General features: G+C 51.5%; 7 protein-coding genes and 2 long non-coding RNA genes across 22 annotated transcripts; 4 read left to right on the forward strand and 5 right to left on the reverse strand.

Moving 5' to 3' along the window:
* Nucleotides 1-572: 572 nt before the first annotated feature.
* HSPA12B (heat shock protein family A (Hsp70) member 12B) lies at nt 573-20,310 on the forward strand. The gene is made up of 13 exons (XM_045445184.1): nt 573-734; nt 5,842-5,901; nt 7,746-7,843; nt 8,815-8,939; nt 12,486-12,672; nt 13,020-13,124; nt 13,417-13,533; nt 15,457-15,631; nt 16,541-16,627; nt 17,066-17,170; nt 17,279-17,537; nt 17,999-18,102; nt 18,720-20,310. The coding sequence occupies exons 2-13, from the start codon at nt 5,859-5,861 to the stop codon at nt 19,355-19,357; spliced, it is 2,043 nt and encodes a 680-aa protein (XP_045301140.1). The 5' UTR covers nt 573-734; nt 5,842-5,858; the 3' UTR covers nt 19,358-20,310.
* A 392-nt stretch (nt 20,311-20,702) lies between these two features.
* On the reverse strand, nt 20,703-34,119 carry CA3H20orf27 (chromosome A3 C20orf27 homolog). Of its 3 annotated transcripts, none has more exons than XM_045445188.1 (6): nt 33,479-34,119; nt 26,728-26,843; nt 25,115-25,257; nt 22,589-22,727; nt 21,582-21,704; nt 20,703-21,350 (listed from the first exon to the last, which is right to left on the reverse strand). In XM_045445188.1, the coding sequence occupies exons 2-6, from the start codon at nt 26,744-26,746 to the stop codon at nt 21,250-21,252; spliced, it is 525 nt and encodes a 174-aa protein (XP_045301144.1). In that variant the 5' UTR covers nt 26,747-26,843; nt 33,479-34,119; the 3' UTR covers nt 20,703-21,249. The 3 variants fall into 3 exon arrangements, with proteins under 3 accessions (XP_045301144.1, XP_045301145.1, XP_045301146.1); XM_045445189.1 differs by having other exon boundaries at nt 26,728-26,897; nt 33,479-33,616; XM_045445190.1 differs by lacking the exon at nt 33,479-34,119 and adding an exon at nt 33,044-33,095.
* A 7,833-nt stretch (nt 34,120-41,952) lies between these two features.
* Nucleotides 41,953-47,688, reverse strand: SPEF1 (sperm flagellar 1). 2 transcript variants are annotated; one of them, XM_045445186.1, is made up of 8 exons: nt 45,185-47,688; nt 44,162-44,273; nt 43,688-43,844; nt 43,455-43,494; nt 43,239-43,299; nt 42,911-43,034; nt 42,692-42,795; nt 41,953-42,434 (listed from the first exon to the last, which is right to left on the reverse strand). In XM_045445186.1, the coding sequence occupies exons 1-8, from the start codon at nt 45,291-45,293 to the stop codon at nt 42,110-42,112; spliced, it is 1,032 nt and encodes a 343-aa protein (XP_045301142.1). In that variant the 5' UTR covers nt 45,294-47,688; the 3' UTR covers nt 41,953-42,109. The 2 variants fall into 2 exon arrangements, with proteins under 2 accessions (XP_045301142.1, XP_045301143.1); XM_045445187.1 differs by having other exon boundaries at nt 42,317-42,795.
* Nucleotides 47,689-47,794: 106 nt separating this feature from the next.
* Nucleotides 47,795-50,660, reverse strand: CENPB (centromere protein B). The gene has a single exon (XM_045445185.1). It carries the CDS (start codon nt 50,442-50,444, stop codon nt 48,624-48,626), a length of 1,821 nt encoding a protein of 606 aa, XP_045301141.1. The 5' UTR covers nt 50,445-50,660; the 3' UTR covers nt 47,795-48,623.
* A 7,931-nt stretch (nt 50,661-58,591) lies between these two features.
* On the forward strand, nt 58,592-68,872 carry CDC25B (cell division cycle 25B). Of its 4 annotated transcripts, XM_045445192.1 has the most exons (16): nt 58,996-59,500; nt 60,308-60,417; nt 61,088-61,139; nt 63,099-63,140; nt 63,395-63,431; nt 63,688-63,810; nt 63,925-64,047; nt 64,235-64,369; nt 64,750-64,830; nt 64,947-65,123; nt 65,295-65,390; nt 65,970-66,032; nt 66,181-66,279; nt 66,496-66,629; nt 67,345-67,456; nt 67,575-68,872. In XM_045445192.1, the coding sequence occupies exons 1-16, from the start codon at nt 59,301-59,303 to the stop codon at nt 67,713-67,715; spliced, it is 1,725 nt and encodes a 574-aa protein (XP_045301148.1). In that variant the 5' UTR covers nt 58,996-59,300; the 3' UTR covers nt 67,716-68,872. The 4 variants fall into 4 exon arrangements, with proteins under 4 accessions (XP_045301150.1, XP_045301148.1, XP_045301147.1 ...); XM_045445194.1 differs by lacking the exon at nt 58,996-59,500 and adding an exon at nt 58,592-58,693 and having other exon boundaries at nt 63,688-64,047; XM_045445191.1 differs by having other exon boundaries at nt 59,000-59,500; nt 63,688-64,047.
* A 7,191-nt stretch (nt 68,873-76,063) lies between these two features.
* LOC123580460 lies at nt 76,064-100,804 on the reverse strand. The gene is made up of 3 exons (XR_006703311.1): nt 100,700-100,804; nt 86,529-86,534; nt 76,064-76,075 (listed from the first exon to the last, which is right to left on the reverse strand). It is a non-coding gene; the product is annotated as an uncharacterized LOC123580460 (long non-coding RNA).
* Nucleotides 76,631-80,730, forward strand: AP5S1 (adaptor related protein complex 5 subunit sigma 1). Of its 2 annotated transcripts, none has more exons than XM_045445202.1 (3): nt 76,631-77,021; nt 78,127-78,318; nt 79,587-80,730. In XM_045445202.1, the coding sequence occupies exons 1-3, from the start codon at nt 76,747-76,749 to the stop codon at nt 80,011-80,013; spliced, it is 894 nt and encodes a 297-aa protein (XP_045301158.1). In that variant the 5' UTR covers nt 76,631-76,746; the 3' UTR covers nt 80,014-80,730. The 2 variants fall into 2 exon arrangements, with proteins under 2 accessions (XP_045301158.1, XP_045301159.1); XM_045445203.1 differs by lacking the exon at nt 76,631-77,021 and adding an exon at nt 77,118-77,272.
* Nucleotides 98,481-110,182, forward strand: MAVS (mitochondrial antiviral signaling protein). Of its 7 annotated transcripts, none has more exons than XM_045445195.1 (8): nt 98,556-98,586; nt 100,894-100,964; nt 101,728-101,875; nt 103,019-103,193; nt 104,396-104,571; nt 105,270-105,426; nt 107,211-107,719; nt 108,634-110,182. In XM_045445195.1, the coding sequence occupies exons 2-8, from the start codon at nt 100,906-100,908 to the stop codon at nt 109,069-109,071; spliced, it is 1,662 nt and encodes a 553-aa protein (XP_045301151.1). In that variant the 5' UTR covers nt 98,556-98,586; nt 100,894-100,905; the 3' UTR covers nt 109,072-110,182. The 7 variants fall into 7 exon arrangements, with proteins under 7 accessions (XP_045301152.1, XP_045301153.1, XP_045301151.1 ...); XM_045445198.1 differs by lacking the exon at nt 98,556-98,586 and adding an exon at nt 98,741-99,679; XM_045445196.1 differs by lacking the exon at nt 100,894-100,964 and having other exon boundaries at nt 98,481-98,586; nt 101,690-101,875.
* A 4,525-nt stretch (nt 110,183-114,707) lies between these two features.
* Nucleotides 114,708-117,986, reverse strand: LOC123580459. Its single transcript, XR_006703310.1, has 2 exons — nt 116,812-117,986; nt 114,708-115,432 (listed from the first exon to the last, which is right to left on the reverse strand). It is a non-coding gene; the product is annotated as an uncharacterized LOC123580459 (long non-coding RNA).
* Between the last annotated feature and the right edge of the window lie 3,790 nt (nt 117,987-121,776).

Here is a 121,776-nt window from a genome sequence, read left to right on the forward strand (position 1 = left end):
TGGGTGCTCTTCGCAGAGACAGGGTGAGTTCCCAGTAATCCCTTTGCCAGCAATGAGAACCCTTCCTCAACACCCCAGGCCTCAAGGACAGAGCTGGGCCCCAGGCTGGGGCCCGAGGGGCTGACCTCACCTTCGATTCAGCCTTTTCTCTCTGACCCTTGGAGACCTGGCTAGGGATGGGAGGGGGGTAGAAAGTGGGATGGACTGGGGACTGTAAGGAGTCTGGGCCAGGGCCCTCCCTCACCAGCAGCGAGGCTCTGGAGTTGGGCTGGCCTAAACTGAGCCCCTGAGGTGGGCCTGTAGGGGCGAGGAGGGGGAGCCCCTCAGCCGCAGGAGGACAACGAGGCGTCTGGAATTCCTCTTCCCTCCCTCCACCTCCCCTTCTCACACTTCGCCCCCTCCCACCCCCCAGGCTGCCGGCGGGGCGGAGGGGGGAGGCGCAGCGACTGGGCGCAGGAGGGGCGCTAGGAGGGGCTGGGACGCGGGGCCGGGCTGGGCCCCTCCGAGAGGCCCGCGCAGCCAGGCCCCGCCCCGGCCTCGCACATCTGGGCCGGGAGCGCGCGACCATCCGGCCTGGGGGAGGGGGCCGCGGGCGGGGTGGGCGGCGCGGGGCGAGCCTGAGGCGCGGGCTGGACGCACGTCGAGGGCTGTGGCTGCCGCGGCGGGTACGACCAGGGGCTGCGGACCCGGGATCGAGGCGGCCGAACCCAGGTCGAGCTGTCGGGAGGGTGGAGGTGAGTTCTGGGCGGGGGTCTCCCAGAGAGGAGAAAGGCGGCGAGCTGTGCGGTCCTGTCTGTCCCGGGCTGTAGGCTGAGAACCGACCCCCCCCCCCAAAAAAAAACTTCCTAACCCTGGGGGTGGGGGCGGGCTGGGGACAGATCCTGCAAGGCGTTCTCTCCATTGGGGCTGCGGGTTCAGAAAAGCAGTTGGAGCGGCGACCTTGTATTCACATCCAGGCTCCGGGACCCCACACACGCACTGCGGAGTGTGGGGGGCTGGGGAGACCCCTGTGCCGCGGTGGGGGTGGGGCTGGGGGACTGGAGTGGGGCTGGGGTCTGCTCCGGTAAGCCAGTTTGTGGAGAACACAATGCCTAGGTCAGACGTGGAGACCTGGGGGTTGAGTGTGTGTGTGTGTGTGTGTGTGTGTGTGTGTGTGTGTGTGTGTTTGGGGGAGGGAGGTCACCTGGTGGGAAAGGAGGGTCTTAGGGCCTATGGTCTGGGAAGCTCGAGAGTGGCAGTGACCAGGATGCCACAGTTCCAGACTGTGATGGCCTCCTGACCAGGGACCTCTGGATTCTCTCCACAGGCCAGCCAGGGGTGGGGGGCCCAGGGGGGAAGGGGCGGGAGCAGGTGGGGTGGGGTCTGGGGTCCCTGTAGGGGCAATGGAGCCAGTCTGTAAAGCAGGCTTGTGTTGTGGGGAGAGAGACTGGGAGGGAGGAAGCTCTAAAATATGGCCTCGATGTGAGACCAAGCGCAGCTTTAGAGCCCCAGAAGGTAAGGGAGGTGATGGGGGCCTGGTGGGCAGAGGATGGGAGGGGCTTTAAGCCTTGGACTCTGTGGAACAGAGGTTGTTTGTGAACTGGAAGCCCCCATGGTGAGGACCCAAAGGGGGTGGGGCAGGATGTATGGAAAGAAAAGTTGAGGACAGGAAGGGGCCATGGGAGACCATTTATGGTACCCCCTGCCTCAGCACTGGAGGAGGCAACCTCCCTACCCCACAGCCTCCTACTGGTCCCTCTCCCAGAGGGCTTCTCTCTAGAGACAGACTGGAGCAGCTCTTTGGGTGCCATTTCTGATCTGTCCCTTGGCCCTGGCTGGCCCAACCTGTGGCTTGGGAGAAATGCCTGTGGCCTCTCTGCCTGCTGACAGAATCCCATCCCATTAAAGGGCTGGCAGGATGTTGAGCAGAAAGCAGTGGATGGGAGAGGCAGTCCCTGCCTGCAGGGGATGGAGGGGAACTGTAAAGATCAGGGTGGGCTCTTTGTCCTCATAGGCAGAGGACAGGTATGTGTGGAGCCTTGAAATCCAGCAACACCACACACCCTGAGTGCACTTTGGGGGCATAAGTACCCAGCCTTAATGTCCCCTCCCCAGGAAGAGATCTCTGGAAAATTCTCTCCATCAGGCCAGTTCTAGGCTTTTGTGAGTCCAGGAAGCACTCTGGAATGGGAGTCTCCCGTTTCGAGTCTCTACTCAGCCACACCCTGTCATGGTCCCCAGTGACTGATAGGTCATACCTATTGGGTAGAAGTCAGGGCCAGGGGTCAGTGTGAAGCTGAAGATTAGAGATCAATATGAATCCAAGGGCTAGGGGTCACTCCATGGGAAGGTTAAGCGTCTGTCTGTGGGTAGGGTAGGGGTCAAGCTGGGGCCAGAGTTTAGCCTGTGCTTGTAGCCAGGAAATATCATTACTTTCTGTGTAAATCAAACTGCCCCACCCGGTTATGTTCAAACCCATAAGCATCCCCAGTCTGAAATTAGTCGGCCCCTGCGGTGAGCATCTACTTTGCCCCCTTTCCAGCTGTGGATTCTGTCCCAGTCGTAGCTTTGAGAAACCAATACTGTCCTTAAGTGTTTCTGGGTGCATATGCATGATGGGGGATGTCCCAAAGACATATGGGGCCACCAGGCCCTTCTACCTCCAACTCTCAAGGAATTGGCAGGATCCCCCTTCTTTAACACAGATTGATTCAGGTCCTCCCCCCACCAAAGAACTCAGAATGATTAGAATAAAAGTCTCAATAAGACCAAAAACTTCTAACAAGAGAAAATTCAGAATCCACATCATGAAGGATAAGAATAACTGCTCACATATGAGGCTCCTGGGTGGCTGTCTGTTGAGCATCCGACTTTGGCTCAGGTCATGATCTCACTGTTTGTGAGTTCAAGCCCCACATCAGAATCTGTGCTGACAGCTCAGAGTCTGGAGCCTGCTTCAGATTCTGTGTCTCCCTCTCTCTCTGCCCGTCCCCCGCTCTCTCTCTCAAAAATAAACATTAAAAAAAGAAGAAGAACTGCTCACATCTGTCCAAGTTCCTGCCCTTATCAACCACCTTCCTTATCTGGACTTGTAGGTCTTAACAAGCCCCCTGCATACCCCATTTTACAGGAAAGACACTGAAGCACAGAGAGGCGACCTGATGCACTCTGGCCAGGTGCAATCGTCAACCCTTGCCGGCCCTGAGACCCCAGTGTAGGCACAATCCATGTCCACATGCCCAGAGACAGGAGATAACTGGACCAGCTTCAGATAGCTGGGAGGACTGTAGGCACACAGTTTGGACATGGAATCCAGCTTAGAGGGATGACTCCTGAGTCTTCTTTTCCTGGTAGTTCTAGATTGATTCTCCTCTAAATACAATAGAGCCTTCATCCGGAAAATCCATTCATTCATTCAACCACTTAGCACAGAGCCTGATGCAAACAAATGCTCAATAAGTTTTTTTTTTTTTTTTTTTTTGCTCAAGAATCGAAACAATGCACAGATAGGGCTGTCAGCTTCCCCCTTGTGGCCTCAATCCACAGGGTGTGCTGTGGTCAATACCGTCAACTCTCTCAGAGGGAGAAAAATCCAATCTATGGTGTTTGCCAATTTCCTTGGTGTAAATACTTGTACCATGGCTAATTTCAAGTTAACCCATGTGATGTCCGTGAATGCAGAGTTGGAGAGAGATGCAGAATCAGCTCTCATGGCTGGGGAGGCTCACCTCCAGCACACCACTCCCTCTCCCTGCACTCAGCCCCTGTCCTGGCTCTCAAGGCCCGCACCCATGTACACTATTTGCCTTCCTGTTTCTTAGCATCACTCTGCTGTTCTGAGTGCCCCAAAGCCGCCCCTGTCTTTCCCGCGATTCTCACTCCTGGGCATCCAACTGTGCGCCTCTGCTGACAGCAGGATTGCATGTATCTGGAAATGTCTATGGTGCTGGCCATGCAGGAGTATCCTGGACATGTCTGAGTGTCCGTCCACAATGGGGCTGGACTGTGTAAACTGTGTGTGAGCAAGGGTGCGTGCTGTGCATATGTGTGCATGCGTGTGATGGTGCCCAGCTCTGCGCTCGCCTGCATTCTGTTAGCAAAACTTCCTGATCAGGCCACTGGCTACAGAGAGGGAGGGGGCTCTGAGCAGCCTCACCTTTGTTTAGGGGGGCTGCCAGGCCCACAGCTGAGGACCTTAGCACAGGTTATCTGAAGATCGGCCCAGAAACACGTTAAGCAGCACTTCTCAAACTTTCATGTGCACAGATCTTGTTAAAATGCAAGTTCTGACTCAACAGGTCTTGAGCGGGGCCTGAGGTTGTGCATTTCTAACAGCTCCCAGGGGGCTCCGGTGCTACTGCCTCTAGCCTGGCCCCCAGACACAAACTCAGGTTGCTTCCATCTTAGAAAAGAAAATGAAAGCACATCTTCCCCTCCTCAGGCTTTCTGTTCCTCCAGCTACTGCCCTCACACCAGCCCCTGACCTCAGCCATGCTTCTTGGAAGTGCTCGCTGCATTCTCTTACCCTATGCTTGCTCCTTGCCCGGGCTCACTTGACTTCTACCCCATCTCTTTCATTCTGCCGAAATGATGGCCTTGGGCCATTAGAACAGGTGTTGCAAGGCTCCTCTAATAACCTCTAAAGGCATCTAGCTTCGAGTACTTCTCTTAGATCTGAGATCTTCATGGGACCATAGCAAGCATCCAGTCTTCTCCAGCAGCACACCTTCCTCCAGCCAGCCTTTCCGTGCTGGTTCTCCCTACTCTTCCCCCACTACTCCCTGCCAGGCCTCCCTTGACATGACTCCCAAATGTGCACCTCCCCCTCAGCTTTCTCTCTGACCTCTGCATCATACACCATCTGGCTCGTTGGTCTGCTCTCTGGGAAGTTTCAATACTGCACCCAGAACTCTGCCCCTTTCCCCTGCCAGCCTGCCCTTCTCCGGTATTCTCCATCTCACTGTCCATCCCCTAGCTCGAATCGGACAATGTCCCCCTTGACATCTTCATCCTAATCCCCAACATCCAATCCAGCCATCTTCTATCAGCCCTGTTGGTCTCTCTAACTTCAGAACTCGACTTCTGTCTCAAGACACATAGCTACCACCATCATCTGTCGCCTGGTGCCCCCATAGGGCTTCTGCTTCCAAACTGCCTGCTGCAATCTGCACTCTCCATACAGCCAAGGGACTTTTTAAAATGCAGATTTAGTTATGCCCCCAATTCTGCTCAGCTACTTCAAACCTTTCAAGATTTGCTGTTCCCTGTCATATAAAACCAAATCTAAAATAGGGTCCTGGAGGGTCTGCCTAGAGGATCAGCCCAACCCAGCCCAGCCTCTCTCTCTAGCCTTACCAAGCCTTTCTGCTTGGTTTGTATCCAGCTGTGACCTTGACAGCATCATTTGTAATCTCAAATTCACTTCGGTGATTATCCTACCGTAATCAGTTTCCCCACCAGGCTGTAGGCCTCCAGGGCGAGAACAGTGTCTCTCTGGGTCGCTAATGTCTGCTAACACCTGGCACAGAGTGGGCACTCGAAAACATTTAGGAGCATCCTGATTCCAACAAAGCAAATGTTAAGACATTTTGGAGACAAGCTGGCACTGTGGGACTGAACGTTAGCCGAGCCTAAGGAATTGCTGTTAATATTGTCACACATGATGAGGATGTTGCAACGACGTTTGTGGAGTCTTTATCTGTTGGAGCGACGTATTGAAGAATTTATAGGTGAAACAACGTGATGTCTGGGATTCGCTTCAAAGGACTCTAGCCAAAAGAAAATAACTAAAATAAATAAGCTTTCAATAAGGGAACAAAGGAACAAATAAATGCCATTCTGTTTGTCTGTTCCTGTTGACAGTCACAGGGCCTGCAGAGATGCTGGCTGTCCCAGAGATGGGCCTGCAAGGGCTGTACATTGGTAAGACTCTCCTCCCTCCCCCAGCCTGTGCCCTGACCCACCACCCCTCTCATCCTGACACTGAGACCCACCCCTAGCCTGCACATGGGCAACTCTCCCAGACGAGGTTCTTGAGACAGTGTGTTTGTGCAGGAAGGGTTGGTGCTTACAGGACTGTGTGTGTGAGTGTGTGTCTATGAGTGTGTGCACAGCGGGTCTGTGTGCACAGGACTGAATGCGTTTGCATGTCTTGGGCAGGGTCTGTGTACACGGGACCTGGTATGAGTGTGAGTGTGTGTGTGTGTGTGTGTGTGTGTGTGTGTCTGTGTCTGTGTGTCTCTGTGTGTCTGTGTCTGTCTGCCTGAGGGTAAGTCTGTGTGCAAGGCCTTGTATGAGAGTGTATATATTGGCAGGTGGTCTGCATGCACAGAATTCTGCGCGTGTACACCTTCATCTGCCTCTGGCCTGGTCTGGGAGCAGGCTCTGGGCTCTCTGCAGGGGTGGGAGGCCAGAAGTCAGGAGGGCCACTCCTCAGGAAGTCCATTAACAAAGACCTGGTGGGCTGGGCCTTCCTTCCTGCCTCCCTTCCCAGGCCCAAGCCACAGCAACTTGGCCCCTCAAGCTGGAGCTGGTGGCAGGGCCCAGGTCCATACTGGCCGCTTAGAAAAAGGAGCCCTGGGACACTGACCACCATAACCCTGCCCCTCCAGCACCTCAAGACAGACTCTGGCCCTGTCCAGGCACTTCCTAGAATCCCCCTCATGTACATGTTCCCAGGGTATCCCAAGGCCAGCAAGAGCTGGGACCTATCAGGGCACACAGCAGGGTAGCTACTGAAGGAATACAGGACCTGGCCTAAAGCAAGCCAGACCAGTTGACGTGTCCACGGGTCTTCATGCAAGACCCCATCAGCCTCCTGGACCAGCCTCCCTGTCCCCACACATGAATCTCAGGGCAGCCCAGCACTGCTGGTAGGGGCCTTAGCAACGCCCAGTGGGGTGGTGATGAGCCACCAGCCCACACCTAGGGGATTTCCAGCCAGGCAGGCCCCTAAACTGCCTGATCCTCCAAGCCAGGCTTTGGGCTGCCTTCTGGAGCTGCTGTTTCCTCCCAGCAAAGGTCCAGCTCAGTGCTGGGCCTGAGAGAGGGTTTCAGTGGGACCTCCTGCCCCCAGATGCTGGCTCCAGGTTTCCGTGTGTTGTAGGGAAGGGAGGCTCAAAATCCAACTTCCTAGTGTTGTGGACATGCCTCAGCTCAGAGCTGGGCTGGGGGAAGCACCATTCCCCTTCTTGATCCTCACCACACAGCCAGCTGGGCCTATCCTTGGCCCTTGGTGGAGGGAGGGGGAGAGGGAGGATGACTCCCTCAGGTCCTGATTAGAACCACGTGGCCAAACTCTAGTGGGGAGGGGAACAGCCCCTCCTGCTGCTCAGTTCTGTCTGCAGTTCCCCACCTCTTCTGGTTTCTCTGCCCTCCACCCTCACCCTGCCCCAGGAGCCCACTCACCCATCTCTCCTGCCCTTCTGTCTCTAGACTCAGTCTCCCCCAGTCCCCATAATTCTTCTCTATCTCTCCCCTCACCTGCTCTGCCCCTGCTGTGTCTTAGGGATGCTGGGGGAGACAAGGAGTCCTCAGGTGAGGCATGGGTCACCCTCCAGGGATGGGTCACCTTAAATCGATAACAGGCCTTCAGTCCTCCCCTGCCTGCCTCAGTCTTGTCCTTCCTTCCCTCCCCAGCTATTTCCCCTTCCGCGGCAGGGTGTCCCTTGCCTCAGCCCAGGAAGGACTGATGGAGAACCTCCCAGTGCCCAGCCACCGGCTCCTAACCTGATGGTGTGCCAGAGTAACTTACCCTCTCTTTGCAGGCTCTAGCCCCGAGCGGTCCCCCGTGCCCAGCCCGCCCGGCTCCCCAAGGACCCAGGAAAGCTGTGGCATTGCCCCCCTCACACCCTCGCAGTCTCCAGTAAGCCCGGGAATAGGGATCCTGGTGGTGGGTGGCCTGGGTGGTATGGAGGCAGGTCACACTCTAGAAAGCAAGGCCTGGTGTCTAGCGGAGCCCTAGCAGGGCCTGGGTTGGGCTGGGGGTGCTGCCTGGATCTTGCCCTTACATTCTCCAGTCATGTCCCCCCCCCCCCCAAGAAGAGTTAGCCTTAGGTGACCTTGGACTGTAGGGGTAACAGTCTACTAAGGTGAGCCCAATGTAACTAACACCCAGGCAGCACCACTCTGGGGTGACACCCATAGACCATAGCCTGCCTAGGGCAAGGAGACTTCTGACATGTAGTGGTATATCTGGGGAAGAGAAGACACATATTGCTAAGCGTTAGTTTGGAAACTACTAGCTTGAAGTATCCAGGATATAACCTTCTCCCAAACTCCCTGGGTCACCCCACCCAGAATGGCCTCACCTAGTGATGCAGCCTGGAGACCCCCTTGTTCTTAGGGAGCCCAGGCCTGGCCTGGGAGAAGGCAGAACCGCTCTGGGCACGTGCACAGGCCTTTCTTCTCTGCCACAAAACTGACAGAATCTGGTCGTGTCACTGTGGACACAAAGATCTAGGGGGTCAAATATACACAGGTCTGTGTGTTACCGAAGCTGCCCAGAAGAGCGAGATTGCTCTCAGCTGGGCCGGGGCTGTGCGGTGCTGTGAGATGGGGGTGGGGCTCAGGCCAGCCAGGCAGAAGGTGGACAGAGAACCGAAAGAGGAAAGCAAGAGCTTACGCCACAAACTGCAGAGGGTGACCTGAGAGGCCTTGGGCTTCTGAGCAGTTGCAGTTCCAGGGCTTAGCCTGGAGGCTAGGAGGGGAGGGGATTTGGGGCAGGTGGCTGGAGCCGGGGCCAGTCTGGACCACAGCCAGGGGAGAGGAGGGGCTTCGGCAGGCAGTCAGTGGGGCCCTTGGGCTGCTGCCTGACTCTGGGTCTTGTCCTCACAGAAGCCCGAGGCCCGAGCCCCACAGCATGCTCCCTTCTCTGTGGTGGTGGCCATTGACTTTGGCACCACCTCCAGTGGCTATGCCTTCAGCTTTGCCAGTGATCCTGAAGCCATCCACATGATGAGGTGAGGGTGGCTGAGCTGGGAGATTGGGGCGGGGGGTCCTCACTCCCTGGGATGGGCCTGGTCTCAGAAAGACTGTCACTGAAGAGACATGGGGTCTCTCCAGAGCTCCCTCCATCCCTAGCTTGGGGCTTCCTGTGGGGGCAGAAAGTTAGAGGATGGGTCCTAGGCCTGGGCCCCATCCTCAATCAGAGAAACACCCAATAGAAATTTGGGGTTTCATTTTTTTTTTTTAAGTTTACTTATTTATTTTGAGAGAGAGGAGTGCAAGCAAGGGAGGGAGAGAGAGAGAGGAAGACAGAATCCCATGCAGGCTCCATGCTGTCAGCACAGAGCCCAGCATGAGTCTCAACCTATGAACCGTGAGATCATGACCTGAGCCGAAATCAAGAATCTGATGTTTAACCGACTGAGCCACCCAGGAGCCCCTGGGCTTCATTTTTAATTTTAAAAAATGTTACAGTTAAATACACAAATGCCTTTCTGGGCTTGTACACAAATGCACACAGGCATATATGCACATATATGTGTCTGTAAAATAAAAGTGGGAGGGGTGTCTGGTGGCTCAGTCGGTTAAACATCCAAGTTTGGCTCAGGTCATGATCTCGTGGTCCACGAGTTCGAGCTCCAGGTTGGGCTCTGTGCTGACAGCTCAGAGCCTGGAGCCTGCTTTGGATTCTGTGTCTCTCTCTCTCTCTGCCCCTCCGCCACTCACACTCTGTCTCTCTTTCAAAAATAAATAAACACTAAAGAATTTAAAATAAAAATGGGATATCATACAACTTGCCTTACTTTAAGCTTTCAACATTATTTTGTAGATGTTTTGTGTCAACACATAAAGCCACAATTTCTTTCTTCTTCTTTTTTTTTTTTCAAATCCAACTGCTTTATTTTTTCTTAAAAAAGGAAAAAGAAAAATGAACCAGCCAAACAAAAACAAGGCAGCCGCCTGGCTCCCTTGGGCTCTGGGCATGCATCTTGGTTGACAGGCCTGTTCTTATATAGGCTCCTGCTGAAGCCACAATTTCTTTTAACAGCTGCGGAGTACTGACATAATTTGTCCACTTTTCTACTGATAGTTTTAGGAGTTTTCTTGTCCTCTAATTTTTCACTATTACACAAAGTGCTGCAATGAATGTCTTTCCTTGAAAACCTGTGCTGGGATTTCTGCGCAGTAGACTCCTACAGGCAGATTCCTAGGTTCAACACCTCAGGTGAAGGACAGGGACATGAAGGATCAGAGGGCTGAGTTGACAAGTTACACAGCTGTTATGAAAGAGATGTTCAAAAAAAATACATCCTGATATAGTTGAGTTTTGTTTGAACAACACATTTGATACTCCCCTCCAGGCCTCAAGACCCTGATCCTTTATGTCTTAGGGAAGCTGCAGCCAGTAGGTGGAAGGCCCTTCTAGAAGACCCCAAAGCTCCAACCCAGATTGGGATGAGGGAGCAAAGGGGCTTCCCCAGGGCCCAGAAGGGTAGATGGCAGGGTGGATGGAGAAACAAACATAAGGGTTACTTCCCCAAAGATACAAGGAACTTGACCTGCATGAGCATGAACTGCCCTTCCCCTTTCTCTGCTCCACCCACATCCACATTTAGGCCACAATGGCTCTGGGCACTTACAGCCCTCAAGGGGCTGCAGGACATCCCAGCTGGCATGTTTGTCAGTGCACACCGTTGAGACCATGCTGACCCTATGTTGGGGCAGAGGACACAAGAAAGGACAGTGTCTCAGTCCTGTGGACGAGACAGTCACAGGAAGTAATTGGGGGACATCTTGGCTTCTTCCCAAACCCTCCCCACCCTACCAGTCACCAAGCCCTATCATTTCTACCTCTCTAGTATCTCTGGAACACCTAGCCACTTCTCTCCACAGCCACAACCCCTAAGTTCAGCCCCACCCACTCTCACCTGGATGGTTGCAAAATCCTCGTCTCTGGTTTTCCTTCTCCATTTTTCCTCCCCTCCATCTGTTGCCATGTGGGGACCAGTGACCTTTCTTTTTTCTTTTTCTTTTCTTTTCTTTTCTTTTCTTTTCTTTTCTTTTCTTTTCTCTTCTCTTCTCTTCTTTTCTGTTCTTTTCTTTCTTTCTTTTTTGACTCGCTAAGTAGCTTTATTAGAGAAAGCCAGGATTACAAAGGACTTAAGAGTTGGCATTGGGCCCCTTCTTTTGACAATGGTGGGCACAACGTTAACAAAGCACCAGTTTTACTGCATCCACTGCTTGGCCTGGCCTGTCTTCTTTTTCTCCTGTTTGGCCTGGCCTGTCTTCTTTTTCTCCTGTTTGGCCACTTTGGGAGTCTGCCCCCTTACTTTCCCAGCATGGCCCAGAGAACCATGGACTTTACCTCCAAGCACGTGGATGGTTCCCCCAGAGTGGTCACAGCCTCCACCCCACACAGGCCCTGATAGCTTCATCTTCTAGGGGTGTGCCTGTCAGGAGCACGATTTGATCTCCTTGGAGCATTGCCCTCCAACAAGTCTATGTGAGCCTTGATCTGGGCAACTGTCTCCTGGCTAGCCACCTCGAGGGTGTGTAGCTCCTGAGTGTGAAGCTCCTGGGTGCGAACAAAAAGCTACATACCAGCCACTGAATGGTGGTCACTGCTGTTGCTACCACAAAGATCAACCGGTGACTTTTCTAAAAGCAAATGTGGTCATGATTCTTCATTCTTCTACTTAAAGCCCACCAAAAGAATTCAGATGTGGCATTTGATGCTCTTCCCTAGCTGACCTTAACATTCCTGTATTTTCTCCTTCTGCATTTTGAGCCAGCCTGTAGCTGGTTATCCCTGCGCTTTCACACCTCTCCACATGCTGTGCCTTCTGCCTGGATTCCCAGTTCTCTCCCTTAAAGGCTGCAGGGGACAAGCTTGGCCTAGAGGGTTCAGGACATCAGAGAAGTTAGAGGAAGGGGAGAAACAAGTTGCCAGACCAGTGAACTAGACCAGGAGTTCTGGGTAGAGATCCACATGGTGCCTGCAGATAGGGAGGCTTGGGATCTCATTCAGGTTTGGGGATCCTGCTGGAGGTGCAGTCAACTGGGGTGTAGCTGTTGAAGTGGGTCAGATAGGAATGATCTCAAATGCTTTGAAGAAGCTTGGCGGTGGAAGACAGCCTAGAGGAGGGCACACCATCTGGCTGGGAGAAAGCCTCTGCTAGAGTCCTCAAGAGATCCGTCAGGAGGCCAGACCCAGGCAGGTGGATGATGGCCTGCTGCTGCTTAAGGAGGGAGGCGAAGGCCAATGGTGTACCTCATAGAAGGAAGCAGGAGCTGAGAATGTTGATAGGTCCTGTGGCCCCATGGATAGAAAGGATCCCATGAGCAGCATTTTATGGAGATTTGAGTGGATGCCAAGCACTGTCTTCATGAGAACTCTAAGAGGTAGGTACTATTATTATCTCCATATTACACGTAGGAAGACTGCTGCTCAGGAAGGCTAGGCGGCCTGCCCAAGGTCACACAGCTGATTCCAGAGCGGGTACCCAACCTCAGGAAGGGAGGGTTTCGCTGACAACACTGACAGTCCTGTGCCCCCACAGGAAATGGGAGGGCGGGGACCCAGGAGTGGCCCACCAGAAGACCCCCACCTGCCTGCTGTTGACCCCGGAGGGCGCCTTTCACAGCTTTGGCTACACTGCCCGCGATTACTACCACGATCTGGACCCTGAGGAGGCGCGGGACTGGCTCTATTTCGAGAAGTTCAAGATGAAGATCCACAGCGCCACTGTAAGGCACATTCTGGCTCGGGACACTCCAGCCAGGGAGGCGGGGGCAGGAGAGGAAAGGGCAGGGCTCAAGGAGGGTGAGCAAAGGTAAAAGGCGAGGAGAGGCTGAGGGGGCTTGGGAGTCAAAGTGGAGGAGGGGCTAAGGGGTGAGGCCGGGATTAGAGGAGGGCGGGGCTAAAGAGAGGGCTTGGGGACAGAACTGGTGTTCTCCTGGATTAGCAGGAGAGCCCAGCCGAGCCCACACTTCGGAGGGGAAGCACCAGGAAATGGCGTGATTTTCAGAGAGAGTTTGTCAGGAAATGGGGGTAGAGCTATGGCCTCCTGCAGAATCGCCTATGTTCCTGCCAGGATCTCACCCTGAAGACCCAGCTAGAGGCCGTAAACGGAAAGAAAATGCCTGCCCTGGAGGTGTTCGCCCATGCCCTGCGCTTCTTCAAGGAGCATGCCCTTCAGGTGTGCTGTGGCCCCATCCCTGCCCACCGGGGCAGGGACCCCCGCCAGGTCCATCTTTTCCTGTCAGCCCATCCGCTAGAGGTCAGAGGTCATTTTCGCCAGCCCCTGCCTTCCTATCTGATAGAGCCTGCATGGGGGTGTTGGGGGAGGAGGTGTTAGGAATTCTTCCAACTCAGCTGGGAAGTCCTTCCTGAGGCCTGATTAGTCCCTCCAGTTCCCATAGAAGGCTGAAGACACCTCCCACCCCCGCAACCCAAGCCAACCTACCTCTCATTGCCCCCTCCTGCTCCAGGAGCTGAGGGAGCAGTGCCCATCGCTGCCAGAGAAGGACACCGTGCGCTGGGTGTTGACGGTGCCTGCCATCTGGAAACAGCCTGCCAAGCAGTTCATGCGTGAGGCTGCCTACCTGGTGAGGATGTGCAAGGCAGACCAGTGGGCATAGCTCTGGAGGGCTCTAGGGACGGCCCCAGACTCTCATTCACCCACCACCCTTGGGACTGGTCACTGTGTACAAAGACCTCTGGCCTTCCCCTGCTGGGCATTTTGGAAGGTTGTCACCACCAGGAGAGGGTGTGAGCCTGCATGAACAGAGAGCAGAGGGACGAGAGGCTCGGCCCAGGCCAGCTTAGCCAGCGTCTTAAGTCGGGTTTCCTAGCAGAGCCCAAGATGGGTCCTATGCATGTGGTGTATTGGAGAAGGGCTCTTGGGAGAAAGAGGAGTGAGGGAAATGGGCCAAGAGAAAGAGCCGAGCAGGAATGTGGTCTCAACTGGAGTCTAGCCTCAGCCCAATCCCATGAAGAGCACTGGAGGGAGAACTGTACCCAGCAGTTGACCACAGGAAGGCAAGGGGGCCCGCTTTTTGTATATCCATATCAGTCTGTTGTTGGTTGCTGGAGGTGAGGGGGAAAACTTTCCAAGTGAGGTGGTTTCCATTCAGCTGAGGGCAGTTCTCTAGAGAAGGGGGGGCAGCTGGGAGCCAGTAGCAGCCCACACACAGTAGCTGGGCAGCCAGCTCCGGTATTTTCAGGGGCTCCACCACCATGACCCAGCCACTGTAAGCTCTGCAGTAGGGGAGACAGGACTACGAAACTATGAAGGGAGGTGATTTGGGTCAATGCTTCCTGGGCTTCCTACCATAAGAGATGCCCAAAGGTCTGGAGACTTGGGAGACCTGAGTGCACAACTCAGGTTCCCCCACCTCCAGTAAGATGGGGTGGGGAAAGAGGGGAGCACAGCCTCTCAGAGCAAAACTCATTGCTTGGTCCTCCCCCTGGGGCCTTGGGGGACACCCAAGGACCTCTAAAAGGTTTGCCTGTGCACCCCCTGGAAGATACCAGAACCCTCAACCCCCCACGCTCCTGTGGGCCAGGCATGCCCCAGGTGCCAGGTCTGCAGGTGCCTACACTTGTCACTGGAAGGAGCTAACCCTGAGGTGGTGGGCATTCCCCCACCCCACAGAGACCAGGATGAAAGCAAGGCTGTGCCCAGCCAGAATAAACACCCCCCACCCTAGTGCCCCCTGCTGGTTTATCCACTCTGCTTCCTCCCACACTGTTCCTGGCTGCCAGCTCAGGAAGGGCTGGCCCTGGGCAGGAAGTCTCGATACCCACCCGTCCCCAACCCCCACCTGGTCAGGATCCAGGGAACCCCACAAAACCATAAAGTACTTCCCACAGGGATCCCCTGTCCCAATATAGGAAGTAACAGATCCCAAGTGTTTTTCTCCTCACAACTGGCCCCTCCTGGCGCCTGGAATTTCACTGTTGAGAGTCTCTTGATGCCTATATCTGATTCTCTGGGGAACAGAGTTCTCCTGGGACTGGGGAGGACTGTGGCTATTATCTGACACCAGCCTGGTGAAGGAAAAGGGCTCAGTGAGCCAAAGGTGACCCCCCCCCCATACCACCTCCTCTGATTGGTGGTCTGGCCATTACACCCCATACACACTGTGCTAGAGTCTGGGCTTACAGACTTAGCCAGTGCTCAGCTGGCCAGCCCTGCACCTGTGAAGGGGACCTTGCTACAGCCTGGGCAGCTTAGAGGGGCACGTCCCAGATGCTCTCGGTTTTCACTGTCTAGGGTCTCTTCCTGCTGGGCAACCCCATGGTATTCTTGGCCATGGCCATGGCCCTCCCCAGCCTGGTCACAGGGTAGCCATGAGGCAGCTCCAAATTTGTGCAGCTTGGAGGGGCCTGGGAGGCCTAGCATGGGTGAGGTGTGATGGGGAGGAGGTGGGAGCCCCAAAGGCCCTGGTTGCCTGCCCTGAGGTGCCATCTTAGGTATGACACTTGGCCCATGGAGGTCCCTGGCCCCGCCCATCACCTATTCCCAGGCTGGCCTGGTGTCGAGGGAGGATGCAGACCAACTACTCATCGCCCTGGAGCCAGAGGCTGCCTCTGTCTATTGCCGCAAGCTGCGTCTACACCAGCTCGTGGACCTAAGCAGCCGGGCTCCAGGCAGTGGACGCCTGGGTGAGCGCCGCTCCATCGATTCCAGCTTCCGGCAGGGTGAGCTGCACTCAGGGGCACTGACTGGTGGTATTACATTTGCCCTGGGAGGGTCAGAGGGTCACTGAGGCCAGACACTCAGCCATGTCCCACACGGAGAGGACATCCTCCCCTCCCCCAGCCACGTCTCTGGTGGAATTCAGTCTGAGGAAGGAGGTGCAGCCCTGACCTGGGGGAGCCCAATCTGAGGATAGAGATTTCACCTTGTCCTGGGGGAGCACTGTCTGAGCAGGGTAGGACTCCATGCCAGTCCTGAATCTGAAGGTAGGGGGACACAACCTGCCCTGAGGGGAGGTGCTCAGGTGAGAAAGGAAAAAATCAGCCCCTACACTGAGCCAAAGGTGGTCTTCAGTTTTCTCTTAAACAGCCACTGAATCAGCAGCTTCTCCCATCCTGGCACATCAGCTGTCTTCTTCCTCCCCCACAACAGCCCTGAGCTGCTGCTACCAAGCTCAAACTCCAGTGCCAGGGCCGTGCACTGAGACAGCTATGGTCAGTCTTAGTCACTCTCCCAGATGCCACCTCCCATGACTAGGAGAAATCCCAAGTCCCAGGCTCCCCTGGATCCCCCAAGATCCCCCCCCCCCCACACACACACAGCTCCTCCAAGCTCTCCTAACCCCTATTTTGCAGTGGCTCCAGCCCACCTACGTTAAGGGAATGTCCTGAGGCCAGAAATACTTCCTTCCCCTCAGCTGTTGGGTCACAGCACCTGAGATTACCGCATCGGGTTTTCTGGATCCTTTGAGGTTCAGCATTGCCTTCTCCTACTTAGGAGTAGAGCAGGAGTTTCAGAAGAACTGGCTGCTCCAGATGCGCATGGAGGGTGCTGGTGGGAGGATGGGGTCGAGTGTGGTAGCTGAGGCACCACCTTCTAACCCCACTGTCCTGCTGTCCCTCAACCCCTAGCCCGCGAGCAGCTGCGCCGGTCCCGCCACAGCCGCACGTTCCTGGTGGAGTCCGGCGTCGGAGAGCTGTGGGCAGAGATGCAAGCAGGTGGGGGTGGGGGTGGACGGGTGTTTCTTGAGCCCTGCGGGTCACCATATACTGATTGGGGGCATGGGAACATTTGCGAAGTGGGGTTCAGACCTTAGAAACGCAGATCCTCCTCCTCCATTAGCTGCACCTAACCTGTCAGTCTCATGGTCACCTGCACCCCCACCCCACTCAGCCGCGCCCCTAACTCCCACTTCTGGAGATTCTCCGCGGATGGAGTTGCAAAGCCCTGGAAACATTTTCCTCCAAAACCTTGCGCCCGTACCCACTGGTGTAAGGTTCAAGCACCTGAAGTCCCTTACAGCCACCCCACCCCCATCCTCCCTGCAGGCAAGGCTAGCGACTGGGGCAGGGCTGGGGGCTGGGTGAACCTGGAAGGGGCGCAGAGCTGAGGGTGCAAAGCAAGCCAGGAGTGTGTGCTCACGCTCGCCGCCGCAGGAGACCGCTACGTGGTGGCAGACTGCGGGGGAGGCACGGTGGACCTGACCGTGCACCAGCTGGAGCAGCCGCATGGCACGCTAAAGGAACTCTACAAGGCATCTGGTGAGTAGCCAGCCAGCACCCTTGGTGCCCAGCGCGCCCAGGCCCCGCCAATGCCCCCTGGCGGCTGAGTCTGCGCTGACGCCCCCTTCACTCCCTGCCGGGTCTCAGGCGGCCCCTATGGCGCGGTGGGCGTGGACCTGGCTTTTGAGCAGCTGCTGGGCCGCATCTTTGGAGAAGACTTCATCGCCACCTTCAAAAGGCAACGCCCGGCAGCCTGGGTGGATCTGACCATCGCCTTTGAGGCCCGCAAACGCACGGCAGGCCCACACCGTGCAGGGGCACTGAACATCTCGCTGCCTTTCTCCTTCATTGACTTCTACCGCAAGCAGCGAGGCCACAACGTGGAGACAGCCCTGCGCCGGAGCAGGTGGGCCCGGGGACCAAGGACTCAAGCAGGGTTTGCGGATGCCGGACGCCCCTGCAAGGGAGGATGTGGGCCCCAGAGGACAGTGGGAGGTCTGCCCAATCTGCCCTGTGTACACGTCTTACCAGCTGGAGGCAGGGGAGGGGCCTAAGCACCCCAGCTAGAATCCTCAGGCCCGATCCGTGGCAAGAGAATCTTGAACCCCCAAAGGGCCGACATTTTGCGCCTCCCCGCACCCCCACAGCCCCACACACCATGCGGGCCAGGGCGCCTTGGCTCCTCTGCCTGGAGGCTCCTCTCCTGGGACTTCATGCCTGGAACTGGAGCAGGCAGACGGCTAAAATGCTCCTGAGGGAGTGGGGTGGAAGGACACAACATGCAGTCAGTGCCCAGTGCACACGGGCCTGGAACAGGGGTAGAGCTCCAGACCCCAGCCCATGAGCCTGTGCCCCCTTCACCAACAGTGTGAACTTCGTGAAGTGGTCCTCACAGGGGATGCTCAGGATGACTTGTGAGGCCATGAACGAGCTCTTTCAGCCCACGGTCAGTGGGATCATCCAGCACATAGGTGAGTACCGAAGCTTGGGTCCTCCACTAACCCCCACATTCACACTCGGACGCAGGAATGACCCCTCCTTATTAGTGCCCGGACCCTCCACACATCCAAACACCGGAATGAGACCCAGAATCATCTGGGACAACCGGAGGACACAGTATGGTGGGTATTAAGAGCTAGGAGGGATGATGCGTACAGCCTCTCCAAGTGAAAGACCCTCTGGTGCCTCAGTTTTCTCATTCATAAAACGGAGTAATAGCACAGGGTTCCCAAAACTTATCATAGGGACTTAAAGAGCTGAAGTACTAGAGATGCGCCCACAGTGGGCAGCAGGCACTGTAAATGCGTATCCTTATCTCTTTGCCCTCCAGGACATGGAGGAGGAGGAAAAGGGGGGTACAGTGTCAGGGAAGCAGAGCCCGTGAAGGCTTCCTGGAGCACTCAGTGAAAACTCGGTTTTTCTTCCTCAGAACCCGTCTACCGTTTTAGGGTGAGATGGCTAGCTTCTAGTTGCCAGCAGGATGCAGGATGGTGGAGGGGAGGTGCCCGAGGCCGCACCGCGGCGGCCTCAGAGGCTGGTGCTCTTTGTCACCTCCCTTTCCATCCTCTCCTCCCGCCCCCTCCCGCAGAGGCGCTGCTGGCACGGCCCGAGGTGCAGGGCGTGAAGCTGCTGTTCCTGGTGGGCGGCTTTGCCGAGTCGGCTGTGCTGCAGCATGCGGTGCAGGCGGCGCTGGGCGCCCGCGGCCTGCGCGTGGTGGTCCCGCACGACGTGGGCCTCACCATCCTCAAGGGCGCGGTGCTGTTCGGGCAGGCGCCGGGCGTGGTGCGGGTGCGCCGCTCGCCGCTCACCTACGGCGTAGGCGTGCTCAACCGATTCGTGGCTGGGCGCCACCCGCCCGAGAAGCTGCTGGTCCGCGACGGCCGCCGCTGGTGCACCGACGTCTTCGAGCGCTTCGTGGCCGCCGAGCAGTCGGTGGCCCTGGGCGAGGAGGTGCGGCGCAGCTACTGCCCGGCGCGCCCGGGCCAGCGGCGCGTGCTCATCAACCTGTACTGCTGCGCCGCCGAGGACGCGCGCTTCATTACAGACCCCGGCGTGCGCAAGTGCGGCGCGCTCAGCCTGGAGCTAGAGCCCTACGACGGTGCGTCCTCCGGCCGCCGCGAGATCCGCGCCGCCATGCAGTTTGGCGACACCGAGATTAAGGTCACCGCCGTCGACGTCAGCACCAATCGCTCGGTGCGCGCCGCCATCGACTTTCTTTCCAACTGAGGGCGTGCGCGAGGACCAGTTCCCCAGTGCCAGGCCCCGCCCTCTTATGGTCGTGGGGTCGGCTCTAGTGGATGGAGCTGCTGGTTCTGAAGTCGCGCCTCTTCCCCCACCCTCCCGCCTGGGGAGATGAGGTCGCAGGATGGGTGGGGACAGACTCTGGCTTTGGAATTGGGCCCAGGTCCGCTGACTGGAAGGCTGCAGAGCCCTGCCAAGGGCTGAGGTCAAGGAATCAGAAGAGGTTTGTAAGCCGGTGCGCCCACAGGGAACACGTCACCCTGAAGGCAGAATGCACCAGAAGACCGAGCCCTGGCCTGAACTGGGGGGGGGGGGGGGGGGGGGGGCGGGGGGCAGGGCGGGGGTGGGGAGGTGTGAAGGCAGCCGGGAGAGGCGGAGCAGGGCCGCTGCAGGAGGGGCAGCAGGAGGAAGGAGGATGTGCAGAGCTTTGGCCTGAAGGGCCGCGTGCGTGGATTGATGGGCTCAGCCTACACAGGGAGCTGGGCAGAGGAGCCCCATGCCACAGAAAAATGGCTGGGGACTGGCACGAGAGTCACAGGAGTATAGGACCTCCCCGGGCGTGGCACCGACCATCCAAGTGTGACTGTTAATTTTAAAACTTTCTCAGCAGGCTAATGAGGAAGATACAGGCTGAAGGCACTTATGAGAGGATGTGGGGGAACATGCGGGGGCCGGGGGCTTCCTTCAGGACAAATGACTCATCTGAGAAGGCCCCTAGGGCAGCCTATGAATGACCCACTTGCACCCTATCCCAGCTACCCAAGCGCAGTGGGACTTGGGGAGCTGCAGGGTGGACAGAAGAGGCACTAAGAGCTGATCTTGGCTCTGCCATCAACTCAATGTGCCATTGGGACATTTCCTGCCCACCCATGACATGCAGCTGACCCACCTGCCTGAGAACCCTAAGGCGACAATAAAGCATTTATGCTTCAGGTGAAGCCAGAGCCTGCTGGTACCTCACAGGAGAGGACCCCAATGGAGGAGTAGTGGAGGGGGCCTGGGTTCAAAAAAGGGAGAGTGCTTTCAGCTTTGTGCAGAGCTGGGAAATGACCAGAAGGGGGTGCTGCTGTCTCTCTGTCAAATATCCCAAACAACTTCCCCTAAGACCTCTCTCTGGCTTAGGCATAAGGCCTCACCCCAGCCAAACTTTTGTCAACTATTCCCAGGCCTAAAATACCACTCGTGCATACTTCGTTGGGGGCTAGGTGCTATAATACCATGAAGTGCCCTTGCCTCCTAAAAGAGTGAACACAACCAGAGCTGTTCCTTAACTTATCTGCAAAGGATTGGGCATTCTCAGAGCAATGGAAAACAAACATTAGCTGGCCTCTGATGTCCACTGAAACTTTTATTTCTTTAGGGTTTTATCCCAACCAGTCCTTTAAAAACCAAGTAACACAGATCTGGGGGTTAGGGCTTGGGGACTGCACCTCTCTTCTACTCAGTGTGGACAGCAGTAGGAAAGAGGGAGGGGGCAGGGGAGGGCAAAAGCCAGACAGCAGCAGCAGTAATGGGAGTGACGACGACGTCACAGAGCCAGTTCCCTCCTCTCCCAAGCCCTGGCTGAAGCCCCTGTGACTTGGGGTGGGGGGTGGGTAGAACCCACCCCAGGCCCCCCCTCCCCTCCTCAGATAGCCTCCTTGGGGGCTCAACCCATTTCTTCCGGCAGGAGACTGAGGCACACAGAGAGGAGGAAGTGGGAGAGGAGGACACACGAGAGGCAGGGAGGTGGCACAATGAAGGCAGAGGTGAGAGGCCCCTGGACACCCCACACCCACCCCGGGGAGGGGTGAGGAAGCCACACCATGATACAGCGTTCGGGGAGATGAGGTGGGGTTTAAGGCTGTGGGGCTCTGAGGCGCGCAGGGCCGTGGGCCTCAGTCAAAGCCGTGCCAGTCGCTGTGCTCTGAGTCGTATTCTAGCTCGGCACCCACGCACTTGACCCCATCAAGCAGCATGGGTGTGCCATGGTGTCGGTCTGCAAGGCAGGTGACAAATCAGGATACCAGGCTGGTTCCCTGGCCCCACCCACTCTTGGAGACTCCCCTCCACCTTCCCTCTGGGCTCTGCTGGGATGGGGGTGGGGGGAAGGTACCCGGGAACCCCAGGCCAGAGCAAGGACCCCTCTTTCAGATAGGGAGGGCAGAAATCCCTTGCAGTCAAGCTGGCACCTCCCCCCTCTAGCCAGACCCAAAGCTCGCACGCTCACCCATTACTCGCGCTTGCACTGTCACTCGCACACAGGTGCCGGTGCCACCTTCACAGGCTAGCAGCATCTCCTCCTTGAGGACTCCCTCCTTGTGTGCCGAGTATTCACACTTGACGCTGTAACCTGCCCAGATGATCAGCATCTCTGTGGCCTCCCGCCCCTGTCCCCCAGCACTCACTGGCACCAAGACTGGCCACCTCCTCCAAAGGAGTAAGGATGGCCCAGGACTTGTCCCCCCAGGGCTGGGCACACAGGCCCTGGAAACTTCCTCCTCTTCGATGAGGTCTATGTGTTTCTAGCCTGTGCACAACCCTGTTATGGCTCCAAGGGTCAAACTCGGGCTTCCAGGAGGAGGGTCCACTGGTTCCCCAAAAGGGCAGGCAGGGAGAGGGGGTTGATAGGGAAAGGGGGATGGGCAAGCCCTTAGCAGGTGGGGTGGCAAGAGGTAAAGGCCTGTGGGAGCTCACTGAGTCCACTTAAGGGCAAAGTCATGAGGAGGAAATAGGGGGACATGAAACTAAAACTGGGGTGTAAGTGACTATGAAACTGACACCCTAGCCTCCAGGTGGCAGGAGAGGGCCTGAAGCTACAGGGAAGGCAGAAGCAGTCCCAAGTCCAAAGCCTGTGACTGCCAGGTGCTAGGAGGTAGCTGCCCAGGGTCCCTGGGGCTCTGGCAGATTTTTCTTGAAGGGCAGACAGGAGGGAGAGCTGGAGGCCCAGAGCCAGTTGCTCATTGGCTCCACCACCTCACTGAGGGTACTATCAGGTGATACACAGGCACTGGCCAGCAGGGTGAGCCCATGGACCCCTGCCCAGGGAGCAAGGCCTGGGGCATGGGAGCTGCTGAGATGCCACACTGCGAGCTCTTAAAGAGGCGTCATGTCGCCCAACTGCTGAACTGCCCATCTACCCTAGAACAGGGGGAAGCACCCCATGCTCTCACTCTGGTTACATCCAGGCCCTGCTGGAGGAGGGTAGGCCTCCAGCACCCTGAGCAGGGCACACACCTTCTGGGATGGGCATGACGCTGAGGAGCTTGAGGTGTAGGCTAGGGACAGGTGCTTCTCGGACGTCCTTGCTCAGCCTGTGCACCGGGGGCAGAGTGAAGGTAATCTCATACCTGTGCAAGATCTTCAGGAAGCCAACCTGTAGCAAGAAGGTGGGGAGGGGGAGGCACCTAGTCACTCTCAGCCTACTCCAGGGCCCACCCAGCTCCTGCCACCTGGGATCCTGTGCACCCCTGCACCGGCTGCTATAGGAATCCCAGAGGGGGTCTAACTCCCTCCGCCACTCCAGCTTGTCCACACACCAAGTCCAGTGGCTCCAGGCGCTTCGCCTGAGGACCTCATCCCCTCAGCTGGTTACTCAGCACCTGTTGTGTGGGCCCCACAGCAAACGGTGGCCCACTTTATAGATAAGGAAATGGAAGCCAGGCAGTATGGCCAGGGTAAAGGTCTCCCTAGGCCTCTTGGCCACTCCTGCCACGTGTGGCACATATCAAGGCACCAGCCATTGCCCACAGGGGAAGCTAGCTCAAAGTCCCACGATGCAGGCCGTTCACCTGCCCCGCCACTGCCAGCACCTGCCCAGAGCCAATAGGCGGGGGTCAGGGACACGGGTCCTTTAGCCACTCCTGTGGAGACAGTGGGCAGCACACATACTGCACAGGATGAAGGACGGGATAGAATTAGAAAAACAGACACTAGACCAGCTGTGTCAGTGTAAAGCTGACCCATGGGCACCAGCTACTGAACTCTGCTGGCACCTGAACGTGGACGCCTGCCTGCCCACTCAAATGCTCAGTGTGCCCAAAGCCCCACAAGCCATTTCTGTTGTTCATACACGGTGACTGGCAACCAGTGCCCCCTGGGACAGATGCCAACCTTGGATAAGTCCAGTCATGTGAAGGGCCACAAGCTGGGGTGGCAGCTGAGCAGGTAGGCTGGCCAGAGGGCAGTCCAGGAGGCACAGGGGTGCGTAATGTACCCACAACTTATGTGCACGCAGACTGGCATGCTCAGTTTCAAGGGCTGCACAGCTCTGTTCCTGGGGCTTGTTAGGACTGGCTGCGTGAAGCATTTGGCCTTTCGATGGGACAGGCAGACATCACGGTATGACAAAGCTTAGCCCATGTGGCTCCCGCACTTTGCAGGTGGAGGACACAGTCCTCAAGAACGATTTCTGGCTATCCTGCAAATGGTGACCCTGTGGCCCAGCCGCACCAACTGCAGAATTTTCCAGGGGAAATCTCAGAGATGTGCAAAAAAACACTCCTTGCCGCCCTATTTATAACAATAAAAAATAGAAACATTCATAACACCAGGAATAGTGAACCAGCTAAATCAATGATGATACATTTAATGGAATACCAGACAGTTGTAAAATCTTGTGGAAAATTATTTACTGACATAGGAAATGGTTCACAACACAAGCAAGCAAAACACTGCTGTGATACTAGCTTTTTGTTTTTGTAAACGAGCAAAAAAAGCTGAATGACACACATCAAAAATTAACTGTCATTGTGTCTAGATACTATGATTGTGTGTGCTTTTAAATTTCTTTATAGTTTTCTCTAGCTTCCAAATTTTCTCTAATAGACGTCAATGGATTTTGCAATGGGGAGGTGGTGGGAAAGGGAGCTATTCCCTAAAGTTTTGTTTCATTCTGTTTATTCCCTTGAGGAAGTTATCAGCTAAAGGAAAAGAGCACGGATGTTACATTTGGGCAGAAAATGATGAATCTGGGCCCCTCCTAAGGGAGGTCTTGATGCACCAGATGCCCTCCCCTTGCCAGGGCATTCCTGTTCAGCTTCAGAGCCCCGCTTATTGCCAACCTGAAGGCCTCACTCCGTTTCCCCACAATCCATCCCGTCCAGACACTTCTTCCTGCACCTTCCAAGTGCATGTGGGATCTGATAGTGCCCCAGCAGTTGGGGAAGTCACACCAGAGGGTGTGTGAGGTGTGACACTGAGAGAGGTGGACGCTCCACCCAGAAAGCATGGCGGTGCTCAGTAAACACTCATACCGCAAAGAGCCTAAATCAGCCAGAGGTCTGGCAAGAAGGGAAATAACGTCACACCTTGTTGCCAGCAAAATTCCCCTCACACCTGCGTTCTTTCATCTCATTCTTGCACTAACTCTCTGAGGCGTGAACTGCCTTCATCTCAGAGAAGAGGAAACTGAGGTGACCTGCCCAGGGTCACAGAGACAGATGAGCGGGCCTGGTCCTGAACCCAAGCCCTGCGGCACCTCGAGCCCTGATACCACCTTCCATTGCTGTTGTTGGGGTGACACTAATAAGAGTTCGGTTCCTCTTGTTCGAATACCATGCTAAAGGTACTCATTTCATCACTGCAATCTCACCACCTCCCTCCCACTTTACAGATAGGGAAACCAAGGCCCAGGAAGGGACAAAGATGTACCTTTGCAGCCAGCTTAGAGGAAATGGAACAGACAGGTCCAGGAAGCCAGGCAGGGCCATGGAGGATGTAGAGGGAGTAAGGCGGAAGATGGCGGGGGAGATGTGCACATACCTTGACTAGAAAGCTGCTGTCGCTCTCCTGGGTGACCATGACCACGGAGTCATGCAGCTTCTCATCAAAGTGTACATGGCTCTGGGAACCTTCTGCATCATGGCCTCCCGCAAAGCGGATACTCCGGACTCTGGGCTTGTTGCCTAGGAAGAGAGTGGGAAGGCTCCAGGGGCTGCCGGCTTCCTTTACTGCCAGGAAACTATTCCCCCTTGTCACCCTCTGGCCGACCCCCTGGCAACTACCCTTGACATCATCTAGCACACACTGCCTGGACTCCTTTCAGGGCTAGGCCATGTCCTGCTGAACATTAGCGGTTATGAGGGTTAAGGCTGCCCACCTGCCCAGTCCTCCCACAAAATATAAGCACCCTGAGAACTGGTGTGACAGAGGGAGTCAGGGATTGGCTAGTACAATCTCTTACTTAGAGGAGATGAGGCTGATGACAGAGACCAGAAGAGTCCTCCAGACTCTTAGCCCCAGACCTTGGGTACCCTATGCAGTGCTCTCCTTCACAGTGCCAAGCTCCCATCTCTGGAATCTTTTCTTCCAGGTCTCTCAGTGCCAAGGCCCCTCCAGATGAACCCCAACCCGAGAGGAGGTGGGCAGGGACACAAACAGCCTCGTTGGGACCTTTCTGGGGGTGGGAGAAAGCAAAGAGGGCCAAAAAGCACACTGAGCCCACCTAGAAGAGGCTGCAGTTACCTCTTAACTCCATCACTGATCACCAGCAAGGAAGATGGAAGAACCCAGGGGAGCCTCTCAGACCCCTCCCAGAAACACCCTTCCCTCCTCTACTTCATGACCCCCCCCCACCCCACCCCGCAAAACACACAGGGCCCTCAGCTATCCCTAGCTGTGTCTGGTTCTCCAAGGCCAGGAGGCAGGGAGTTGAGATGGACAGAGCAATCGGAGCTGGGCTGAGGGCCTGGGCTGGGGGAGACCCATCTTGCCATGAGATGGACCTCAATCCTCTCTGGCCCACAGCCACAGACTCCCAGGAGCCCTGCCCAGAGTCCTTTTGGTGGGAGGGGCTGGGCCGGACCTGGCCTGGGTTCTTGAACACTCACTGGAGGCCCAGGGAGTGGGGAGGGGCAGCCTGGCACTTCCACATTCCCCGCTGAGGCCCCCAGAACTGACCCTCAAATTTTACCTGGCCTCCCTTGCCTAAAACCCTCTGTGAGCCCTTCTGGACCCTGAATGAAACCAAAATTCCCTTCTGTAGCCTCCTGTGGCCCTACCTACCTTATCAGCCTCAGTGCTCACCCCCAGGTCCTAATGCTCCCCACCAGCCCCCACAGTGGAATAGGGGGGCTGAAACGTAGGGACATGAGGGCACATACTTCCATAAACCAGCACACCAAGGAGCCAGCAAGCGTCCTCAGGTTCCCTGCTAGTGCTTGCATGAGCACCAGGACCCAACAAAAACACTGGTATAATTACACTGATATAATGTAATTCTCTCTCTCTCTCTCTCTGTCTCTCTGTCTCTCTCTCTCTCTCACACACACACACACACACACACAGCCAATGCAGGCCCCACAAGTAACAATACCCCTCCCACCAGGGTCCCCTGGGAGACCTGTGCAAATCTGCCAAGCTAGGGAGGCACTCACCCTTGTTGGCTGCAGCCATGGATGCCCTCCCTGCCACGGAGAAAGACGCGCAGCTCCAGCCAGACACCGCCGCTCAAGCGCAGCAGCCTCCCATGCTCAGGGACGCCAGCAGGAGCCTGAAGGATGGGGAGTGGGGAGGGCAGGGGTCAGGGCCACTCATGGCCCTACGGCTGGGGGAAAGCAGAGATCTCTTTAGGGAAGACACTAAAACTCAACAGCCCAAGGGGTGCCTGTACCCTCTAGCATGGGGGGGGGGGGTTTCTGCTCCCCCACTCCTCACATTCCCCAAGAGCCCTCACCCCTGCCTGATGCCCTACTGACCCAGAGCCCCACCAGCATGTGCTGAGCCGTGGCTTCTCAGTGCCAAAGCATCGGTACGGGACTCTGGTACCCAACCCACCTGAGGCTGGCAGGAGGGACAGCCTGAAAAGGAAAAGGATACCATTGGCACTTTTTAGAGGCTAGTTCTCATGCTGGTGACCCCAAGGGCTAGACCCTCCTGTAACCAGATGCCACATTATTCAGGTTACACACCCAGTGCAGCTGGGTCTAGGTCAGAGTCAACAAGATGCTTGAAAGAGAGCGAGAATGGGGGCCCACCTAAGATGGGTCCTTGGAGATTCCCTCCCGGTGACAGATCAGTGCCACATGCTGAACAGATGCCCCGTGAAGGAATTGCCCCATTGCAACCCACCATTCGGCCTCTGGCCTCATTCTCTGGGCCAGCCTCCTAGCTCAGCTCCCCAAGGGCAGCCTCAGGGCAGGGGCAGCGGGAGGCACCCCCAGGAAGCCTGTGTGAGCAGCCTGGCCTCTGATGGGCTGAGCTGGGACCATCTAAGCATCAAAAAGAATAATGAGGGCAACTGATGGAAACAGATGGAATACATAAAACTGGAGCATTCACAGAGATTACAAAAAAAGAAGAACGCAAAATAAACACACCCGAACCCTCGTTCACTGACAGTAGCAAGGCCCTCTTTACTCGGAAAACTGGCAATAAAGAGAAATAATTCAGCCTGTCCCTCGGCCTTTCATGTAACTAAATTGTCCCGGTGGTTAAAGGAAAGCTCTTCTTTACAGAAGAATCCTCACTATTAAGTAACAAAGGAATGGCCAAATGCCAAGCAAGTGCCAAAGAGACAAAGGCTGGAGGCAGGGAGGCAGGGGATCCTTAACAAGGAGGGCAAAGGTTGACAGAAGTAGGTGCTCACAGATGCCCCAGTGCCACCTACGGATGGCCTGGGGTTCTTAAGAAGAATGACACGAGTTTGCATGGAGGGATGTAGTGTCAGCCAGTCATACGCTGTCAAGCTCCCCTCACTCACAATGGGATAACCTGACACACAGAGGCTTCCTGATGTGAGACGCCATGAAGTCCCAGCATCACTGACAAGGGGGTCCTGCCTGAAATGTCTAACCTAGATCTAAAGAAGCCCCGAGCTCTAACTTCTTGCTTATTGAAAATGCAGAGGTTAGTGCACACATTAGATAACTCCATGAAAAAGCAAAGAAGCAAACCCAGAAGTCAGAATATTCTACAAGACAACTGATGGGTCATTTTGGTTTTTTCCCCCCAAAGTGCAAGAAAAATAAAGGAGAGGAGCACCTGGGTGGCTCAGTCATTTGAGTGTCCGACTCTTTATTTCAGCTCAGGTCATGATCTCACGGTTCATGAGTTCAAACCCCACATGGGGCTCTGCACTGACATGATTAACTCTCCCCCTCTCTCTGCCCCTCCCTGGCGCTTGCGCGTGCGCTCTCTCTCGCTCTCAACATAAATAAACTAAAAAAAAAAAAAAAAAAGAGGGGCACCTGAGTGGCTCAGCCGGTTAAGCACCCGACTTCGGTTGAGGTCATGGTCTTGCGGTTTGTGAGTTTGAGCCCCACATGGGGCTCTGTGCTGACAACTCAGAGCCTGAAGCCTGCTTTGGATTCTGTGTCTCCCTCTCTCCCTGCCCCTCCCTCCCCAACTCAGGCTCTGTCTCTGTCTCTGTCTCTCAAAAATAAACATAAAAAAAAATTAAAAAAAAAAGAATAAAAAAGAAAAATATAGGAGCGGCAGCTGTTCTAAATAGGGGATGGGCAAACTGTAGCCTGAGGCTGCTGCCTGTTTTTTGTGAAGTTTTATTTGAATACAACTGTACGCCTTTGTTTACATGTTGTCCAAAACTGCTTCTGCACTAAAGCAAAACTACTTTGAGTAGTTGCAACAGAGACCACATGGCCTGCAAAGTCTGAAATGTTTACTATCTGGCCCTTTACAGAAAAAGTTTGCCAACTGCTGTTCTAAATTAACACACAAAGAGACCAAGAAGGATACTCTATGGGACAAGTGACCTGGATTTTTCCACCACATCAGCTGCAAGAAGAAAAATAAATGGGGTAGGGGGTTCTAACTACCTATAAAGAAAGGACATTTGGGGGACAACTGGAAAATGTGAATGGGACTAGATCTGAGGTGGCATTAAGAAATATTAGCTGATCTCGTTGAGATAATGGACTTGTGTCATGTAGAGATGTATGTCCTTATTTTTCACAGATACACACTTAAGTATTTAGAGATGAGCAACCCATGAATGACCTTGGCTAATCCGGGGAATGAAGAGAAACCACAGGGTGGCCTCCTAGTTGGGGGCTGGGCTTGCAGAGGACATGACCTTGAGGTCCCTTAGGTACCAAGCTGCCCCGGTAGCAGGCCTCAACTCCTTTCCCACTTCCCAGTGCAAGAGAAGCCCACCCAGCCCCGAGGGCCTCATGAGCATCATAAACAGCTCAGGTACCAGCCTCCCACAGATGTGAGGCAGCCTACAGAGGTACAGCGAAGGGCAAGGCTTGGGTCCCAAGGTCCTAGGCCCTTCCCAGGCCCTCCCCCGGCCCCTACCTCAGCTAGCTCCCAGGCCCAGGGAACAGGGAAGGGAACTATGCCCCCACTTATCTCTGGCCAGTGCCACTCTGGGGTCAGTCCCAGAAAGGCAGCCCCTTAGCCCTGGAATGCTCAACTCATCCCCAGAGAGCCTGGTCCTTAAAGAGAGGCCTGCCCCCCAACCCACCTACTCCAGCCATCTGCTGAAGCTGTAGACTCAGAACTATGTAAAAAATGTGAAAAATGACCAAGCACGAAGGTACCAGGCCCGCTTCCTACCTTCTGCAGAGGCTGCTCCAGCCACACCTCTGCAGCCACAGGCGAACAACAACTCAATGCCCGCAAGGTCCCCCCATCTCCCAAGACCCTTCCTGCAGGCCGGGGTGAAACTCTTAACCAGTGGCTGGTGAGGAAAGGCTCCTGGAGACTCCTTCCACAAACACTCTGACCCACTTCATGCAGGGCCCTCTCCCTGTCTTTCCCAATAACCCACTGCTATGGCCTGTCTGCCTCCGTCCAGGCCCTCCCTCCTGCCTGGAACAATCCCCTGCCCCCATCTAAACCTTAGCCTCGGTCTCAGCCCCAGAGGACTTTTTTAGGGTAACACAATCCTCATTTTATGTTCATCATTTTATGTTCCCCACCTTACCAGGGCAAGGACTGTGTTTTTGCCAAACTCTTTGTCCCCAGTACCCAGCCCAGCACCTGGCAGGGAGCAGCTGTGTCCAGTTTATATTCGTTAAATGAATGAATGACCAAACTAAGGGGAACCCAAGCATGGTCCTTGGCTGGACCCTCTTGGTAGATGTGACATATCAAGGCCAGTGACTCTAAACCGGAAGCTCTCAGAAAGAGGAACTCACCCTGCTCTCTTAGCCAACCCTTGCCCCAGAGGGCACTCCCCTCCCCCCATCTCAAGGAGTGTGGCCTCCCACTGGGCATTATTCTAGCCTTGCCACAATCTGTTGCTCCCCTTGAGATGGAATGCCCTCTGCACTGCCCAGAGCTCAGTACAGAGCAGGCATTCAAGCATGCCTGTAGCGCTTGGGCAGTGAGAACACAGAGATGGAAGGCAAGTGACTTAAGGGGCCAGAGGAGGCTAGAAAAAGCAAGCCTCCTTTCTCAGCAGAGAGCCCTGTCAGTCTCTGTCCCGTGGGAGCCAGACTCTCATCCAAACACAATTCCTCAGCAGAAGCAGGAGGAGAAGGTATCTAGCTTCCCCCTGCTGCAGCTGTGTCCACAGGAACTGCTAGGCCCCCTCGTAACCCCAGGCCTCCTCCCGTGCTAGCCAAGCCCTGAGTGTGGCCCAAGCTGCACAGCCCCACAGAGACAGTGGGGATGTGGTCAGGAGCATGGGCTCCAGGGCCCAGCAGTACTGGTTCACATTCAGGCAGCATGGGAAGTTATTTTCAGTCTCTGGGCCTCAGTTTCCTCATCTGTAACACAGGAAGAAGCAGTGACCTCTTCCTCTGAGAGTTTGGTGCAGCTGGTACTTGAACCTCTTGACAGAGCTGCCCATTCCACCAGCATCTTTGCAAAAGCAAATCCCAAAGGCCCGGTTTCTAAAGCAACAGCAATTTCAGGGTAGCAGTGGTAGAGAGGCTCTTCACGCTAATCCTGGAATGGCCCTCAGGGTGGGCCCCAGGGACTTCAGCCTTCTCAGAAAACAGCTCAAGGGGTGAAGGGCCTCCCCCCCTTCCCTTCTCCTGCCTCTCTCCTCCCCCATTCCCAAGCCAGCCAGGTCCCCAGTGATTGCCAGAGAGCAGACTTGCAGACTGCTGCCCCCTTCAACCAGAGGAAGATGTGAAGAATGTATATTCTGAGAAATGTCCCCACCCCAACAACAAAAGCAAGACCCCCTCCCCAGATTAGATAAACTGTCAACAGGTCACCAGTGGTGATACCATGGACAGTCACAGGATGGGGAGGGATGGAAAGCTGGAACAAGGGCCTTACAGGTCTTGTCTGGTTCTTAGTTACTCTCAGGGAAACTGGAGGAACAGTCTCTTTGGGAGACAGAGAGCTGAGGTCCCTCTCAGCTTTAAAGAGAAAGGCTGCTTCAAGGTTACCCTATCTAGGGCAGGGCACAGCCAGGCCCGGTGGAACCTCTGGCATGAGAAGGTCCAGGGACACGGCAAGTGAGCAAACAGAAGGACAAATGGACAGTTACCCAGAAACCCGGAGTTCTCAGCCCCCTAGGCTCCTGTCCCACAGGGTGCTAGCTGTTACTCCAGGCTGTCCCAAGATAGGGCCCAAGGCTCCAGACTGAAAAGAGCACCAAGACAGTACCCATGGCAAATTGGAGCTCCAGAACATGCCATCCTTGCCCTCCATCCCACAGCTGCACTCCTAATACCACTTCTCGGCCTCAGAAGCAGCCCTCAGATCCCAGGCATCACAGGGCAAGCCCCAGCTAGTCCTCCGCTTTGTGGCTGGGGGCACGGCCCCAAACTCTTGGGGTCTCTTTCTCATTCATTCCTCCATCCCCACCCTCAACCTGTGCAAGGACTTTCTGAGCCAGGAACTCCACGACGTTCTACCTCCCCGCCTCCCCCACTCCCACCCCACCCTAGCCCACAGCTAAATCCTGGCTTAAGGACACAGTCCAGCAGGAGCACTGTCCAGCCTCTCATTAAAGCTCAAACTTGTAAACAGAGTGCCCATTGAGATGACACTGACCTGCTGATTCCAGAACCTGACATAGGACTGGGCACATAGTGAGGGAACTGCATGCCTACAACAAAGCCTGGAAAGGCAAGGCTGGGTGCCAGGTTTGGTGGTGGCAGTTTTACATCAACTCAGTCTGGATGTGACTCCATTTCCTCTCTCTCCACCAGGCAAAAGTGCAGAGTTAAATATAGTGTCTCTCTCTCACAAGCAGGGGTGAAGTGGGGAAGAGACCCCTACCATCCCACACACTTGTGTCTCCCCAAACTCATCCCCCATGCCCCAGCTAGAGGGTTCTTAGACCCCTCTAAACTCCAGATTGCCTGCCCCACCGAGGCCTTGCCCTGAGCCTGTCACCTGAAGACCCCAAGAAGTAGAGGCCAGGCCTGGTCCAGGGAGCGACACTTGCCCTGACCTTCTTTAGCTCCCAGGGGAGAGAAATGCCCTACTCCCACTTCCCAATACCAAGATTCAAGAAAAAAGGCAACCTAAAGATTCTCTTCTCAGTCCAGCAGAGCTCCTGGTCCAGAACTTAAATAAAACCGCTCCTGCTGTGATGATAGGAAGGATATGGCCAAGCCCCCAAAGGCATCAGGGGCCCGGGTGTAAGACCCTGTATCCTCTCAGGGCCTCCATCCCCGTGGGTGTGGCGCCCCATCACCGCCCCTTTCTCATCTTCTGGGGGAAGAGATGCAGTTAGACGTCCCCCCTCCATCACACCCCTCGCAGGCTTCTAGGTGGCAGCTCTGTCCCCCATAGATAATCCTCTGCCCTCCCCACCCTCACCTCTGCTGACGCAGGAGTCTCAGGAGTCCGCACTGCCCGACATCACCGCCCTCCTCCCTGAAGATGTCGAGAACAAGAGGTTCAGAGGCTACTGGTCCAAGGTCACACAGCGAGGCAGTGACAATAGCGGGGGAGGGATACGTGTGTGCTGACGGTGCTGACCCCATTACGCCCCCACCCTCGCTGTGTCACACGTGCCCCCGACAACGCGCCGCGGAAAACATCCCGTCTCCACCACCTAACGGTCACCAGCGGCCTCCGGACTGACATTTCCCCAGCTCAGATGCCAGAGAGCACCCCGGTGCGGACCGACAGCGGAACCGTCGCCCCAGCCCGGTGGGGTCCTAGTCACCAACTGCCTAGGACGGCGCTCTGCCGGGAGATCTCGCCGAGTGGGGCGGAACTGGGAGGTGGCAGGAGGAGGAGCATTCTCACCGTGCAGGGCGCACCCCGAGGCCAGTCGGGCACGGTCGACCGCGGTGGCGGCGGTGGCGGTCGCGGCGGCAGCGGGGACTCAACGCCGGGCACGAGGAGGGAACCCCGCGCCGCCGCCGCCGCCCGCTTCACCGGCACGCCCCCGCCTCCGCCCATTGGCCGACCGAGGGGGTGGGGCGAGGACTCTTCCGACCAATAAGAGGACGCCAGAGAACCGCCAACGGGCGTTGCGCCACTGCATCACGTGCAGGGGGCCCTCTGCTGCGCCAGGCTAGCCTACACCTACCGACGGCCCGGCGAGTTCTCGCGATGAAAGGATCCAGGCAGCCAGACGTGGCCAGGGGCCAGCATGGGGCGGAAAGGGGAGAGGGAAGGAGGAGCGTCTCGAATACGCCCCGCCCGCGTCCCAACTTCAGCGGTGGAGTTTGCACGACCCGCCTGGGCCCCAACTCGAAAGGGGGCTTTCCTGGGCTCTGTCCCCTCGAGCAGCCATAAGGCAGGACTCAGAGATAGGTGGGGCGCCTGTAGGTCTCTTTTCTCCCTAGGCTTACAAGCCCGCATCGGCAATCGATATGGGCATAGCTAGGTCCTCCGGTTCAGGAGCTGAGAAACCTCCATCCTTTCCACTTTGCGACCTCGGGGTTTCAGCCTCTTCCTCTTCCACCCTATCCCTCCGCCTCAGAGGAAGCGCTCTCGCGCAGACTCGAAAGGCGTCCTGGGAGCCGGACCGGCCCGATTAAGCATCAGAACAAAGAAGGCACGCGGGATGGGCCCCGGGGGACCGCAGCCTCTGCTCCTGGTCTCCATGGAGGCGGTCGCCATGGCAGCGGGATGCGCGTAGCTCAGCGTCTCGGGGTGGGATGTGAGCACCTGCACGGAGACTGGGAGCGAGAGGCGTGGTCCTCGGGTCTTTAGGAATTCCAGTAGCTGCTCCGCGGGTGGTCCTGGAACAACAGTTCTCCTCCCACATTTCGCTGGCCTTGACAGGGTCCCTAAAGTGCCTGCGGGGAGCCTTCCAGAGCCCGAGGTTCTCTCCTTCCAATGTAACTAGGGGGAGAGATGGTATGGCACGGCTTAGGGTCAGCTTCCTTTTAGAAGGACCTGGGTCGCTGCCTTTGGGGACCCGTCAAGGTTCATGTCTTCCGATGGATACCCGTGACTCCTAACCTATCCCATGGCCTCTGGCCTCCACACTGTTGGCAAATTAATCTTACTGAGCTATTGTTTCCATCGCAACTTCCCCTCCTCCAAAACCTCCGTGTTCTGGGACTGTCTCAAGCAGAATTTCACAAACTTTTTAGAAGCATTTTGGGTGATTCATGCGCACTCTGGCGTTTGAGATACTGCCCTCCAGCGTGGGCATTGGGAGATTCCTACGTTCTGATCCCAGCCCATCCACTTCTGCCAGATGATCTTTCACTACCCAGCCCCACCGTTCCATGTGCCCCACTATGCTCCCTCCGCTAAATTGTATTCTCATGTCTATTCGATTCTGCAGCGTTTAAAGTTGGCAGACAATGGGCCTAAAGGAGACTACAGATATATTTTGTTTAGCCCACACGAGGCGTTTAAAAATTCTAATTCTTCTTCCTTTTCTCCTCCTTTCTCTTCCTCCTCTCTTCCTTTTTCCTCTTCCTCCTCTTCCTCTTCTTATTCCCCTTTTAAAATATCAGAAGATCTAACAACGTGGACTCACATTCTAGCCTGGCACCAAAGACTGGCACATCAACTTGCTGTCTTGTCCCCACCAATCCCTGTTTTCTCACATTGATTTTACCTTCTGGGACTGTGCAGACATTTGCTTTCATGATACCCTCCTTATGCTACCTTTCCACCTAGAATGCCCTTTCCATTCTCCTTTCATGGACAAAACTCACACTCCCTTCAAGACCAAGTTAAGACCTGCTTTTATTATGTCTTTGAAGACAACTTCTTCTCAAAACTATCCCTGGTGTGGGCTGTTTCAAATAGAGACTAGCTGCTAACTGGGCACTGCCTGGGGCCATTTCCTGTCAACTTCTTTAAGCAAATATTGACTAAGTGTGTATGATGAGCAAGTTACTGTGCTAGGCTATGGAGTTACAGGTTCTCACAGTTCAGGGTGGGAGTACGCCACACAAAAACAGCTGTGGTTTCTTGTCCCTGCCAAACACTCTTCACACTCCTAGGTGCTGGGCAGTTTGGCTGACTGGCCAATTGAAAGGATCTGCAATACAGAGCTGCCCATGCCCTGGGATACTACAGGCTCCATTGCAGCCCAATGGGTCTGTTTACCAAGAAGAGGGATGCTAATATCAGAGTGGCGCCCAGGCCCTGGGACTTCCTGTGCAGAGGGCCTTAACAGAGCTTTGAGGGAAGCCACAGGCACCCTGGAGATTGGGGCAGTTTGGGAAGGCATTAAGAACAACTCCAGGGGCACCTGGGTGGCTCATACTTTCTCTTTCTCTCTAAAATAAAAAATAAAAGGGGCACCTGGGTGGCTCAGTCGGTTAAGCATCTGACTCTTGATTTCCATTCAGGTCATGATCTCACGGTTCTCTGACAGCGCAGAACTGGCTTGGGATTCTCGGTCTCCCTCTCTCTGTGTCCCTCCCTCGCTCATGCGCTCTCTCTCTCTTCCTCTCTCTCTTTCTCTCTCTCTCCCAAAAATAAATACATAAACATTAAAAAAAAAAAAAAAGAACAACTCCAGTTTAGGAGAACAGACTGAACTCATGTAAAATACCCATTCCAGCTCCAAACATATGGTATTCTGGACTCTATTCTTTTTAATAAAAATTAAACAATTGTAACCTTGTTGGAAAACTGCTGGGCAGTATTAAAGCTGAAAATGCCAACCCTTTGACCGAGCAGTTCCATTCTTAGTTACATACCAAAAGACGTGTATACAAATACGCATGGCAGCACCATTTGGAATAGCCTCAAACTGGAGACAACCTAAGTGTCCATCAACAATAGAATGAATAAATGAACTTCACTGTATTCATACAATGGCCTATCATACAGCAGTGACATAAAACAACCTCTACTGAATATGTGTAACAACATGGATGATTCTCACAGGCAATATTAAGCAAAAGAAGCCCTGCACAAAGATAGTATAAACTGTATTGTGTATTCTAGTACCCACCTCAGTAAACATATATATGCAATTTCTCTTGAGTATATATTGAGGAATGAAATTGCTGGGGAATAGCTGTGATGCCTTTATAAGGTGTCAACTTAGCTGTGGTGAACTACATTTCCCAGAATTCCCTTCCAATTAGGGTGGGCCACAACAGTCATTTGTAAAATATGTTTTTAATTTATTTTTTATTTTATTTAAAAAAATTTTAATGTTTATTTATTTTTGAGAGGCAAAGCATGAGCAGGGGAGGGTCAGAGATAGAAGGAGACACAGAACTCGAAGCAGGGGCTCCAGGCTCCGAGCTGTCAGCACAGAGCCCGATTCAGGGCTCAAACCCACAAACTGTGAGATCATGACCTGAGCTGAAGTTGGATGCCCAACTGACTGAGCTACTCAGGCGCCCTTTTTACTTTTTATTTTATTTTATTTTTAATTTTTTTTAATGTTTATTTATTTTTGAGACAGAGAGAGACAGAGCATGAACAGGGGAGGGTCAGAGAGAGAGGGAGACACAGAATCTGAAGCAGCCTCCAGGCTCTGAGCTGTCAGCACAGAGCCCAACGCAGGGCTCGAACCCATGGACCATGAGATCATGACCTGAGCTGAAGTCAGACGCTTAACCGACTGAGCCGCCCAGGTGCCCCTTTACTTTTTATTTTAGAGTGAGTGTGATTTCGGGAGAGGGGCAGAGAGAGAGGGAGAGAGAAGGGGGGAGGGAGAATCTTAAGCAGGCTCCACACTCAGCACGGAGCCCAATGCAGGGCTCAGTCCCACGACTCTGGAATCATGATCTGAGCCAAAATCAAGAGTCAGATGCTCAACCTACTGAGCTACCCAGGCACCCCCACAGCAAGCATTTTGGCATGATGTTCAGAGGGCAAAAGAAAAGCAGTGGCTGTATTGGCAGACTTGCAAAGTCTAGGCAGAAGTTGTCTAGCTCATACACTTTGTTACCTATCTGCTGGCTCACGTCATTGACATGGGATCACAGTCAGGCTTGCAACTACTCCACCCTTCCCTGGATCCTCCTTCAGTTTCTTTGACTCCTGGGTCAGATAACAGAGGGCACCAGCCTCTCCTGAAAGACACCCATATCATCAAGTTTGGAGGTAGTGGGAACTGACACGAGCTCGAGTTGGCAATCAAAGCTTTCAGCTTATTCTCATGGGTTCCGGCTTGTCGTTTCTCTCCCCCACTTTATATCCATCCTCCCTTCCCAACGGCACGACCTGTGGACTTTAAGCTCCAGCATCAGATACAAAACAACAGTCTTACAGAAATTGTTTAACAGTTGACCCAAAGCCAACTATGTTTTTTGTTTCTATGTTTCTATGATTAAACCCTAACTGACACAATAGCATAGGCAGGTGTTTAATTTTATAGGAAACTGCCAAACGATTTTCTGAAATGGTTGCACTCATACCCCATCAGCAGAGTACTAGGAGAGTTCTAGTTGCCTCACCTCCTCATCAGTACAAAAATTACCAGTTTTGTAAAAACATGACACTGTGCAAACCAACACAGGGCAACAGGCCACCAGTCTTCAGCCTCTGCTCTGAACCATGCCCTTGCGAAGGACAGTTTCACAATATCCATCAAGATTACAAATGTACATATTCTTTGGCCTAACATAGAATTAACCATGCAGCTATACTTGCATGAAATACTAAATATGGATGCAGGAGGTTATTCATTGTTGCATTATTGTTTTTAATAACAGAAACAACTTACATGTCCATGAACAGAGGACTGAGTAATTAAATGTTGTACACACTATAGAATTTTATATGGCTTTTAAATTTTTTTTTCAACATTTATTTTTGGGACAGAGAGAGACAGAGCATGAACGGGGGAGGGGCAGAGAGAGACGGAGACACAGAATTGGAAACAGGCTCCAGGCTCTGAGCCATCAGCCCAGAGACTGATGCGGGGCTCGAACTCACGGACCGCGAGATCGTGACCTGGCTGAAGTCGGACGCTTAACTGACTGAGCCACCCAGGTGCCCCTTATATGGCTTTTAAAACAGGAAGTTTTCAATGTAACGGTATGGAAAAATATTGTATTAGTTGAAGTTCACCAGAGAAACAGAACTAATGGGAGACGATATAGAGACAGGGCTTTAGGTTATATAGGTGATACAGATACAAACTTATTATAAGTAATAAGCTCTTGTGATAAGAGAGCTAACTGGCAAGTTGCAAGATCTACAGAATGAGTCAGCAAACTGGAACCTAGGAGAGTCAAATCCAAAGGCTGGCAGGCTCAAGACAAAGGAAGAATTGACATTTCAGTTAGAGTCCAAAGGCAGAAAGAAAAAAAAAAAAAAGTCCCAGTTTAAAGACCATCAGAAAGAAGAAAGTTTCTCTTACTCAGGGAAGAGACATCCTTTATATTCTATTCTGACCTTCAACTGATTGGATGAGGTCCGTGCACATTAGGGAGAGCAATCTGCTTTACTCAGTCTACCTTTATTTATTTTTATCTTTATTTTATTTTATTTTATTTTATTTATTTTTGAGGGAAAGCAGAGGGCAGAAGGAAAGGGAGAGAGCGTCTTAAGCAGGCTCCATGCCCAGTGTAGAGCCCGACACGGGGCTCAGTCTCACCATCTTGAGATCATGACCTGAACCAAAGTCAGACGTTTAACCAACTGAGTCACCCAGGTGCCCCTACCTTTAAATTTAAATGCAAATCTCATCTGAAAACACCCTCACAGAAACACCAGGAATGTTTGACCAAATATCTGGGCACCCTGTGGCCCAGTAAAGTTGGCATATAACATTGACCATTGCATACCTGTAAGAGATTGTATGGAGTGGAAAATCAAGATACAGGACAGAGTGGGTAGTATGCTTCCCTTTTATGGTAAGAAAGGGGGGGGCAGAATAGCCATAAAGGTGAATATTTGCTTGCATTCACCAAAAGACATTCTGGGAGAATGCACAGAAACCAAAATTAACCCTATTGCATGTGTGTGGGCACCGAGTGGACTTTTTACTTTTTATGTGTGTTTTATCTATTCAAAACATTGAGTAACAACAAAATTTAAGTATCTTTTTGCATGCCTTCTCCTCTTCTAGGATTGTAAACACTTGGGGAGACAAATTGTGTTTTATATTTGTGTTCCTGGCATTTAGTACATAGTAGGCACTAAATAAACATTTGAGGAATTAATAAATGAATGAACCAGAAGAAATCAGATTTCCTGTGGGTCAGAAAGGGAAGAGGGGTGTGAGGATCAGAGGGGGAAAATATGGCAATGGCTGTCAGAGGGGAAGTTTGGAGAATAAGAGAGATGTTGAGAAGAGTTATAGAATTATAATGTGTGATGTAATCCACTTTCATATTTATGCCCAAGAAACATTCAATAAAATTCCCCATTGTTTGGGGGATTTAATTTGTAGGGTTTCGAACATGATTTTAGATTCAGGCACATCCAGGTATTAGGAATAGCCAGGGTTGGGGCAGGAACTCAAGGAAGAGGAACCTCCAGGACTTGGCCTAGCCTCTGCCGTGGAGGAAGCCAGCAGACTCTTGAGAGCGCGATCCCTGCCACCACACCTGTACTCTGGGCCCACTGTCCTCCCGTCAGGCAGAACCATACCCTACCCAACCTCCTGGTCCCCAAGCCCCTCCACAAACCGTTCCTACCAGCTCCACACATAGGAGTCTCCAGGTGTGGTCCATGATGACAGATTCAGAGAACAGAACTTTGGAGAATCAGTGCAGACTATGGCAAGATAACAGTGCTAGAGCTGGGGTCAATATGTGTGAGGGCTGGTGGTTAATTTGGGGAAAGTAGAAGGTCAGGCTGAAGCCGGTGTTAACCTAAGACCAGGTTGAGTGCAGAGAAGAGGCAGGGAAGAGGCTCAGACCAAGGTCAGGAGTAGTCACCAATTGTATTTTTATTTATTATTTTAGGAGCTCAGGTGAACAGAATTGGGCTACCCATAGTCCTTAGTTCATAACGCTCTCTCCCTGCTTGTCCATAAACAGCCCACTATGAACACCTGTAAACCCACCACCTGCCCAAGGACTAAAACATTAAAAATAACTCACTCCTATGCTTCTTGCATCTCTGCCTTCTGCTTCCTCTCAGAGGTAATCACTATCCTAGATTTTATCCTTTCATTGCTTTTTTCCTCCTTGTGGTAGACAGACAGCTTCTACAATGGCTCCCAATGATCCCTGTCTCCTGGTATTCACACCCGTGCACACCTCTCCCCTTGAATGTGGTCTGGACCTCATGACTTCTAATAGATAGGATACAGCAAATGTGATGGGTGTCACTTCTGTGATTACATTAGACAGGATTGTAATTGCCATCTTGCTAGAAGACTCTGTTAACTCTCTCCCTTGCTGGCTTTGATGAAGTGAGCTAGCATACTGGAAGTGACCAAATGGCAAGGAAATGAGGGCACCAGCCAACAACTAGCAAGAAACTGAAACCCTCAGTCCTACAGCCCACAAAGAACCGAACTCTGTCAACAACCAAGTGAACTTGGAAGTGAATCCTTCCCCGGTTAAGACTTCAGGTGAAACCACAGCTCTAGCCACCACTTTGAGTGCAGCCTTATGAGAAACTCTGAAGCAGAGGGCCCAGCTAGGCCACACCTGGACTCTTGACACACAGAAAAGATGAGATAATAAATTTGTGCTGTTTTAAGTTTGTGGTGATTTCTTACACAGCGATAGAAACTAATACAAGTTATTTTCAATTCTTTTCTATTACAAAGAATGTTGCTATGACTATTGCTATACCGTGTTACAGAATACAGAACACAAGAGCTTAAGTTTCCCCTGGGTATATGCTGAAATATGTCTAGGAATAGAATTGTGGGGTCTCAAAATGTAATTCCAGTAGTCGGTAAATTTTCAGAGTTAGGGTCATATAATGGCCATAGTATCTTGGTCACGGTTGGGAATCAAGCTTGGCCTCAGTCCATAGAACTATGGATCAAGTCTGTGAGCAGGGTTGGGAGTCACACAGAGGACAGGTTTAGGGGTCAGTCCATGGGCAGCGTTGAGGGTGAGGGTGCGGCTACATTTGGGGAGAATCTGAAGCCTGGGTTTGGAGTTGGGTTTGGACAGGGCTAGAAGATTCTGTGAGGGTGAGTTTGGGGGTCAGTCTAAGGCCAGTGTTAGAAGTCAGGCTGTTCTAGTGCACAAGACCTGACCCTGTGATATCGTCAACCTACCAGGCAGCGGCCACCCAGCTGACCAAAGGTGAAACCCACTCTGGGCCTACAAGGCTCTTTCACTCAAAATAGGGGGGGGGGGGGGGCGGGGGGGGCGGGGCGGGCAGTGCGGCTTAAGAAGGGCAAGATATCTAGACAGAGAAGGCAGTCGCAGGAAAGATAGCACAACTTCTTTAATGGCGGTAGTGCGGTCCTGTATCTCCAAAACATTCTCAAAGGTGCCCCCCCCCCCCCCAGGAGGGGAGGGAAGGGTGTTTGGAACAGGCACAGCCCATGTCTTTCCCACTCCTGGCTGAAGCCACTCCTCACCCCTTCCTCTCCAGCTGCTGTGCTCTCCAGCCTCGAGTTGGGCCCCAGGTGAGCGCGCCGGAGAGGGAAGCTTCTCCCTCAGCTGCCTCGGGCAGCTTCCCCCGAGGTCCAGAGCGCAGAGAACTAGCCCGGATGGAGACGCCGCTGTCCTCAGGGCTGGGCGGGGACCTGTTTCTAGCGGTGTACACCGAGTCGGGGCACCGCCCCCTAAGGCCCAGAGCAGGGAGCACCAAGGTGGGGCCCCTGGTGTCGGGCATGGCTTTGGGGAGCATGCCAGGTCTCTGCACGTGGCTTCTGGGTTCTGCAAAGCGGTCCATTCTCCTGACCCGGATGGAGTGGAAGGAGGTGGGTCAGTCCGGGGGGCTGCGTTCTGAGGGCTCCTGCCTCACTGCCCCCCAACTCACCCCCAACCCAAGGGAGGGGAGCGCTGGCGCCCATGAGGCTCTTCGGAGCTGCTGGCTCCGCGCGCCCGTAGGTCCGTCAGTCCGTCGGTGGGTGCGTGGGTGGGTGCGTCGGTCTCGGCGTCCGGGCTCTGGCGGGTACTGGGGCGTCCCCGCGCGGCCCCGGCCGCCGCTCACCGCTGCTTACGCTCTGCCTGCTGGAGCCGCCGGGAGAGATCGTCGATGCGCACGTTCTTGAGCTGCAGCAAATGCTCTAAGCGCCTCACCTTCATCTGCAGGACCTGGGCCGCGCCGCACAAAGGTCAAGCCAGAGGCCCGCTGCCTTCTGTCCCCACCACTGCAGGCCCTAAGCACCCACCGCCCCACCACCACCCGCGCCTTCCCAGTCACCCTCACCTGCACAGTCTCCTGAGAGGCCAACAGCTCCTGCTCCTTTTCAGCGATCTGGAGGACGAAGCTTGGGTCGCCCTGCAGTGCCTGACTATATCCCGGAGGTCGGGGCGCCGGCAGCCGGCCCCCCCTGGGGTGGGAAGCAGCTTAGCGGAGGCCCGAACCTCAGGCCCCATTCTCATCCTTCCAATGCCCCTCGGCCAGGCCTTCGCTCCCCGTCCCCTACACCCCCACTTCCTGCTTTCCCAGGAACAACCTGCCACCACCCTTACCTGCCAGCCCTGTGTAGGCAGATCACCAGGCCTGGTGAGGTAGGAACTCCCAGCCTCCTTACCTGAGCTGCCCTCCTCCCTGGGGGTCCGGGGCACCTTCCCCTCGGGTCTTCTGGGACAAACCTGAGACCAGGCAAGTGGAGGAGTTAACCGTGCTGGAGTCCTATTTTCCTGACTTCTCCCTTGCTTCCCCCAACCCCGGCTCCCCTTCCCCCATGGGAAGGAAGGACAGGCGGAAAGCTTCTCCTGGGAGAGAAGAAAAGTAAAGGCCACTTTACCCACATCCATGTAGCCAGTGCCATCCTGGGGAGCCAGCTCCTGAAAGAACCCCCAGGGTTTACTGTGAGGTAGGATTCGCTCATCCCCAAGGAGCCCCATGTCTCTTCCGTGGTCCCCAAGACCAGGCTCCCTTTGCCAGACACCCTTCTCCCACACTTCTTGCCAAGGCGGGGCTTCCCGCTGCCTGGGAAGCTCCCACAAAGTAGTGGGAGAAACTTGAGTGGGGTGGCACCTGTAAGGAGCCCGCGCCCTGCTTCCTGCGCCTCTGGCGCTCCTCCAGGCGCTGCCTCAGCGGAATGAGCACTAACTCCACCACGCCTGGCGCGCATTGCGCGATCTTGCGCATCACGTCCTCTGGTACCGAGAAGTTCAGCTTGTTCAGCACCTTCCTGGGAATAGACACAGGAATGGAGGACTGGGTCCTCGGGGAATGAAGTGAGGGGCGTGGGGGAGAAGGAAGGGGGTGCAGCCCTGGGGGAATGAGCCAGAATCTTGGTTGTCACGTTTCCTTTGTCTCCTCAAAAACAACAACAACAACAACAACAACAACAACAACAACAAAAAACCCTTGATTTTGTTACCAGTTCTGCCTGCGTTGTCCCTCCCTACCCTGACACCAACAGAGTCCCAGCTTCCTGGGATCCTGGGGAGGGGGAGGGGGGAACGGGGTTAGAGATTTCGCTAGTGTACCCAAGTATTCTGCTACCTGTTTAGGTGACCCCAGTTGTTGAGCTTCTGTTGGAGAGAGTTGGCAGGGACATAATTGTGCATCTCCACCATCTTGGGGAAGTAAAACTTGATGACTTCTGCGACCAGGACTGAGGGAAAGGAAGCAGATGTGGAAGGTGGGGGAGGAGGCAGTAGGTAAGGGAGAAGGAGTAGGGAGAAGATGTGCGTGTAATGAGAGAATCGGGGGTTACAGAATGGTGTGACCAAGCGGATGGGTGGAGGTGTGGAAAGGGAATGGGTGATAGGGAGGGAGGGGTGGTGGAGGAGAGGGAAGGAGTTCAAGAAAGCAAGATTAGAAATGAGTGATCAGCCTCCAGCATACCCCAGAGAAGCAGCATCCCATCCCCATTAACTCAAGCATATGAAAACTGAGGTGTCTGGTCTTCAGAGAAGGAGTTTCCAAGAGAGCCTATCAGGAGCCTGGGGCCCCACCCTAGGCATTCACATGGACACACACACACACACACACACACACACACACTCCAACAGCAAAGTCCCAGGATCACAAATACATATGCACACAAGACCCCCTACATGCATACAGGACAGAATGTATCAACAAACATATGCACATACACAAGCTCAGAATCCCACAAGACAGATATATAGAATATAGTAATGAACAAGTACATACAGAGAGATGCACAAAAACATACACAGACACACGTCTTAGTCATTAAAGTCCCAGGAGGGCATCACAGACTCACACTCAGACACCACAACCACACATGCCTAAAGAATAGAACAAGGGGACATACATATAGACCCACACACAGCCATATTCCCACAGATACAGATAAACACACACGCGCACACATTTGTATAATTGAAGTTCCAGGAGATAGTCAGACACCCCCCCCCCAACATACACATACCCACATGCACAGAAACACAAAGAGACACATGCACACAGACCCCTTACACACGTACATACAGAATATGTAGACAAACACGGACACATGGGACACACACAGGGGTGCACACACACTAAGGTGCACACCTCCATCACTGAAGTCCCTGGAGAGATTTCTCTTGGGCCGGGATAGGGGGATGTTGTCTACCCACAGGTACAGCTGGTGCAACGCCTCCTCGTCCACGCTGCCAGCCATTGGCACCCCCAGCAAGGCAAGACCGTTCCAGTCGTGCAGCGTCAGCGCCAAACCGCACGATCTCTCAGATGCCTCTTCTTTCGCCACCGAAGGCGCCCAGACCGGCCTCTGCCTCTCAAACCGGGAAACGCGCTTCCCAGCTGGGAGCAGCCATATTGTTTTCTGAAACCATGGCAACTATCCTTGACTCGGAGGGGAACAGGGGCTTCTGGGAATTGTAGTTTTCTCCCTCTACCTACTCTCAGGCCCCAGCTTTGAATAGGCGATTAGGTGGCCTTGTCTTCCCAGCATCTGCGCCCACTCCACCTGATCAGCCACTGGCCCACCCTGGGACCTGCCAAACCCAACTGGGCCCTCAGAATCCCTGCCCCAGCATCCTCAGGGCCGAGATTCCCCTTCTGGATCCTTCAGCTATCAGTCCCAAGTGAAGGCAGCATCCCAATGTTCCTCAGCTTTATCTGGGTGTCCACTGTAATTAATCATCTGCTGCTTCCCACCTGGATTGTGTGATAGGCTGTGTGACAGTGCCTCCTTGCTGGGTCCCTCCTCAAAGCTCTGTGCTATTAAGGCCATCACCACTACTGCCCTTCCCAGCAGTGTCCTGGTAGGGCATTTAATGTCACCCAGCCTCCCAAGGAGAATACTAGGGCTCAAGGCCAGTGCCTCGGGCAGGTTATTTAACTCCTTAACCTTATCTTCCCCCTTTGTGAAGTGGGAAGGCTTCTATTTGTCCCAGTGGGGTAAGAGGGAGGAAAATGGGAAGGGTACTTACAGATCTGCATTTGTATGGGGACTGAGGATATGGGAATTGGCTACAGGTATAAATGCTGCAATAGCTCCTGTAAACACTCCCATAATCCCTCATCTCCCTCCAAAGAGCTGTTCTTCCATGGGTTAAAAATGCACTTCAGTAGCCAGTTCCATTTCAAAGGAGCACTATTTTTAGAAGGGTTAGGGATGTGGGTTCTGCCTTAGTGAAAGGACACAAAGTAGCAGTAAAGGGGCTCCTAGGGTCAGCCAGGGAAGAAAGTTTGCTTCCACCGAAGACTAGCAATGTGGCTTTGGGCACATTACTGGACCTCTCTGTGTCTGATTTCTCGTGGTTTCACCTACCTCATAGGGGTTTTGTGAGCATCTAAAGTGCTTAGCACAGCGCCTGGCACACAGCAAGGGCCCTATTAACATCACTTGGTGCCATCATTATTGAGATGATCTCAGTTCCAGCAGAAGAGAAGACAAATGGAAATGATTTGCCTTGTTGGTATTTGAGATGAGGGACTGGGTTGAACAGGGGCACCTGGGGAGAAACCTACCGCTCCCATCTTACTCCAGAGCAGGCCAGGGGGGTAGGCTGGGCTTCCTTAGGACTTTCCAGTTTCCTCCTCCATAGCTCAGATGGGGGTAAGGGGAATCCCAACTACTTCTTGCCGTCACTTAGTTTCATTGCCTTTAAGGCTTACAGGGAAACCCTGAGTTCCAGGAGTGTGGAAGGCCAAGTATGGAATCGTCACTCTACCTTCTTGTTTTAAAATCATACATATTGGTCTTGCCTTTCTGAAGGGACCACACCCAGGGCAGGCAAGGGACAAAAGATGGCCTAGATATCCCCCCACCCCCAACATTCCAGGGTGGAGAGAGGAAGAACTGAAAGGAAGTAGTGGGGAGGGAACCACAGTGGTGATGTGCCAGCCCTGGTGAAGGTGGGAAAACCGGTTTGGGGCCCAGAGCTGCCTGGCCTCCCCAAGCCCAGGTCCTCCCCTAGTTGGAACCAAGGGGGCCTGAGGGCCTCAATGAGGGAGGGGCTGGGCCCTGACAGGAGAAAAGGGGTTAGAGGTCAGCAGAGGCACCAATCTTCACCTTTGGACTGGGGTGCCCCCTGGAGGGCACCACAAAGCGAGTTGCCCATTCTTCCTCACCCTCTTGGGGGTGCAATGTATCCCAGGAATTTTATCTTCCTCCTGTACTGTCCCCAGGATAACCAGCCACCAGGCTCGGAAATGCTAATCACTGAAAGGCCTAAAGGGCTCCCTCTTTAAGAATCAAAAGTAAACCAAGGGAGGCCCTGTATGTACCTCCGAACTCCAACCTGGACCACAGGAGTTGCCCCAACACTCCTTTTGCTCTGCCTTCTGGCCCCACTCCTACAAGGACCAACTTTAACGGGCTTGATAGGCCTAGTTCCCAGTTTAATTTGGTCCAACAGGGATTGCTGGCTCCCTCCCTTCCCTCCTAGCCAACTGATCCTGAGCTGCTTCTTTCTAACCCCAAAGCAGGATAAGACCCGACTTCCTCAAACCCAAGGAGATACACTAAAGCCCCCTTCCTCCCCAAGCTTGGATAATACTTAGATATGGAGGTGGTCCCTCACCCCAGTCAGGGTGTAGGCTGTGGCCGCCCTCTCAACGCTTGGTTCCATGTCCCACCAGAGCAAGGACCAAAGGGAGCCAGGAAAGGACGTGTTCCCAAGACAGACGCAAGCCCAGACCATGAAGGATGCACCCTTGGCTGTTAAAACGTTCACCCCCACAAAAGGGGGGTGGACAGATTTATTGAATTCAGACTGGGAAAGGAGCGGCTGGATGGCTGGACTCTGGGCCCAGCCCCAGGCACCCTGCCCAGGATAGGGCCCTGCCAGAGAGGGAGGAGAGGCATGGGGCCTGCAGCTACCCACAAGGGAAGTGCCCATTATCACTCCCCTGGAGGGCCTCTTGGGAACCTCCAATTTGGAAAGAAAACCAAGGGCCACAGTAACCTGGACTGGGCCAGAGAAAGGGATTGGGAAGATGGGGAAGCAGGCAGAGGCAGGCTCAGGAGCCTGCGGTGAGTTAGACTGTGCTTCTCAAGGCGGCCCAGGGGCAGGGTGGGGGGCTGCCAGCCTTGTGGCGGCCTAGGCTGGACTTTCCTCTGGAGCCCTTCCCAGAATGGCTTTGGGGTCCCCCCCACCAAACACCTGGTGTGGACGGCAGAGGGGAGAGGCACTCTCCGGCCGGGAGCCTCCAGGGCCCAACCCTGGCTGCTACTGTGGCCTAGTCCACTGATGGCATGGTGTGGTAGCACCGGACAGCTCCCCACCCTCCCCACCTGGTCCCCCAAGCCCAGGGGCAAATGGGGAGGAAAGAGGACTCTGAGAAAGAGGCAATAAGCAGGCAGTGAGGCTGACCCCAGCCCTGGGCCCTACCGAGGTGGCTGGGCCTGTCACAGGGCCAGAGGAACATCACTAAAGGATCTGGAGCTCCCCATTCTGGCTCCATCCACAGCGGCTGCCCAGAGAGTCCTCTGCCCTGGGCTGGTGCTGCCACATCTGGGTTGGGCATGGCTAGGCCCAGTGGCTCAGCTCTGATGTCCAAGACCCCGAACTCCTGCCTGCCGGGCATGGTTCTTCCTGGTCACGTGGACCAGATCGTGTTCCAAATGAAGGATGTGGCTCTGCACACGGTCATCAATGGGGAAGGAAGTCAGGTACCTCTTGACCATAGCGAAGTAAGCCATGGCCTCCCCAAAGCTGGGCACAGGCACCTCATCACCATCTTCCTCCTCATCTTCATCATCTTCATCCTCCTCATCATCCTCATCTTCCTCCTCTTCCTCACTGTCAGACTCAGAGTCCTCTTCACCCTCCAGGAAATGGAGAGTAGGGCACTGGGCCTCCTCCTGGGCACCGTAGCCCCCGAAGCTGCCACCAGCTTCTACTACCCCCTGGGCCCAGTCCTCAGCCTCCAAGCCCTCAGAGGAGCTCTCTTCCTCCTCTTCCTCCTCCTCTTCATCACTGTCATCAACATCACCCTCCTCTTCCACCTCCTCTTCCTCCCCCAACTCCTCTCCTTCCCCCCCTTCCTCCTCCTCACCCTCTTCTTCCTCCTCCTCCTCCTCCCCTTCACCCTCCTCTTCCTCTTCCTCCTCTTCTTCTTCCTCCTCTTCCTCCTCCTCCTCTTCCTCCCCCTCACTCTTGAGGGCAGTGGTGATGGTGGCATTTGGGCCACCCCCGAAGCCAGCCTCACGAAAGCAGGCAGCTATGTCCGAAGGCTCCACTGCCTGCCAGGCGGCAGCCACGAAGTGCAAGGCCTCCATCAAACCTAGCTGCAGGCCTGAACGATCCTGGCCCTCTAGTGCGGCCATGGCCTTGAGTAGCATAGCCTGGCGGTAGTGGCCCTTCACCTGTTGGACCACTCCCCGCTCCAGCGGCTGCACGGTGCCCGGCGGGAAGAAGGCCAGCTGTACATGCCGCAGGCCGGAGGTATCCAGGGACTGGGCAGCCAGGCGGCCGGCCAGTAGCAGGACTCGGCGAGACTCTGCAGCCATGCGAGTGTCCAGGGCCTTCAGGTACTTGGCCAGGGCCTGCGTGGTGACACCACCCTTAGAGTTGGCGGTGTAGTCGCAAGGCAGGCCGGCTTGGCCTGCACGGGGCTTGGCCGACTTGCCGGCCACAAGCGGGGGCAGCTTCTCGCTACCGTCTGCGTTGGCGCACAGCAGGACGCTCAGGCGCTGGGTGGCCCTGCGCGCCCGTCCATCGCTGCCGCACAGCCCCGCAGCCTGGTCGGGCAGGAAGTCGTACCACAGACTGGTCTCAATGGCGCTGAACACGTCCTGGGAGGCGTAGCCCTCGGCCACCGACGGCGGCTGCTCCTCCCGAGCGCGCCAGCCCGTCGAACCCCCGCCGCTGCCCTCCGAGGGCACCGCAGGTGGGCTGGCGGGAGCCGCTGGGGGCCGGGGAGCAGCACTGCGCGACCGGGCGCGGGCCACACCGCTGCAGGACACCACACCGTGGCGCCGGCGGAAGCGGTCCAGCCAACCGTTGGAGGCGGTGAAGTCGTCCATGCCCAGCTCCTCGGCTATACGCAGCGCCTTCTCCTTGAGGATGATGCCCTTGACGGGTAGGCCAGCGGCGCGGATCTGCTGGAACCAGGCGATGAGCAGCCCCTCGAGCTTGTCGTAGGGGGACAGCTTGTTGGTCTTGCGGCAGGTGGAGGCCACACCGTACTTGCGCTCCGACGCCAGGATGGCGCGCTTGTTCTTCAGGATGGTGCTCAGCGTGGACGGCGGGATGTTGAAGCGCCGCGCGATCTCGCCCTTGCGCAAGTCCGGGTTCTCCTCCACCTCCTGGATGATCCGCGACTTCTCCCGGAACGTCAGCTGCCGCCGCTTGGGGCCCATCCCGGCGCGCCCCCCGCCCCGGGGCCCGGCGCCACCGCCGCCGCCCCGGGGCGGGGGGCCCGGGCCCGCGGCGGGGGGCACCTGGCGGCCTCTCCCGCGCGCCCCGCCCGAGACAAAGCGGCTCGCGGGGCGGCGGGCGGGGCGGTGACCCGGCCGGGCCGGGGGCACCTTCGGGGGCGCCGGCGGGCGCGGCGCCGGGCGGCGGGCGGCAGGCGGCGGGCGCGGGCGAGGGCGGGCGGCGCGGGCGCGGAAGGCAGGAAGTGCCGCGGCGCGGGGAGCAGGGAGCGCGGCGAGCGGGGCGGAGCGGGCGGAGCGGGATCTCGCGGGAAGCGCGGGGACGCCCGGCGCCGCCTCCCCGCCCTCCGCGCCCACCCCCCTCCCCGCCGCCCCGGACCGACCGCGGGGGGGCGCTGCGGCCTGCTGGACCCGCCAGCGCTCGGGCGTCCGGAGACCCGCGGGCGAACGCGCGGGCAGGGGCGCGGTGCCCGGCCTCTGCGCCCAGTGGGCACCGACCTGCTGTTTATAAAGAGTAACAACTGTGTTTTGTGGTTTTTGTTTTGTGACAGCAAAATCTGCGGAATCTGAAAAATACAGGAAACTAAAAATCATCTTTCACCCCAACACCTGGAGAAATGCGCAGGTAACATTTTGGTACGTTTCCTTCCAGTCTTTTCTCTAGGTTCATGCAGTTTTCTTTTTAAAAATTTATTGCATAAAACTGGCATCAGATGTATACACTGTATAACTGGCATCTCCTGCTGTTTTACCTGGCATCAAGTGATGAGAATTTTGCCACTTGATGAAGTATTGCCAACATGCTTTTTAATAGTTGTATATTGTTCCAATTATGGGTGAACACTAATCTGTGTAGCCTATTGTTACCCATTTAGATTATTTTTACAAGCAGCATTACAATTTTAAATCTATTTGCTAGTAATCCCCAAATCCATAGATGAACACTGATAACATCTCCGTGTGTCACCTTCTGGACTTTTCCATGCATACAGGCATAAATGTGTTTTCAGCTACAGAAATAATGTCGTTTATATATATAAAAGCATACATACACATGAATCCCTGAAACCTCCTCCTGCACCAAACAAATAAAAATGACATATTCTTAAAACAATGAATGCTTTGCAGTAGTTAAAAAAAAAAAAAATCTCTTAGAGTAGTTTGAGGTGTGTAGTCAGAGAGGAAGGCTGTGACCCAGGGGGATGGGCTAAGGACCTGGATGATCTGGATGAGGCTACAAACAAGTGGATGTGTACAAAGAAGAGGACCAAGGACAGTGCCCTGGGCTCTCCAAGGTTAAGGGTTCAAGAAAGGACTAACAAGAAATTCATGAAAAACAGCTGAAGAGGTTGGAGAAACACCAGGCCTGTATGGTGTTCTGGAGGCCAAGGGAAGAAAGTGTAACTCACTGCTGTGTTACCGTGTCTATTTCTTTGAATGCCATTTGAATGTGAATTTTCTAGTCATACTTTTTGTCCATGTTTCTCTTGTATTTGTCTTTTTGTGGACTTACAGGAGCTCTTCATATGCTCTGAACACAAAATCTTTGTTAAGTATATTGCAAATATTTTCTTCCAGTCTGCTACTTATCCTTTAACTTAGCCTAGGGAATCTTAAATATGAGAAGTTTATAACCTTTAAGTAAGCAGCTGTGTCAATTTTTTCCTTTATTGTTTCTGGGTTTTGTGTCTTACGTAGGCCTTTTCCACTCCTGAGACATAAAAAATATTCTTCTAATCACAAGGTCTAGAAGAACATGGGAGATTTTTCCCTACAGGGGCCAGATCAGTGCTTGGCCCATAATGGGTATATGGTTCCTGTGCAAAGGTGAGTGTAAGGCTACATGTCCGAGACCCCTTGCCACACATTTTCAGGAAACCGTGTCTACATTTTGGTGGTTTCATCAATGTACACATATGTCCCTCCTGCCTCTTCACCCATCTTGGCTTATAATCAATGTGTGTTTGGGTGAATGGACAGTGGGTGGGCTTTTTTTTTTTTTTCTACTTCGCTGAATTTTCCCATAAGCAAGTACAACAGGACCTTTAAAATTAAAAGGAGAATGGAAAGATTGCTGAGGGACATGAGGAATAATGATTAGGTAGGTAGAATGGGTATTAGGCCTAGTGGGTAGCTTTGGACAGCCTAGGCCAAGACGAGAGAAGGTGGACTGTGGACTTCTCTAAGGTGGGGAATTGGAAAGATGGGGCTTACAGAGGGAGGTGGGGGGATCCCAGGGCTCCAGATGGATCGACGTAGGAATTGCTCAGCTGAGAGGGAGTGGAAATGGGCCCTATGCCCTGCTACAGGCAGCAGGTAGACCAGATATCTGGAAATGGCTGTGCTGTCAACACAAGTGTGTGACTTCTTTTTTGTCCTGAAAGTGGCCATACTGGTATTTTTTTGTGGGAACCAAGGATGGGCCTGGAAGGTGAAGACAATGTGGGCCTATTGATACAGGTGGATACAGTTACTAGGACAGAGATTGTCTAGATATTTGAGGACATCTCTAGAGTTTCTAGAGCCAAGAGTCCCAAGATAAATACATTTCTCCCCTAATCTTCCATAATTCTACTCACACTTTCATTTTTTTTTTAATTTTGAGAGAGAGTGAGGAAGAGCATGTGAGAGCAGGGGAGGGGCAGAGAGAGAGGGAGAGAGAGAATCCCAAGCAGGCTACACACTGGCAGCACAGAGCCCAACGTGGGGCTTGAACTCATGAAATGAGAGATCATGACCTGAGCCAAAATCAAGAGTCAGACACTTAACTAACTGAACCACCCAGGTGGCCCCATCCTTTCATTTTTTCAAGTTTATTTATTTATTTTGAGAGAGAGAGAGAGAGAGAGAGAGAGAGCAGGGGAGGAGCAGAGAAACAGGGAGAGAGAGAATCCCAAGCAGGCTCTGCACTGACAGCACACTTTGCTGTCAGTGCAGACCCTGACTCAGGGCTCGAACTCACAAACCATGAGATCATGGCCTGAGCTGAAATCAAGAGTCAGACACTTAACTGACTGAGCCACCCAGGTGCTCCCCCCATCCTTTCATTTTAACAGCTTTATTGAGATATATTTCACGTATCATACAATTCACTCATTTAGCATATACAATTCATAGATACATGCAACTGTCACCACAGTCAGTTTTAGAGCATTTTCATCACCTTAGAAAGAAACCCCTGCCTGGATACCTCATATGAATGGAATCAATAACACATGTCTTTTATGACTGGCTTCTTTCACTTAGAGTCATATTTTCAAGATTCATCCATGATGAACTATCTGTTAGTGCTTTATTCTTTTCTTACAGCTGAATAATATTCTATTGTATGGATATAAGACATTTTTATCCATTTATCATTTGATGGACATTTGGATTATTTCTGTTTTGGCAGTTACGAATAATGCTGCTGTAAGCATTTGTTTGCAAGCTTTTGTGTGAACATGTTTTCATTTTTCTCGGGTATATAGCTGGGAGTGGAGTTGCTGGGTCATATGGTAACTCTTATGTTTTTTTTTTTTTAATTTTTTTTAACGTTTATTTATTTTTGAGACAGAGAGAGACAGAGCATGAACAAGGGAGGGTCAGAGAGAGAGGGAGACACAGAATCTGAAGCGGGCTCCAGGCTCTGAGCTGTCAGCACAGAGCCCGACGCGGGGCCCGAACTCACGGACTGTGAGATCATGACCTGAGCCGAAGTCGGACGTTTAACCGACTGAGCCACCCAGGCGCCCCAGGTAACTCTTATGTTTAATTGTCTGGGGAACTACCGGATTGAGTACCAGATTCAGGTCTTTGAATTAACTTGAAAATTGTACCTGTTCTTTGGAAAATATTTTAAAATACAGAAGATGTTGAGGGTACAAACATTTAATTCCACTATTCAGAGAATATTCTTGTGGGATACTTTTCTGTGCATATTGTTTTTAGTGGGACCATAGTTGGCATAATATTTTGTAGCCCATATTGTGAACATCTTTTCACATCAATAATTATTTTCATCAGTGAGTTTCAACTTTCTTTTACGCTAGGAACCCTCTCTTGAAAAGACCATCTTCTGAGAGCCCATTATGTAATCACTCAAATATCAACAATTACTTATTGGGCCCCTGCTGGATGCCAAGCATCCCTACCTGCCCCCATGCCCATTCTCTTTAAAAGCTGCAGGTATTACACGGTATAGAGGAGTCACCTCATTAGCTGCTCCCCTGTAAGAACACCCAGCTTGCTCTCTGCATTTCATTGTTACTAACGATGACTCAATGAACAAACATCTGTGTGTACTTTTATCATCTCTTTAAGAGAAATCCATAGAGGTGGGATATGGGGTCAGAGGCCAACCTTGGCCGTGGGCCCATACGAGGTGCCTGGAGATGAGAGAAGAGGCAAATGACTTGGTCCCTGTTCTTCAGCTCAGTCAGCTTGAGGAAGTGACATTCGGGAAAGGGAAAAGGAGATTTCAATAAATAAAGCTCATATCTTGCAATAGTTCCTTTTTAGGAATTCATTCTGTGTATGCCTGCTGCATCAATGTAAAAATGAATAACCTGAATGTTCAGCATTAGGGAATTGAGTAAATATATGCCTTTATGGTACTCATATGGATCCACCTCCAAGTAAAAGAAAGCAAGGGGTAAAACAATGTTTCACATACTGTTTGTTATATCTGTAAAAATATGGACATATGCTTGTACACATATAGACCTACACTGCCCACTATGGTAGCCACTAATAGCATGTGATTATTGAGCACTGGAAATGTGGTGAGCACAAGCTGAGATGGGCTGTGAGTGTAAGATGCACATTGAACTTTGAGACTTGGTACCAAAAAAAAGTATCTAAAATATCTAATTAGCAGCACCTAATCTCACAGCTCGTGCGTGGGTTCAAGCCCCGCATTGGGGTTACCTGCTGGAAGCCAGCTTGGGATTTTCTCTCTCTCTCTCTCTCAATCCTCCTCCACTCATGTGCTCTCTCTCTCTCAAAATAAATAAATAAACTTTCAAATAAGATATATAATTAACAATTATTATATTGATAATATGTTTAAATGATAACATTTTGAATATATTAGATTAAATAAAATATTAAAATTTCAACTGTTTCTTTTATATTTTTTAATGTGGCTACTAGAAGATTTTAAATTATGTATATGGCTCATATTTGTGCCTGCCATTATGTTTCTATTGCCTAGGACTGTCATAGACTATCTCCAGAATATGCAAGTTTATGATAGTGACTGCATCTGTTCTGAATGTTTGTGTGGGATGGAAGATTGACTTTTCACTGCTGTTTTGTACCATTTGAATTTTCTCCTTTGTTCAAATTTTTGGTACCATGAACCAATTTTTTTTTAAGTTTATTTGTCTTTGAGAGAGAGAGAGAGAGAGCGAGCTCACGAGGAGGGGAGGGGCAAAGGGAGAGAGAATCCAAAGCAGGCTTTGTGCTGTTAGCATGTAGCCCTACACGAGGCTTGAACCCACAAATGGTGAGATCATGCCTGAGCCAAAATCAAGAGCCCGACACTCAACTGACTGAGCCACCCAGGCACCCCAGTAACATGTTCCAATTTTTTTTTTTAATTTTTTTTTTCAACATTTATTTATTTTTGGGACAGAGAGAGACAGAGCATGAACGGGGGAGGGGCAGAGAGAGAGGGAGACACAGAATCGGAAACAGGCTCCAAGCCATCAGCCCAGAGCCCGACGCGGGGCTCGAACTCACGGACCGCGAGATCGTGACCTGGCTGAAGTCGGACGCTTAACCGACTGCGTCACCCAGGCGCCCCCATGTTCCAATTTTAAAAAACCATTTAACATGTCACAAGCCATGACGGAAAAGGCACTAGAAAAATGAATCCCATAAAGATGCCGTGTGGATGGAGTACTATGTGGCAATGAGAAAGAATGAAATATGGCCCTCTGTAGCAACGTGGATGGAACTGGAGAGTGTTATGCTAAGTGAAATAAGCCACACAGAGAAAGACAGATACCATATGTTTTCACTCTTATGTGGATCCTGAGAAACTTAACAGAAACCCATGGGGGAGGGGAAGGAAAAAAAAAAGAGGTTAGAGTGGGAGAGAGCCAAAGCATAAGAGACTCTTAAAAACTGAGAATGGGGCGCCTGGGTGGCTCAGTTGGTTGGACGTCCGACTTGGGCTCAGGTCATGATCTCGCGGTCTGTGAGTTCGAGCCCCGCGTCGGGCTCTGTGCTGACAGCTCAGAGCCTGGAGCCTGTTTTGGATTCTGTGTCTCCCTCTCTCTCTGGCCTTCCCCCGTTCATGCTCTGTCTCTCTCTGTCTCAAAAATGAATAAATGTTAAAAAAAAATTTAAAAAAACTGAGAACAAACTGAGGGTTGATGGGGGGTGGGAGGGGAGGGTGGGTGATGGGTATTGAGGAGGGCACCTTTTGGGATGAGCACTGGGTGTTGTATGGAAACCAATTTGACAATAAATTTCATATATTGAAAAAAAATAAAATATATAAATAAATTTAAAAAATAAATTTTAAAAAAATGCCGTGTGGGAACAGGCTTGGAGAAGCAGAAGGATTTTGCAAATGTGATAATTTTTCCTTCTTTTCTGCCAAGGTACTGGGGTCACACCAGACCCCCTTAAGTGAGCCCACAGCTTGATGTGTACAGTTTAGAGGCACGGTGTTCCTTTCATGGGAAGTGGAGCTTTCTGAAGCCCAGAACTGTCATTGTAACCAGGACCTGGCTGGATGTGGGGAGTTGTTTCTCATACAAAATGATTGCAAATATCTATTTTAGCTTATTTTTATTGACTATCTTTTTTTTTTTTTTTAATTGGGCACGTAATCTGTGATCTAACTGGCAAAAGGAGATGTGGGAAGATACACAGAGCTGATGGGAGGAATGCTCTGGAATGACCCCTCTGTGGTCTTGGGCTCTCTTCACTGGCCCAGAGGTGACCTCTGACTGTGAGATTTCAAAGGATTCAAGAGTGTCACACTCCCCCACCTTTTGTTGACCACACACAGACACACCTTCCCCACACCCTGTAGAAGCCTGTAAGCACATTTGTGTGTGTGTGTGTGTGTGTGTGTGTGTGTGTGTGTGTGTGTGTTGGGGGGGGGGGATAACACCAGCTGGGTTGATTTTGAAAACGCAACCCTTCAGTTTTATTTCTGGTCTTTGAAGTGGGAGGCCTCACAGACTGTCTCCTCCCCCAGTCCCCCATCCTGGGGACAGCCACAGCCTGGACTGTGAGTAGTGGCTAGAGATTGGGAGCTGGACCCTTGATCCAGGGCGGATGAACCTGAAACCTCAGCCCTGTCCAGCACTAAGTATAGCACCTGACATCACAGAAGCTGGGCAAAATGTTGGGAAAAGGAAAAGTCATGAACCCCACCCTCCTCCTCACCACTCTGAGGTAGGACTGGGGGTCTTTGCATCCCCTTCTTCCACAAGTCACCTAGCCACCCAACCTCCTACCGCCAGGCCCTCCCTTCTGCCACTCCCACCCACTGCACCTTGGCAGGAGGGATGGGACTACGCAAGAGGCGCAAAGCCTCAGCTCCTGCTTTCCCAGCTGTGCTCCACCCCGCCAGAGGCCAACTCCTTGCTGGGGAGATGGGATGGAAAAGCAGCTTGCCACCCATTCACTTTTGGGTGCAGCCTTCCGGTCTCATTCCAGGAAAGCAGGATTGATGCAAAGCGATTAGTTCGAAGGTGCTCAGTTTAAACTAGTGATAAATTCAGTTTCCCTCGTCATCAAAGACACAAATTAAACAATGTGATGCCATTGACATCACCTTAGCCAAACCGTCGGTGGGTGTGAGAAACTTCCATTAATTGGGTTCTGAGGTCGTAGACACCTTCTTTGGCCCCAACCGCTAAAACCTATGGCTAGGTCAGGCATTAGAGCCTCCTCTGGGGTTGCTGGAGAAAATTAGACCCCTCGGGGTCACATGTATCGGTAGCCCCCCACCTCCGGTGTACCTCGTGTGCGAGGGGCGGGGGAAGGGGGAGGCTCCGTTCGATGATTTTGCTTTAGGGACGCTCCGCGCTGTTAGTCGCGAGCGCAGGGAGGCTGCAGGAGCGCCTGGGATGAATTTCTGCTCCACCACTTGCCCGGTGTGACCTTGAACGAGTTAATGAACTTCTCCACGCTTCAACGTCCGGGTCGATAGAGTGGCAAACCCAGACCGCACCTCGTAGCCTTGTCTGGCAAACTCCTGGAGTGGAGCCTTCTCACGGTGCCTACTGGTGAGTGTAGGTGATGTTAAATCTCGGGGTGGGGGGGGGGGTCCCTCTGTGGCCACCCTAGCGGGTGTTGGTTCCTCTGAGACCCTCTCGGCCGGGGGTGTGTAACTCCAAACCACATCCCGAGAAGCAGAATTTGGGAAGCCAAGATCCTCGAGTCCTGGCTGGAGGGGCGAGGGGTGGCGCGTGGGGGCTCAGGAGAAACCCCAGTCCCTCAGCCCCAACCAAAGTCTGGAACTCGGCGGGGCCGGGCTGGCCAGCCTCCGCGCCTTTCACCCCGCGGGCCCCGCCCTCAGCCCCGCCCTCCTCTAACCAGAGCCCCCATTGGTGGCGTCCGGCGGCGCGGCTGCTGTTATTTTTCGAATATATAAGGAGGTGGAGGTGGCAGCTGCTGCTTAGAGGTTTCCCGGACTGGTGGCTGGTCCCTGCGTCCCTCCACCCCGCCCCACCCTCCCCGCTTCCCTCTCCTCCCTCGCTCCGGCCCCGTGGCTCTTCCTCCCTCCCTCCCCCCCCTCCACCCCGCGCCCGCTCCCCACCTCGCCCCGGCCAGCTGTGCCCGGCGTCGCCCTGCGCCCGGCCCTCCGGCCAGCCTTCCGCGGGCCACGCCGCGATGGAGCTGCCCCAGCCCGAGCCCGCGCCGGGCGTGGCTCTCAGTCCGGCCGGCGTGCGCGGTGGCGCCGAGCGTCCCACCCACCTCCGGGGCCTCCGGCTGGGAGCTCATGGCCTCGTGGGGTCCCCGGAGCGCGCGGCCGCTTCCTCGCCGGTCACCACCCTCACCCAGACCATGCACAACCTCGCCGGGCTGGGCAGGTAGGGCGCCCCACCGACGCGGGGTGTGGGGTGAGAGGCCCGCACTAGGGTGTTGGTCCCCGGCGTGGGAGTCGAATCGAGAGGCTGAGTGGGGAGGTGTCCTGGGTAAGAGCCTGCTTCAGGGACCCGGGACTAGGGCAATGAGGCCAGGTCTGTGCTGCTCACACCCTCCAGGTGACTTGCTCTTGGCAGCACAAGCCTCTGGAGACCACTGTCCCACTTCCCGGCCCCCCCCCCTCCCCCGCTGCCCCCCTAATCTCTGCCCTAATCACCACTATTTTGCCCCAGGCAGGGGATTCTGAGCTTGGAGTGGGAACTTGAGGGTGGCAGAACAGACTGGTTCTCCTATGTCCATGCCCCTGCTCCCTCCACCCCTAGTCCTTTCCCAGGGTTAAGGGGTTAAACACTGGTCCTGCTTCCTGAACAGGCCTGCAGTGTCCAGGCTGGGTTGCCCTCAGCAGCAATAGAGACTAAAGTATTGGTCCTAGTTCCAGAAAGGCTTGTGGATGGGTAGGGGTCTGAAGAGTTCCGATGAAGGCCCCCCAGGGCTCCTTTCCTGCCCTGCCATCCCCCAGAGTGGCCTCCAGCCCAGCTTCTTGCTCTTGCTTTGGGCTCACCTCTTTCTTAATCAACAAAGAAAAGACACTTAGGGCTTCTGCCCAGAGAAGAGGGTAAGCCCTCAGTGCCATCACCTCTCTGGGGCAGTGGTGGGCCCTTCAGAGGTGTGGCCAGTGGGAACATGGGCCAGCCAGCTCTTGAGCCCCATGTTTACATTTCTCCTTCCCTGGGTCCCTGTTGCCTTCCCAGTGAGACCCCAAAGAGTCAGGTAGGCGGCCTGCTCACACGCCTATCCCTGTCCCGGAGACGAGCATCTGAATCTTCCCTGTCGTCTGAGTCCTCTGAATCTTCTGATGCAGGTGAGTCTCAAGGGCCCCGGGGGACTTGGGTGGCTGCCTGAGTCTCCCCACTTCCCTGCCAATCACACTAACATTTTCCCCACAACCGGGAGCCTCCACCTGCCCACTTCTGGTGGGGCTTACCACACCAGCCCAGACTGGCTGAGCGGGCTGTAGGGCGGGGCCCACTTGGGGAGAGGAGATCTTACCTATTTAAAACCAGGCGCCAAAGTCCCTGAACCACAGCCCCACCTGGGAGGCATTAGGGCTGAAACTTGGTCATTTTATAACATTCGCTTGCCTTCAGCTATAACCTTTTCTTTAAAAAGCTGTTATCTCTTCTAGAACAAATTACTTTAAACCAGGTTAAGAAAAATGCTTAGCAAAATTTTGGTTTAAAAACCCATACAGAGGAGGGGCACCTAGTGGCTCAGCTGGTTAAGCTTCAGACTCTTGATTTCAGCTCACGTCATGATCTCAAAGTTCTCCATGCTGACAGCACACAGCCTGCTTGGGATTCTGTCTCTCTCCCTCTCTCTGCCCTGTTACATTTTTTTTTTTTTTTTTTTTGTAATGTGTCAAGATCTAAAATAGAAACAGGTTTTTTCTTTCTTGAATAGGGTTGGGACATGGTGGGGGAAAGTGCAGAAGATGGGCACTACTTTCAAACCAAGGTGCTCTGTCCCCTCAGGTCTTTGCATGGATTCTCCCAGCCCCATGGACCCCCAGATGGCAGAGCAGACGTAAGTACAGAAAAGGGATCTCCACTGGGGCACCTGAGTGGCTCAGTGGGTTGAGCATCCGACTCTTGATTTTGGCTCAGGTCATGATCCCAGGGTCGTGGGATTGAGCCCTTTGTCAGGCTCCATGCTGAGCTTGGAGCCTGCTTAAGACATTCTCTCTCTCTCTCTCTCAAAAAAAAAAAAAAAAAAAAAGTGAAAAGATCCCCACTACCAAAGAGTTGGAACCTGCCTTTGGGAATCCCAGTTTCATCATAAACCTACTGGGGAAGCCTGGGAGAATGCCCAGACCCCTCCTATCCCCATATACCTGGTACTAATTGACCTTCCCAAGTCCTGAGACTTTACTTCCTGTCTCAGAAAAGGGTCTGCTCCTATAGGAGCAGCCAACTGTGGTCTCAGGACCAGGTAGTGGGGATAGTGGCTTCTGGAGCAGTGGATACTTCAGCCAGCCCTTGGCTTGTGGGAATACAGGCCTGGTGTGTGTCCTGTTTTTCTTTTGCCTATACAGATGTTTATTTGTTTTTTTTTTCTGTGAAATATCACAATTTTAAAATATGGTCCAATTGATTCAAAACTTTGAATTTGCTATAGACCAAACAAAACAGTTGGGACAGGTTGGTCCAGCCCTTGGCCATCCTATCAGCAACCTCTGGACTAGGCACTTTATGAGAGAGAGCGTGGAGAGAGAGTTCTGCTGAGGACAGATCCCTTCCCCTTGGTTGTGGGGCATGAGTAGTATCTTCCAGACCACAGCTGTTCCCATCCAGCTGTTAGAGCCCCAGCAGGGAGAGCAGCTGCCAGGCGTTAGTGGGGACAGCTGGGCATCCCCAGACTGGGCTGAGGGACTATGGCTTTGGGGTCAGAGCAGTGCCTATCTTTCCTCCCACTGTCTTTGATCAGACTGGGCTGGGCTACAGGGTTTGTTCACAAACAGGAAGCAGGGAGAGAAATGGGTGGGGGCGGGGGGACTGCAGGTCGGTTTTTGGTGGCAACACAGAACTGTCCCTGCTTTACTCCCGAGGCCCAGGTGCAGATTGTAAATGAAGCCAATGCAATGTGGTCATTCCTGATGCCAGGTTGTCTGGGCACAACCACTCCCCACCCCTAGGAGTCATCCCCCTGACGCTAGCCCTCAGTGGGCCCCCCCACCTCTGCACCTGCTGTGTCGGTTACAGTTTCTCAGAAAGAAGCATGTGTGTGTGTGTGCCTGCGTTCGCATAGACGCACAAAAGCCTTGCGTGGCAGGTGGTCTCTGGTAACATAGCTAGGGGGTGGGGCCTATCTACAGAAGCTTGTGCCCCAGCCTCAAAAGGAACATCTGTTGGAATTCTTTGCCTGCTGGCCTCTTCTAAGGCAGGAGAAGGGGGTGGGACAGAGGCTGGGTCCTGGAAAATTCCATAGGAGGGAGGAGAGGATGTGACCCTGAACATTTGTCACCAGGGGGTCTGGCATGGCACACTGTGGCTGATCCAGGGGCACACTAAACTAGGCCCCTGTCCTGGGGGGAGCCAGGAGCGCCCCACACAAGGGGAGGGAAGGCATCCAGGCCCTGGAGATACCCACATTGTTGGCCACAGTCTGTCATCATGGGATGGATGGATGCCTTTCCTGGCCACCATATGGCCCCGCTGAGGTGATTTGCATACAGGTGGAAGGCCTGTGGGCAGGCTGGCGAGACCGTTGCCTTGGTAGCGCCTCAGCAACCCTGTGACCTGCCCCAGCTGTCTCTATTGCTGCCATTCTCTGGGCTCTCTTCCATTCAGGGCAGCCTTCAAAATCCCGGGCTGCTTCTCCTCTCCCCCCCTCCCCAGTACCTGGACCCCCTCCCTGCATTCTTCCCTCCACTGTCTACTGGCCTGAGTCCTGTCCTCTGGGCCTTGTGGACTGGGGGCCTGATGCTGGGGGTGGGCAATGTGCTACAGGAGGAGGTGGGCTGCACAGGATGTTTCTCTGTCTTAGGTTTGAACAGGCCATCCAAGCAGCCAGCCGGGTCATCCGAAAGTAAGTGCTACAGCCTTCCTCAGGCCGGCTCTGGTAGTCTTGGTAGTCTACCTACCATTGGCTCTGTCCATGCTCCCCTCTCCTCCACCTCCCCCACCCCACCCCCCACGTTGGGTGGAGTAGGCATGGGGAGGGTGCTGTCCCATTCCCTCCCACAGGGATGCATAGGGCTCTGCGGTGGAGGGGCATCCTGCCTGCTTTCCTGCACAGCCCTCTACTCTCCAGCCCTGACATATCCCCATTTCCTTCTGCAGCGAGCAGTTTGCCATTCGACGCTTCCAGTCCTTACCGGTGAGTGCCCTCTGAGGCCTGACGCTGGAGGCCCAGGCATTGCCCAGGCTTGAGGAGGGGCAGGAGGGATCCAGGGTCGCCTCCCGGAGGGTGGACTTGAAGTGGTCTGGCGTCCCTGGTCTGGCTGTGGGAGATGGGGTTTTGGAGGTGGATGGGCAAGCTGGGGGATTCGAAGGAGGGATGGGAGAAGGTAGGGCCAGGGCTGATGCCAGAGGAATGCAGCCTTCAGTACCTGCTGCCCTACCTGGCTCTCTAGGTGAGGCTTCTGGGCCACAGCCCTGTGCTACGGAACATCACCAACTCCCAAGCACCCGGCAGCTGGAGGAAGAGCGAGGCGTGTGGCCGAGCTGCCCGCAGCTCTGGGGAGGACAAAGAGAATGTGCGCGTCCAGAAGGCTGGAGTGGGAGCACTTCAGGGAGAGAAGGGGGTGTGCTGGGGTGGTTCTCTGGCGTTTGATGACACCCGCCCCCCCCCCCCCCCATCTTGCCCACAGAATGGATTTGTTTTCAAGATGCCGTGGAAACCCCCACATCCCAGCCATGCCCATGCTTTGGAAGAGTGGGCTGACCGAAGAGAAGCCTTTGCCCAGAGACCAAGCTCAGCCCCCGACCTGATGGTACGTCAGGAGAGCCAGACCATGCAGGGTGGGCTTGCGTGTAGGGTTGGCACCCCTGAAGGCAGCCTGGGGGAAGGTGGAGGGTGATCCTGAACCCTAGGGCAGTGGGAACCTTTTCTCAGAAGGATGGGGTTGGGGGCTGCCCGGGGTCCCCACCCTGAGCAGCTTGTGTCTGTCCCCTGCACAGTGTCTCACCCCTGAGCGGAAGATGGAAATAGAGGAGTGGAGTCCCCCAGCCCGATCCCGCTTCCCCCTGACTGCCACCCAGGGGTCCTCTGAGGAAGATGATGGATTTGTGGACATCCTGGAGAGTGACTTAAAGGTAACCAGTCTTTCCCCAGGATCTCCCCAAAGAGGAAAGCACTGACCTCCTGCAGGGAGACTACGCCATCATTCCAATGACAGAAGAGGAATTGGAGCTAATGGAGTCACAGCCTGACCTCTGGCCTACCAGAGACTAGCAGGCGACTGGCACTGGTGATGCAGTGAGGGAGGGCCCTGCAGGGCAGAGGGAAGCCTGGCACTCCACCATGGCCACGCTTCTCACGATTCTGTGCAAACAAGTGGGGCCCTGCAATTTCCTGGTTCTAAGGGACCACCCTGTGTGGACATGGCCGAGGAGGGCCATGCTGAAGGACTTAGGGCCTACGCGGTTTGGCCTTTGCCTGCATGTTAACCATATCCTTGCTGATTTGGCCTCAGGATGACAATGTGGTCCCCCCAGGCATGGAGAGCCTCATTAGCGCCCCACTGGTCAAGACCTCAGAAAAGGAGGAAGAGCAGGTGGGTTTCTGGGGGGGACCGCTCAGAACTTGGAGGGGTGGAGCCCTACCCTCCAGGTGGGGTTAGTAGGGGGCAGGGGCTGGGCACTCTGACCCCCTACCTGCCACCCCTCCCAGGACCTCATCATATACAGCAAGTGCCAGCGGCTCTTCCGTTCTCCGTCCATGCCCTGCAGCGTGATCCGACCCATCCTCAAGAGGCTGGAGCGGCCCCACGACAGGGACCTGCCCATACAGAACAAGCGGAGGAAGAGCGTCACCCCTCCAGAGGAGCAACGGGAGGCCGAGGAACCTGTGGGTACCCCCTAGGGTGGGGCTGGGCGGCCACTGTCCGAGTCCACCCCGCAAGCCCTTCTTGGCTGGGTTTGTGGCAGAGGGAGGGGGCAGGGAAAGAGGTACCAGCTGAATGGGGGCACTGAGGGGCAGCCTGCCCACCCCTGATCCTGGCCACCATCCACCCCACAGAAAGCCCGTGTCCTCCGCTCAAAGTCCTTGTGTCATGATGAGATTGAGACTATCCTGGACAGTGACCACCGAGAACTGATTGGGGATTACTCCAAGGTACCAGCACTGGGGACCCTCCGCAGACTTGACCCCTTACTGTATGGCCCCCCCAAGCTCAGCAGGTGTTTTGGCACCTTCCTCTCCCCTCCCAGCACACTTCCCCCCACTCCCTGCTTTGTCATTTGCAGCTTATCCTTTATTCTTACCTAGACTCCTCTCTCTGGCTCTCTTTGGTCTCCTGACTCTACCTCAAATCTGTCTGGGGTATCAGTTGTGTTCCAACCTTGGAAAACATTTCCAAACTAACATCTAGCTTGGAGCCTCCTCTGGCCTCATCCGGGCACTTTGCAGAGTGTGGGGGCAGCAGGCAGAGAGTTCATTCATCTCTTCTGCTCCCTTCTTCACTTTCCCCTTGGAAAGGGGTTGCTCCCTGGATGTCAGAACCCAAGAGGCACCTCTTGGTTGCTATCGGAACCAGAGCTAAATTTGAAGGTCAGAGCAGGTGTGGCCTTCTGTGCTTAGAAAAGAAACTCCATACTTACCTGACTCCTGGTCTTGCCAGTTTCACCTTTTTTTCTCCTCTCTCTCTCTTTCTCCCATCTCCCTTTCTCAAACTCTCTCTCCTCTTCCCTTCAGGCCTTCCTTCTGCAGACTGTGGATGGGAAGCACCAAGATCTCAAGTACATCTCACCAGAAACGGTATGTGGGGATGAGCCATTCTCCAGGCACACTTGGGACGTTTGCCTGTTAACCTTTTCTGGCTGGAAAAGGCCAGGGCAGCGGTAGGGTTGGGGTCAGCTCCCACCTGTCAGCCTGACCTGCTGGGACCCACCTCTGTGACCCACAGATGGCAGCCCTGTTGGCAGGCAAGTTCAGCAACATTGTGGAGAGGTTTGTGATTGTGGACTGCAGGTACCCCTACGAGTATGAAGGCGGGCACATTAAGGTGAGGCGGGCTGATGAGGACAGGCCCTGAAGACCCACCAGGTCTGTCCTTCCTCTGCGGGGAGAGTGACTCAGTGGGGGGTGGCTGCACCCTATCTTAGGGAAGGATTCTGCCCAGTAAGAGGTGGGGTCACCTGTCTGAAAGTTGGGAACCGCACAGGGAGGGACCTGCCACCCAGGCCCAGGGCTACTGCCTGACCTCCAGCTCCTCTGGCAGACTGCCGTGAACTTGCCCCTGGAACGGGATGCTGAGACCTTCCTGCTACAGAGCCCCATCACACCCTGTAATCTGGACAAGAGAATCATCCTCATTTTCCACTGTGAATTCTCATCTGAACGTGGTCCCCGCATGTGAGTCAGCCAGCTGGTGTCTGCTCCTGACCTCTGCCCAGGCTTTGGGATGCTGGAGCCATCTGATGCACAGGAGGCCCGAGCCCAGCCCCAGCCCCTCCTAGACCTGGGCCTCTGGTCTCCTGGCAGTGTGTAGCAGACCTCAGCCTCCCTTCCTGTGCATGGCACCCTCCTCCTACTTCCCTCTCCCCATCCTTCCCATCTGGCCTCATGTCCACCCACCATCCATTGCCACCCCCCCCTCCCCCCCTCCACCAAGATCTGGTTCTAAGTCTCCAAAAGTGTCCTTAACCTTCAAGGGCCCTGTCCCAAGCCTCGGTGATGTTGACCCTTCCAGGGTTTGACGGATCTTTCTTCTCCCCACCTCTCATCCTCACCAAGTCTTGTCCAGACCTCCTGAACAGATCTCTACAATTTTGTCTACTTCTCTCCTTCCTGTTTCCCCTTTCTTGGTCCAGGTCAGATATCTCTAACAAAGATTGTGAACTATCTTCCAGAAACAACTCCCTTGATTTACCTCCTTTCTTCCATCTCCCCAACCTTTTCTGGACCCAGTAGCCAGATGATCTAAGAGTGTTCTTGTGGCTGACATTCCTTTACTCAAGCCTTCTGTGGCTCCCCATGGCCCACAAAGGGGTGGGTGCAAAGAATAGGTCCCCTGAGGTATATCTCGCTGCACGCCCAGCTCTGACCCCTACACCCCTGCTGGTCTCAGGTGCCGTTTCATCAGGGAGCGTGACAGAGCCGCCAACGACTATCCCAGCCTCTACTATCCTGAGATGTATATCCTCAAGGGCGGCTATAAGGAGTTCTTCCCACAGCACCCGGTACCATGGGGTGTGGGAGGGTTGGACTGTAGGGAATGGGTTCTGCCCAAGGAGAAGGGAGGTCTCCTTCCAGAGTTAACCATTCCCCATATTGATTGACTCTCCCATCCTGCCCTAGACCTTCTGTGAGCCCCAGGACTACCGGCCCATGAACCATGAGGCCTTTAAGGACGAGCTGAAGACCTTCCGTCTCAAGACACGCAGCTGGGCTGGGGAGAGGAGCCGGCGGGAGCTCTGTAGCCGCCTGCAGGACCAGTGAAGGCCAGCACCAGTCCTGCCTACCTTCTCTTCCTCGTGGCCTGGGTGCCAGCCACCTAGGGCCCTGCAGGGCTGAGGGTCTGCTGGAGGCCCCAGGTGCCATCCAGGGGAAGGGCAGTGAGGGTGTCCTGTCTGTCTGCCCCCAGCCCTGGTCCCCATGTCTCCATTCAATCATACTTCAGACCCTTGTCCCACCCCCACTCCAGCCCAGCCCCTGGAGGAGCCCAGCCTGTTGATTTGGTGAAATTGGATTATGTCGAGCTCTAAGGAAGTATTTTGTGTCCAGCAGGGACCTTTTTTGCTTTTTTCCCTTCCTTGTGTGAGTTAACCCTTTGTCTTCCCATGTCCAGAAAAGACCCCCCTTTTCTCTAGGGGCTTTGTTTGTATGTGGCCAGAGGAAAGCCACAGCCCCCCAGGATGGGCCAAGGCAAAATTCCTCCCTGTGAGGGGAGCAGGCACTGTGGCCGGGCCCTCTCTAGCACTCCTGGGTGTGTCTGCCGTGTTTTCTTTCTCTTTCTCTTTCCTGTCCCTCCACATGAACACCTCCAGCACAAACATAACCTCTTACTCTTTCCTGTTTCAGTGTTACCCGCACGCTTGATTCATTTGTCTGATTTGTTGCCCATCTCAGGATATTCACAGGCTGAGGATTAGGCTCCCCTCTCCAGCTGGGGTTAGAGACTCTGAACATTAATTAGCCACTTGACCCTAGCTCCTCAGGGGCCCTTGGGCCAGGGCTAAGGCCTGCATCCTGAGCCCCTGGAAGCCCAGACCTCACTGCTGTGAACCCCGGGGACTGACTGGTCAGAATTTGCTGCTGTCTTGTTGTGGATGGACAGATGGACGAATGGACGGATGATGGATGGATGGATGGATAGCCATGGATGCCCAATGCCTTGCACACACAAACTGCTGAGTTGAAGCATTTCAGTGAGCATGACAGCCTGCGGCAAGAATATATATGTGTCTGTCTGTGTGGACAAAGTCTTTACACTTTAAGGTTTGGAAATATTCAAGATGAAATATCATAGAAGCAGCGAAGCCAAGGACAGAGCCACGTCCGGATTCCAAATCTCAGGATGTGTGGGGGGCTGTGCTTGAAGGCCCAGATGAGTCACCTGTTTGGGCCTTGGTTCAATAAAGCACTGAGCAAGCTGAGTAACCAGCATTGTGTCCTATGGGCCCTTGACAAGACCATGGCAGACGCTGATGGGGGGGATAGGATAGCCACAGGTCAGTGGATGGGGGCGGAAGACTCCTGCAGAGGTGGCCTCATGTTCTCTTCCCAAGGCAGCCTTGCCTCTCCTTCGTGTGTCTACTCAAACACCTCTAACCTCACCCTTTCTAAACTGCACCAAGTAACCAAAGTGACCCTGTCACTGCTCAAGAGTTGTCAGTGGCTCCCCACTGCCCTCAGGATAAACTTATCCCTGCATGGCCCTTTAGGACCTGGGCCCTCCCCAGGCCCATTCCTCACCTCATTTGACTCAAATCCCCATGCCTTGCTCTTCACATTTCCTTCCTTTGCACCTGCTGCATCATCAGGAATGTTCTCTCCCTGTTATTCCTCCTTTGAGACTCAATTTCAGATGTCACCTCCTCCCAGAAGCCTTCCTGCCCTGTCAGAAAACTGACTTTCCTCTCAGTGGCCCCAGCACCCCGCAGAGGTTCCACCATGTAGGGGGATGCCAAGTTCAAGATCAAGAGAGTGGAAAAGGGCCAATTTGGGAGAACAGGTCCCAGGCCCAAACCTGGTGTCTCAGGAAATTCCCTCAGAACACCACTGCAGGTGACCCTTGCCCCCAAATGCGAGTCTGTGATTGCCGGGCCTCCTTTGCACACATGTACAGATAAGGAACTACCTGATACAGAGTGTGTCAAACATGTGGGGCATCATTACCACTTTCTGTCAAAGTTCATCTACCTTCTGAAGTAGGTGGTGCTAATGATTATTCACTCCATTTTGTAGATGGGAAAATGGAGGCTATTTCCTACCAGAGCAATAAAGGACTCCAGATTCCCAGGCTGAGTCTAAACAATGCTTGCCTTGTCTCCGGCTTTTCCTCCAAGATTCTTACGCCCAAAGGCTTCGTCTTCCCTCTTGGTCCAGGCCCCGTGCAAGGGCACAATGCATGGGGGGTGTTGGGATGTGACTTTGATGGTCTGGGGGCCTGGGCCTTTGCTCAGGGAGGGAGGGGCTCTGAAAGCTCCAAAAGCCCTATCCGCTGATCAGGCAGCTGACACCAAGGGTAGCATTTATTCGGGTAAGGGGACTTGCCCCAGAAAAAAAGTATCTGTGTAGACCCCTGAGGAACAGGGAGAAATGGGGAGTGGGGGGAGGGGGGGAAGGCCCTGGGCACTGTCCTACTAAGATTTGCTTGCTCCACTCTCCTTAGGTGGTCCCAGGAAGCCCCGCTCCCTCCTTCCTGGTTTATAGAGGAGGAAGGCTGCTGGATGCTCAGAGAGGGCATGTGGTTGCCTCCAAGTCACACAGCAGATACAAGCAGAGCAGGCATTCCAGCTGCCTAGGACTCTCCCACTTCTCACCTCCTGCCTTGGTCCCAGAAAAGCCAAGTGGGTGGGGCTAGGTTGCCTGGTTTCTACTCTGAGTGTCCTTTTTCCACCCCATGGGTCAGGGTCAGGCCACGTGGGAGGAGAGAGCCATGGGTATTGAATGTAAACACATAGGCTGTGTACCAGGTGCTGACATCTGAGACTACATCTGTCCTCCTCATATCCCACCATCGGAGCCATAGTTGTGGTCATGGGGCATTCACACTGTTCCAGACACACGTTGTCTCCTAAGCTTACCAGGTAGGTATATAGCTCATTTTGCAGGGGAAGAGGAAGAGGAGTCAGGGAGAGGGCCTTGGTCAAGCCAGGAAACAAAACTTCCCCCAGAGAAGGTCCTGGTGCTCACATATACCTTGATGGGGGTGGGCCTGAGTCTAGGAGAGGGAATGCCAGAGGTTTGCCTCTCCAACTCGGGCCAGGACCCCATCTACCCCTGGAGTTCAGGGGATGGGGCAGAGGTGCCCCAATCTCTCCTCCCCCTAGCAAGAGAAGCAATAACTTCTTTCCTGGATGCTCATGAAGGGACGCAGATCAAGCAAGGAAGCAGTTTAAAATCCTGGGCTGCTGGCCAGTTTTGAAGGTTGTTTTGCCTGGGCCAGGGTAGTTAAAGAGCATCATAGAGCCAGGCACAGGTGGGAAGCTGGCCTGTGCCAAGCTGACCAAGTCAGTGGGCACTAATGGGGTGTGGACACCAGCTGAATCGCTCACTGGGTCACTTGCAAAAACAATTTTAAAAAATGTTTTCTTTTTAAATTGAAGAATAATCAACATCTCATCAAGGGCACACATCTTAAGCAGAGAACACAGACCCGAGGAACCATTACACAGCTCAAGATAAAGGACTTTTCTAGAATTCCATGAGGCTCTCTCTTGCTTCCTCCCAGTACCTGCATCCCAGGGGTCCCCACTATTCTGACCTCTGTCAGGTAGATTCGTTTCTCCTGTCTTGAGCTTCATATACATGAAATCATACAGTTCATACCCTTACGTCTGGCTTCCTTCACTCAGCATGACTTTGAGATTCATTTATGTTTCCTTTAGCAGTGGTTTGTTCCTGTTCATTGCTGAATAGTATTCCACTGTGTGACTATACTCCTAAATTGAATTATTCATTCTAAATTTTTTTCTTTTGGTTTTTACATTAAAAAATTAAGATACAGGGGTGGCTGGGTGGCTTAGTTAAGCATCTGACCCTTGATCTCAGCTTAGGTCTTGATCTCAGGGTCTTGAGTTCAAGCCCCACATTGGGCTCTGTGCTGGGCATGAAGCCTACTTAAAGAATATATAAAATAAAAGTGAAGATATAATTTACATATCTTATATCAAATTCACCCATTTGAGTGTACGATTCTGTGAGTTTTGACAAATGCAAACAGTGTGTAACCACCATCACAATCAGGTATAGAACATTTTCATTCTGCCCTTGATGGATTATTTGAGGTGATTTCAAATGGTACTGGCAATATACCCAGGAGTGGAAATGCCGGGTCATAGTGTGTTTGCTCAGCTTTAGCGTTTTCTACGAGCAGAGTGAGAATTCTGCTGCCCCGTATGCTCATCACAATTGGTAAATTTTAATTTCTCTCTCTTAACCAGAAAACGTGACCGTTGTACATAGCAAAGAGCTCTGTTAAGTGCTGGACCTACACGTTGTGGTGTGGCAGCAGCAAGGCTCAAGCATTATAAGCCCAGCCTGTTTTCTGACTCTCCTACATTGAAATATTGGTCTTAATTTCTTCCTCAAGTCAGATTCTCTAAAAAGTTAAAGTGACTCCTCAGAGTCAGTTGGCTGTACGTCATTGGCTTGAGCCCATCCATTGACGACAGCTTACAGCCATCTAGAAAAGTTGGGATTTCTAAAAAGTCTTCATATCTGGAATCGAACACGTAGGCGCCCACTTTCCAGAGGCAATGAAACTGTTAGTACAGAAAGGAGGGATGTTTAGACAAGGAGGTCCACGGTCTCATGGAATCTGGAAACAATCAGGAGAGGGAAGTTGAGTAATGACGGGGAAGTTGCTGTTCTGCAGCCAGGAAAGCCATGCCTTGAGAGAACGCTGGAGGACGTGGACTTGTTCACAGCCGATTGTTCAAAGAAGACAGTTGGTTACGGGACAGAAGGTAAGAAGCATTCCTGCCCAGCCCACACAGGAATTGGCGTGGGTGCCAGCCTTGTGCCGCTAGGCAGCCTCCGCCCCACCCAGCTGCACCAGCACACGCCCCTGGGAGGGCTGCCAGGCTCTGAGTCAGCGGGGCCTGAGGCAGCCGGAGGGGAGGAAGCCTCACGTGGCTGGGTCCCAGCCGCCTCGTGGGGCCTTCTGGCTGTCAGCCCTGCAGGAAGCGCGGCTGTTTGAAAGGACGAATCACACATGGCCTCCTCCTCCTGGAGCCCAGCCAAGACTATTTCCACGGGGCCTGGGGGTCCCTGAGGGTGGGATGGAGCTCCCAGGGTTGGGTTGTAGAAGGTACGCAGGGCTAGAGTTGGAGGAGGCTTATGGTCTTCTGAAATGTGGAGCAGGGGCTGAGTCAGCCCCTGGGGCCACTGTGAGGGGACAGGGAGGAAGGGGGACACACAAGGTGGGGGGAGGGGCAGGCTGAAATCTACGGACATGCACATCTCCCTTAGCACCTCAGGAAAGTTACTTGAGTTCACTGTGCCTTAATTTCCTCATCTGTAAATGGGGATTGTAAATGCCCTCCTTCAAAGGATTGCAGGTTGGATCAAATGAGTTAGTGTATGTAAAGCACTCAGAACAGAACCTGTCTACAGCGAGTGCCATACAAGAGTTGGCTATGGCTGTTACTACTTAGGGCCAGTGTGAGGATTAAAGAACAGACAGGTAAAAAGGATGAGCCTGAAAACAATTAGAAGAAAGGGGTCCAGGCTGAGGGTTTTGTCCCTTTTCTGCACATGGGCAAGCCCCAGGGTTGTAGGAGAAAAGCCCAAATGCTGTATGTAGGCTGGTGGTCTACTGTGCCAGTCCAGGTAGCAGTTAGGAAGCTGTGGAAGGGGATGTGGTGGAGACAGAGGAGGAAGCCATCTGTGTGGCTGGTGGAAAGCTGCCCGCACAGGGCAATGCCACCTGTGAGATGACCCAGGGAGGTGGAGGGGGATGGAAGAACAAGCCTGGCCTGAATTTGGTCCCCTTTATTCTACAGTAGCCTTATCCACTTAATCTCAGCCTGCCGGGATTCTCAAAAAAGCAGATCCCTTCTTCTGCTTAGTTTGCTATTCTACTCTTTGAGAAATGGCTAGACATCCTTATCAGGGAGTCATTCAGAAAATCCACTGCCTGGGGCTGGCAGATTCTACCCAATTGCCCTCCCCACATCCAGAAGTAGGTGGTGGCTCAACTAGTCTGGCCTGAGGACTCAGGGTCTGTAAAGACCTTCAATATGGGTTCCCAGCTGTCAAAAACTAAAGGGGCTGTCCCCAGGGAGTGAGTTCTCTGTCCCTGGAGATGTGTAAGCAGGACCTGGGGGTTGGTTCTAACATCTGGGAGAAGCAGCAGAGCTTCCCAAGCCAGGCTGCCCACTGGTGATCAGGACACTGCTACGGCTTGGGTAGGTGCGGAACGGAAACTGCTTTCCAAGTTGAATCAGTATCAGTCACCGTGCACACATCACAGTGTTAGGCACCAAGGGGCATTGGAAAAGGCAGGCACCAGGCTGCCTGCCACCATGGGGTAGGCCTCACCCTGACATGGGTAGGGAGCAGTGGAGGATGGGAGTGTGGGGAAGGGGCCCAACGTAAGAGGGTACAGCCAACCCCCCACCCCAATTCAGAGGACCACTGAGAAGACCACTGGGGAGTGGGGTGATAGGCACCTCTGCACACAGCCAGAGGGAGGGGAGGGGGAATGATAGGAAGGTGTGATCCTGAGCCACTTCTAGACAGGTGGGCCAGGCCCTAAATCCAGCCACCTTCCTCATTCAATCTCCTCTAGTTTTTGTGTAGTGCTTTATTTTACTTTCCTTCCTTCTCTCTTCAGTTTCTCTCTCTCTTACACACACACACACACACACACACACACACACACACACACACACACTCTCCATATCCCACAAACCCACATCTGCACCTATTGTATGCCTGGCCCAGCTGCAACCTGTAGGGTAACCACTATGAAAGGCTCACACACATGAACATGCAACGCATGTTGCTTCCACCGCACTCAGACTGTTCCATTCTGTCGTGAGGACTGGTTTTATAATTCCAGGAGGCACTAGAAGGTCAGCCTGTCCGTCCCTCTGCCTCCCATCAGACCAGAACACCCCACTTGCTTTCCAGTGCTGACCAACACCTCTCTGACACCTTCTCCTATCTTGCCTCTGTATTAAGGGTTGTCAACATGCATTGATTTACCGAGTGCCTACTATATGCCAGGCAACACCCTGACCACTTCACGTTGCCTCAATTAGGCATGAATTAGACTGTAGGTAACGGCAACCCCACACAGCTGTTTAACAAAATAAATGTGTGTGCTCCTCACTCAGCAAGAAGGCTCTGCAGCATCTTGGGGGACCCAGGCTCCTTCCTGCCTCACTGTCCTCAGCTCATGGCTTTAGACCTGGAAATCACAGGCTGGCTGAAGGCTGTAAAGAGTCAGGCATGGCACCTGAGTCTGCTCTGCTACTTGTCAAGACACTACCTCCATCTGGGTCCTCCAAAGCCCTGCATAGTAGCGGCTCAGGCTAGATTTTCACTGCTGTCTCCTTCACATACCTCGCGAGGCCAGCCCCTCAGTGGCCTGGGACTTGGGAGTGGACTCACTGCCTAAGGAATGGACAGAGAGATGCCTGGGTGGCTCAGTCGGTTGAGTGTCCGACTCTTGATTTCAGCTCAGGTCAGGATCCCAGGGTCGTGGGATTGAGCCCCACATTGGGCTCCATGCTGAGTGTGTGGAGCCTGCTTAGGATTCTCTTTCTCTCTCTGCCCCTCTCCCCCATTTGGGCTTTCTAAAAAGAAAAAAAAAATAAATTTAAAAATAATTTTTTAAAAAAGGAACGGACAGAGGCTGGAATACTGTATTCCAGATGCCAGGGGGCCCCAAGCAACCACAGCCCTTGGCCAGGTCTCTGCTGTAATCAGCTGGCAGACATGGGTCCTGGCTGAGCGTGATAGGGACCAGCAACCAGGAACTGAGCCAACATGACCCCAGTCTTGTGACTGAGTTCTCACACGGTCTCTGGGCCTGCCCCTCCATCTACAAATATATGTTGTACATGTGTTCAAAATGCCCCTATGCCCTAGTCAGACCCTGCCCATCTCCTGTAGCCTTCCTTCAATGCCGCCCTGCCCAGGTCCTGTAGCCATTGCATGCCTTGCCCTTGGAGGGTCCTGGCTCCAGGGTCCCCACCTTGGCTGCCCGGCTCTTCATTTCTTCAGTCACCAAGGAGTGTGTTCTTGTCGGCTCCAGGCCTACTTTGTGCATGGCCCTGGGGAGGGAACATGTGTGCCATGGCCTGTGTATACCCCATGGGAGACATCACCACCACAGGCAGACCCTCAGCAATGGGTGCAAAGAGAGCAGCTGAACGCTAACGGTCAGTCCAGACAAGAAAGTTTCCCCTAGGTTTTGGTGTGACCACATTTTGAAGGGGAAAAAAGGGGGGAGGAAAGGGCATTCTAGGCTGAGGGAACAGCCAGTGTGGAAGCTCTGAGGAACAGAACACTGGGAGGCTTGAGTGGTTCACTTGCTAATAAGGCAAACGTGTACATGCATGTGTGGGGATGCCCAGGGTAGGCAGTGAGGCTCAGGATAGACCTTGCCGGGCCCCAAACACCTCTGGGTTGAGTCTCTAATTGGGGCTGGAGGCAGATGGCCTGCCAGGCCCCTTTTAGGTTGAAAGAATAAATCTCTTCACTATACCTTTGACAGCCTCCCTCAAAGAGGGGTCAACTTGTTAGAGGTGGAAGTACGAAAGGAAAAACTGGTCAGCCTACTAAACCCTTCACTGGGGTCCAACGAAGTGACTCACCTGCCAGGAACACACAGCTTGTGACAGGGGTGGGCTAGGGGGATGGGGGGGGGGGCAGGGATAAATTTGAATCATTCTACTCGAAACCGAACCCTGGCCTTAACCCACCTCAGGAACCCACAACCCTAAACCCTCCCTGAAGAAATGCCTAAATATCCATCTTTGTCCTGAAGTCACAATTTCCAAAAGTAAAGCCCAGGAACCTGCATTTTAACAGGCACCCCACTGACTCCCACGCATAATGGCCAGTTTGAGAACAAGCCCCGCACCTTTAGGCCCCACGAGCCTCAGAAGGCTCGCAGGGACCTCGGGGTCCGAACCGTTCCTCCTGCTCCCAACTACGCGGCCGCCCGGCCTTTTCCGGAAGGTTCACATGCCGGGTCGCTGCGCCCTCTCGCGGTCGACGGGGGCTGTGGCCTGGGGCTCGGCTGGTCCAGGGGCTCCGAGTAGGAACACCCATACCCTGTCTGGAAATAATGGGCATGGGCCTTGCTGGGAGCTCGAAGCAAGGGGTCTTTGATCGGAGGGCGAAAGCTGCCCTCGCCGGGGGCCCGGGTGTCAGAACACCGCCCCTCCCCACTCCCGGAGCTACACTCTGGGCGCGCGGGCCCCGCCCACCTTGCGCGCGTAACCTCGTGCGCGCTCTCGCGACCGGCGTGCGCAAGCGCCCAGGGGCTTCGCAGCCGCCATTACTCTCCCACTGCCGGGTCCTGCGGCCTGTTAGCAGAAGTCCGCAGGCGGGGAAGGAAGGGTGAGTACAACGCCTGGAGGACAGCGGCCCCGGGGCTCAGGAACAGCACACTCAGGGCGGGGTGCCTGGGTTAGGGCTTGTCTGACTGGAGCAAGAAACTACAACCCCCCCAATGCCCTGCGCCACAGGGTTGCGCGAGGCAGTGACGTGAGAGTTTTTGTCGCTACCATTTGTGGGCAGGGGGGACGCGGTGGCGGAGGCTGATGACGCGCTCTTCTTGCCGCTGGAGGGTCACCGGAGGTCAGCGCCAGGTCAGCTGGCTCCCGCTCTCAGAGCGCCTTCGCGAACCTTCCTGCTTGACCAGTCTAAACTGACGGTCTATTTACCCTTAATCACTGTTAACAGATATTTGTTTACTGTGTACCCGCTGTCTTTCCAGCCCTGGCTGGCCACTGAACCAGCCAGACACCCTTATTATTAGTATCATTACTTAGTAGTCTTTATTTTTAAGTAATCTGAAACTTACAGAAAATTTCAAGAGTTTCTTATAAAGGGCTATCTCATACCCTTTGATAATTAAATTAGCTGCAGATACGATGCCATTTTAGCTCAATGTTTAGAGGTATGTCAGTGTGTATTTTCTAAAAACGAGAACATTCTCCCACATTCAAAATTAGGTAACATTGGTCAAGACTATTATCTAGAATGTTTCCAGTTGCCCTACTAGTGCTGTATGTTGAAACTACCCTTTTCTTGGCTGGGGATCCCACACACACATCCCACACACAGGCAGCGTTCAGCTGGCCTTGTCTCTTTAGTCTCTTTCAGTCTGGAGCAGCGCTCCCCAGCTTCTGTTGACTCTCATGACACTTTTTGAAGATTCCTGGCCATTTGTTTTGTAGTTTTGTAGGTTTGGGGTGGTCTGAGATTTCTTCACTTGACCTTAGCCAAAAGGCAGAGAAGCGATTGAGGTTTCTTCACCATTGACTTTGTTGTGAGCAGAAGTGCTGCTGACCAGACACCATTATGCCGAGGCGGGGAGTGTGTCTTGGGTGGCTGAGGAGCACCAGTGACCAGCCACAGCAGCCTCTGGACATGCTGCCTGCCTTGTGGCTGCCCTGTGACTTTAACACCCATCTCACTGAGGTCTCTGGCTTCCCTGTAGTGCCTACCCTGGAGCTATGGTCCACGCCTTCCTCATCCACAACTTGCGGGCTCCGCAGGCCCAGGACACGGGCCTTTGCCGAGTGCTCTACTCCTGCGTCTTTGGTGCCGAGAATTCACCTGATGACCCACGGCCACATGGTGCTGAGAGGGACAGGCTCCTTCGAAAGGAGCAGATTTTGGCTGTGGCCAGGTAACACATGGGCCTTCACTGAACACATGCCTGATAATGATAGGTTTTCTGTGGGGCACAGAGAATCAGACTAAGAAGCAGAGACAGAGTTTTAGAGTAGTGTTTCCATGAGCTGTCCACAGTTGTTCACAAGCGTTATGTGAAAAGGGGTTAAAGAAATAATAACAGTACGGTCATCATCGTTAACTATTATAGTTAGCATTTATTGAGTCTGTACATATGTGCTAAGAGTTTATGTTCTGAGCATTTCATGTATGTGGACTCATTAATCCTTGTAACCGTCTATTGAAATAGATACAGTTATTATCCCTACCTTGCAGGTGAATAAACTGAGGTACAGAGACTTTAAGGAACTTAACCTGCCCAAGGTTATGTAACTAGAACATGGCAGAGCTAGGATTTGGGTGTAGGCAGGCAGATCCTGGAACATGCTTTGCAGTGCAGGACTTCTCAGGGCCATTAGTATGCCTGTAGGTTTTATGAATCCCTAAGGAGGAGTGAGAATGTCATACATGGGAATGCTGAGCCCAGAGCCTCCTGAAAGCCACTGAAAGAGCAGTGTGTGGGAAATACTGTTCCAGATGTAGTGGCTGGCCTTGGACCTTCCCATCCCAGACCCAGATGGAGCCAGCCAGTGCCAGAATCTCTTGACCTCTCTGCCTTTTGTGTCCGGGGATTAGCATTCTCGAATGGGCAGCCCTGTGTTAGCCTCTTGCCATCCCCTTGTTCCTCTGGGCCTCCACCCCCCTCCTGTAGCACAGAAAATTAAATGCCTTTAAAACCAGCCTGTGCATGGCCCAAATTAGAAAGTGATTCAGGAGGGATCAGAGAGTGATTTCAAAAACCTGAATGGCCAAGTGGACGGTCTTTCTTTTTTATTTGGAAAGGGTTGCAGGATGGTGGTGGAGAGGTTGGACAGGCCAGTTGCATTTCTTCATTTCTCATGGCTTGCATTTCTTCATGTTAAGGAAGCCTCTGTGAAGCTAGTGGTGGCAGGATCTTTTTCCCCTGGTGCCCTTTCCTGGCTCAAAGAGCTGTGTTCAAAACCTGCCTTCTCTTGAACACATGGAGTGAAATGGTTCAGGGCCTGGAGATGGGAGCCTGGATTCCTGTCATGGCTCATGCTTCCTGCTCTGTGGTCCTGGGCAGGTCACTTAGTCTCTCTGGGGCTAAGTTTCTACATCTGAGATATGGAGTTAATAGCACCTCTCAGTTTTAGGGGTGGTCATGAGGATGACAGAAATCAGTGACCCACCCACTCTTCCCAGGCAGGTGGAATCCATGTGCCAGCTTCAGCAGCAGGCATCGGGCCGGACCTCCGTGGACCTGCAGCTTCAGTCCTCAGATGAGCCAGTGCCCCTGCATGAGGCCCCACATGGGGCCTTCCGCCTGGCAGCAGGGGACCCTTTCCAGGAGCCTCGGACAGTGGTGTGGCTGGGTGTGCTCTCATTAGGCTTCGCCCTGGTGCTGGATGCCCATGAGAACCTGCTGCTGGCTGAGAGCACACTCCGGCTGCTGGCACGCCTCCTTCTGGATCACCTCCGGCTGCTTACCCCCAGCACCAACCTCTTGCTTAGGGCTGATCGCATCGAGGGCATCCTTGCCCGCTTCCTGCCCCATGGTCAACTGCTCTTCCTCAATGACCAGTTTGTCCAGGGTCTGGAGAAGGAACTCAGTGCTTCCTGGCCCCGCTGACCCCTCACTGGGATGGGGCTTCCTGAGGGGCAGGGAGGGAGGACAGGGATGGATGGACACACAGCCAGGTGAATCTTGGCATTGGCCTCCTTCCCAGCCTGCTCCCAGCTCTGCTGTGCTACCACATCCAGGACAAGTGGACGGGACAAGCTGGCAGAAAAGAGGGCTGGGCAAAGGGTGGTGAGGAGGAATCCCGGAACATCCTGTGCCTGGAGCTGCCATGTGACTCATTTAGACTGCATAGTGGACCAGTCTCACCTGTCCTTGACCCCAGTTTCTCCCATCCCCGGCAGCCAGCCCCCAAAACAGTCCACCAGTTGCTAGTGTTGGAGCATGAGGAGTGGAACTCAGCCCACTTTCTCCTTCCAAACCCATAGTCCTCACAGTGCGAAAGGAACCTGAGACTCCCAGGGTGGGGGAGCTCGTTGCTGTATTTGCACTCACTTAGGCAACATTTTACCAACAAGGATTTTGTCAGTGAGGACCTGCTCAGTGTCCAGCCCCACCACAGTTCACAAATGTGTCTGTCGTTCATTCAGCAGTGGGATTCTGTAGCTCTCTTTGGGCCCATCCCTTGCCCACCAGGCAACCTCAAGATAATGCTAGGTTTCCTTTGTCTTCAGGGAGAGAAGATACCATCAGATGGGTGCAAGAAGTCTAGCCAGGATGAAGTTGTCTCTCTTGTTTTGAATTAAAAGCACTGATTGTGTGATTTCATTCTTTGTTTCTGTAAATTTGGATAATGTATATTTGCTCTTATGAGTACGTGTCTCTTTGGCACTGAGCTGGGTACCTGAGCTTTCATGATCAAAGATGCCCCCAAGAAGCATCTTGGGAGGTCTCCAGCTCTTGTGCCCCATATCACCCCTGTCGCCTTATGGGCCTCCTTTGGGTGGTAGTACTTGTTTTCTGTACCAAAATGTGGCAGGTTGGTGTGGATCTCTGAGAAGTAGAGCCTGAGACGAGGATTAGAGGATTAGTTACAAGTCGCTTACATGGGAGGTGATTCCAGGAAGTACTGGAAGGGAAGGCAGCCCATACAGGTACATTATCTAGGGTGGGTCGGGAGCTTAGTGCCTCTGGGGGCCTGTAACACAACAGTCACTTTTGAGTGACCTTGCTTCAAGGGTGAGGGACTAAGAATGTTTGTCTGCCATTCTCTTCAGTCAGTGGTTTTGAGTTGGTCTTAAGACAAATTACCTGGCTCTTTCTGCCCCCAGAAAAAGGCATTGTGGTGCTGGGCCTGGCTGCATGATGGTCAAACCCAAAAGGATATGGGTGGGGCACCAAACTCCTGTTCTGAGTCTTTAACCAGCAGCTCCTTGTGGTGGTTTAAAATGATTCAATTGGAGGCGCCGTCTGTTAAGCACCTGACACTTGGTTTCAACTTAGGTCATGATCTCATGGTTCGTGAGCCCCAAGTCGGCCTTCTTGGGATTCTCTCTCTCCCACTCTGTCCCTCCCCTATTTGTGTGTGTGCATGCATGCACTCTCTATCTCAAATAAGTAAACGTTAAAAAAAAAAAAAAACTGGAAAAAAAATTTCTTTATTCTTTATTGTCAGTACCACACTGTCTTGATTACTGTTGCTTTAGATAGTAGTAAGTCTTCAAGGCAGATAGTGTCAATCCTCCAGCTTTGTTCTTCAATAATGAGTTGGCTAGGGGTACCTGGATGGCTCAGTCAGTTAAGCATCCTGACTTCAGCTCAAGTCGTGATCTCATGGTTCATAAATTTGAGCCCCACATCTGACTCTGCTGTCAGCGCTGAGCCCACTTTGGATCCTCAGTCTCGCTCTCTCTGCCCATCCTATGCTCTCTCTCAAAAATAAATAATAAAAAAATAAGTATTTAAAAAATTAATGAGTTGGCTAATCTCCGTCTTTTGCCTTTCCATATAAACTTTAGAATCAGTTTTTCAAATCCACAAAATGACTTGTTGGGAATTTAATTGGGATTGCACTGAATATGTAGATCAAATAGATCACATTGGGAAGAACTGACATTTTGACAATATCGAGTCTTCCCATCCACAAACAGGGAATATGCACTTACTTTGTTCTCCTTTTATTTCTTTCATCAGAGTTTTATGGTTTTCCTCATAACAAATCTTGTACATATTTTGTTAGACTTGTACCTAAGTTTCATTTTGGGGATGTTAATGGTACCTGTGTAAATGGCAATATATTTTTAATTTCAAATTCCATTTGTTCATTGTTGGTATAGAGGAGAGGGAATGACTTTTGAACATTAACTTATATCCTGCAACCTTGCTGTGATCATTTGTTAGTTCCAACAGGTTTTTCTTCTTTTTTTTTTTTTTTTTAAGTTTATTTATTTATTTTGGCGGGGGGTGGGGGGGTGGGCGGTGCAGAGAGAGAGGGAGAGAGAGAATCCCAAGCAGGCTCCACACTGTCAGCAAGGAGCCTAGCCCAGCTCAGGGCTCAATTTTACTAACTGTGAGATTGTGACCTGAGCTGAAACCAACTGTTGGAGGCTTAATTGACTGAGCCACCCAGGTGCCATTCCCCAACCCCAACAGTTTTTTCTTTCTGATTCTTTCAGATTTTCTACAGAGGCAATCATGTCATCTGTGTACAGGTGTAGTTTTATTTCTTCCTTCCACATATATAGCTTTTATTTCCTTTTCTTATTTTCCTTACTGAATGAATTGCACTTCCAGTACAGTGTTGAAAAGCAGTGGTGAGATGGGACATCCTTGTTCTCGATCTCAGTGGGGAAGCTTCTAGTTTCTTGCTATTGACTATGATGTTGGCTATAGATTTTTGTAGATATTCTGTGTTAAGTTGAGGAAGCTCCTCTCTATTCCTAGTTTGCTGGGAGTTTTTTTTTTTTTTAATCATGAATGGATGTTAGATTTTGTCAAATGCTTTTTCTGTATCTTTTTATAACCATATGACTTTTCTTCTTTAGTCTGATGGATTGATTACATTAACTAATTTTCAAATGTTGAACCAGCCTTGCATACCTGGGATAAATCCCACTTGGTCATGTTGTATAATTCTTTTTATACATTGTTGGGTTCTATTTGCTAATATTTTACCTCTATGTTCATGAGCAATATTGGCCTGTAGTTCTCTTATAATATCTTTGTCTGATTTTGGTATTGGGGTAATATTGCCTCATAGAATGAGTTAGGAAGTGTTCCCCCTCCTTCCGTTTTCTGGAAGAGATTTGAGAGAATTGGTATATTTTCTTTCTTAAATGTTTGGTAGAATTACCAGTGAACCCATCTGGGCCAGCCTTGAATTTTTTAATTAAATTTTATTTTCCAAATAGGTAACATGGTTTAGAAGTCAGAATGATAAAAAAATTTTCACTGAAAAACTTGCTCCCACCTCTGTCCCATCCATTCTGTTCCCCCCACTATCCCAAAGGGTAATAGCTTTCTATATTTTCTACATATCTATCTCTCTTATACAAATACAAGCAAATACGAACTTGGGTTCTTATTCCACTTCCTGCCTGCATTGTTTTCTTACACTATAGGCCAGCTTGATATAGGGTTCTGCACTTGCTTGTTTCACTTAACAGTGTTGCCTGGAGATCTTTTCATAGCAGTACATAGGATTCTTACTCTTTTTTTAAGTTTGTTTATTTATTGAGAGAAATAGAAAGAGGGGGAGGGGCAAAGAGAGAGAGAGGGAGAGAGAATCCCAAGCAGGCTGTGCACTGATGCGAGGCTCGATCTCACAAACAGTGAGACCATGACCTAAGCCAAAATCAATAGTTGGACATTAACCAACTGAGCCATCCAGGTGCTCCTTATTCTTTTTTATTCTTTACTCATTATATGAGTATATTATAGTTCACTTAACAGATCTAAGAATTACTGTGAAATATCTCACATTTATAAAACGGTGGTTAGAATCATAATCTGAGTACCCATCATTAAACTTGCAAAAGCATTAACTCATTAATTTCTGCCATTTTTATTAAGTCCTTCCTTCTGTTTTCATTTCCTTCTGTTATCTGTAACTCTTTAAGGGTGCTTAATTCTTTTGTTTTCAGGTTTAAAAAAAAAAATTGGTATTTGTGTTTTAAGTTAAGAATTTTCCTCTGACAACTGCTTTAGCTATATCCCGTAGGTGCTGACATGGGGTGTTTTCTCTAATATATTTTCTGGAAAACCTGCAGTGTAATTTCTTTCCTCTTTGATTCCCTATTTTAAAAAAAAAAATTTTTTTTTTTAACGTTTATTTATTTTTGAGACAGAGAGAGACAGAGCATGAACAGGGGAGGGGCAGAGAGAGAGGGAGACACAGAATCTGAAACAGGCTCCAGGCTCTGAGCTGTCAGCACAGAGCCTGACGCGGAGCTCAAACTCACGGACTGTGAGATCATGACCTGAGCCGAAGTTGGACGCTTAACCCACCAAGCCACCCAGGCGCCCCTGATTCCCTATTTTTACATGACCATGTAAGAACAATATTCCTGAGTTCTTGTGTGTTCAAAAAAATAATAATTTGGAACCTGTATACTTACCTTTTTGGTCTGGGTGCCCCAAAGATTCTTTATTTTCCAGTAGTATTACTAGAATATATTTTGTAGTGTAAACATGGTGTGTTTTTTGTTCAAATGTAGATTTAAATTCTTATTTCAGAAACATTTCCCTGAATTATGTCTTTTTTTTTTTTAAGGTTTTTATTTTTAAGTAATCTCTGCATCCAACATGGGGCTGGAACTCACAGTCCTGAGATCAAGAGTTGCATGCTGCACCGACTGAGCCAGCCAGGAGTCCCTGAGTTATATCTTTAATAGTTATTGTATTTCATTGGTTTTGTTCTCTTCAGGGATTCCAGTGAAGCACTAGTTGGCTCTCCTTTTCCTGTTATCCATGGCTATGTTTTTTCTCCCTAATCCTTTTTCAAAATCATTATTGTTGAAGTATGATTGACATACAATGTTATATTAGCTGCAGGTGTACAACAGATTGAGTCAACAATTCTGTACATTATGCATTGGTCCCCATAAGTGTAGATACCATCTGTCACCATACGACGTTACTACAGTATTACTGGCTATATGCCCTATCTGTATTTTTCATCTCTGTGATTTACATATTTTATACTGGAAGTTTGTATCTCTTAATTCCCTTTATCTGTTTCACCCATCCTTTCACTACCTAATCTTTGTAACATGGCAGATCCCTGAAAGCATCAGAAAAGGAAAATGACTTTCTCAAGATGTATCTCATATTTTCCAGTAGGAACGGCAGTGCAGAGGCTCCACTGGACCCAGTTTAGCTTAACCTAGGAGAGAGCTTGCAGGCTATGAAGTCCCTGAGGCTCACCTGTGTGACTCAGACCTCTGCCTTCTGGATGGTTCCAGGTCCACCATTCTGTGGAGTTGGTGCATCCCCTTAGTATTGCAGTGGCAGTTGGTCGAGCCCTCATCCCACCTGCAGGGGGACACTGAGCACTGAGCACATCATATGTGTCTCTGAGGCATCACTTCTTGGCTTCTTGGCTTCTGTGGTGTTGTCAGGCTCCCTTGGGTCTCAAGACATGTGGCTCCTCTCTTCTCCCTGTCGTGCTGTGTCTGCCCAGACTCCGAATACATGCTCTTTCCCTTGATGCCCCAGAATCAGGCATTTGGGTGGTAGCAAACTTTAACTAAAGGTTAGAGGGATAGAGAGGAGTTATCCTAAAGAACAGAGCAAAAAACTTAAGATTGATTGTCAGACATTTCTGTTCTCTGAGTCTCTAGACCATTCCCCCTAAAGGGATGTTCTTACTCTCAGTTCCTTCTGGAGCCTCAGCCACCCATCAGCTTTCAGGCTGCTCCCTTCTTTCTTATCTTTTTATTAAAAATTGTTTTTCTTCTTTTTATTGTAAAGTATATATAACATAAAATTGACCATTTTAACTATTTTTAAGTGTACAATTTAGTGGCAGTAAGTACATTCACAGTATTGTATCTGTTCCAGCATGTTTTCTTCATGTGAAACAGAAACTGCATCCATTAAGCAGTGCCTCCCCATGCTTCCTCCTGTACTGTCTGTTCTTAGCAGCCTTGTTTTATTCCTGTTCATTCCCCCCTGTCCTGTTCATACTGAGCAGTGTAAGGCCTCATCGCCCACCCAGCTTGGTTCCAGCCTACCTGTTGATAGTATATCTGTGCCCACTTAAAAAAGAGAAAGAAAAAGACTGTTCTGGGGTTCCATCTGCAGCAACTCAAAGCATATTTTCTTCCTTCCTTCCTTCCTTCCTTCCTTCCTGTTATTTATTTATTTTGAGAGAGCACAAGCAGGGAAAGGGCAGAGGGAAGAAGAGACAAAATCTCAAGCAGACTCCTCACCATCAATGCAGAGCCCAATGTGGGACTCGAACTCACAAGCCCACTAGATCATGACCTGAGTGGAGATCGAGAGTCGGATGCTTAACTGACTACGCCATCCAGGTGCTCCTCAAACCACATTTTCAATGTTCTGCATTGAACTCACAAACTCTTATAGGAAATGATTAAATTCTCAAGCAAGGCCTCCTTCCCCACTAATCTCTATAAGCTGAAGGGGATCATAGAAAGATGTATTCTTCCAGACATGAATTATATATTCCCCTTAAGAAGCAGATACAGGGGCGCCTGGGTGGCGCAGTCGGTTAGGCGTCCGACTTCAGCCAGGTCACGATCTCGCGGTCCGTGAGTTCGAGCCCCGCGTCGGGCTCTGAGCTGATGGCTCAGAGCCTGGAGCCTGTTTCCGATTCTGTGTCTCCCTCTCTCTCTGCCCCTCCCCCGTTCATGCTCTGTCTCTCTCTGTCCCAAAAATAAATAAACGTTGAAAAAAAAAAATTAAAAAAAAAAAAAAAAAAAAGAAGCAGATACAGTGGTTTTAATTTATCAGTTTTCTCCGCCTCCCTCCACCCATCATATATGCTTATTTGTGTGTTATTTAGTTTAATGTTTTTTTTCCCCCATCAGGTTACACCTCCAGGAGGATTTACATTGTGTCTCTTGTTTTCTAGTTAAACATAGCACCTGGCACATAGCAGGCACCCAAAATATGTTAAATGAATGCACGAATGAATAGGTGGTTTATAAGAGACCCTTGGGGCCAGGGAGTCTGCAACATCACCATGTAACAACTTTTTATTTCTCCTGGGAAAGCAGATAGAAACAGCAGACTGCCTCTGCTATCTCTCAAGGATGGTAGGCCCAAGATCACATGTCCCTCTCCCAGATGATAAGCTACTTGTTACAGCAAAGAAACCAATGGTGTAAAATTCTCAAGTTTCCTGCTACAGTCCCCCTGTGTTCAGAACTTCTGCTGGCTTGCCTTCTACACTGCTGTTAATGAAAAGGAATGATCTTTCTCTTTGGTTAGTATTATGATTGGGTGTTAGCATAGGCCTGTGATTTCTGCCCCTAGGAATGGTGAGTAAAAAAGTGGTTAGAACTCCTCCTCTCTCTGAAATAATCGCCTGAGTTTATGAAGCCTAGCAGTAGTCAGAACAATACCTTCTATGTCCACCCTGATTATGCAGGCCATGGCAACTTGAGGGTCCAGAAGTCTTTGGCCCAGCAAAGGCTCTGCCTGAAGCTGGAGCTGGCAGCACAGTGTTTACTCTCTGGGCATTGCTTGGTGTGGACACTTGATCAAGAGTAAAAGACATTAAAACCCTGTGACAGGTTTCTGGCTCATGTGTTCCTGTAGTACTCATGTGATGAAAATGAAGTCAGTTCTGGCCAAGAGAGGAGCCTCTCCTGACTCGGAGAGGTTCTAAGGTGACAAAACTGATGAGCAAAATAGGTAAGTTTCCTATGTCTTTGGACGAGGAGTTAGTAAACACAGTGGAAGACATGACCCATTCAGGATAAAGACCAACATAAAATGCCTAGGGTTAGATGTAATTAGGGTTAGAGTGGATCCACGTAAAGGTGCCTACGAGAGACCACAACTAGTGAGTGAAAGGTTGGTGAGGGCAAGATTTTTATGTAGCCTCGAAGAGCCTTTCTATGGATTACTTACTAATTAAAAATGGGGAAATAGTAAATTACAGTGGAGAGACCTGGAGGTGCCCCCTTTATCAAGTGGTCAAAGTGAACATCCCCCATGATGGGATCATGCTGTGCCTCCCTGATTGCAGGAAGGACACAACACATCTGAGTGTCAAGAATGCTTAACCTGAATCTGATCAGGAGGAAACCTTAGCCAAACCCAAAGGGAAGGAAATTGTGGCCTGTGCTCTTGAAAACCATCAAGGCAGCGAAAGGCTGAGGAACTGCTTTAGATGAAAGGAGACCACAGAAACATGACACCCCAAGGCAGTGGTGGCCACAGGCTAGACCCTGAGTCAGGAGAAACATTGTTACTGTCAGGGCACCATTGGGACAATTATGGGACCTGGAAACCACAGACCTGCAAAGGATCCATAGATAGAATTCAGGGGATGATGCAGACGTGGGTGGGGGAAAAATTACATCTTTTTCACTAATCACTAACTGGAATTAATATCCCCCCCCCCCTTTTTTTTTTTTTTTTTTTTTTTTTTTTTTAATTTTTTTTCAACGTTTATTCATTTTTGGGACAGAGAGAGAGCATGAACAGGGGAGGGGCAGAGAGAGAGGGAGACACAGAATCGGAAACAGGCTCCAGACTCTGAGCCATCAGCCCAGAGCCTGATGCGGGGCTCGAACTCACGGACCGCGAGATCGTGACCTGGCTGAAGTCGGACGCCTAACCGACTGCGCCACCCAGGCGCCCCTCCCCCCCCCTTTTTTTGAAGATGTTTGCAGTTGTATCAGGTACAAATGGCATACAATGAGCTGCCGTAAGGATAAATAAATACAATTTTTTTGTTTAATGACAGGGAGGTAGCTGCTTCTCTCCTCACCTTAGGATGTCACCTTAAAAAATATCAGAGGCCTGACCATTTGGTCAGGAATTCGATAACCTGAGCTGGATTTTACAATGCAGGCCTTCTGGTCTTACAACTCTGTTCGTGGAGCTCTAAGAGCAATTCAGGAGTCTCTTATGAGGGGGACAGGAAACTTCCAGTTTATTCATTTGTCTCCTGAGGGGAGGAGAGAACATTTAAGTGTATAAAATTTAAGTATAAAATGTGTGAACTGCTCCCTAGGCTTTGTAGTGTCTCGTGATATACCTGCATGTGTGTGAGCTCACTGCCTTTTCAGTAATGGTATTTTCTCTCCTCTGTGTGGGTGTCCAGGGGTCTTGCTGTTGACAGGATTCTTTATTTCCCAACCACTACACGTATTTTAAAGTGTACAATTTGATGAGATTTGACATAGGTATGTACCTATGAAACCATTATCACAGTCAAGATAATGAACATATCCATCACCCCCCAATTACAAAGTTGCCTTTTGTAGTTTCCTTCCTTTTTAAACGTTGGCCACCAGCGACAATGACATTAGCAGAATCTAAGACTTGGTCACTAAAAGAAATTATGGGTGTTTTCATATCACAATAAAGATACCTCAGATTATCATTTATGCATAATGCTACTTAAACATTTGTTTAATAGTTTAATGATTGTATTTCAATCTAATTGGGATTTTTTGGGGGATAATCCTGTGTATCTTTAAGTCCTTTAAAAACACTATTCTGTCCTCTGAACTTTACCAGACAATCCAAGGGGTCATTGGCCTGAGCCAGGTTAAGCGCCCGTGCTCTAAGCAACAGAATAGCCCCATACATGAGCTCCTTGTGTTCTGGCCTATAGGGCCTCCTCTACAGGCCAGTCTGCATCTGGCTGCCCCAAAAGGAAGCCAACCAGCGGATGTGCAGTGAACTTCCCCAGTGCTTTTTATTGCCTCATTCTTAATGCAAACAAAGTTCACCAGAGAGGGGAGAGACTGCAACACAAAAGAGAAACTAAGCTAATAGCAAAAAAAAAAAAAAAAAAAAAAAAAAAAAAAAAAAGAAAGAAAGGAAGAAAGGCTTCAGAGGAAAACCATACAGGGAATATCAGGAAAAAAATTTTTTTTAAAATAAAGTTTATTCATTTATCATTGCTGAGAGAGAGCAGCCTGCACAACCAGGGGAGGGGCAGAGAGGGAGAAAGACACAGAATCTGAAGCAGGCTCCACGCTCTGAGCTGTCAGCACACAGCCTGACAGGGCTGGAACTCAGGAACCTCGAGATCATGACCTGAGCTGAAGTTGGATGCTTAACCAACTGAGCCACTCTGGCGCCCTGAAAAAAAAAAAAAAAAAGTATTTTTCAAGACTCTCTAATTGCTACCCTCAGTAATTAGATTCAGGAACATATTACATCCATAAGGGAAAGATGGAACATCAAACAATAAGAATGAATTCTCAGGAAATAAAGGCATTATTGGTTATATTAAAAATTTGAAGATCTGAAAAAAAAAAAAAATTTGAAGATCTGGAAAATAAAGGAACCCAGGAAAAAGCAAAACGAAGGAACAGAAAAGGTGAGATAGAGGGAATCTTACTGCTTTGCACAGAAAAGAAAAAGGGTACTTAGCGTTTGCTGACTAGTTCCAGGAGTTGGGGGTATGGTGTGTGCTGTGGGCTAGTATGGCAGATTGGCCTGACTTCTCATTCTACTCTTTATTCACACCCTTGCACTGTGGCTTTACATCACCTTCTGGAAGAGGCGGAATCTGTTTCCACTCACCTTTAACCTGTACCAGCCTTAGTGACTTGCTTTGTCCAGCAGAATGGCAGAAGTGATATGCCATATTGAAGCCCAGGCCTAAAGAGCATTTTGAACTCTCTCTTGGAGACTTGTCCGGCCATGATGAAAAAAAAAAGTCTAGGCGGGCCTGCTGGGGAATGACAGACCACATAGAACAGAGATGATCCATCCCAGCTGAGCCCATCTCAGGCCAGTCAGTTCCCATCAGAATTGGGAACTGGCATGAGGGAGCCCAAAGAAGATGAGAGCTGCCTAGTTAAGCCCGGTCCCAGATCACCAACCTGCAGAACTGTGAGCTAGATAAATGGTGGCTCAGTTACACTTGGGATAGCTTTTTTTTTTTTTTTTTAAGATTTTATTTTTAATCTTTATTTTAATCTCTACACCCAACATGGAGCTGGAACTCACAACCCTGAGATCAAGAGTCACACGATCCACAGACCGAGCCAACCAGGCACCCCTGAGATAGCTTTTTCACTCAGTAAAAGCCAGCTGAAACAACTGGCTCCCTCTGCCTCCTCATATAGGGTGCTTTCCTGTGTTTCACAGAGGCTGAAAGGTGGGGGAAAACACCTTCCAGATTCCTTTGCAGCTAGAGTTCATATAAAATGAGATCTGACAATGAGATGCCCCATCAGAGATTTGGGGGATAAAGGCTATCTCTCTAACCATAGCAAGGACACAGATATGTGAAGGCCTAAAGCCAGACTTGACATTCCTGCATCCACTTGACGTTGAGACAGAGCTGTGTGGAGCTGGGGCCTTCTCACTTCCAACTATGGTTATGGTAATGTGGTCTTGAGCTCTGGTACTCCTTTGGGAGCCTCCTGCTGCCTGCAGTCCTCCACCCCTGCCCCCCAACCACCAATTTTGAAACAAAGTAATTATCTGTATTATATTCCTTCCTGTGGGGTGGGGGGGGGGTTCGGGGAAAGAAACTGGCCTTGTTAAGGGTTGGTAAAGAGCACTGGATTATCACACCTGAAACCATCAATAAATGGCTGGTGGGGGTGTAAAGTGATGAACCACTTTGGAGAATTGCTTGGAAGCTTCTAATTAAGCTAAATATACCCTATTGCCCAGCAATTTTTAAATGAGTACATAACTTCACAAAAAGATTCATACATGAATGTTCATAGTAGCTTTATTACTATTAGCCCAGACCAGAGAAGCCCAAATATTCCATAGAAAATAGAATGAATAAACACATTGTGGTATATTCATATAATAGAATACTACTCAGCAACAAAAAGAACAAATTCCTGATACATGCAACAACATAGACTGACATCAAAAACATGTTGGGTAGGGGGGTGCCTGGGTGGCTCAGTCAGTTAAGCGTCTGACTTCGGCTCAGGTCATGATCTCACCGTTCATGGGGTTTGAGCCCCGCATCGGGCTCTGTGCTGATGGCTCAGAGCCTGGAGCCTGCTTCAGACTCTGTGTCCCTTTCTCTCCGCCCCTCCCCCACTCATGCTCTGTCTCTCTCTCTCTCTCTCTCTCAAAAACAAATAAACATTAAAAAAATTAACAAAACAAACAACAAAAAAACATGTTGGGTAGGGGAGTGCCTGGCTGGGTCAGTGGAGCATACAACGCTTGATCTCTGGGTCATAAGTTGGAGCACCTTGTTGGGGGTAAAGATTACTAAAAAAAAAAAAAAAAAAAAAAAAATGGGTGAAAGATGCCAGACACCAAACAGCATGTATTATTTGATTTCATTTGTATTAAAATCAGGAACAGGCAAAATAACTATGGTGATGGAATCAGAATAATGGACTGGGGTTAAGATTGATAAAGGAGTACAAGGGAATTTTCTGGAGAAATGGAAATATTGTAGATTTTGATCCAGTAATGGACTGGGGTTAAGATTGATAAAGGAGTGCAAGGGAACTTTCTGGAGAAATGGAAATATTGTAGATTTTGATCCAGATGCTGATTACACAGGTATTTACTTAGATAAAAATTAATCAAGTGGCACATTTAAGATTGATACATTTCACAGAAGGTAAATTATGTTTCAAGAAACAAAACCCTTGGGGCACCTGGGTGGCTCAGTCAGTTAAGCATCTGATTTTGGCTCAGGTCATGATCTCATGGTTCATGGGTTCGAGCCTTGTGTCAGACTCTGTGCTGCCAGCTCAGAGCCTGGAGCCTGTTTTGGATTCTGTGTCTCCCTCTCTCTCTGCCCCTTCTCTGCTCTCTCTCTCTCTCTCAAAACAAACAAACAAAAAACCCTTCTGCACAAAATAACTACAGTGGTTTCTGTTTTCTGCACTGAGTTCCAGATCCTAGGGGAGGGACCCTATGACAAGAGACCGCAAAAGGGGCTGAAAGCAAGCAAGGCACCAGCTGTGTGGCAGGAAGCTGGAGCCATGGAGGGATGTGGTCAGGGGGAAGGCTCCTGTATTGCGGGAGGCCTGTGAATTTTAGGAACTCTGGCAACTTGGAAGCTGTGTCTTGCCCATGTATTCATTTGCTTGTTTTCCCACAAATTTCAGTAAATGTCTGTTGCCAAGCAACTTACATCAGTGGTTCTCAGAAGGAAGGGTGAGACAGCAGTCCCTGAGTGGCAGGTGACCAGCAACACAATGCCCTCAGGCTGGTGAGGAGGCCGTGCTGACCATGGGGGCTAAGGCCTGGAGGAGCCCCCTGCAGGAGGGACTGACTCACAAGCTGACATGGACCAAGCCCTCTTCTGAGACCACTGAGAGGTAAGGTGAGCTTCTACCAGACCCTGTTATGTCCAGAGATCTCATGTGGTTGGTCAAGGCTTCCTCTGGAAGCCAGAGGACTCAGAGGCCCATTATTTTAGAAAAGAAAATACTAGAAGCTAGCAATTTTTCTTGAGTAGTAGCCTTATGAGTACAGATTTTGGTTTTCTTCATCAGGCATTTCTGGTTTTCCCCATATCATGTATACAAGCATATAATTTTCCTCCAGCTTTACTGAAAATAAATTAATTTTTTGGTAATGAAATTGGCAGTGTGAAAAATAAAATAGTTTAAATAATAACAGTTTAAAAACTTATCTGAAACAAGATTGTAAAGGCAGGGTTTATACTTTATTTTTCAGTCTTGGAGAGTTCCCTGAAGGGACTCAGACATGAGAACATTTCTGTTTTGGGGGCCCTCAGTCACTATTCTCTGGGTCTGACTGTGCTCTCTGGGGGGAAACGTGAGCTGGTGGTTGCTGAATCATCACATGTGAGTCACAGCCCTCCTTGGAGCACTGGCCTGGGGACTTGGGCCACCTGTTAGTTAGGTTATGAGCTTTAAAGGGGAGGAGTACTCCAAAGGCCCTCACTGGGGCGGGGGGGGGGGGTGGTACCTGGGATATAGATCACTCTCTTGCCCTTCCACTAATAAATAGACAGTGATCAATAAACTACTCATGGAGAGAGAGAGAGAGAGAGAGAGAGAGAGAGGAACATAGAAACAGACTTTTAACTATAGAGAACAAATTGCTGGTTACCAGAGGGAGGGGGGGATGGGCGATATAGGTAATGGGGATTAACAGCACACTGAGTAATGTATAGAAGTGTTGAATCACTACATTGTACACCTGAAGCTAATATAACACTGTATGTTAATGAACTGGAATTTAAATAAAAACTTAAAAAAAAAAAAAAGAACTCTACTCATGAAATAGGGCAGAATGCAGTCAACAGTAAGAGATAATTGATATAAATAGCCAGATAGGGGGGCGCCTGGGTGGCTCAGTCGGTTGAGCGTCCAACTTCAGCTCAGGTCACGATCTCCCGGTCCGCGAGTTCGAGCCCCGCCTCGGGCTCTGGGCTGATGGCTCAGAGCCTGGAGCCTGCTTCCGATTCTGTGTCTCCCTCTCTCTCTGCCCCTCCCCCGTTCATGGTGTGTCTCTCTCTCTGTCTCAAAAATAAATAAACGTTAAAAAAATTTTTATAAATAAATAAATAGCCAGATAGGGTCTAAATGATTTTAAATTTTATTTCATTTAAAATTTTTTCATTTTGAAATAATTTCAGACTTACAAAACAGTTGCAAAAATAATAAAATATTTACATCTTACATAGCCACAGTACGATGATCAAAACCAGAAATTTAATACAGATAGAATATTACTAACTAATCCAAGCCTTAGTAAAATTTCCTCAGTTATCCCACCAATGTCCTTTTTTCTTTTTTTTAATGTTTATTTATTTATTTTTGAGACAGAGCACAAGCAGGGGAGGGGCAGAGACAGGGAGACACAGAATCTGAAGCAGGCTCTAGGCTCTGAGCTATCAGCACAGAGCCCAACGTGGGACTCGAACCCACACACTGTGAGATGATCTGAGCCCAAGTCGGACGCTCTGGCTACCCAGGTGCCCCTTTTTTTTTTCTGTTTTGGGGTCTGATTCAGGATCCCACATTGCTTTCAGTTGTTACGTCTCTTTATTCTTGTTTAATCAGGAATAGTTCCTCAGTCTCTCCCTGTCTTTCCATGGCCTTGACATTTTTGGAGAGTTATTGTGTAGATCACTAGTGATAGAAACGCACAGTATCTGTGCTGTACAACATGACAGCTATTAGCCATACAAAAATAGCATTTGAAATGTGGCTAGTGGGGCTGAGGAACTGAGTTTTACATTTTATTTAATTTGTAGGAAATGGCTACTGTGCAAAATGGCTAATGTATTGAACTGGACAAATGTTGAATGTCCCTCATTTGGGGTTTGTTTGACATTTCTTTGTGATTGGCTTCGGATTATGAATTTTGGCAAGCATATCATAGATGAGATGATGTGGGACCCAGATAAAAGGTGGAAGAAGACTACCTAGACCAGGATTTTCATTGTGGTAACATATACATAACATAAAATTTACCATTTTAACCATTTTTAAGTGTACAATTCATTGGCAGTAAGTACATTCACATAGTTGTGCATCCATCACTACCATCCATCTCCAGAACTTTTTCATCTCCCCCAACTGAAACTCTCTACCCATTGAACACTAACTCTTCATTCTCCATTGCCCCAAGCTCCTAGAAACGACTACTCTACTTTCTGGCACTATGAGTTTGACTATCCTAGATACCTCACGTGTGTGGAATCATACAATATTTGTCATTTCGTGACTGGCTTATTTAACTTAGCATAATGTTTTCGAAGTTCATCCATGTTATAGTATGTGTTAGAATTTCCTTCCGTTTTAAGGATGAGTACTATTCTGTTATATGTACATACCACATTTTGTTTATCCATTCATCCATCAGTAGACATTTGGGTTGCTTCTACCTTTTGGTTATGGATGTGTGTATACATATATGCTTCATTTCTTTGGTATGTATCCAGAAGTAGACTTGCTGGATCATGTCGTAATTCTATTTTTGAATTTTCGAGGAGCTGCCATACTGTTTTCCACAGCAGCTGTACCATTTCACATTCCCACCAGTAATGTACAAGGGTTCCCATTTCTCCATATCCTTGCCAACACTTGTCATTTTCCATTTGTTTGTCTTATAATAGCCATCCTAAACATTTATATCTGCTATAAACCAAAGGTTTATGTTTCTTCCCATTCATATTTTGAAACCTAATCTCCAGTGTGATGGTATTTGGAGGTGGTATCTTTGGGAGGTGATTTGGGCCATAAGGGTGAAGCACTCACGAATAGAATTAGTGCTCTTTTAAAAGGGACCCCAGAGAGCTCCCTTGCCCCTTCCAACATGTGAGGACACAACAAGAAGATTGTCTGTGAAGCAGCAAATGGGCCCTTATCAGACACTAAATGTGCTGGCACCTTGATCTCGTACTTCCCAGCCTCCAGAACTGAGACATAAATGTTTGTTGTGAGCCATCCAGTGTATGGTATTTTTGTTATAGCAGCCCAAAGGACCAAGATAATACCTCATTGTGTTTTTGAGGAAGCTGTATTATTTTTTTTTTTTTAATGTCCTGGGATGTCCAGACAAATGTAGAGACAGGGATGCAACTGCATTTGGAAGCCAGTCACCACACTTCCAATGTTGTTCCTGCAAGAATTAGATATGAGATCATGGATTTGGAGTAGGTAGCAGGCAGGAGTAATTCTTGAACCAATCGGCATTCACTCTGCCTTGGCTAAACAAAGCAGAGCTGGCTTTATTACAGTTAGTTGAGTTCAGATGTGACATTAACAACATTTTTGTAAATGCTGAATGTTGTGAAATATCCCAATAAAGTAATAAAATCTCATCTGAAAGTGTTCAGGCATTTTCCCGTGATCTAGTTTGGGAGGACTGGCTTTGGAGACAGGTATGTACTCAGGCATTTCCGTGTGATCTCGGCCAAACCTCTTAACTCCTCAGTTGTCATTCTTTCATTTTCAAGTTGTAGTATAAAGCGTAACAATCCTAAGTGTACAGCTGATGAAGTTTTGTATATGCACAAACCCATGTACCCACCACTCACATCAAGATACAGAAGTTTCCATCCCCTGCAAGGGTTCCCATGTACCCCACCACAGAAGGAACCAGTGAATGATTTCTATTTATGTAGATGAGATTTGCCTGTTTTTGAACCTTGCTTTACCTTGCAACTGGAGGAACAGATAGCATGTACTCTTTGTGCTTAGTTAGCCATGGTGCCCATTTATCCTGGTGAGATTCATCCATGTTATGTGTATTAACCGATCGCTCTTTTTCACTGCTGTATACTATTCCATAATGTGAGCACACCACAGTTTGTTTCCTCATTCTCCTGCTGATGGACCTTTGGGTTGTTTTCAGAGTTTGCCTATTGTGAACAAAACCACTAGGAACATTAGCTATTGTGCATGTTTTAAAAATTTTTTATTTTTTTGTGTTTATTTTTGAGAGAGAGAGGGACAGAGTATGAACAAGGGAAGGGCAGAGAGAGAGGGAGACACAGAATCTGAAGCAGGCTCCAGGCTCTGAGCTGTCAACACAGAGCCGGGTGGGAGGCTCAAACCCACAAACTATGAGATCATTATCATGACCGGATCCAAGTCGGATGCTCAACCTACTGAGCCACCCAGGTGTCCTATATTGTGCATGGTTTTAGATGGACACACAGCCAGGAGTGGTGGCTGGGTGATAGGGTTGGCATGTTTCACTTTAGTAAGAACTGCCAAACATTTTCTGAAATCTTTTAATCGCTCTTTAAAACAGGAAAAATAAATCTCTGCCCGGTTATTGTGAGAGTATTTAGTGGACTCTTAAGGTATAAGGCTTCAAGCCTGTACCTGGAGCACAGTGGGGGCTCAATAATTGCTGGCCTCTACCGGAAGCAGAGGAAGGGTCAGGCAGTTGGCGAGCACTGTGGGGAGGTACCTGCCCCAGACCCTTGGGCAGAGGCCTTTCCCACACAGCAGTCAAGAACCACACCCAGAAGGCTGGGCAAGCCCACAGTGGCGCCCCTGCCCTGCTCCCACCTACCCAGCCTCCGTCCACCGTGATCCTGCTTCCTCAGGCCCAGCATTGGCGTCGCGCCCGTGCGAACTTTGGTGTCACCCGATATTTATTGAGCACGAACTGTGTGCCAGGCCCTGGGCGCCCAGGTGCAAACGACATAAAGATCTTCACTCCTCAAATTACTGGGTAGGAGGAGTAGGAAGCATGGGGACCACTGACTCCGAGATCAGCCATCCACTTGGATTCTGGCCAGACTCTGGATTTCTCCTAGAAGTTGCCCGAGACAAACACGGAAAGAAAATAATTTTATCTTTTGCGCCCCAGCAGGAACCTAGGTCGGTCCGGTGCACCCGTCCGACAAGTCCAGGCCCCCAAGCCAAGGCCAAGCACCCACCCCCGCCGCCCAGGGGCTCTGGCTGGCCGCGAAGCCCCGCCCCGTCGTTGGCCAATGGCCGCGCGGTCCCGCCCCTCCCCACCCTCCCCCTCCCCTGTAGGGGAGGGTTCCGGACTGTCCCCGGAGGTAGGCCTGTCGGCGGGTGGTGGCAACCCGAGGTAAGATAGCCTCCCCGGGCGCTCGGTCCCGTCGGCTCAGGACGCGCGGACGCCTCCCCGGAAGGTGGCCAGCGGCGGCAGAAGCCGAGTGGGACTCGGAGTGCGCCCGGGCGCACGGGGTCTGGGGCGCACGGGGTTCCGGGGACAGGTCTGGCCGCGCGGGTCTGGGGAAGGGCTGGTTCTAAGGGCACACGCGGTTCACGGCAGCGAGGGCTCCACGAGCCTCAGCCAGCACCCGGGGTGGCGCCGGGCGTCTGCTGGCACTGGAGGGGAGGTTGGGCCGGAAGGAGGCAGGCACAGGCAGCTGAGGTCCTCCAGCCGCACCGGCAGGCCGAGGGTGACCCTGGGACGAGGCCTAGCCGGGATGGGCCAACCTCCCCGAGCCGCGCCTAGGGGCCAGGGCCGCCGCCCTCCCCGAGATCTTTACAGTTCTCGGTGATGACACCTGCTCAGAACAGCCTCTCATCCTCCGCGGGCCTGGTCCCATCCAGGAATCCTAGCCAAAGCAGTGAGGCCTCGCCCCTCTGGGCCCGAAGATTATTTCTTTCCGGGACGCACTCAGAGCCTCCGAGGCTGTCGGGTAGGAAATTCTCCTTGCAACGTTGGTCCGCCCTTCTTCTCTGAGACCACAAGGAGGTGCTAAGAAAACATTGAAAAAACAAAACAAAACAACCCACCACAACAACACAGCAAACAACCACGTTCTCCTGCACGCTGCGGAGCCTCAATAACTTCTAGAAGGATAGTCAGTTACCTGAGAACTGTGACTGCTGTAGAGGGCAGGTTAGAATGCTCTCAGCCTTGTCGGAACGATGTCCATTTCGCACAAGACAAGGACTAAATATTGCAGTCTCCCAGGGGCACCCTCACCCAGACAGTGGCCTTGGTCCCTTTAGTACTGTGAGTCTCACTTGCTGCAGCTGCCCCCATGTTCTGCAAGATGCGTGGTGAGCTGCAAGGAGGCAACAAGTCCTGGGTTCAAATCCTGTCAGGATCACCGGTCTGCTTGTGCAACCTGGCATCATTTCTCCTCTCCTAAATGAAAGAAACCCAGGATGTGCTGCCTAAGTGGACCATCAATATGTGAACAAATGTGGGCTTCCTTTCTTTTTGGTTGGAGCATGTTATATTTCCATACTCCCCAAACTGTGTTACTAAGGGCTGAGGCTCAGGTGCAGAAGAATGTGTTACCTGATTCTGTCCTGGTACCTCCCTGGATGCCATGGGAAAGAAGGAGAAAAGGGTCATTTCGTCACCATAGAGTTGTTCTTTGCTCATCTCCTGAAGGCTCAGACGACTCCCACCCCACCACCTCCTTGATCCTCTTGACCTCTGTCATTAACACTTGCCCCACCAGGAATGTAGCACCTGGTGGCTGACGAAGGGAGGCAGGCAACATGAGGCTCTGAGGCCGGTAGACAGGACTGTCGCCCCATTTCCCATGTGGTGAGGGACTGGCAGCTCAGCTGTGCTCTGCAGCACTGCCTCCTAGAGTCCCACCCAAGACTGACACCACCTGGCCCTCCCTTTTCTGATCCCTTCCTTCCCAGAAAATCCACTTGGACATCTAGTAGCCTCTCAAGCTTTTTCAGAATGGATCTTTGGAGTCCTCTCTGTGCCACAACTTGCCCACCAGATTTTCTGGCTTGGAAAATGGCACCATCCATGCACCTAGTGCCTGAGGAATCATCCTTGATTCTTCTCCCTTCTTCACCTCCCACATACACAACACACTAAGAATCCAGCCACCTCTCACCACCTCCATGGTTGGCATTCTGGCCGTACCCTTCACGTGGCTCCCTGCTTTAGCCTCCTGATTTGTCTTCTTGCTTCCATCCTGGTCCCTCCACAGTCTAGCTCCTCACAACTACCAGGGAGGTCTTTAACATAAGTCAAATCCTCTCCCTTCCTTGCTCAGAAGCCTTCTATGGCTCCCCATTTCACACTAGAGAGAAAAAAGTAAACCCAAAACTCAAAGTCTTTTCCTGCAATGCCCCCATAAGCTACCACTCCCAACCTCCTTGACCTTGATCTCAGCCCCTCCCCTAGTTTTTTAAACCTGGACCACCCGGAACGGATTTCTGTGCTTTAAACGTGCCAAGCTTGTTTCCACCTGAGTCCAGAATGGCTCATCTCAAATGTCATTAATCCAGAAAGACTTCCTGACCAACTCTGCCTAGGCAGCATGCCCTTCTACAGGAGTCCTGTCTTCTTATCCTGCTTTATTTTCTTTATAACCTTGATTATTGTTTGGAATTTTTATTTATATGTATATTTACTGATTTGTCATCTGTCCCACCTCAATAGAATATAAATTGGATGATGGCAGAGATCTTATCCCTCTTACTCCCTACAGCTCTCCCTGAGGGGGGAAGCAGGTAAGAAATTTGCAGACAGCCCCATCTATAATTGCAAATTGTGGTAAGTGCTACTTAAGGCAATTGCTTGTAATTGAGGCGCTTGTAAATGTCAAGTTTACTAGGTTGAACTATTGTGTTGTCAAAATAAGCTCTCTGAGCCATTTTAGGGGTGAAGACAAGCCTGGAAAAGACTGGTAATTTGCCCCAGATCACACATAGTGATTGGAACTCAGCCTCCTACCCTAAGAACATGTATGTGGCAAGCTTTAATGGTGGGCCTGCAATCATGTTCTGGAAAGAAACTGATCCTGGAGCCTGATAATTTTCCACTAACTAGCAAGCCCTTATTCTTGGTACTTCATTTTCTTCACCTTTAAAGTAGGATGATCTTATTATTATCCTTTTGGGCTTTTTTTCTCCCTAGTACACCCCAAAGAAGTAGCACTTCTTGCTTTCAGCAACGAGGGGCACATACAGACCTTAGGACAATGGCAAGGAGTCAGAACTCTCCGCAATACCAACCAACCTACAAGACAGAAATGGGGCCTAGATCTTCTGGATCTTATTTCTTTTGTTCATCAATTCATTTTTTATTTTTTGAGGGCCTCTGGACTTGGGCAGTAATAAAATTGGATGATTAAAGAAAGCAAAACATTCCAAAGAGTTGAGAAAGAAAGAAGTAATTGCCTTTTGTCCGATCCCACTCCCAACTCTGTTGCCATATGTGGTGTGTTTTCTTCCAGTCTTTTTTCCCCTCTCAGCCCATCCTTTTTTGGGCCAGTGCCCTCTGTCACTTCAGAACCTGGACAGCGATGACGTTTGCTGAGGACAAGACTTACGAGTATATCCGCCACCATTACAGCAATTTTGGTCATATTCATGTTCTGGAGATTCTGCCTTATCTGTCCTGCCTCACAATAAGTGACCAGGTGAGCTGGGGCATGACAGCCAGCCACTGACTTGGGGCAGGCTGGGGGTTCAGAGCTTCACCCAAAGCCAGGGCCAACTCCTTTCTTCTTGGTTATTGTCTGCATCCTGCTTCCTGACCTTGACGCTTCTCTAACTTGCTGAATCAAGTGTGGGTCAGGATGGCCTTTCCAACATGGCTGAGCGCCCTCTCGCGTCCATTTGGTGTAGTGCTAAAAAATATGGTGCCAGCTGCCTGAGATTTCTGGGCTTCAATCCCCGTTCTGCTTCAGTGGGAACCTTCCTTTTCTTCGGTCTGTCTTGTTATTACTCCTCCTCAGTTTTGACTCCGTTCTCCTTGTCATGGAGCTCTGTCCTGGCAGGGAGTCCAGGGCTCAGTTTTGAGAGTTCATGGGAGCCAGACCGCCCTCATCTGTTAGAACTGGCTGTGGCCCCAAGTGAAGCGGGGCCAGCCGCCTCCCAGTTTCAGCTGCTCCCAGATGGCCCGGGCCCTCTGCTGCCTCAACGCAGCTGAGGTGGCAGTGGTGAGGTGGCCGTAGCAGTGGAGCAGGCCTGTGGCTGACAAGGTCTGCCCCTGCCCTCCTGCCTTTCATTTGGGGGCTTGTGGGGATGCCTTGTGACCAGTTCTGCAGTAAATGTTTTCTGTGGCTTTTCGTTTCTGCTGTCTGGTTGCTTGTCTGAATGTGGGAATTCAGTCTGTATGTGAGATTTAAAACCTTTGCCGCCCCGAGATTCCCCATCCTCCTGATTCTTAGGTCAGCTGCCTCTCTTCTCCTTTTGCCTCCTTTCATCTCCTGTTCCCTATGCACCCTTTTCCTCCTCTGCTAATCCAAACCCTTTCTTTTTGCTTTGGGGGCTGCATAAACTGAGGAACTGCCAGGTTCCTCACCAGTAGAGTAGGGGTCATGGCATTAAGATAATTCACACACAGCCCTGAGCTCAGAGCGTGGCACACACTAAAAGCCTACTTCCTGGAGGCTGCCTTTACACTTGGGCCCAGACACTGGCCTTGTCCTGGGCTCTGACCTGGTTTCGCATGGCTGCCACACTCTTGTGGCTACTTGGTGTCTCTCTCTGCAGCTGTCCCTGAGTGGGGAAGGGTCCAGGGCCACCTGGCTTGAACAGGGCATCTGGCTGTGTTCCAGGACCGACTGCGGGCCTACTACCAGCTCTGGGGGAACCAGGGCACCCTCTGGGAGCTCTTCAACAGCCTTCGGCGGCGGACTGGCTGGGTGGAATCCTTCATCAAGGCCCTGAGGATCTGTGAGCTGGCTGGTCTTGCTGACGAAGTGGCCTCTGTCTACCAGAGCAACCTGCCCGGTGAGCTTCTTGCCCTGGCCCTCCTCATGGAACCCCTGTCGTTCCCCTGGCCTCCACTCTGTCTGTCCCCTCACCCCTGTACCTCCTGCCTTCCACTGTCCCCTTCCCTCCCATCACTCCTGGGCAGTGGACAAACCTGGGTGTCAATCCCAGCTTAGCCTCTTGTTAGTCATGTCCCTTTGGTGAAGTGCCTTAATTTCCCTAAGCCTCAGTCTTCTTCTCTGTAAAATGGGGTTAATGGCCAGACATCTACGTCATAGGGCTGTGGTGGATACCATGGGACAGTGGGTGGCATGTTGAGTGCTTAGCTGGGACTGGGTGCCTCCTGTGTGCTCAGCAAGTGGGCCTTCTAATTTGTGTGGCTGTGACATTTGCCTCCCATTCTTTCCCACTTCCTGTCTTCTCCCTCAGTTCACCTTCCCTCTCTCCATTCCTCTCTTCTCTTCCTCCGCTTCATGTCTCCTCTTTCTCCCTCATGGGTTCCTTCTTCCTTTCCCTCATCTCTTCCTCTCCCCCTAGCACCCCTGGAGCCTTCTAGGTCCCCCACTCCAGCTGCCCAGTTACTCCTCAGCTCCCTTTCAATGCTCCCTGCCAGGTTGAGTGCCCAGAGGGATCTGGTCAGGTCAGGTCTGAGGGGACAAGATAGGAAGAAAACTCAAGCCAGCCCTATGTATGTTTTAGACTAGAGACGACTCCTGAGACACTGCTCAGATTTAAAGCCTTAGAACAGCTCTACTCCCCCCCCTCCCCCCACCATTTGCTTTCTTTTTTTCCTCCCTTCTTTCTGAGGAAAGAGCATCAGGTCAGGGGTTAGTTAGGGGTGACAACCGCCTACAAGGAGGAGAAGAAAGCCACTGGGTTCCAGAGTGCTGAGGGACAGAGAAGTGGTGACTGCTGACCCAGTCTGGGTTGTGAGAGGCCTGTGAGGTGCCCCGCATGCTCCCCACCCCCATTCCTTTCTCTTCTACCCTTCTACTCCTTCTACCTCTTCTTGTCTTTGTCCTCCCTACCTCCTCTCTCCTTCCTGCCTCCCACTCAGTGAATCTTGTCTCTTCTAAGGAGTACATCCCACCTCAGGACAGCTTTTGGAGCTGTGGGGGGCCTATAGTCATGGCTCTGGGGGTCCAGGAGCATCCAGGCCTCTCCTGTCACTGGGAGTTCCTCTGACTCCTCCTTGACATCATTGTATCTTTGTCTTCCAGGGGTCCCGAAGAACTGCCCCCCAGCCCCACTGGAGCCACAGTTAGCTCCTGCTGAGGTTCCAGGGCCCTCCACACCTGCCGTGGCCCCCAGCGCCCCCCACAACGGCTACAGAGAGGAGGAGCCAAGTTTCCCCATGCCTGTCCAGGACACTGAGCCACCAGGGTCCCTAGGAGAGGTGTGTTCTCACGCCTAGTCTGGACCCCTGCTTTTGTGTTCCTGTCTGCCCAGCCTCTAGAAGCTCTCTTCTGCCCCCACCACAAGTCATGCCTAACCTCTGCTCAGAACCTAAGGGCTCCCCCAATGGAGATATGCCCCAAACCAGCTCTCAGACTGCTGACTAGGGCTTCACCCTATGGCAACCCCCAACCTGCTTATCAACCAGCTGTGAGGTCACAGTATGGAGGTCTTTGAAGTGGTCCGTGTGAGATGTTGAGCTGGACCGAAGGACCGGAGAATGACCACTGGAGGAGTACTGGGGAAAGAGGAGGTGATGGGGTAGAGGGTAGATGGAGTAATTATTGCCAGTAAAGTCAAGTTCAGGGCGAAAATTACTGATTCTATTGAGATGTGATGAGCAGGCAGCAGGGTGTTCAGGAGACACCAGACCATGGACTTGAAGCCCAAGAAAGGGGTCTGTGCAGTAGCCTCAGAGAGGGGGACATTTGATAGGGCCAGGCAGATGAACAGAGACTCCCCATGGGATGGTGTGTGTTCTCTGTAAGGTACGTTCCTGTGGACAGAGGGTCTGGCAATGATCAAAGCCGGGGCGAGGGGCTTCCCTGGTTTCTGTGCTCCATGGCACAGGCTGAGGCCAGTGGGAGATGCCTGCTCCTGGGAGAAGCAGCTGCCTCATTTCCATTTTCCCTCTTGCAGAGTTCAAAGAAAGTCCCACAGACACCCAGTTCTGGGACTGTCCTGAGGAGGCCAGCTGGCCCCCTGGAGCCCTCCTCTGACATGGCAGCCCTCAGCCCTCTGACCTCCAGTGGGCGTCAGGAGCAGGACACAGAACCAGGCAGTGCCCACATAGCAGGTACGTATGTGACCTGGAGCCATAGGACCTCTCGGACCTCCCAGAGGGTGAAGACTAGGGTTGCCCCTCTGGCTTCCTTGGACAGGAGGCGAGGGTGGGAATAAAGGGAGTTTACCTCAGGAGCAACCCAATTCCTTGAGGGTGTATTAGTATTTTCTACGTAACAACCCATTCCAACATTTAGTAGCCTAAAATAGGACTATTTAGCTCGTGATTCTGTGGGTCAGCAATTTGGGCTGGCTCAGGGTAGTTCTTTGGATCTTGGCTGGATTCCCTCTTTCGTACACACCCGTGTACGCACTGCTTACTTACGCCTGTTGGCGGGGTGGGGGGGGGGGGGGCACCTTGGTTCTCTTCAGTGAGTCCTCATCTTTCACCAGACAAGTCTGTTTCCTGGCAGCTGAGCAGAATTCTGAGAGAGCAGACTCCTGGGGCAAAGGCTCAAAACTGGCAGTCTTCCCTCCTGCCTCATTCTGTGGCCCAAACAAGTCCCGGGGCCAGCCCAGAGTCAAGGAGTAGGGAACAGACTCTGTCTCTAGATGAGAGGACTGACAGTCACATTGCAGAGGATGTGGATACAGGCAGGGGAAGAGCATTAGGGCCATTTGTGGATTTTGCTGAGGGGACCCTGTGGGGTTCACCAGGACCTGGAGGACAGTGTGGAAGAGCTGGGCTACTTATTGGCAGGGGCCCTTAGAGCCCTTAGGCGCTGCCCTACCCCTAGTGGGGCTCTAGCTCCCAATGAATCACTAAAACTTCTCAGCCCCCAGAGGAAGTATGATTTTCATCAGTTAAGGGCCTGGGCCCCAAAACCAGATCTCAGTTCCCACCCTCGGGAATATAGAGCTGTCCACTCTGACTTCCCAGGATGGCATCTCTCTGCTCCGTTGTTTCCTAAACTGTATTCCATGTAACACTATAGCCTGACCAGCCTTTGGTGCCCCTGGGACAGCCACAAGGCACCTGAACAGTTAAAGGCTCTGAGAAGCCATCTTAGTGCCCTCCACTCCTTTCACCCCAGAACTCTTCCCCAAGCACCCATTTATACTTTGCAATGTCAGCTTGCCATGGGACACCTTTCAGGAAATGCTGCTGTGGACCAGGGAGGCAGAGGGCACTTAGATTTCAATACATGCGTGGATACAGGTCCCATGAGGTTCTGTGGTGTCAGATTTTGGTGGGCGTGGGGTGGTACATCAGAATTACTTCTGGCCTTTGTCAGCCATAGGGCCTGGCATGTGTATTCTCAGAGTACCATGGGGGATCTGGATATAAATGCCTATATGGACTGTTACCACCTGCTGAGCCATCGTGCTGCCCTTTGCCATGATCCAGGGTGGCTCCTACTGGTGGGGGAGGGGAAGGTGGCAGAGGGAGGAGCATCCAGAATTCCACCAAGCTAATGAGCAGACACAGGAGGAAAGGGGGGTGTCCCAGGCAGGAGAAGAAAGAGGAGAGGATAATTAATGATCTTCAAGCTCCTAGATGCTGTAAAGGGGAGGAACCATTTCATTCATTCATGAGAGAACAGACTTGACTTTAGGTCAAGGACTAAGGCTAGATAGGGCTGAGGATGCGCCTGCAGCTGTTGGACCTCGGGGCCTGGGAGCAGTGACCAAAGGGACTGTGGAGACTCCATGGGAGGATGTTGGGAGGCCTGGGTGCAGTAGGGACTTGAGCTGGGGAACTGAGACCCTTCTTCAGCTCTCTGATCCCAGGTGACTGTGCTTTTAGGGTAACAGTCCTGTGGGTTTGTGTTTTCCCTTTTATTTTACCACCTGCAGGCATGGCCTCCAGCCTCACATCACCCCGTGGGCCTGTGTCTCCATCTGTCTCCTTCCAGCCACTGACCCGTTCCATCCCCAGGGCAAGCCGCTTGCCAGGACCCTCAGTATCAGCTCCGCCTACTGGCATCTCCTCCTCTTCCCCTGGCTTGGCCTCTTCAGGGGGTGCTGGTGACCATGGTGAGGCTACCATCTGCCCTGGGGCTGGGGTGTTGGCCAGCTCATTGACCACCAGCATGGCACCCTCCAAAGTGCCTACCAACTCAGCATTTGATAGAATGATGCCTTCCAAGTTGCCTGCCAGCTCGAAACCCTCCGGTACAATGTCTACTAACGTGCTCACTAGTCTACCGCCATCCAAACTGCCTATCAACTCCACACGTGCTGGCACAGTGGCACCCAAGGTGCCTACTGGCTTGGTGCCTGACCACAGGATGTCCACAAGCACAGCGCCCAGCAAGGTGCCTGCCAACACAGTGCCCCCCGTCAGGAGCAGCATATCCTCAGGGGTGAGTCTTTGCCCTTCTACCAGTGATCCAGGCTTTTCCCCCGAGCCCTATCCTTGGACCCTTTCCAGTCTCCATTCTGTCTCCAGCCTGGGCTGTGCCAGGGCTTCTTTTCAAGGGTATAGGGATAGCTGAGATCCGGCCTCTTCTGGACCCCACACCAAATCCTTTAGAGTACTAATAATCATTAGAGCTCTTGAGTGTGGATTCCTAGGAGGGGTGGGTGTGGCGGCCATCCCCACTGGTCATGTGCATCAACCCGTTTAGAGCTCAAAGCCGTATATTAGGCCTAGCAGCACCATTTTGCAGATGAGGGAACTGTGAGGGATAGAGCTGGATGGCCTGTCTGCCTCAATGTCTTGCTCTTCACCCCCAGGATATCCAGTCTGCTTCTCCATTATCAGGGCTTTGTAGATAGCAGTCTCAGCCTGAGACAGCCACACTGACCCAACAGCCCCCCACAGCTGCCCGTTCTGGACCAGCACATCTAGTCCTGCTCCTGTTGTCTGCCTGGAAGAACCAAGTCCAAGGGACCCGTTAGGCACATGGCCAAGCCTCTGACCCTGTGGCTGCTCCATGGCCTCAGCCCTGGCAGAATGTTGAAGTAGGATGGGGCCACAACTGCCAAGGGCTCTAGGAGGGCGGGGGTGAGCTCACAAGCAGGCCGGTGAGTAGGGAGAGGGGTACCTTGGAGAAAGTTACCACTGACACCACTGCAGAGGCTTGGACACCTTCTCTCTCAGTGCCCTCCTGCACCATCATTGGGTTGAGTCTCCAAGAGAGGGTGGCTTCCTCCCATACTGTGGGCTGGGAATTGGAGGGTTGAGATGCTAGTTCATGTATTGGCTGGGAATGGGGCCACCCATTTGGGTGTCCGGCCATCCCCAGTCCCTTCCAGCCCTTCCTTTCTTTCTCAGGAGACTCCTCCAGTGGCTCCAGAGCCCACAGGCACCTCCACCAGAGACAGCTTGCCCGAGCCAGACCACAACTCTGCCACCTGGGGCTCCGAGTTGGAGCTGAGCAAGCCTGGCCGGCTGGTCTCCCACATGGACAGTGAGCCGTTCTCAGGCTGCTCTGCGGACCTGGCCCTCAGCTGCAGCAAGTCCTTGGGCGCAGGGCCTGACAACGCCCCAGAGGAGAATGAGTACCAGTCAGTGGATTCCATTAGGATCCAAGTGGCCCAGGATCCCAGCATTGACCTGGTAGAGAGTAGTCCCGGGCCTCCTGCTGCCCCACAGCCCTCAGTCAAGGACAAGTTTGTCCCGGCCAGATTCTATGCTCCATGGCTTGGGGCAGCTGCAGCTGGGGCTCTCTTCGCCATGCTCTTGGCTGTGCTGTATAGGCGGCGCCTGTGAAGCCCCTAGGGCCTCCCTGTCCCGAGTCTGCTCCCTTCCCTGTAGGACATCTAGCCCAAGCACGGACTGTGCTATCTCCCCGTCTTGTCCCTTTCATGGGGCTCGTGGAGCCTGGGCCTGAGGAGAGCCGGGTGGGGGGGGGGGGGGGTTGCACAGACTGAGTGCAGACCAGATTTCTGTCCCAGCCCGTGCACTCCACATGTACTCCAGACTTCACACAACCCACAATCTGGTCTGTGGCCTTTATTCTCTGGAGGAGGTGAGGTACCCCCATCCAGACCCTGTTTGCTCAAGTCCACAGATGAGGTGGTGCTGCTAGATCATGCAGGGGGTCAGAACCCTCCCCCTCCCCCCCATCCTGCCCTGGTGCCTGGTGGCCAGCAGATGTGCAGGGTGGGGGATCCCACAGGACCTTGCTCCAGACCCTAAAAGCCCCAGGAACCTAAGGGTGATCCATTTCCAGGGACCTGGCTGCTTGAGGTCCCCCAAGAAGCGAGGGAAGTCCAGAGGTTCCCCTGGACCCCTAGGGAACCTAAGGCAGCTGCTAGGCCTGAGGACTGTCTCTGAAGCCCCTCTCCAGTCTCCTCACCCCCATTTTCCCTTTCCCTCCCTCTGGTCTCCGTGGTCTTTAGCTTGGTGGTGGTGGGGAGGGGGGTTTGGGAAGGAGAGACCTGCCAGGGTAAGCTCAGGCCAAGGTTTGGATTTCAGCTCCACCCCTTCCTGGGCTGTGTGGCCTTGACAAGATGATCAGACTTCTCTGGTCTTGCTTCCCCACATGGCCAGTGAGTATCATGGCTCATTTCCACTGGGCTCTTCTGAGATTAAAGCACACAAGTGTTTGTCAAGTGCCTGCATTCCCCAGAGTAGGTGACTGCTGATAGCTGCCCCTACCTCTCCCCTGCCAAGCCTGGTAGACATGAGGGTATAAGAGGCACAATGCCCAGTGGGTAAGGGTGCAACTCTGTAGTTTGGGGTGGGGCCTGTACCCCACTCGAACTTTCACTCACTCTGTGCTCTGTCACTGTGCTGTCTATTAACCTCTCTGTGCCTCAGTTTCCTCAGCTGTAAAATGAGGATGAATAGTAAGATTTTATATGTATATAAAAACAAATCTCCTAGTGTGATGAGGATTAAATGAGTTTATCTATATGAATCTTAGAATGGTTCCTGGCATTTATTAAGTGTTGGATACATGGTGCTGTAAATGTGGAGGGGTTGGAGTGATTGGCTACACCTTACGAGGCAGATCCAGACCCTGCTACCTCCCCTCACTCCCTTTATATTTGTTTCTTATTCATCTTGTGCATTGGGGAGCGGGGAGGGAGGCATGTCTAGTGGCAAAGCAGTGCAGGGTGAGGCCTGGGGCCCCCCAGAAACCAGATGGGTTGGGGAATATCCTCATGGGTTCTTTTCAGGCAGTCATCTCTGGACAAGAAGCAGGCATAGGAGACCCAGAAGCCACTTCCATTCCTGTTCTCTGCACGAGACAGACTAGCACTCTGGGGGGATACTGGGGGTAGTAGCTGTGTACTCCCCCAAATGTCAGCTGGTAAGTCCTGTACCCTGCTTTGGCTGCTAAGGCCTTTCTTCGCACTGCCCTAGGGGGCTTCAGTGACCTCCACCTTGAATGACCTCTCCTCCCTCTGAATTTCTTTTCAACCCTCAATCCAAATCCAATGGCCTGCACCCTAAAATCAGGAGAGGTCCTTACCCAAGTTGTCTGCACCACTTCCCATCACCTTTGCTCTTAACCAGCCCTCTTTTAGCCCTCCCTCATTCTCAGATACCCAGGTCAGTAAAAAATTCATGGACAGGTACTAGTTTTATTATTTTTAAAATTTTCATTCATTCATTCATTCATTCATTCATTCATTCATTCATTTAAAGTAATCTCTACACCCAACGTGGGGCTCCAACTCACAACCCCAAGATTAAGAGTCATATGCTCTACTGATTGAGCCAGCCAGACACTACCCCCTGGTACTAGTTTTAATGTGTTACCCTCCCAGGATAGCTTTGGAAAAGAGTATCTCAAGAAAGTAATGTGTAGTCCCAAAGGATGTTACTTAGCTGGTGGAATTTCAAGCACAATGACCAGCCATGTGGGAGAGACCTTTGTGTAAGGTGTATAGGAATCATTCAGGGACCTACCAGGCATTTTTCAGATTTTTAAAGATTTTTTTGAAAGATGGAGAGCACATGAGTAGGGGGGAGGGGCAGAGGGAGAGAGAGAGAGAGAGAGAGACAGATAGAATCTCAAGCACAGAGCCTGACATGGGGCTCAATCCCATGACCATGGGAAAATGACCTGAGCCAAAATCAAAGGGTCGGATGCTGAACTGACTGAGCCACCCAGGTGCCCCCTACCAGGTAGTTTTCAAATGATGCTGCCCAGAAGCCCTAATCCTGGCCTACGTGAAACAGCATCCCTACTTTGGCCGTTGTCAACTGAAGGTCTCTAAAATGCCAACTTGAAGCAGCATTGGGAATTGGCCAGTGCAATGAGGCCTGTGGCCAGGAGAGGACTTGGGATAGTTGGTAAGATATGTCAGATTTCAGGAATCCTGGGGTTTGAAGTGAGGCTTTCAGCTGCAGGGGGGTGTGTAGGAGGAGAATGACACAGGTAACTCCCACCACCATGGCCTGGACCACATGGAGGCCCGAACCCCAGGAGAGGACAGAGAACCTCTACCCTCAGTAGACTGGGAAACTTGGCACTTATACTGGGAGACTTGGTAAAGCACACTTCACCTCAGGGTGAAGGCCGGGGTGGGGCCAGAGGCTCAGTGCCAACCTGATCCGTTAGGGACTCACCACCTGTCAAAATACAATCCCTCTCTACCTTGTCTCTCCTGCTAAAACATTTCCCTCGGAACATATGAGCCACCATGGCTTTTTTCTCCTTGGGAAATATAGACCTTGCTTGATAATCTACTGAAGCCAGACCAATGCCGTACCTTCCCCCTGTTTTCCTTGCTGGATACGCTCAGATTTAATTGGGTTTAGGGGGAATTTCTGGTCAGAGATCAAGAAGATGCCCTTTGCCCTGCCAGGCATTAGATTATTCATAGCTTCTTTTAAGAAACATTGTTTCTGACGGAAAGCTTTCAAACACACAAAAATAGAATATAAGAAATGTATATAAGAAATATATATAAGAGAAAACAGAAGGAGAACCTGCCATGTGCCTACCATCCAGCCTTAATAATTACGGACTCATGCCATCCTTGTTCATCCCTGCCCGATTCCCCCTTTTCTGTACAGGCTCCTTTTATAACTCAGAGTGAGGGGTTCAGAAAGCCAAGGGGCACATGTGGGTTGGGAGAATTTTGTGGTAAAGGCCCTCTATTTTCTCCCAAGGCAGCATTAGGCATTCCCCTGTTGGTTTCTTGGCCATGGGTGGCATCCCATTTGAACTAGTTCAAGGAGTGAGCAGCACTGGGTTCCTGTCCTAGTGAGAGGGGACCAAAGGGGGTTCTTCCACTGACAAGCTCCTTGGAGGTGTCTGGCTACTGCTTCTGTCCCAGAGAGGCAACAGTTGGGGGTGTCCCGTGGCAGCTTGCCCATTGCACCAGGGGCCTCCTCCAGGTTCTGACAGAGCCCTTCCAGCAGGCAGAAATTACCCAACTGGGCCGGTTCAAATTCCACAGCATGTTTCCTGCTCTAATAGGAGTCTCCCAGGAATGGAGTCGGTCAGGCCTTGAGGTCACTTGCTTTCCATTGAAGGACCGTCACTAAACCGATGGCCGAGAATTGCCCCCTACCTCCCCACAGGAAAAGTAGTGTTGGCATTCCTAGTCTGATCAGTGGTGGAAGGGATTCTATAGATGAAAATCACATGCTCTCCCTGTGCTCACCTTTCTGCTCTTTTCCTTGTAGCCTAGGGCCGTGAAGTTTACAGCTGGTGTTGGGCATGGTCACCCAGTATTCCTCACTCCTGCAGCTGCTGTTAATAACAACAGCAATAATAAAAAGGGCCACTGCTTACCCCGTACTTTGCTGCGTGCCAGGCGCTGGGCTAAGCACTTTAAATATATTAACTCACTTAATCCCCAAACAACCCTATAAAGGAGGTACCATTATGACCCAGTGTATAGCTAGTCTGCAAGACTGGGAGGGAGGAAGGACCAGAGGAGACAGTACAAGGGAAAACTCTGACCCCTGAGCCCCCAGAGCTAGACGTGTTCTACGCTCATGACCCACAGCTGATTGGATGCCTTGGAGCCGGGACCCCATTTGAAGTGAGATTTCACACCAACACATTCCTGCCCAGGGTGCCAAGATCTGCCCCATGGTGTAATAGTGTAATAATTATTATAATATAATTATATTATATTAATTATTATAATTAATAGTCTTGGAGATATTGTAACAATTGGACTACAATCGTTGTATGTGTGCTCAGGCTTAACGGCCTAAGGCTATGTGAGGCAAAGCAGTGGGCTTGAGACTAAAATGCCAGGTCTCCAGAGGCCAGTTTGGTGTAGCATACATCGTTTATTAAAGGATTCTCCAGTGCCAGGTCTAAGGCCTAATATGAGTTAAGACCCTTGGGGCGCCTGGGTGGCTCAGTTGGTTAAGTGTCCGACTTCGGCTCAGGTCATGATCTCTCAGTTTGAGCCCCACGTCGGGCTCTGTGCTGACAGCTCAGAGCCTAGAGCCTGCTTCAGATTCTGGTCTCCCTCTCTCTCGGCCCCTCCCCTGCTCACACTCAGTCTCTCTCTGTCCTTCAATAATAAATGTTAACAAAAATTTTTTTTTTTTAAAAGACCGTTGCTTACTCTCCAGTGGTTGGGAATGGCTCACAAAATGTGGTGGAGACGAATGGGCTTTCATATCATACTTTCATGTATTGATACAATATTTTGCACCTCCTGTGTGCAGAGTATTGGGAAATGCCTTGGAGACACAGAATAACAAAGCAAAACCCCACCCTAAGGGCCCCCTTCCACCGCCTATTGTTTCCAGTCCAATAGTGAGTGGTCTAAAGGGGGATGCCTGAAGCAAAGGTGGGGGTAGGGAGAAGGGACAAGTGTTGTTTTGATCAGTTATATACTATTAATAATTACAATAACTAGGGTTGCCTGGATGGCTCAGTCAGTTAAATGTCCAACTCTTGGTTTTGGCTCTGGTCATGATCTCACTGTTCGCGAGATCGAATCCAGCGTGGGGCTCTGCACTGACAGTACAGAGCCTGTTTGTGATTCTCTCTCCCCTCCCTGCTCCCCCCCTCTTGAACACACGTGCGCGCACTCACACGCTCTCTCTTCCTCTCTCAAAAATAAGTAAATAAACATTAAAAAAAATAATTGCAAAAACTAAACCCAGGAAAACAGTAACACTTAGAAACTATAGGGAATAAGAAGAAAATGAAGTGTAAATTTACAAAGACGCCTAAGCAGAAAGGCTATAGTCAAAGTGTCTGACAAGATCAAGTGCTGGGGCACGTGGGTGGCTCAGTTCGGTGAAGTGTCTGACCTTGGCTCAGGTCGTGATCTCACGGTGAGTTGGAGCTGTGTGTCAGGCTCTCTGCTGTCATCACAGAGCCTGCTTCAGATCCTTTGTCCTCCTCGCTCCCTGCCCCTCTCCCACATGCACGTGTGTGCTCTGTCTCTCAAAAATGAATCAACATTAAAAACAAGCAAAACAAGATCAAGTACTGATGAAAACACAGAGCAACTGAAACTTTCACAGACATTCGGGGGTATATAAATTGGTAAAACTGTTGGCAAACTGGCAGTACCCTACTGACAGTGACCATATGCATAACTTAGGAGGTAGCAATTCCGCTCCTGGGCATGAACACAACAAACAAGAGCTTATGTCTACCAGAATGTGTGCAAGAATGTGTCTTTTTTTTTCTTTTCTTTCTTTCTTCCTCCCCCCCCCTTCCTTTCTTTTTCTTCTCCTCCTCCTCCTCCTCCCCCTCCTCCTCCTCCTCCTTCTTCTTCTTCTGTGCAAGAATGTTTCTAACTGCACTGTTCATACTAGCCCCAAACTGGTATGAGTCCCAATGTCTCTCCAAGGTAGAGTGGATAAGATAAGCTGTGGTAAAGTCACAAAGTAGAATGCCAGCATATAGAAATGAGTACAAATGAACCTATTGCTCTACACAGCAACATGGATAAATCTCACAGACCCTCTGTTGAGCAAAAGAAGTCAGAACGCACACACAAAGGTCATCGCTGTCGGATTCTGTTTCCACAAAAAGTACAGAGATTAGCAAAAATGATCCATGGCTTTGAAAGACTGGTTACCTTTGGGAGGGACAGGGAGGGACATTCTAGGGAGCAGCCCTACCTCCTGATGTAGAAGTACAGCATGATTCCTGAATATGTTCGGCTCGTGTCCAGACTCCCTGCTGGAGATACAAAAATAAACCAAGATCACCCACACGAGAACACACGGAGGCTGTGCATTCAAAGCTTGCAAAAGAGTCAGCCACTATCACTTGCATTTGGCAGGAAGGGACTCCAAGGCAGGGAGGTGGAAAGTGTTCTGGTGGAAAAGAAAGGGAGCTCCAGGTGTGTTATGATTGGAGGTTGTTTGCCCCGGATGCTGGAGGCTGGCTAACTAGAAGGGGCGCGTCGGTGATTGGCTAGGGAGCATATTTGGCTTTCTCTGGTTGGTCCTGAGTTGCAGAAATCGGGACCGGGAAGAAGCTGGCAGACACGGAGTCCTGATTGTTCTGAGCCCACCGCTGCAGACGTTATGGTTTGGCTTCCCAGGCTGGTTACTGCAGACGTTTGGGGTAAGAATGTTAGCGTCGTATATGTGTTGGCCACTGTCTGTCTGCATATTCAGTCTCTCAGGGAAGAGTATGGGCTCTGAGAGGGGCCTCTGCTGCTGGAACAGGAGGAGAGTGGGCACATGCACATTTCCTCCAGCTCCCTATCCCTCCTTGGGATAGCTGCTATTGGAAGCCTTCTTTGGTTAGACCCCTCTCATTTACTAGGCTTCCTAAGTTCCCATGGCTCGCCTCAAACCCTGCATTTAATTCCCATTTCCTTGCCTGTATTTTATTTTATTAAGTTTATTTATTTATCTTGAGAGAGAGAGAGAGATGAGGGGCAGAGAGACAGGCAGAGAGAGAATCCGAAGGAGGTTCCGCATCGTCAGCACAGAGCCCGACGCGGGGTTTGAACTCACGAACCGTGAGTTCATGACCTGAGCTGAAATAAGAGTCGGACACTTAACTCGACCGAACCACCAGTCTCCCCTACTTGCCTGTGTTTTAAAAGCCCATAGCGGGGCGCCTGGGTGGCGCAGTCGGTTAAGCGTCCGACTTCAGCCAGGTCACGATCTCGCGGTCCGTGAGTTCGAGCCCCACGTCAGGTTCTGGGCTGATGGCTCAGAGCCTGGAACCTGTTTCCGATTCTGTGTCTGCCTCTCTCTCTGCCCCTCCCCCGTTCATGCTCTCTCTCTGTCCCAAAAAGAAATAAACGTTGAAAAAAAAAATTTTTAAAAGCCCATACCGAATATCTTTTTTCTATATACTCAATGCTGTATCTATAAAACAAAACAAAACAAAACAAAATAAAAACAGGGACTCCCGGGGAGCTCAGTCAGTTAAGCCTCTGACTCTTGATCTGAAGCTCAGGTCTTGATCTCATGGTTATGAGTACAAGCCCCGCATCAGGTTCCACGCGGGGCGCAAAGTCTACTTAAAAACAACAACAACAACAGCACCCAAAATGCCTGCTCTCACTAAACACAGCTTTCTACTGAGGTAAAATATACCTAGTGGAAAGTGCACTCAGCAAGGAGGTAGGGGTCTGCGGCAGGAAGGTGGAAGTAGGCAGAGAAAGCCGGTGGGGTGTGAACAGCGGAGAAGGCGAGGAAGCTCTGGCTTATAGTTCTGGGTCCACAGCCAGCTCCCGTCATCCCTTATCATTCTGCACCCACAGACGTTGAGGCTGGACCAAGTGATGTCAAATCCTTCCTCCTCCAAGCCTCAGCCCCGTCCGCCCTTGACTGTCCTTGGCACGGATGGCTGTATGGGCTTCCTCCCCCTCCTGTTTTCTCTTCCCCCATCCCCAGGTGCCATTCCATGCCATCTGAATCACTGATTTCCTAGCAATCAGACACTGTCTTCTATTTAATCAATTCACTTGTATTTAACATAAGAAGAAAGAAAAATCCTCTCATTATCACATGCAGCTGGAAATCGGCTTCTTGCAGGAGGCTGATCCAAAGGAACGGGGAAAGAGAGAAGCTGGTAATTGTGGAAAGAATGACTTCTTCTCCTACTGGCTGTCACGACGTCCTTAGAGTTGTGAGTCCACGGACACTCGTTTGCAGTCATTCGGCTGTCGTCACTGCTAGAACTTCAGATCCTTGGACATTTCCTGCATTCAACTTGCAGTTATGAGGGTCTACTGGGGCCAGATGTCTGCTTGTAGCAAGCTTACGACAATGAGCAGAAACAGAACTTTCAAGCTGGGGCGCTTGTCCAGGACCTCTCCCCCTCTTCCCTCCTGCCCTCGTTCTCAGTTTTCCACCCAGAGAGCGGCACCTCGGCTCTCAGGGGATGTGGCAGCCTGTTACCTCCTGGACTGGCTCTGCGGACTCCTTCCGACCCAGTCCAGCAGGGGTCAGTCTCCTCCCTGAATTTTCACCTTCTTTATAATCTAGTCTCTTTAAAACATCTTTTGATTACACAGGTAATACGTGAAAATGTGCTTGCTGCAAAACATCAAAACTCCCAGCCAAACAGAGTTACGTAGGCCAGAGTTTCTCAAACTTCCGTGTAGACACAACTAGTCTGGAGATCTTATTAAAGGCGGGTGTGACTCATGGAGTCACTGCATTTCTTTTTTTTTTTTTTAATTTTTTTTTTAACGTTTATTTATTTTTGAGACAGAGAGAGACACAGCATGAACGGGGGAGGGGCAGAGAGAGAGGGAGACACAGAATCGGAAACAGGCTCCAGGCTCCGAGCCATCAGCCCAGAGCCCGACTCGGGGCTCAAACTCGTGGACCGCGAGATCGTGACCTGAGCTGAAGTCGGACGCTTAACCGGCTGAGCCACCCAGGCGCCCTGAGTCACTGCATTTCTTTTTTTTTTTTTTTTTTTTTTTTTAATTTTTTTTTTTTTCAACGTTTTATTTATTTTTGGGACAGAGAGAGACAGAGCATGAACGGGGGAGGGGCAGAGAGAGAGGGAGACACAGAATTGGAAACAGGCTCCAGGCTCTGAGCCATCAGCCCAGAGCCCGACGCGGGGCTCGAACTCACGGACCGAGAGATCGTGACCTGGCTGAAGTCGGACGCTTAACCGACTGCGCCACCCAGGCGCCCCATGAGTCACTGCATTTCTAAGGAGGCTTTGAGTAAAGACAAGGAACAGTAATTGAAAATGTCCTTCACTCCCCTACAAGTTCGAGAGACATCGTTCTTTGTGTGCTGTGCCATTTGGTAATCCTAACTTAATCCCATCCTTGGTTTGAAAGTGAGGACTCTCTGAGGTCCTGTTCAGAGCAGTAGGGGTGCGGGGTGTTCTAGCCTCTAGCTTCTTCTGTAGTTCCTCGTAGCACCCCACAAAGTATCATTGCCAAGCTTACTAGGTCTTTGTTGAATTGAATTTAGTTCATACAACAATCCAAATGGTTTGGTCCTTGTTTCAGTTGGTTGAGGTTCCTCAGGTTGTGGATTTTTTTTTCCTCTCCGTGTGCGGGATGAGGCAAATCGCTGATGAAATGGAGAACAGGGCAAAGCCGGAGCCAAAGACCCACACAGTGTTACTCAAGACCATTGGTCAACTGCTGTCATCAGATGACCTAACTGTTACTCAATAAATCACGACTCTACTATCCCTACAGTCATCCAGCATTAAGAGTATGTACAACGCAGCTCCAGTAGAGGTGTATCTGCTAATGAATGCTGCATATAAGAAACGATGCCAAAACTGAGTAGCTTAAAACTTAAAAGTAGCTTTAAAAAATTTAGTATTTCGTGGTTTCTGCGGGTTAAGATTTCAGGTGCAGGCCCTGTGGGTCATCTGGCTGAGGGTCTCACAGGAAGCTGCCATTGAGGTGTTGGCTGGGGGCTGCAGCCATCTTAGGGCTCAACCTGGAGAGGATTCACTTGCAAACTCACTCATGTGGCTGTTGTAGGAGTCAGTTCCTCGCTGAATTGTTGCTCTGTGGGCCTCACTTCCTTGCTGGCTGTTAGCCCCGAGGCTGCCCTCCACTCCCTGCTGCACAGGCCTCTCCATAAAGCAGCTCCCAACGCAGTAGCTTGCTTCATTCCGGCAAGCGGGAGAAAAGAGCTAGAGAGAGTGAGAACAAAACAGAAGTCACCGTCTTTCAGAACTTAACATTGGAAGTGATATCTCATAAATTTTGTAGTCGCACTCAAGGGGCAATTTGCCAACACGTGGCGGACACTGGGAGCATTAATGTAGAAGGTACATTAATGTATATTAATGAGCATTAATGTACATTAATGAGCATTAATGTACATTAATGTACTATAGGATGGGAAGTTAGCTCTGACCAGCAGCAGAGCATAAATATTAATATTTATGCTTAATTCTTAGACCCAGCGTAAATATTAATATTATTCTTAGACCCAGCAATCCCATTTCTAGAAATCTAAGCCAAAGATATACTGGCAAAAATAAACAAAGATGTATGTACAAGGCTAATTATTGTGGTACACTTTGTAAATGGCAAAGGACTGGAAGTAACCTAGGTGTCCGTTAATGGGACATTGGCTGAACGAACCATGGTGTCAGTGCTCTGCAGCTGTACGTAAGGATAAGAAATATCCATATGCTGCTGTGGCGTGAACTACATGTTTAGTTAAACGAGAAAAAATAGTGGAGGGGTGCCTGGCTGGCTTAGTCGGTAGAGCATCTGACTCTTGATCTCAGGGTCGTGAGTTCAAGCCCCATGTTGGGCATGGAGCCTACTTAAAAAAAAAAAAAAAAAAAAGGGAGGGGGTGGCACCTGGGTGGCTCAGTCGGCTAAGCATCTGACTCTTGGTTTCAGCTCAGGTCATGATCTCATGGTTCATGAGATGGAGCCCCTCATTGGGCTCTATACTGACTGTGCGGAGCCTGCTTGGGATTCCCTTCCTCTCTGCCCCTCCCCAAATAAATAAATAAATATTTTTAAAAAATGGGGCACCTGGGTGGCTCATTTGGTTGAGCATCTGACTCTTGATTTTGGCTCAGATCATGATCTCACAGTCGTGAGCTCTAGTCTTGAACGGGGCTCTGTGCTGCATGTGGAGCCTGCTTAATATTCTCTCTTTGCCTCTCTCTCTGCCTCTCCTCACCTCAAGAAAAGTGGAAAAAAAATGTATACTCTTTTATTTAAGAAAAAACCACAGTTTTTAGTTAAGAGTTGAGGCTTGACGCCCCATGTGACTCTACTGGGAGAGGACTTTAAAATCTTGGGTCTGGGGGCTCCTGGGTGGCTCAGTTGGTTAGGCAACCAACTTCAGCTCAGGTCATGATCTCACAGTTTGTGGGTTCGAGCCCCGCGTCGGGCTCTGTGCTGAGGGCTCAGAGCCTGGAGCCTGCTTCGGATTCTGTGTCTCCCCCTCTCTCTGCCCCCTCCCCTGCTCCCACTCTGTGTCTCTTTGTCTCTCAATAATAAATAAACGTTTAAAAAATTTTATTAAAAAAAAATCTTGGGTCTGGTTTCCTCTGGACTCTTCTCCACACAGTTTTCCCTTTGCTGATTTTGCTTTGCATCCTTTCCCTATAATAAATCTTAGCCGTGATTATTGCCAAAACAAAAAGAATTTGGACTGGAATCTCTTGTCTATTTTCATGAAAGGGTAAACAAAAACTAATTGAAAAACTGGTTACCTGAGGTGCCTGGATGGCTCAGTCGGTTAAGTGTCTGGCTTTGGCTCAGGTCATGATCTTGTGGTTCGTGAGTTTGAGCCTGTACCAGGCTCTCTGCTGTTGGCATAAAGCCTGCTTTGGATCATTTGTCACCCTCTCTCTCTGCCCCTCCCCTGCTCATTCTCTCTCTCTCTCTCTCTCAAAATAAATAAATAAACTTAAAAAAAAAAGTTTACTTATACAGAAAGGGCAGGAACAGAGAAGAAGGTTCAAGGATAGAAGCTAGACTTTTCTGGATGTACCTTGTTTTGTAGATTAGACTTTGGAACTGTGTTACTATTTTACATAATTATATAACAAAGTTAAATTTAAATTTTTTTGTATTTCTAAAAATTGAATCAAAATGGGGAAAAAAATAACCCAATTGTGCATGGAATTGATGCCGAACCATACAGAGAGGAATTATTTCAACTTTAAAGCACAACAATTTGATGTTTCATCCCCAGTGCAATATATTCTAAGGACAAAAAGAACTGCAAAGAAATCTTAAATAGTATTTAGTAGTCACATTTTTGGTAATAATGTTGATATTTTTATCCTGAAATTATTATCTCTAATGATAAAGCAAATAAGTAGTGAATGTTGTTAAGAATTTAGATTTTCAGGGGGCACCTGGGTGGCTCAGTTGGTTAGGCGGCCGACTTCGGCTCAGGTCATGATCTCGCGGTCCGTGAGTTCAAGCCCCGTGTCGGGCTCTGTGCTGACAGCTCAGAGCCTGGAGCCTGCTTCGGATTCTGTATCTCCCTCTCTCTGACCCTCCCTCGTTCATGCTCTGTATCTCTCTGTCTCAAAAATAAACATAAAAAAAAAATTAAAAAAAAAAAAGAATTTAGATTTTCAGGGTA

The sequence above is a fragment of the Leopardus geoffroyi genome, chromosome A3 (assembly GCF_018350155.1).
Source record: "Leopardus geoffroyi isolate Oge1 chromosome A3, O.geoffroyi_Oge1_pat1.0, whole genome shotgun sequence".
NCBI lineage: Eukaryota > Metazoa > Chordata > Mammalia > Carnivora > Felidae > Leopardus > Leopardus geoffroyi.

What these genes read in the sequence shown, in the direction of transcription:
- MAVS (XM_045445195.1), top strand. Translation starts at nt 100,906, where the DNA reads ATGATGGCAGAGATCTTATCCCTCTTACTCCCTACAGCTCTCCCTGAG. An exon ending in CTCCCTGAGGGGGGAAGCAG is followed by an intron (nt 100,965 to 101,727) that starts GTAAGAAATTTG and finishes TTTTTGGGCCAG; the next exon opens with TGCCCTCTGTCACTTCAGAA. An exon ending in GCCTCACAATAAGTGACCAG is followed by an intron (nt 101,876 to 103,018) that starts GTGAGCTGGGGC and finishes GCTGTGTTCCAG; the next exon opens with GACCGACTGCGGGCCTACTA.
- CENPB (XM_045445185.1), bottom strand. Translation starts at nt 50,444, where the DNA reads ATGGGCCCCAAGCGGCGGCAGCTGACGTTCCGGGAGAAGTCGCGGATC.
- CA3H20orf27 (XM_045445188.1), bottom strand. An exon ending in CGTCATGCCCATCCCAGAAG is followed by an intron (nt 21,705 to 22,588) that starts GTGTGTGCCCTG and finishes TCATCTGGGCAG; the next exon opens with GTTACAGCGTCAAGTGTGAA. An exon ending in AGTGCAAGCGCGAGTAATGG is followed by an intron (nt 21,351 to 21,581) that starts GTGAGCGTGCGA and finishes CCTGCCTTGCAG; the next exon opens with ACCGACACCATGGCACACCC.
- AP5S1 (XM_045445202.1), top strand. Translation starts at nt 76,747, where the DNA reads ATGGGCATGGGCCTTGCTGGGAGCTCGAAGCAAGGGGTCTTTGATCGG. An exon ending in CCGCAGGCGGGGAAGGAAGG is followed by an intron (nt 77,022 to 78,126) that starts GTGAGTACAACG and finishes GCTTCCCTGTAG; the next exon opens with TGCCTACCCTGGAGCTATGG. An exon ending in CAGATTTTGGCTGTGGCCAG is followed by an intron (nt 78,319 to 79,586) that starts GTAACACATGGG and finishes CACTCTTCCCAG; the next exon opens with GCAGGTGGAATCCATGTGCC.
- HSPA12B (XM_045445184.1), top strand. Translation starts at nt 5,859, where the DNA reads ATGCTGGCTGTCCCAGAGATGGGCCTGCAAGGGCTGTACATTG. An exon ending in TGAAGATCCACAGCGCCACT is followed by an intron (nt 12,673 to 13,019) that starts GTAAGGCACATT and finishes TGTTCCTGCCAG; the next exon opens with GATCTCACCCTGAAGACCCA. An exon ending in GTGGGCAGAGATGCAAGCAG is followed by an intron (nt 16,628 to 17,065) that starts GTGGGGGTGGGG and finishes TCGCCGCCGCAG; the next exon opens with GAGACCGCTACGTGGTGGCA.
- CDC25B (XM_045445191.1), top strand. Translation starts at nt 59,301, where the DNA reads ATGGAGCTGCCCCAGCCCGAGCCCGCGCCGGGCGTGGCTCTCAGTCCG. An exon ending in TGATTGGGGATTACTCCAAG is followed by an intron (nt 65,391 to 65,969) that starts GTACCAGCACTG and finishes TCTTCCCTTCAG; the next exon opens with GCCTTCCTTCTGCAGACTGT. An exon ending in AGTACATCTCACCAGAAACG is followed by an intron (nt 66,033 to 66,180) that starts GTATGTGGGGAT and finishes TGTGACCCACAG; the next exon opens with ATGGCAGCCCTGTTGGCAGG.
- SPEF1 (XM_045445186.1), bottom strand. Translation starts at nt 45,293, where the DNA reads ATGGCTGGCAGCGTGGACGAGGAGGCGTTGCACCAGCTGTACCTGTGG. An exon ending in CAGGGACTTCAGTGATGGAG is followed by an intron (nt 44,274 to 45,184) that starts GTGTGCACCTTA and finishes CCTTTCCCTCAG; the next exon opens with TCCTGGTCGCAGAAGTCATC. An exon ending in AACTGGGGTCACCTAAACAG is followed by an intron (nt 43,845 to 44,161) that starts GTAGCAGAATAC and finishes GTCTATTCCCAG; the next exon opens with GAAGGTGCTGAACAAGCTGA.